This window comes from Brassica napus, chromosome C4 (genome assembly GCF_020379485.1).
Source record: "Brassica napus cultivar Da-Ae chromosome C4, Da-Ae, whole genome shotgun sequence".
NCBI lineage: Eukaryota > Viridiplantae > Streptophyta > Magnoliopsida > Brassicales > Brassicaceae > Brassica > Brassica napus.
The window spans coordinates 20,145,849-20,289,036 of NC_063447.1; the positions used below are offsets into that span (position 1 = coordinate 20,145,849).

Here is a 143,188-nt window from a genome sequence, read left to right on the forward strand (position 1 = left end):
ATACTTCAACGCCTCAAGAAAATGCTAAATCGGTGATCTTCCTTAGAAGACACCTTGATGAAAGTATTATTTATGACTATGCCAACATGAGAGACTCTGAAAGATCGTTTTGATCATCAGAAAGACATAATACTTCCACTTGCTCGGGATGACTGGCAGAGTCTGAGATTCCAAGATTTCGACAAAGTGATGAATTACAATTCTGCTGTGTTAGGAATTGTGGCCAAATTAAGATATTGTGGTGAAACGATCACCGAATCTCAAATGCTTGAGAAGACATACACCACATTCCACAAAAGCCATATCACCCTGCAACAACAATACAGGTTGCAGGGATATACCAAATTTTCAGAATTGATTGTGGTGCTTCTCATAGCAAAAAAGAACAACGAGCTTCTGATCAGGAATCACATGACTCGTCCAACTGGTCTAAACCATTTCCTGAAGCAAACGCATTAGATGCGAAGAAACCAGTCAAGGAAAATAAGACCTTTCGGGGTCGCGGTCGTGGTCGTCAAAACTACCATGGACGTGGAAGAAAGTACAATCCACAAGATAGGAAGTCATTCCAGTGGGTCCGCTCTGAGCAATCCCCTAAGGGAAAAGAACACCAAGGAAATATCTCCCAGAAGCGAGAAGAAGCTTGTTTCAGATGCGGTACTAAAGGACATTGGTCTCGTTTTTGCGCTTTATACAAGGAGTCCGTCAAAGGGAAATAAAAATAAGTAAAATTTGCAGAACATTCTGAGGGTACAACGCACCTCGATGCGTCTGACTTTGTGAATGATTTCGGGGAGACCGCTATCACGGAAGCCTAAGTGTCCATCATGTGACTCTTGAAATTCCACAATTACACCATAAATAATTGTTGTTTGTGGAAGATTAATGTATAATTATTGTGTGTTCTTCACCATCTTATGTACAATTATTATGTGTTTAACGTTTGCTAATGATGTATAATATTTTATGAATATTATTATCTTATGTTAATTCCTTTTTTGTCTCAGAAATGGACATTGCAAATGGAACATCAACCAAGATCAATGCTAAAGATATTTGTATACCAGATAGTGGAACAACGCACACTATTCTGAAACACATAAAAAATTTTCCTGAACTAAAACCGACAAATATCAATGTTAACACAATATCGGGTCCTGCAGACTTGATTGAAGGGATTGGTAAAGCCCATTTCACGTTACCCAGTGAGAAAATTCTCGATAAATAATGCACTATTTTCTCCAAATTCTAGAAGAAATTTGTTGAGTTTTAAAGACATATATCTTCAAGGATTTGATACTCAGTCTGCAACGGAGGATGGAAAGAAGTATATGTATATTACTCTTGAGAAATCGGGAAAAGAAAAGGTGTTGGAAAAATTACCAAAACTCCCTTCTGGTCTGCATCATACATATATAAATGCCATTGAATCACATTTGGTGATTAAGAAAAATTCTAGTGATTTTACACTATGGCATGAGCGTCTTGGTCATCCAGGCACTACAATGATGCGAAAAATATCAAGAATTCACATGGTCATTCATTGAAACCCCAAGAAGTTTATCAGGGGAATAAAATGATATGTACTGTGTGTTCTCTTGGAAAGTTGATTATAAGACCATCGCCAACCAAAATAGATAAAGAGTTACCAAAGTTCCTTGAACGAATGCAAGGCGATATTTGTGGACGTATACATCCACCTTGTGGACCATTCTATTATTTTATAGTAATGATCGACGTGTCGAGTAGATAATCACATGTTTGTCTATTTTCCTCTCGGAATGTGGCATTTGCGAGATTTTTTATCTTAGATAATCAAACTAAGATCTCAGTTTCCTGATTATCCGATAAAGAGAGTTAGACTGGACAAAGCTGGTGATTTTACCTCTCAAGCATTCAATGATTATTGTATGGTAACTGGAATTGATGTTGAACACCCTGTTGCTCATGTTCATACACAAAATGGTTTGGTTGAATCATTAATTAAACGTCTACGTGTGGGGACATGCTATTTTTCATGCAGAAGCACTGATTCCGTGTGACTCTCCATCAATTATACGATACCTAGAACCACAAACTGGGGACATATATTACGGCACGTTTTTCTGATTGCCACTTTGATGAAAGAGTATTTCCAGTTCTAGGGAGAGAAAATAAACAAGTAGAAAAGGATATCAAATGGTGTGTACCATCTTTACTACACCTTGATCCCCCTACAAAACAGCCGGAATTAGAGGTCCGTCAAATTATGCATTTACAAAGCATCGTAAATCAACTACCCGATGCTTTTGCAGACACCAAATTGGTTACAAAATCACATATACCGGCTGCAAATGCTACTGCTCGTGTAGAAATGCCACATGAACTTGGAGTAGAAGATAATACATGAGAGTCTAAAATACGCTTGAAGCGTGGTAGACCTATTGGTTCTAAGGATAAGAATCCTAGAAAACGAAAGGATGCAGAAAAACAAAATCATTCCAATATAGCAAAGAAGTTGAAAGAGATGAACAACGAGGTCGATGATAATGTCGAACATCATGATTCTGATGAAAGTCATGAGATTTTTATTAATTACATTCATAATAGAAAAATATGGAATCAAAATAAAGTGAATGGTATTGATGATTTTTTCTCATACTTTGTTTCGAAGGAAATAGATGAAGAGAATGATGACCCTGAACCAAAATCTATCTCGGAATGTCAAAAGAGACATGATTGGATAAAATGGAAAGATGCAATACAAGTCGAACTTGATTCACTTAACAAACGAGAGGTATTTGGTTCTATTATAATCACACCTGAAGCTGTGAAACCAGTTGGGTACAATTGGGTTTTCGTCCGGAAACGAAATGAGAAAAACGAAGTTATGAGATATAAGGCTCATCTAGTAGCTCAAGGCTTTCTCAAAGAAATGGAATCGATTATGAAGAAACATATTCTCCTGTTATGGATGCAATCACATTTAGATTTTTGATGAGTCTTGCGGCTAATAAAAATCTAGAGATGCGTCTAATGGACGTTGTTACTGCATACTTATTCGGATCTTTGGACACTGATATCTATATGAGAATCCCTGAAGGATTTAAAATGCCCGAACCATTAAGTTCTAAACCTAAAGAGTTATGTGCAATAAAATTGCAAAGATCATTATACGGTTTAAAACAGTCTGGACGCATGTGGTATAATCGTCTCAGTGAACATCTAACTAAAAAAGGATATGTAAACAGTCCTATATGCCCATGTGTTTTCATCAAGAAAACATCATCTGGATTTGTTATCATTGCCGTATATGTTGATGACCTAAATATTATTGGGACTAAAAAAGAAATACAAAAGGCATCTGATTATTTAAAAGGAGAATTTGAGGTGAAAGATCTCGGGCAGACAAAGTATTGTCTTGGCCTACAAATTGAGCATTCTCAAAAGGGTATATTTGTACACCAGTCTACATATACGAAAAGAGTTTTAAAGCAATTCAACATGGACAAAGCAACTCCACTTAGCACTCATATGGTCGTCAAATCACTTAATGTTGAAAATGATCATTTTCGACCACATGAAAAAAATGAGGAGATACTTGGCCCTGAAGTGTCATATCTAAGCGTAATTGGAGCACTTATGTATCTTGCTAATTGTACTCGACCTGATATATCATTTGTTGTTAATCTTTTGGCAAGGTTCAGTTCATCTCCTATGCAAAGACATTGGAATGAGATCAACCATGTCTTTCGCTATCTCCAAGGAACGATCGATTTAGGATTATTTTATTCTAAGAATACTAATGGAGAAATGGTTGGCTTTGCAGATGTAGGATATTTATCTGACCCCCATAAAGCTCGATCACAAACAGGGTACGTCTTCACGATTGGAGGAACCGCTATATCATGGCAATCCCAGAAACAAACACTTGCAGCCACTTCCTCGAACCATGCTGAAATAATTGCTCTTCATGAAGCAAGCAGAGAATGTGTTTGGCTCAGATCAATAAGTAAACACATCTTATCGAGTAGTGGGATCAACGTCAACTCAAAACCGACCATCTTATACGAAGACAATGCAGCATGTGTTGCTCAAACAAAGGAAGGATACATCAAAAGTGATCGAACCAAACATATTCCACCAAAGTTCTTCTCATATACCCAAGAACTCGAGAAAAATAAAGAAATTGAAATAAGATATGTTCAATCTTGTGACAATGTTGCGGATCTCTTTACGAAGTCACTACCCACTACGACATTCAGAAAACATGTTTACAACATTGGAATGCGTCACCAACAAGACCTGTAATGATCGTCTATTTGAGGGGGAGCTTCTAAGTTGTACTATTTTTGTCTTACTATGGTTTTTTCCACTGGGTTTTTCTATTAAGGTTTTTAATGAGGCAACATGATGCTGGTCTCCAAGGGAAAGTGTTACAAAATCAAGAATTTGCGTATACAAGTTCATGTGGAGCCCATCATCATAAATTCTTACAGTATTATTTGTCTGATTTTTGTTCTATATAAAGCATGTAATGCATTGTGGTCAGATTGCCCCTTTCGAACGTAATAACATCAACCTCTCTTCTTTGGTATACTACTTTTTCCTCTCATTTATTACTATTCTTATTCTTTCTTATTGTTCCTCTACTTTTTCTCATATTTACGTAACATGATCAAACAAATAAACACCTCATATATACGAAACACAAGTAAAACAATATATAATATAATTATAACAAATGACATAAAATTTAAGGAATAATAATTTCACCATTTTTTAAGTATGGTCAACGGTTGAAGCCTAAGTAGGGGTTATTGGTTGTTGTATTTTAATAGATTTGAAAATCTGAACTAAATCTAGTGTTATTGGTTCTATGATTTTTAAATATGTATTAAAATCATGTGTTATTGGTTTAATGATTCATAAATTCTATATCAAATCAAGTGTTATTCAATCGTACAGATTTACTAATATATTTGATTTAATAATGGATTTGAATGGATTTGTTTGGATTTTTTAGTTAAAAATACAAAGACTCAAATCCGAGGGAAAACCTCCGGATTTGCATATTTTACTTGGATTTATAAATACTATATGGATTTCTAAATCAATCAAAATATATAAACCAATAACACCTCATAAGTATAAAAGTAACCTAGAGTGTAAATATCTCTTCAAGAAATGGGCCTAATTGTACATTTGACTATTAATCTACTATTTTAGAAAGACAGAATAAAAAGGGATGCTTATGCAATATGATAGAAGTTAATGGGGTTTATTAAACAAACAGGAATTGGAATGTTACAAAGAAAAAAAAAACAGCAATTGGAAAACCAAAATCGGTCGCGAAACTCCTTTGCTTGAGTGGGCGACAGTCTCAGCGTCTATTTCCAGAAGAAAAATGGAATCAGATCGTCCTCCTCACTTCAAGGTCTTCTTCTAAACGATTTTTACCACCTTAGGTTTCTATATGTCCCTATCTCTGCATTCGATTTCGAATTGAACTGTTTCTGTATCCGATTTTGTGCGCGATTCTGAAATATTTCAACCTCTTTTCTTTTTTACGAACCTCCTGAAATGTTATAGTTTGTGGCTCTGAGTGTATTTGGTAAAGCTGGAGTCTGTACTCTGTAGGATTTCTGATTATTATTTTTTGAAAAAAATTGCAGGTAATTTTGGGATCTTCTTCGATTGCTAGACGGAGTATATTAACAGATATGGGATACCAATTCACACTAATGGTACTTTGTTGTTCCTTTGAAAATTAGTAAAAAATAAAAAGCTTCACTTTAGTTTAGATATTTGGGTGATATGATTCAAAGTTATATGTAGAGTGCTGATATTGATGAGAAGAGCATCCGTAAAGAGAAACCTGAAGAGTTGGTTTTAGCTTTAGCTGAGGCAAAGGTACTTCTACTTCATTACTCATTTTTGGTAGATAAAATGGTTATTTTGTATGCTTCATGTTTCTTGTATTTTTGTACATTCATTTGTAGGAACTCTATCATGTGTATATATATGTCTCTAAGTTCTTTATTCGCCTATCAGATAGCATTTCTTCTTCTTCATTCGATTTAATAAACGGGCTGACTTTTTTTTTTTTACCAGGCTGAAGCAATCACGCAGCGGATCCCTGATGATGTCGAGGATAAACCGACCTTACTTGTTACTTGTGACCAAGTACTCATCTATATTTAAATTTCCTTTGTTTTCCGAAACTTTACTTTGAAACTCCTCATGTAGGATGTAGCTAGCTGTTTTTGATTAACTTAGTGATTAAAAGGACTGCAAACAGCTACGGTTGTTAGTTGGTAAGGTAGTTCATAGGAGTTTACAAACTAAAGATAGGCTATTAGAGAATTTGGTGAGGACTTAAAACGGTATTACTATTTGGTGATACTGGATAGTTATTAGAGAGTTTTGAATTTACTGTTTTGAATGGTTATGAAGGTTGTCGTCTATGAAGATGCCGTCAGAGAGAAACCATCGAGTGTGGAAGAAGCAAGGGAATACATACGAAGTAAGTAAGCTCGCCTGACCTTCTTTGTTAGCTCTACGGTTCTCTCAAGGCTTAAGAGTTAAAATATGTAAACTGAAAACACAGGCTATTCTAAGGGACGCACAGCAACAGTGAGTTCTGTGGTTGTAACTAATCTCAAAACAGGATTCAGAAAAGGAGGCGTCGATAGAGTGGAGGTGCACATTTTAACTTATGTGTTTCACTAGATTTGTGAGTTTACAGTTTGTATCATCAGATGAGGATTTTCACTTCTTAACAGATCTACTTCAACGAAATATCAGAGGAGATTATTGAAAAACTGGTAATAGGTGGTTGGTGTAAGTTCAAGATTTTTCTTCTTTCTCCGTATCAATATTTGCTTCGACTAAGTTAAAGGCTGTCTTGATGCGCAGATTGAGGAAGGCATGGTGCTTAGGGTTGCTGGTGCACTCCTAATCGAGCATCCTCTAATATTGCCATGCGTCAAAGAAGTGGTTTGATTTCTTTGCCTTCTGCACTTGGACATATTTTTCAACCATAACACGACTTTACTTGGATTCGAGTCGAGAGTCTTATTCATTCATTATTCATCATCATAGAGGATAAACAAACAAACTGTACAAGAAGTTAATCATCTTATGGTTTTGTTTCTCTTGTCATTTTTATACCAACTTGGACCGTGAATTTTGAATTGTGGTGTATTGTTGTATTAGGTTGGAACAACGGATAGCGTGATGGGTCTGCCCAAACCGTTGACTGAGAAACTTCTGAAGGAAGTATTGGCAACCACTTAGGTGCCTTTAAATTGGAGAAAATGTTTGGTCTCTAAATGTTGGTGTATTCATGATCTGCAACTCGTGAGGATTACACATCAGTTATTTTGTTGTTTACTTCCTCTTTATTCCGGACCAAACCTTTAGATGGATTGGTAGTTCAGTTTTTTTTTACAGTGTGATATTAATCAAACCAATTAAAACGAATTTACTGCATGCATCCAGCTGCAGACTGTGTTCTAGGTTTTTGACGGCAAAAGTTAGGGACATCAAAATGATTTGTAATTGTAAAAGGAACGGTAAGAAATTGCAAGATATCTTGAAGATGCAAGTTTTCGTATGATTGGGGTTTAATGTATCCAAAACAGGAAGATATTGGATAATTGATTAGGCTGAGCGTATTGGTTTTGGTTTTGGTTTTTACCAATGTTTTTAAACAAGATTTTTAAAACAGGTTTGGGTTTGACTGGATTCAATCAAATTTAACTAGAGTTCAAAAATATAACTAAACCTATATTTTTTGGTCGTCATCTTTGGTAAATTTTATAAACATAACTGAATTTCGTTAATAAAGTGTTTGAAGATATAATTATGAAACAAAATTTAAATAACAATAAAATCAATATTTTAACTTTAAATATAAAATTAATACTTTAATTTTAGAAATTTATTATCTTGAGTTATAAAAACTCAAAAAATATAATAAAAGTAAGAGTTATTGTTTTTATGATTCAAAATATAAAATATTACCATACTAATGTATCATGGTAAATTATAGCCCTGGGCAAAAAAACCGGAACCGAAAAACCGAACCGGAACCGAATCAAATTATCCGAAACCGAAACCGAACCGAAACTCTCAAATATTCGAATGGTTCTTAAATTTCTATATCCGAATAACCGGAACCGAACCGGAACCGAACCGAAAACCGAACGGGTACCCGAATATCCGAAAAACAAGTATCTATTTTCTAATATAAGTAAAATGTCATCAACCCCACTCGAACATGAAGAGTGAGAACATTGTTATCACCAAACCATGTTATCTTTTATGTACTCTCTAATATTATACATATATTATATATATATATGGTATTTTTATATTAAAATTCAATAAATACTTATAAAACTAGCACTTTATTGATCCGAACTCTAGTTGGATTGACAAATATGCAAGTGTGTAACCACTGGACCACTTAGATTAACATATTAACTCATATATTTTGTATATATATATTTGATTCATTTATTAAATGGGTACCCGAAACCGAACCGAAACCGACCGAAACCGAACCGAAATCTCCTAAGTACCCATTGGGTATAAGAATGATTTATCCGATATACCCGGAACCGAATGATTCCTACCAGAAACCGAACCGAACACCCGAATGCCCACGGCTAGTAAATTACAGATACCCTAGTTTTTATCTACATGACATGAATCTATTTCCAGTTCATGATTGAATCCGGTTCGACCGACGGTTCGGTTCAGATTTAAAAATATTGGTTTTAACATAGTCGGTTTTTAAAAATGGAACCATCTGAAATTTAAATGAAATTTGGTTTGTTCATTCAAATAAAAACAAATGCTGTTATTATGATTGGAATATGGTTTAAATTTGGTAAAGTTATTAATTTTAGTTAATGTTGTTAATTATGATTGTAATATCATATTTTGATTATTTTGGTTAAATATGTTGTTTCAATTAATTTTTTAAAACCCGTAATCATTTAACAGTTCGTAAAGTAACAAAATAAAATAATTGAGAAAAAATTTCGTTTTCGTGGGTGGAAGTTGCATAACATAAAATGACATTATAGTAAAACAAAATAACATAAGTGATTATTTTTGTCGAAGTTGTTGGTCTAAACGCCCAAATGATTCTTTAGTTAAAAAATAACAATTTAAACTAATTAATGTTTTGGAAAATTTCTTTATAAACAACGGTGATGATTGGTTCGACTGTGGCTTTAAAAATTTAGCTGTAAATGTTTACCTGTAGATAAATCGACTGTAACTGTAAAGTTGTTACTGTAGACTTTTTCTGCAAAGACTTTTGCTATAGTTAAATTTGTTGTAGCTGTAAGTTGTAGGCTGTAGATATTTTAAAATAAAATATATGAAATATGTGTTGTATATATAAAATTATTATTTTATATCAATTAAAATAATTTATATTAATATTTTTTTAATAAATTATCAAAATCTATTGTAATTTAAAATGTGATATGTAAATAATATTTATATTATTTAAATATCTTAATAATTTAAAAACACTCAAATTCAAAATTAAAATATTTATAAAAGTTTTTATTATGATTATATAATTTATTTGATATTATAGATATTTTTTTATTTACAGATTCTACAGCCTATAAAAAGAAGATGCAGGGTTTTTGCCTAAAATACATAAGAAAAATTTTTGTTTTATTTTTTTATTGTAGCTTTAAAAATAAAGGTAAAGCATGATTGGTAAAACTAAATAAAAACTTGATGTAGACTTTAATTTTTAAAAGTAAGGCTACAGCAAATTGGTAAAATTTAGTGATTTAAAAATAAATAAAACTAAAATAAGGAGATAAAGTCCAACCAATCAGCCCCAACATTTTTGGTTGCCTTTTGTGGTTTGCCTTCTTCATTAATTAATAAGTATTGTAAGACCAGCATTTGATTTAATTTTGAAAATTGCTATATATAGTTGTCCGTGAGAAAAACAGGTTTCGGTGAAACAAACCAACTTTGTCCAGTGATTGACATTGACTCTTGTTTATGGTCATATCGAAAGCAACAGCATGTGGAAATTGCTTACGCCGCATCTTAAATAGAAATCTTATTTTTTGCTGAGTAACAAACATTCTAGATATTAATACCTTTTGACCGACTCTATAGTACCTGTTATAATTGTAGTCTTAATAACATGTGTAGCCAAGGAATTATTTGAAGTCTTGTTTCGCTACATAGGAATGTAACATGACAGTAGGCACTAACTTTTAGTGTCAAGTTATTGTTAGAAAGTCGGAAGAGTTTTATGCTATTATAAGAAACTCTTGCAAGTAAATCATGCTATCCTTATCATTGTATTTATCAGTGAAAATATTTTAGAAGATAAAATTTTAATTATCTCTGTTACCATACTTTGCATCTCCTTAGTAGCATGAAGTTCTTCCTCGTCGTGAAGTGATTTATTTAGATCAAAAGCATGCACCAATTTGTCATCAACATCAAGTTGATGAATTTCTTTTCTTTTTGGTGGAAGCCCTTCTTCTTCACGAAAATTATTTAGATCAAATGGATAACCCTACTTTAGCATAGACACCATGCATTTCTCTTCCATACTTTGATTTGTTTTGTCCTAAAACCTGCAAATTTTGATTAGATCTTTTAGTCATATTTACGTTTACCATGAGTAAAAGTGACTCTTGAAAGCTTTCTATAGATTTATTTAATTGAAAATAAAAAAAATATTAAAAAGGTAAGCCCTCTCTGAAAAATTTTTTTTTTTTTTTTAAAAAGGTGTCAATCTGACGTTCAACAACATAACGAGTCTACGACAGCGGCGGAGGTAGGAAAAAAGTTTACGACGATCAGTCCATAATTATTATACATTATAGGGCTTTTTGCAAAAGTGACTCAAAACTTGGAGTCAAACAGAAAACTAACCTTTTCTTTTGACTCCTTTTTTTTTTGAGATTTTAACCCCACACCTGCATTTTATCTACGAAAATGCCATTAACATTTTTTTTTTTTTTTTTCAAAAATGGCTTCTTTACTGTCTCAACCTCATCTTCTTCAAGTATTTACAATATTGCCACTGCAATGAATAGTGGCAACAAACTTGTACGAACTGTTTGGAGCTTTTATTGCCCTTTAATGCACGTAAATCTCTTTACACTCTCTCTGTTTCAATTGTTATGAACTAAAAACAACATTTCTTTCACTTTCTCTCTATATTCATCCAAAAAACTCAAGCTTTTGATTCAAAATATGGGCTATGGTTGACAGAGCCATATTTCTTTCGTTTTGACTTACGGTTGCTTTCGTTTGAGGTTCTGGGTGGTTGGAGAAGACCTTGTGTGCAAACGAAGTCATCTCACCTAGTTTAAGGTACGAATTTGAATTTTTTTTCAAGATCTGTTCGCGTAGAAGACTTACTAGTAAGTCATCTGGTCAAACGGACGACTTAAATTAAGTCGTCCAGCTTTGTTTGTTAAAAAAAAACACTCCAGACGACTTATATATACGTCGTCTACGAGAAACGGGCTAGTTTTGCATTTGACCGAATCGTGTCAGATCTTTGACTATTTCTGGACGACTTATAATTCAGTCGTCTCTGGGAAAGTTAAAATTTCAATATTTTATGAAAACTTGACGACTTACGTGTAAGTCGTCCTAGGTTAGTTTTGTAATTGAAAAATAAAACTTCATAATTTAACTTTAACCAGACGACTTAATATAAAGTCGTCCCTCCAGAAGACTTAATTTAAAGTCGTCCGGGGAAAGCAAAGTCGTCCAGAATTTTTCCCAATTTTCTGGTCAAACCTTGCTTATCCCGGACGACCTTAAATTAAGTCGTTTAGCTGGACGACTTTCATCTAAGTCGTCTGGAGAAAGTTAAATTTCAAGTTTTATTTTTCAATTACAAAACTAACCTAGGACGACTTACACGTAAGTCGTCAAGTTTTCATAAAATATTGAAATTTTAACTTTCCCAGAGACGACTGAATTATAAGTCGTCCAGAAATAGTCAAAGATCTGACACGATTCGGTCAAATGCAAAACTAGCCCGTTTCTCGTAGACGACTTATATATAAGTCGTCTGAAGTTTTTTTTTTAACAAACAAAGCCGGACGACTTAGAATTAAGTCGTCCCTTTTAATTTTCAATTGCAAAAGTGACCTCTTTAGACGACTTACCTTTAAGTCTTCTGGACGACTTAATGCTAAGTCGTCTGCGGCAATGTTTATTGAACTTCTTCATTTTCTCTATGTTTACTAATGTGTTTTATTTTGAATATTTGCAGATGATTTTTCAGTTACATGCAGTGTATGGAGAATGGTTGTTGAGAGATTTCCGTTGGGATTTTGTGGTTGATGATCTCAAAGGAGCAAGATTGTTTTTATTGAATGAAGATTCAACACATGCTGAACTTGTTGCAATGGCTCAAGAAGATTATAACCTGGACATGAGAACAGTGAGTGTGGAGATTAGCTACTCATTACCAGCAGAAATGATGATGGCTCCAGGCAGTCTTCCCATTCATGTTACAAGTGATAGACAAGTTCGAAACTTGCTGGAGATACTCAAAACCCATAGAGTATGTCTTTGTGTATCAAGCCGCAGCAAGGTCGAAACGGTTTCAGAGAAAAGGGATATTGATGAAGCTGGTGAATGGGAAAAAGATGTTGGTGATAATGATGAAGCTGGTGAATGGGAAGAAGATGTTGGTGATGATGATGAAGCTGGTGAATGGGAAGAAGATGTTGGTGATGATGATGAAGCTGATGAATGTTTTGAAGATGTTGGTGATAATGAGGAGGAGGAAAATGGGGAGGAGGATGCTGATAATTCTATTGTTGGTGAAACGGATCAGAATGGTGGGGATTACAGTCTTTATGGAAAGGTTCCAGATGAGGACGAGGAAGATGATGATAATATTTGTTTTGAAGAAATCCAAAAGACATATGCTAAGACAAATGCTATTGAAGGAGGAAAATCGAATGGTACCAGTATCTATGTCAACCAGAGTTTTGTTAGCAAGGGTGCACTGCTTTCAGAGCTGCGGTTGGCAGCAGTGAGGGGTAAGTTTTCTTTCAGATTATACAAATCAACGAAAACTCTCGTTGTGGCAACATGTCCGGTTAGCTATTGTGGATGGAAGGTCAGAGCGAGTGTCAAACATGGGACAAACACGTTTTGGGTAACAAAGTATGTGGAAAAACATTTATGCTCAGCGGGAGACCGAATCGCTCAGCGGAGACACTGTACTCCGAAGTATGTAGGTAGTCTTTTCATTGATCGTGTTGGAATCATTGATGGGATAACTCCGCAGCATATCACTGATGCAATGAGGAACATGTTTGGCATGGCGCTTGATTACACCACTTCATACAGAGCACTGTTATATGCACAAAGATTGGTGAGAGGATCAGCAGAAGAAGGGTATTCGCGTCTGGCATCATATCTCGAGCAAATCTCCATTGCAAATCCTGATTCTATCACGGCGATAGAACTTGATTCTATGAAAAGATTTAAGTATCTATTTCTCTCTTTTGGAGCTTCTATCAAAGGTTTTAAGTATCAGAGAAGGGTCATTGTGGTGGATGGAACTCACCTAAGTGGAAAGTATGGAGGAACTATGTTAGTTGCAGCCGCACAAGATGGCAATTTTCAGATATTCCCATTGGCTTTTGGGATCGTGGATGAGGAAGATATACCTTCTTGGGAATGGTTTTTCACAAAATTGGCTAGTTGTATATCTCATGACAAGCCTCTGGTGATAGTCTCCGACCGGCACAAGGCCATTAAAAGTGCGTGTGATAAGGTGTTTCCTTGGGCAACCCGAGGAATATGTTATTATCACCTTCAAGATAACATTGTCAAAAAGTTTAAAGGGAAACATCTCATGTACTTGGTGAAAGGGGCTGCTTATGCTCACACGGTTTACGATTTTGACCGGTACATGGCTGAGATACGGAGTGCAAACCCGGAACTTGCAACGTATTTGGAGAAAGCCGACGTCAGGCTATGGTCAAGGGTTTATTGTAAGGGGAACAGGTTCAACATAAAAACAAGCAACATTGCTGAATCTATTAATTCCGCACTGAAGCGAGCAAGAGGATTTCCGATTACGTTCCTGCTGGAGTTCATAAGGCAGAAGTTAGGAAAATGGTATTGGAAAAGGAGACAAGATGCTTTGAGTCTCACAACTGAACATAGCGGGGGTGTTGAATACTTGCTTGCTGTTCGAGAAGAGATAGCGGGTACGATGACGGTCGAACCAATTGATGGATGGCATTTCTTTGTCAAAGGTGGCAAAATGGACTGTGTGGTTGATTTGGAACATGCAAAGTGTGATTGTGGTGTCTATGGAGTGGAGAAAATACCTTGCTCTCATGCTATAGCTGCTGGAATACATGCTGGTTTGCATATCTCCACACTTGTATGTCCACTGTACTCAAAGAATTATCTGTATGCAGGATACTCAGAGAATATATATCCTATCGTGTCACAACATATTGAGGAACGAGAATGCTTTCCTCCAGAACTAAAGCGTGGTCGGGGGAGACCGAAGAAATCAAGATGGCAATCTTGGTTGGAGCTATCTAGGATGAGAGGACACAAACCCAGGAAGAAACACAGGGCACGGAGATGCTCAAACTGCAAGGAAACTGGCCATACGAAACCACAATGTACACAACCAGTTGACTAGTTGTCCAGACGACCTAAATTTAAGTCGTCCAGTCTTGATTACCCGTCCAGACGACTAAATTTTTAGTCGTCCAGTGTATTTTATTTTTAGACGACCTTCTACTAAGTCGTCCAGTGTATTTTATTTTTAGACGACCTTCTACTAAGTCGTCCAGTGTATTTTATTTTTAGACGACCTTCTACTATCCCTTCAAGTGTATTTTATTTTTAGACTACCTTCTACTATCCCTTCAAGTCGTCCAAACCTTCTAGACGACTTATTTGTAAGTCGTCCAGTTGGAAAACCTTCCAGACGACTTATAATAAGTCGTCCAAACCTTCTAGACGACTTATTTGTAAGTCGTCCAGTTGGAAAACCTTCCAGACGACTTATAATAAGTCGTCCAAACCTTCTAGACGACTTATTTGTAAGTCGTCCAGTTGGAAAACCTTCCAGACGACTTATTTGTAAGTCGTCCAGTTGGAAAACCTTCCAGACGACTTATTTCTTCCAGACAACTTATATCATGTTCAAATACAAAAATCATGTTAAAAAATCATGTTCAAATACAAAAATCATGTTAAAAAATCATGTTCAAATACAAAAATCATGTTAAAAAATCATGTTCAAATACAAATCTAATCATACATGCCCACGAACTTATCACCATCCACATTTTCTTTCAGATGCTGATCAACAAGCTCCTTCCATATATCCACCGCCATATTATCCCTCATTTTCTTCGCGTTGCACCTAGCAAAGTCTTTAGGGTCAAAGGAGCCCCCGAGCGCATGACATTCAATGTACTTTACAGTGTACACGCCACAATCACCATTGTTGGCCGTGGGTACACCTTTCAGCGGTCTCTCATATGTGTATGGCTCCAACCCGTATTTGACCCGCATTTCGTCGGTGGCTGCGCACTCAACAAGCAGATAAGGGACCATCTGGAGAAAAGGCTCCATTATCGCATCCCATGCGTCTGGTACACTAGATGAAGGTATGCTGTCCCAGACGACTATGTGCCTCTTAGGGATCGATATCCAAATAGCAACCCAATGCTTGTCGTCCAAGTTCACTGGCGCATAGATATCATCAATGTCCTCCCCCCACTTCTTGTTTGATTGGCAAAATGAAGGTATTGATCCGTCATAAAAATACGACGCCCCACCAGGTAGAACTCTTCCTAAACCTTTGTGATCAGGTTCCGATGTTTTGAAGAGCTGATACTGCTCTCTCCAAGACTGAGAAAAGTTGTGATCCAGGAAGCACATTCGCTCGCTCCTGAAAGCTTGTGGGTTCTCCTGATACCTCTGCCTTAGCACATTAATCCAAGCATCTATATGCTGCATATTAAATATAACAAGTTAGAAGTTACCAGACGAAGACGACTTATATTTAAGTCGTCTGGAAAGTAGTCTACTTGGACGACTTTGTAGACGACTTAAATCGTGTGCAGAAGACTTACGCAGTCTTCCAGCCATCCTCTGGCTGTCCGGAGGAAGTGGTACCACCTTGTTGGTGATGTACGTGGTTTGTCCTCGATCTTAGTTAAATAATGACTGCAAACAAAAAAGCAATCAGTTTTGGACGACTAAATCAAGCTATTATGGGTAAAGCAATCACTTACGGATCAGTTTTCAACCAATCAGCGAGTTCCTTCAACTTTTCTTTGTTTACTGGCGGAAATGGATTATAGGCTGCCACTTTATCTTTTTTTTTCTCTGCCATATAAGGAGATCTCACAGTAGGAGCAGGTTTCTTCGCTCGTTTACTCTTTGCACGCTTGTCCAATACAACCAGGCTCGGTTGTGAAACTGGATCGCTTGGCTCGGTGGAAGCGAGGCTCGGTTGTTGATCTGTGGAAGCGAGGCTCGGTTGGTGATCGGTGGAAGTGACAGCAACAATCTCTTTGGAGGTGACACCATCTGCTTTATTTACCGAGTTCGCCTCGGTTGCTGTATCCTCCGGCAACCATCTCTGCAATAAAAGTTGCACACAAGTTAACCCTGGACGACTTAAATAAAAGTTGTCTGGACGACTAGTTGACCCTGGACGACTTAAATAAAAGTTGTCTGGACGACTAGTTGACCCTGGACGACTTAAAATTAAGTCTTCCGTGGTCAACTAGTCGTCCAGACAACTTACGTTTAAGTCGTCCAGGGTCAACTAGTCGTCCAGACAACTTTTACAGTCGTCTGGACAACTAGTTAACCCTGGATTTGATACTAACATATTTGATTTGAGGAGGCTGTTTCTTTTGAGGAGGAGGCTGTTTCTTTTGAAGAGGAGGAGGCTGCTGCTGTTTCTTTTGAGGAGGAGGAGGCTGCTGTTTGGTTTGATGAGGAGGAGGCTGGTTACTAACCACGGTTTCATTGGCATGAGGGGTAGCCTGTTTGTTTCTACCCCCGGTTTCTTTGGCAAGAGGGGTAGGCTGTTTATCTTGAGGGGTAGCCTGATTGGTTAGAGGTGGAGGGGTAGCCTGATTGGTGACACCAACCTTCTTCTCCACAGCTTCCAATCTATCAGACAACTTCCTAAACTCCCTCATGCACTTATTAAACCCTTTTTTCATAGCCTCAGCTACGCCCTTGAACATAATTTCCAACTCCTCTCTGGTCACCCCTCTAGCCTCTTCTCTAGCCTCTTCTCTAGCCTCTTCAGGAGCCTCTTTACGAGCTTTCTTCCGAGGTCTTGGATTGTCTTCCTCCTCCTCCTCCTCCTCCAACACAACCATCTCTTTGGCCTTCTTCGATGGAGTCACAACCTTAGGTTTTGTATTGACCTTAGTACCAGTGACTTCCCAGCAATCCATGGTCCACTTCCACGGTCTCCGCTCATACATGACTTTAATGATGTTCTCCGCGGGCAGGTCCTCAACCTCAGAGTCCCATTTTGGCCACATTTCACTAATGTCCTTCTCAACAAAGTTGATCACGCGGGTCTGCAGTAAATAGAAGAATCGAGTTAGATATTTGAAAAAAAATACTAAATAGACGACTTAATTATAAGTCGTCTACTAAGTCGTCCAGCTGGAAGACCTTCCAGACGACTTATAATAAGTCGTCTAATAAGTCGTCCAGATGGAAGACTTTCCAGACGACTTAATTAAGTCGTCCGATAAGTCGTCCAGCTGGGAAGACTTTCCAGACGCCTTATTATAAGTCGTCTAATAAGTCGTCCAGATGGAAGACTTTCCAGACGACTAAATTAAGTCGTCCGATAAGTCGTCCAGCTGGGAAGACTTTCCAGACGACTTATTATAAGTCGTCCGATAAGTCGTCAAGCTGGACGACCTTCCAGACGACTTCCAGTCGTCTGCGCAGTCTTTTGGATTGAAGTAAATACCTGACTCAAGATAGCAGCTTTCATTGATCTGCGGCCTCTGCTGCCCTCGTAAGCCAGTATCGGTGGAGACGGACTGTCTGCTCTGGGACCACCAATACTAGCACCCAATTCCGGCATAGCTGTGTACGTCCAGACTTGAAGAACTTGTATAAACCCATCCACGGTGTAACAGCCAGCAATTTCTTTGTTCCACAAAGAGTCCATCAGCACCTTAAACGCGACTCTCCCCCATGGATAATTCTCAAACCGTTCTAAATCCATCACTAGCCTTGCCAGAGTAGATCGTGTAGCGGTTGAAAACTTTCTCCCTTCAATGAATCCAGTGAAGATGGAGAGGTACGCGAGCCGCTTGCGATCTTCCCTGGACCAATCCCCGCATCTCTTCAGTGCTGCTATTATCTGATCAGTAGTTGGCCCAGCTTCCAGATGAACTCCCAGCATCCCCCAGAAAGAAACCATCTCTGGGGTAACGTCACATTTTGGTGTCTCAAGGTCCTCGATGTACTCGCAGTTTAGACCAGTGAGGTTTTCAAACTCTAACAGTGAAAACCTCAAAGGTTCTGGACCAACGAGAGACCACATCTCATACTTCTTCTTAATGTCCAGCTTGAAACTGAGCATGTAGTGAACCAGCCTTGAAGCCCAACCAAATCCCTGCTCCTTGAACTTGATGAAAACTCCCAAACTCGACTCCTTGAGCTCTTCAAATTCGTCATCAGTAAGAGCTTTCCTAAGAGCAGTATGCAACTTGCTGTTATCCGTATGATACGAAATGCTATTGTGGGCTTCTGGCTCTTCCCCTGATGTGTATAACCTACGGGGGAGTTCTGGAATATCCATCCTTTTTGTCTGCAAAATAATCAAAGACAACAATATAAGTCCAGACGACTTAGTAGACGACTTAAATTACTTACAAGTCTTCCAGTCGCAGAAGGAGTTGGAGTACTCGTCATTGCGGTTATAGATCTGAAAAAATAAACGTGAAACGGTGAGAATGAGTAAATTGATAGAGACAACGTTTTATGTTCATCTTTTCCTCGAGATTGATGACTTAGCGGCGTTAGGGTTTACAGAGAAACGGCGCTAAGGTTTACAGAGAAGAAGCGGCGGCGCTAGGGTTTAGAAGAAGCGGCGGCGCTAGTGTTTAGAGGAAGCGGCGGTGAGAACGTTGGTGACCACGGTGGCGAGGGCGACGGTTTGTTCGGAAATAGTGGAAGCGGCGGCGCTAGGGTTTAGAGGAATCGGCGGCGCTAGGGTTTAGAGGAATCGGCGGCGCTAGGGTTAGAAGAAGCTGCGGCGACAACGGTGAGAATGAAGTGAGATAGATAGCCGACGTTGAGAACGATGGTTTGTTCGGAAATCGTGGGAATTCGAAATCGCCTTTGAGAGAGAACTGTTAGGGTTTTGAGAGAGAACTGTTAGGGTTTCTGAATTTCGCGAAAAATGAAAAAAAAAAAAAAAATCACCTTATATATTGGGTAAATAATCCGGTTAGCTTTAAAAGTACATTGGTAAACTTTAAGGTTTGGTCCGGTTTAGACGACTTATTCTGGCTGATAATGTACAACAGACGACTTAATATTTAGTCGTCTGTTTTCAGACGACAAAATATTAAGTCGTCCTAGACCCTAAAATGAACCCCTAAACTAAAATGACTAGATTAACTAACTAACCACGTTATAAAATCAAATTATACTTAAATAGTGTTTACTATACACAGAAATGAACACGCATAAGTAATTTTAAAAATTTTCAAAAACGGTTTTAATGCTTTCCAAAATCTAACCCTAAGAACACATACAATACTACAACATATGTTGATGAAACATAAACTAAAGAATATCATGACTCACTACTTTCACTCATCTATGCTGAAAACAATTGAAATTTGTTATATCTTAATTTATACCTCCTAAGACATATGTTAATTACATAATTCCCATTTTTCACTTATCAAAATATTTTTTACAAAATTTTTAAATTATGTTTAAGACTAACTGTCCAGACGACTTTCAGTTAAGTCGTCTGGACGACTTATTTTCAAGTCGTCTAAACAGACGACTTGCGAGGGGTAGAAACGTAAAAAAAATTCCGTTTTTTTGTTTGGTCACAAGGGGATAGTTGTAATTTCAATAACATTTTAGGTTACTTTTGCGTTTGACCCAAGTTGGGGTATTGTTTTGGGTTTGACTCCAAGTTTTGAGTCACACTTGGCAATTCTCCCTACATTATAGGGTCAATTAAAAAAAATTGTAGGGGTCAATTACCAAAAATATGCAGTATTTTCCAGCTTTTTACAGAAAAATACACGTAAATGTTTTAAAAATCAGAAATCCACCAGGGTCAATTGACCCCCTTGCCAACGCACTGGCTCCACCACTGGTCTACGAAACTCAGTTAATAATAACTATAAAATGACGTCTTGAATTTTATCACATCCTATTTGGTAAATTTGATATGAGGTTAGAATTAGCATTTTCTTAAAACAATTGTATTGATTTCCGAGAACCAAAATTTTATGTAACAAGCAAAAAGTGTCACAATAACACTCTTGTAAAACTGAATGGGTACTCTTTTTCAAACATCAACTAGTGTTGAATCCGCACATCCGTGTGGATATATGTTTACTTTTAAAATATTATTTATATCAATTTTTCATTTCTGCATATAATGTTATTTTAAAATTTTATATTTATTTTTGATGAAATTGTATTAATCATATTATTTTTGATGAACTTGTACTAATTTTAAAAAAATTATATTTATGTGAATAAACTTAGTTAATTTATTTTGTGTATTATATATCAATTTGGTATTTTTTTTTTACTACAAAAATCTAACATAAAATGATACAACTAATAAATTATTATTTATTTTGTTATATATAAAAAATTAATATGATAATTTAAAAAATAATTAGCCTATACTATTTAATTTTATCCCTTTCAAAATTAATTACCTAAAAATTTACGTAAAATCTGGTCTAGATTAAATATAGTAAGAAAATGAACAATAAATGTATAATAGAAATGTATTTGGCTTCTGTTGGAAATGTTATTGTTTAGATCTATATTTTTTTTTTTTTTTGAAAATATCTCATATGAGTAAATTTATAAAATTTTGTTAAAATTCTAGATAGTGGTCTAACACAAGAATTTTTATGGTAGATAAAAATAGTGACTCTATTTTATTTAATCGTATTTTTATTTAATCGTATTTTTCTTTATTTAAAATAGGTCTGGATAAAAAATCCATTACCCGAATTCTGAACTAAATTCAAATAAAAACTTGATCCGTACCGATTCAAAATATAATACCAGAGTGGGTCTTGTAGGGTGGTAGAAAACATATATAAACTCGAAGTATTATTATCTGAAAAATGTGTAATCTAAACAACAAAAGTCCAAATTAATCACAAATATAAATATTTGATACATAAATATGTACTTCAAATATTTAATTATATATTTATTTTCAATGATATTAAAAATAAGTATTTAAAATTTAAATAAGTACCTTAAATATCCAATTGTATATAAATAAGTATTTATTTCTTATTTTTGCCTTCTAAATTTTGGATTTAACTTACGATATATCCAAACCAAAACCAATATAACCCAAATCCGAACGATATAAAGTTACTTTATGGATTTTAGCATATGATACAAATTAGAACCAAACTGATGTGTTATATCCGAACCCGATCCTTATTTACAAATTTTCCAGAAGGAGACCTATGATGTGATATAAATTAGAAACAAAATTTCAAATAAGGATAACTGAACGAATCCTAACTCAAAATGTGGTTTATGTTTTGTTCAGTTAGTTTTATACTTGATAAATATTTTACATGTTTGTTGGAATAACCTGTAAAACTATACTCATAAAAATATCAATAATAACATGTTCCATCATATCATTAAATATTAATAGTGGCTAACAATTAATATTTATTTTATCGAATATATATATTTGATTAACTATATGTTATTCAATCCGTCTTTAAATCACAATATTATTTTTATTATCATATAAATTAACTATATGTCATTCAATCCTACCATACTTGGTAAATATATTGAATTATTTTTAATATTCTAATTTAAATATGTATATTAATATAAAATTATTTATTAGTCTATATATCTTAATTTAATATTTTGTTTTAATAAACTGAAGTATGTTGTAAAATTCATGAATATATGTTATTATTTAAATTTATAATGTATAAAATTGTTAATAAATGGATTTAGTTACTTTATATTTATTAATTGGTGTAGTAATTTAATTATGAATATAAATAATATAGTAATGTTATTTCTTGTTCTATAAATAAAAAATTAATTAATATTCGTTTATAATTATAGTTAATATTGATTATGAAATTTATTATTTAAAATTAAATATTAAAAATGTATATATACATTTTAAATAACAAAGATATTAAAATATATTATTAAAATGCTATCTTAGAAAAAAAGATATTTAAGAATATCTCTTTAGATATTTTATTTTGAAAATGTTAAAATAATAGGCGAGATATGATATCTATTTAATAATATCTAAGGTAATTGTAGAAAGAAAATAGAAATTTAAATAAATGTTATGGTACAACCTAGATTATTTGCAAGTAGATAAAAAGTTTTTCTGTTTTAATAGTATTGATTATTGGAATGTTTATTTTTAATCTCTAACTGAACTTGTATTAGCTATCTATTAGAGTTACTGGGGGCATGCGCGGGGGCCGGATACATTGTTTGATGAGTTGTGTAGTGTTGTGTATGGGTTGCTGTCGTTTTTTTTTTAACTTTTGATTTTCTGTGTTGTTTATTATGGTGATGAATGGAACATCGGAAATCACACAGTTTGATTAAGGTGATATAAGAATGACCGGCGAATTCATATGTGTTGATATTTTATTATCTTATCTTCGTAATGATTTGATGGACATTAACATTATTAGCGCTTCCTTGTTCAAAAGCTGAAGTTTAAGGGATTGGTTAGTGTTTACTTAGGTAGTTGTTAGTATATAAATCAAATAGCGTAAGAAAAAATGTATAAAATTCGGATTTAAAAATTTAACAATTTATACGAACAATAAATTAATTTTTTTATTTTATCCAAAATTAGCTTCAAAAATATAGAATTGTAGTATACTATTTTTTAATTAAATTAATAACTCTAGAAATTTATAAAATTATATAGTTACAAAATTATTTATTTTTATAGTTTTTAGTGGACTTTGTTGAAAATGATTTGTGGTAGACAAAAAAGTCAAGCTGAAATGAAGCCATGGATTACAATATGATGTGGACAATGAGTGAAGACGTTATTAGTCACATATTCTAAACAGAAGGTTACATATTTTTAAGTATATATACTGAAATAACTTTTCATGATCAAGAATCAAATTAGAAAACCTATGAATTCGCCATGTCTAAAATAAAAAACGATTTGGTTCAAAGCTAAGAATATGGTAATGAATTAATGAGTTGGTGTGAGGGTCATGATGTTCATACCTTCTCATCTTAAAGTAAGAGGATGATACCCATGATGTTACGTGAATCTCAGAAACAGAGATGACGACCACTAATCTCCTTTGAAAATTGGCAAGGGCGAATATCGTCAAAAGTAGCATATGCCATCAACCACAGCTGGGTCAGAAATAGCATCACCGCATCGGTAATCATTTTAGAACAGAGAGATAATAAAATCAACGTGGAGATGGACAGAATGAGACAACCAGATGTTGGTATCTCTTTTGGGGGCTCATTTTTTATAGTGGTTCATCTGATTTTGGTTATGATCGCTTGAGATTTTGACGTAATCAGTATATAAGAAATCAAGAGAGATGGGAGACGATGAGTGGAGTGAAAAAAAAGCATATTGAGAAGACAACAAACAACTATAAAGACTAAGTGGTAAACCAAAATAGAAAAGGGTATTGTTTCAAACGTTTAAAAAAAAAGACAGGTCAGGCATAAGTTTGCAGAAACTCTAAAAACTGACGACAACTAACAATTTACACTTGACAACAACAGACCGGCAAACACTCAGCATGAAACACTTCAGTCTTGATGAAGAAAACTGAAGGAGACATCACAAGTTTCCAAGGATGGATCCTACTTGCCCCCAAGAGATGGGAACTGAGCAGTATCTCCAATGGCAGGCGCAGCTTCACTACGGTAACCATCAAATCCACCACCAGAAGCACCTTCCCCGTCACGACCACCACGTCCCCTTCCACGACCTCCTCCTCGGTAGTAGTTCTCACCCTCACCTGGTTTCAAAAACTCGTTGATGTTAACAGCCTGTAAACCACAGAACACATCCATAATCGAATCCACCACCAGAAGCACCTTCCCCGTCACGACCACCACGTCCCCTTCCACGACCACCACGACCACCACGTCCCCTTCCACGACCACCACGACCTCCTCCTCAGTAGTAGTTCTCACCCTCATCTGGTTTCAAACACTCGTTGATTTTAACAGCCTGTAAACCACAGAACACATCCATAAGCAAACTTATTGACTTCTACAAACTCTTTCATTCAGACAACAATCTAAACCTTCTTAGCCTTGTCTTCTTTGTCATCTTTGTGTTTTTCCTTATCAGAACCCTGGGAGATAGATCAAATGCAAGGTTCAGAACCGGTTAAGAGTGTTTCTAGTCGACAAGACAGGGAGGTAATATGTCTTACCAACTTGATGAAGATTTCATCGAGACTTCTTCTTGTTTGAGAGTTTTTGCATTGATTCAAACACTTTAGTATCAACTTTCCTTTCAGAGTTGTTCTGAGGCTGAAGGGCTTTTCTCTTCTCCTCAAGTATTTTTCTCATACTCATCCAGAGTCATTTCCTACCAAACCACAAGCCAATAAGCATTGAATGATAATAAAGAAAAAAGCCGAGACAAGAGTAAGTTCAGTTTCATGTCCTAATCTAGCAACCTAACATCTCTCTTCACTCATCTGATTACCTTATCTTCAGACTCTTTCTGCTCCTCCACTTCAGCAGTGTTCTCCTTGTTAGCATCAGCAGCAACCTCATCACCAGCAGGCTTCTCAGTCTCAACACCAGCAACTTCTTCAGTCTCCCTAAAATAGACACCAGAGCTTCTTTTTTAATCCAATTTCACAATCACTACTATGAGATAAAACATCAGAAAATGCTTACACAACAACAACTTCTTCTCCTGGTGTTCCCCAATTTCCACGACCAGCTTCTTCGCTTTTGATGTCACCCCTTCACAAAACTTAAAGATTAACCTTCAAAGATTAATGCAACAACAACGACAAAAATTGAATGAGGTTAGGACAGACTCTCTGCCAGTTCCACTATGACGCTCGAATGTCCTTCGAGGAAGTTCCCTGTCACCAGCTTCACCACCAAAATTTACTATTGAAATAAATCGATTGAGATTCAATAAACAATTAGATTTAGTTTTGTGTATCGGCTTCAGGATAGATCTCCATCACAGGCACATCAGTTTTGTGTATCGGCTTCAGGATAGATCTCCATCACAGGCTCACCGAGGAAGACCCCGCCGGTTCCGCCGCCGCCGCCTAAGCTATAAAAAAAATCAAAAATTAGATCCGAAACCAAAAAAAACTCAGATTCGGACAAGAACTAACGTACAAATTCAATAGCAGCATCGATCTTAGCCTTAGATCGCTTGGTAGAGCGTAGAGATGATGAAGACACGGTTCAGGGGATGAAGAAGAAGAACAGAAACGCTTGGAAGTGAAGAGCTACGTCTCGTCTCAACCATTGGTAATGGCTTTACATTTCAGTAGAATTTTATGGAAAGCACTAAAAAATTGCTTTGGATATTTGGCTCTGCATAGCATTTTCACAGTTGTAGGTTATTTCGAGAGCTGTTGTTTCAAAAAAAAGTTAAAGCTTGATTGCTCTGAATTTGGTGCTCTAGAAATAAATATGGTTGTGGACAGCACCTACAGCAACTACCAATCACCCCCATATCTCAGGAAATCTAAAATATCAGAGAGACTTTATGTAAACGTGAGACCCACAAACATAAATGAGTTGCTGACGTGTCACCTCGGAAAAGACTCAACTGGCTCATTATATTATAGACTAGGGTCGGTCCGCCCGTCCTACGGGCGGAATATACTTTTCTTGTGATTTATGTTATTAGTTTTTGTATGATTTTGTGGTTTGTATTTTAAGTCTGTATTTGCAAGTGATGTTTAATGATTTATGTCTTCTAGAAAATTTTAAGTAAGGAGAGATTATATGTGATAAGATATATTTTGCTTGTTTACAATAGTTGTTTCTAAATTAAAAGTTGTGGCATTGATATGATGTGTAGGCTTCAAATAGTTTTCATGTTGTTTTTTAAAACAAAAACTTAATCTCATATTCGGTGTGTTATTTGTGGTTTGTAATATTTTGGATTCGGAAGGATTAGATTGTGGACAATTGTTTTTGTGTATGTTATAAGAGTAATTACTTTTCATAATGAAATCATAGTCTTTCAACATTTCAAACCGCGCGGGAGTTTGTTCAAATTTTCAATTTAATTGTGTTTGCATTTTATTTGAATATATATATATATGAATTGATTATAAAAATAAGATAGTATAGAAATTTAAAACCATTTTTTTACTTTTTTGTATTAAATTTGAAATGTTAGAACTCATAGTTTGTTGTGGGTTTTATTATTTGAAATTATAGATTTAATGATATGAGTTAGAAATTAACTAATTGTTCATTTTGATCTTCTTCTTTTTTGATCATTTAGGTTTTACATAAACCATCTTTTTTGTTTATTTCAAAATTATTTTTATCGGGCCAACTAAGTTTGTAGTTTGCAATCTTTGTTTAATATACATACAATTTTTTTCAAAAAAAAGTTCAACCAATGATTTAAACATGTTATTTTTCATATACAATTTGATAGCCGTATAATGTATATAACTATATTGTATTTTTTATGTTAAGATTTGAAAGTAGGATTATAATTACTTTGATGTTTTTACGTATGTATGTTAGGGCGTAGATGGTTTATTATTTTTTAGATCATGTACGTTATGTAGGGGTGGTTGTGTATTGTTTTAAGAGTTCGGACCATATAGAATACTCTATAGTTTTGGTGAGGTTTCTGTGGGTTTCTTGGTTGAATGTAATAGATTATGCGTATACATATGGGTTGGTTAAATTAGGATTTCTTTATGTTGGGCTTGGAAGTATGTGGTAATGAGTATGATTTTTTCGTCCAAAAATTCAAGGTCTTCGTTTGTTACTTTACGGATACAATAATCAATATAAGATATTTTGATTTTTAGTTTCCATCTAATAATTTAATTTTTGTTCAGCTTAAAATATATTGGCTTTCATTATTTATATTTTGTTAATTTTATCAGAAATCATATGATTCATCTTACCATTTAAAAGATTGTCATGAATATGTAATTGTTTTACATTTAAAAAAGTTGGTTCCACCTGTATTATGATAATAAGCAAAATGAAATTTCTAAAACACAAAAATTATGAATTAGTTTTTGTTAAAACTTATCGGAGTTTCTCGGTAATGTATGTGAACAGTTACCGTCTAATTTTATTTTGATTTTTAATTATTTTCTGAGAAACTTCGTTAATTGTTATATTAGATATATAAAAAAATAATTCACAATTGTATTTCATAGTTGATTTATTCATTAAACGATCTTTTCCTTAACTTCTTTTATTTTCTTCTTCATTTCCTTCTTACTCTTCTCCTGCAATCTTTTTTCTTCAATTTCTCCAAGTCTTTCCTTTAACTTCTTCAAAATCTCTCTTTATACTTTGATCTTTCCTTGATTTCTTTTATTTTTTTCCTTCGTTAATCATATATTATTTCCTTACAAATCCAGTATCTACATTAACTCATGAGATCTCCACCTTTCTTTTCTTTGGTACGTTTCTCTTCTTTCGCCTTTTTTATTCTTTTTATTGTGTCAATCGTTCAGCTTGATGCTTTCATCTCCTTGTTTCAGATCTGACTTTTTGGGAGAAGATAACCGAACTTATGATGCTTACATTCACTATCTTTGCTATTGAACACCATTGTTTCTTCCAAAGCCACCGCCTTTGCCATTTTCCATCACCGCCGTAGGCTCGTAGCTCCTTCCACCGACAGGCCGTAGGCTTGTAGCTCCTTCCACCTCTTTCTTGTAATGTAAAAACCCAAGTATGAAGAATAAGTAAAAAGCAACGTAAGGGACAGATGTCGACACCATATGAGGCAGCCGGAGACGCAGCGGCGAAGCCGGAGACGCAGCGGCAGATGAGCCATCTGCATATGGAGTAGATCTGATTCATCGTCCATCGAAGCCTCTTCTCCTCCTCTGCTTATGAACACAGCCGTTTCCACGTTCTTCGTTGCAGCCGTAGGGTTCGATGAGCCCAAGATGTTAAAGTTTAATGAAACGCTGCAGTTTTCCTATTGGACACGTGTCAAAACGCCATAAAATGATTTTCCTATGTGGCATCCTATGTGTCTCTCTAAGGAGAGAGCAAACATGATTTTATATAAATAGATTTGTATGCTTTGCAGAGGAAACTCGAGGTTAAATAAGTGAAGCTTTATTTCTGACAAATATGTTTTGAGGGTGATTCTACGCTTACAGAGTTACAGAAGAATGATTTGCGATTGAATAATTATATTGAGATAGTATTCTCTGAAGTCTGAAACTTAAGAAGAGTATAGCAAAAGTATTCTCTAGGAACAAATGTGGAGTTTACAAGCCACCATTTCAGCTTTTTTCTTTACTTCCACATTGAGAAAATGGCTTCTTAGCAATTATCCATCCGGGTAACACACAAACAGTTAGTTGGTCCCGGATTGCAGGGCCGATCGCTCGCTACACCAGCGTGCACTGATTTTTGCGTAAAGTATATTGATTACTACTAAATTTGAACATTCTTTGCTCTCTCTTTGGTCCAAAATAGGAAAAATGACAGGAATCACTAGCGCATCCACCATGACTTACTTCAAGAAGGACCGGACCGTACCACATCTAAGTGTACAATTACACCGATGGATCATACAGGTCAACTGTACAAAAATAGTTTGTACTTTTGGTTGCCAACGTTAGCTCAGGACCGCCGTCCAAGACTGGTGGTCTCAGTCGATCCAAGGTCTGAAGCGTTCCATGGCGAGAATTTTTGTGTGCCTCCTTATTCTTAACTTACATTCGGGCATTGTGGCACTAAATCAATTAAAACTTGACATAGCCCGGACATAACAATTGGGATAGGAAGTCATAAACAGATTTAAATCAAAAGAGCAAAATACAATAGTCTTAAACGTAGCTTTTAAGTTGATATAACCCAGTGATTTCATCTCACGAGGTTCTCGTGCATAAAATCTAAAAGCCACAGCCAATTTGCAAATGATTCATATAAAAATGATCCAACGAAAATCCAACTAACACGATTTAAAACGATTCCAGCGTTAGACACAAAAGCCTTACATTTCCATTGGAGCCACGTCTTGGTCACCTAAACCATCAGCACCACCACCCTGTTCTGCTGGTGCAGCAACTTCGGCCTCACCTTCCTCTTCCTCTGGTACTTTCTCAAATGTGTCAATCATTTTCTGTATAGCTTCTTGGTCCAAGAAGTGGAATGGCTCACCGACTCCTAGTACAGATACGGTGCAGAGAGAACTCTTGAGTGTTTCTCCTTGGAGTGTCTCCCTAACAGCCAAGATAGCATCTTTGATCAGATCTTCTCTTGAAGAATCCGCAAAGCTCTCAAACCTGCGTTCCAGATAGGTCTTGGCGGCTTGTGAACGAGATCCAATAGCAAAAGCTTGATACTCAAAGTAGTTTCCACTAGGGCAGTTGTAGTAAAGGTGGGCTCCAGACTCATCCAATCCACCTACCAACAAACCCACGCCATAGGGCCGTTTCCATGATCGTTGGGTACAGACCTGTCTCCATCAAGACAACAAAACACAGTTATTCCTATTACCAGCTTAAGCAAACCGCAACAAATCAGTTTGGTTATACATGATGTGAAAAGCATTTATGCAGTGGTAAACACAACAGCAAATTTAAAAGACCATATGCTAAAGGTGCAGCAAAAGTGAAATGCAGCACATAATTACAAACAACATATAGCAGCAGTAATGACCAACAAAGAGGTTATTGGGGTGAGAATGAACTCCAAGCTTGGTTTTGAATAGCAAATGAGATACTGGATGCAAAGCAAATACTTATCTTCATTTATTTAATCAAACCCCAATCAATTAATGACAGACCACAGAAAAATGTAAAGTAAATATATATTAGGTAAGCCTTTGTATCCAAGATCATGCAAAATTTCAACTCAATCAAAGGAGGTCTTAAAGCTTTTAGTTCAATCCAAGAAGCTAATGAGTGAAACTTAGCTGACACAAAATTGAGATTGCTTTCAGAAATCCCCAAATCTGAGACTAACCTGGGCCTTATCAGCGAGATGAACGACGAGACGACCAACGGGAAGTGGAGACTCATAGGTGAAGGAGTGATTGATTGATTCCGATCTCATATAACGGGAGAGAACACGTCCATCGGCTGTGAGTCCAGCTATTGCGACGCCTATGTGGTCATCCACTTTGAAGATCTTCTTCTGGTGAGAAGAGAGCTCAGATTGGGCTTTGTTGACGCATGCGAGGACGACATGGGAGCTAGATCTCAGTCCAATTGCGGCGGAGCCTTGCTTCACTGCTTCCATGGCGTATTCTACTTGGAAGAGACGACCTGTTGGGCTCCATGTCGTCACATCTGTGTCGTACTGATTCCTGAACATCTTCTTCTTTGATCTTGCTTCGTCGATCGCAAAGGGTTTATAGAAACGAGAGAGCAGTCAGTAGAAACTTTTCTTTTCCTTCAAGCCTTGGAACATGGATCCTCTTTTTTTTCTCTCTCTCTTTCTTCTAACTAAAACAAAATGGGCTTAAATCACTTTGATGGGCTTACTTTTTATGTTAGTCTTAATATTGGCTTCATTGGATATGATTTTAGGAAATCTACAAGATTCTTCGCTTCCTTGATTTATATAAATATATAAAATATAGTTTCGAATTATATATTTTAAAATTCGAACTTTTTATAATTTTTTTTCCAATTTTTTTTTATCTTTTTCAATTTATTTTAAAAATTTTAATATTTATTTATTTAATTTTTAAAATTTTAAACTCCACTCCCAAAACTTTCTAAGAATATAAATATATATTTATTCTTTAATGAAAAATCTATTTATTTTTTTAAAAGCTCTTTTGATAAAATTAAACTAATAAAAAAGGCTATCATAAATAATTTCTCTATTATTTAGCGGTACCATCGTATTATTTGTGTTTTTTCTTTTCATTCGACCTCTTTTATGACCTCTTTTATGGTCAAAGTCTTCAGAGGAAGATTCCTCCAGTTTTCAGAAGCTCCAAACCAGAGGAGGGCAAATGACATTTCCCAAGTTCCAACCAACACGGCTCTCTACTATTCCTTATATTATGTCGATCTAAGATCTCAGACTAGACAAATTCATAATGAATTCTTCTTCATCAGTAAAAATCGTCTCAAAATGCTCCTTGAAACCCAAAACAATCCCAGAAGAATCAAAGCAACCATACTATTTGTCCCCATGGGACTACGCATTGCTCTCAGTTCACTACATCCAAAAGGGTCTCCTCTTTCACAAGCCTCTTTACTCTATTTATACTCTGCTTGAGAAGCTGAGAGAATCTCTAGCCGCCACGCTCGTCCATTTCTACCCTCTAGTTGGTCGCCTCTCACCTCCAAAAGCCGAAAAACCCAAATCATATTCAGTTTTTGTCGATTGTAACAACAGCCCTGGTGCTGGCTTCATATATGCGACCTCAGATTTATGTGTAGCAGACATTGCTGGCCCCACACATGTTCCATTGTTTGTTCATTCTTTCTTTGACCACCACAGAGCTGTGAATCATGATGGACACACCATGAGTCTCTTATCAGTCCAGGTTCGTATATACCCCTTTGAACCTTGTTACCTTGGTTTGATAAGGTGTACCCGTGAACGTGTTTAGATTAGTATACAAATTATTTTTCAAATAAAATCGGGTTATCTTCTTAACTATGATTACTAATTTAAGTAGGTGACAAAATATAATTTGTTTTAGCTTTTTTCCTGGGTTTGGTTTTTGGATGTGTTATGGTTTGGGTTGCACCAGTTATAGATTAGACATCTGTAACTGGTTACATGATTTAGGAATACTCTGAATCAAAGGAATTAAATAAAGAGTTGATTACACCCAAAGACACTTTTTGTCTTTCTTTTACATTGAGAGACACTTTCCACATTTGACACACTTTATGGTGGGGCCTAGGCGTTTTTTTGACAAATTTACCCTTAATGAGAAGGAAAAAATGTTTGTGGACATGGATACTTGAAAATTTGTGGACATAGGTACATAAATGTTTGTGGACAAAACAAGTTGTGGACGAACAATTTTAACGAACATATCTCTTATACACATCTACATCTTGTATAAATGATATTGATTATATAGAACGAATGATATCGTTTGAACCAATAAATTGTGGATATACAAATTGTGGACAGGTTGATATTGATTATATAGAATGAATGGTATCGTTTGAACCAATGAATTGTGGATATACAAATCATGGACGGGTTGATATTGATTATATAGAATGAATAATATTGTTTGAATCAACAAATTGTGGATATACAAATTGTGGACGGGTTTCTGACCTTAATCTTGCTGATAAAAAAGTTCAATTTAATAGATCAGCGCAAGATTACATCAACAACCAGAAGAGAAAACACTAATAAAAAGCAATTCAACATCAATAGTCTTCAAATTTGAGGATTTATGTGGATTTAATTCAATCAAGCCAAGAACTTTAAAATAGATAAAGCTATCTCGTTAAAGCCAAGAACTTTGTGGACAAAAAATATGCGTGGACGGAAGATGTGTGGATGAGAGATGCGTGGATGGGAGACGCGTGGACATGAGATGCGTGGACGGGAGACGCGTGGAGCCACTTACACCACCACTGTAACTACCCTCACGTCTTACACCACAGCCTCCATAACCACCACCGCTTCCACTGCGGTATCCATCGCTTCCTCCACCGTATCCACTACCACTGTATCCACCACCATCTCCTCCACTTGAGTAGCCACCTCCACCAACCACCACCATTGTATCCACACTCACGCCTTCCACCATCACCTCCATAACCACCACCGCCTCCATTGCGGTATCCATTGCTTCCTACACCACGGCCTTCATCGCAACCTCCATCGTTTACGGGACTAAATTTTGTTCATAGGAGAGATTGAGATCGAGGAATAGAGATCGAGATTCTGAGATTGAGAAATAGAGATTGAGATTCCGAGATTGAGATAAAAAGATCGAGAAAAGAAAAAGAGTATTAATGACAATTTCAGATGGAGAAGGTTAGGGTTCAATCTCTTTAATCTCTCATGTCTGAGTTCAACATCTGGATCTAGAAAATGTCAGGGGAGAAAAATTTTTCACGATTTTGTATAAATTGAAGAGATAAGGTTTGGTTATTAGTTAGAGAAAAAAAATATTGTATTTTAGAAAAAAGTAAAAAAGCAAATCAATTTGGTTGGTTAGAAGAAAAAGTAAAGATGTTTCTTGTTGAGGGTTATATTAGTAAACCTAGCATAAAGAAAGTGTGTTGTATCACAATGTGACTCTGAGTGAAATTAATAAGACAAAATGTGTCTCTGAGGGTAAAAATTTCTTAAATAAAACGGAATGTCAACAAATGGAATGAAGGAAGTTACAAATTGGAACGAGTAGTCGCTGGAAAGCATTTTGCAACATAAATGGTAACCTTTTAGAGGAACATAATGGAATGAAAAGGAACTATAATTTAAATCAAATTATTAATTAGTATTCTTAATATATGATATAAACCTAACCTACTAATATATGATATAAAAATAACCTTTTACAGTGTTTCATACATTTTTCAAAAATTAAAAATTAATATATAATAGAACAATGATGAAAAGAGGTAGTAACATGAATTAGTGGAATGAAGTTTATTTCCTAATTCCATGTAAATGGTGGTTTAATTTTGGAATCTTGAGAAATGGACTATTCCAAACAGTTATATTCCAAAAAATGCTAATCCAGTTGCACCCAAGGTGATTCACTGTCTTGTTTAAAATAAACAAGTTTGAGAATCTTGAACACTGATTTACTGTACCCTTGTGTAGGTGACAGAATTACAAGATGGAATTTTCTTAGGAGTGTCGATGAACCACACGATGGGAGATGGAACTTCGTTTTGGAACTTCTTTAATGCTTGGTCCGAGATCTTCCAAGCACAAGAAAGCAACAAAACTGAATCCTTGTGTCTTAAGAATCCACCGGTCTTAAACCGCTATATCCCTCAAGGATATGGTCCCCTCTACAGCCTTCCCTATAGCCATCCTGATGAATTTATCAGACGTTACAAATCTCCACTTCTAAAGGAGAGAATATTCTGTTTTTCATCAGAAACAACAAGAGTCCTTAAAGGCAAAGTTAACCAAATGTGCGGAACAACCTCAATCTCATCGCTCCAATCGCTAACCGCGTTTATATGGAGATGCATAACTAGGGCACGAAGATTACCCCTTGAACAAGAAACAAGTTGTAGACTTGCTGCTGACAACAGAGGAAGGATGTATCCACCACTTCCCAGGGATTACTTTGGAAATTGCATCTCTGCTTTGAGAACAGCTGCAAAAGCCGGTGAGCTGTTGGAGAATGATCTTGGATGGGCTGCTTTGAAATTGCATCAAGTGGTAGCAGAACAGACTAGTGAAAAGGTATCTCAGATGATTGATCACTGGTTGAAGTCTCCTTTCATGTACCAAACTGATCGGCTTTTTGAACCGATGAGCGTTATGATGGGAAGCTCACCGAGGTTCAACAAATATGGTTGTGAATTTGGGATGGGAAAAGCATTGACGCTTAGAAGTGGTTACGCGCATAAGTTTGATGGGAAAGTATCAGCTTACCCGGGAAGAGAAGGAGGAGGAAGCATAGATTTAGAGGTATGTCTTGCTCCAGAGTTTATGAAAGCTTTGGAATCAGATGAAGATTTCATGTCTCTTGTTTCTATTTGATAAATGAACAAGCTCTTCCCAGTTTTTCAACTTTTGTAATTTGTTTATCACCATCTCCTTTCTTACTATTCACCTCAATATGTTCACCATCATTTTCATTCAAGCACAAGCTTCTAGTTTTGTTTTGTCTACTAATAGCTCGTCTCTGGGATCTGCAAAGTGCGGAATATGTTATGCAAAATTTATGCGTACGTTCCCAAAAAAGTTTCTAGTTTTTAAGCTTCAATGAAAAACTTAAGGCAAAAAGCAAATCTTCATCACAATACATTAATCCATGCTTCGAAAGTGGGGAATATTATTTTTTTTTTTTTGTAAACTAAAGTGGGGAATATTTTGTGATTAAAATTTCCATCAACAATTTTGCAAATATTTTATTAATTTGAAAGAATTTTTTTTTTTGTTTAAAAAAAAGTTGCATTTAAATCAGCGTTTTTATGACTAGCGGTCGAAATATTCAAAATGTTTCGTCGTTCAGAAAAAAAGAAGAATTATTTCTTCTCCAATATATCTCTAGCTAAGCCTGGGACGGATCCGGATATCCGGGAAATTCGGGGTACCCGGATCCGGATCCGGATCCGTCGGATCCGTGAACTTAATATCCGGATCCGGATTCGTAGTTTCCGGATATCCGGATTTCGGATATCCGTCCCGATATTCTATTACCCGCGGATATCCGGATCCGGATCCGTAAAAATAATTAAAAATAATATTTAAAAAAATACTATTTTCATAATATAATATATAAATCAAATATTTATAAATATATTTATATATGTCTATAATATTGTAAAAACTAAAATATAATATTATAAGATTAATTCATGTATAAATATTAATATATCAAATATAAATATTAATGAAATTTAAAAATTTAATGTGTTTTAAAAATACAGATCCGGATCCGGATATCCGGACCTAAAATATAATATTATAAGATTAATTCATGTATAAATATTAATATATCAAATATAAATATTAATGAAATTTAAAATTTTAATGTGTTTTAAAAATACGGATCCGGATATCCGGACCTAAAAATTAAGATATTAGGATTCGGATTCGGTTTGGACGGATCCAAGATTTTACTATCCGGATTCGGATCCGGGCACCCTGGATATCCTATTTTCGGAGCGGATCCGGAGCGGATAGTCATAAAAACGCTGATTTTGAATCTATATAAAATAAAAAATATTTATTTAACGTTTTGAAAATTATAAAGCACTATATAAATCGAGAAACCTTTATAAAATAAGTTTACGACACTTTTCTAAAACCTATAAATTAAGAATACATATCATTAAGGTATTCTTAAAACAAATATTTCTTAAAAAGATTTTTTTTTTGTTAAAGGGTTTTCATTTAAAAAGATTTCCTTAATAGTTTTCTTTTTTTTTGGACTCAACAGACCTCACTATTTTGTAATATTTCATACGTCAAAGATACATTAGCATTTCATAAATTTAAGACAATATTTAATTTTTATATTTTTAAAGTTCATGTATAAAATTATTAAAAATATGAAATGTAAGTAAAATTTCACACACATATTAAATACATGTTTGGATAAAGACCACAACTCAGTGATGAGCTTGTAATTAGCTGGTTTCTTAGAAAGTGCGGAAAAATGTTATGGAAAAATATGCATGTAGTATGCCTTGCGTACGATCTCATAGAACATTTTTTTTGTCATAGAACATGTTCTTCCAAACCAAAAGTTCATATATTTCCACGGGACTATCCCGTCAAACAGATTAGTTGATTTAAATAGTTAAAGGCATGTATATTTTTTTCCTTATGTTCATGTAACATAAAGGCATGTATATTTTTTTCCTTATGTACATTTTCAAGTTTCTTTTTTTTTTTGAATTTTTTTTATATCAACGATCAAGAGTTATAATCTATACAAAAAATTAATAGAGCAATAGACATGGATAGTGGTTAGACAAAAAACTGTAGACTCTTGATTTGGTTAAAAAAAAATTGGAGACTCTTGATTTTTCTTCTCGAAAAAAGTGTCTATTGCGATTGATATAGTTTTGGAGTTATTTTAGGGTTATTGGTTTTGGAAAATGGGTTGTATGGATGTGTTGGTAATAGGGTTTTGTATGGTAGTCGGACTTTTGAGTAGGAGTTGCTTGTTTCGAAGAGGTTTGGCATATCAACGATCAAGAGTCATAATCTATAAAAAAAAAATTAATAGAACAATAGACCTGGATAGTGGTTAGACAAAAAACTTTAGACTCTTGATTTGGTTAAAAAAAAAATTGGAGACTCTTGATTTTTCTTCTCGACAAAAGTGTCTAGTCTTTTTTTCCTTTATGTTTACTGTTTTTTTGTAAAAATGGCTGAAAAATTATATATTTCTCTCCTTATTTATAATCACTAATTAATAATAGTTTCCTAAACATAATAAAACTAGAATATTAACTTTCCAAATTTACATTGAATATTAAAACAAACACCAACAACTATTATTTACTTTCCAAAATATATAACTGATATAAATGTTAATTACTTCATCACTTATTGCATTTTGTTGGTTATATAAACGAAATCAAAATTTTAATTTATATTTATTGGTTAATAATTACGAAAATTAAATTTAAATATAGTTATCTGATTTTTTTTATAAATATATGATTTTAAATTTATAACTATTACTTAAACCAAAAAAATTATGGGCCCTCTAAAATTTTAGACCATGTTCGATCGCTTCACCTGCACATGCTAAAAAACAGCCTCGTGCATGTTCTATTTTTGCTTCTTTGTTTTAATAAGTTATAACCATTAAACACATATAATTAAAGAAATGATTGTTACACTATCTAACTAGGCTAAGACCCGCGCAAGGCGCAGAGTAAGAAGGTTCTTACATTATAAATTGTAAATGTTACATACTTTTACGTGAAATATAATGAGTTTCATAATCTATATTATAATAGATGAGTTTTTGCTCACTCCTCAGCGCGCCACGTCAGCGTTTTATGGGCTCCACTTTTAAAAAGTGTGAAAAAATGTCAAGTCCATGTCTCGAACCCGGGTTATTGAGATATAAACATCAACATTTATACCATTAAGCTAAATTTTGTACATTGATTGTCGAACCTAATATATATTTGTGAAGGTCGGAAGCTATTGCCTCTTCGGCTTCCTCTGAGGGTCGGGCCTACAAGTGCGTTATGGTTTTATTTTTAAATGAGATTCATCACGTTATATAAAAAAAACTCAAGTTTGCAACAATTATGGTTTTCTCATATTGTAAATTGTTGTCGTTTAACATGAGTTCGGGTTTTTTTCATCACTGTCTCAAACAAGTCTGAGTTACAGAGTTGCGTCATGTGTCTGTTCGTAATCTATTTTTTCACCGGTGAACTCTTCGTGTCCACATCTTAAATTGCTTGATCATAAATGTTTCTGATTTGTAGCCCTTATATAAATCATATATATATGATTCTCATCTTTTATGAACTCAATCTGCATCTCCACAAAACTCATTGATTTCTCTTAGATTTAACCAACTTCTAGAAAATGTTTCTCTATGCCTCTCCAATTCGTCAAACCGGCGTCCCGGCGTCCGTCACTCAACCTTCGAATCTCTCCGTCTTGGTCGTAGTAGTCCGAGCATAGCCTCTGGCTTCCTCGCTTCTGGGATTCTCTGAACTTCAAGAAAGACATGGAGTTTGTGGGAATCACGATTCTCTTCCTTGATGAAAAGGTAAGTTAATCTTCGATCTATAACACTTATTTAACATAATTGTTGATTTATTTCCTGATTCTTTGTTGAATAATATTATTTGCAGATTCCGTGATTCATGCGTTTACTCCCGTCGGACGTGCTAATCATTACATGCCATCTTTGAAAGCTGGTTCCATTGTGAAAGTCGATCATTTTGAGGTTTCTAGGTGCTCAAGCATGTACAAGATAACTGATCATTCATTCCTCATTCGTTTCATCTCACTAACCATTATTGATGAAGTCATCACGAGTGCTCCTGAGATCAATCTTCAGTGAAGATTAGACTGTTCGACAATCTCCAAGTGATTGCGAACACAAACCTAGAACTCCCAGATATATTATCATATTGCATCTGAGTTTATATTATGTTTTGATATCATAACTGATATTTAAGCTCATAGATGTGGTTGGGCAAATCCGTTTTGTCCAGGATTTTGGCCTCACCAAAGAAACAACTCGAGTCGTTATCCGTCTCCTCATTGATCCGTAAGAAACAATCAACACATAATTCCCTTTATATAACTATCTATATTGTGCTAACATCAATAATCAAAAATATTTCATACCCAAGATTTGTGGTCGTCTATTTATCTCCCTTATTTATCAATCTAATTTTACACAAATCTTTATTTTACTGTTTAAAAGAAACCACAATAACTCAAACAATCAAAACACCAAAAACTAGAATCCCAAAAAGACGAATCATTAATGATCACCTCTCTTTTTGTCTAATCTTACAAATAAACTTCAAAACAAATATACCAAACCAATCAACTCAACTAAAACTCAACGACACATACATTGAGCCAACTAAACAAATATAAACTACACGGCCAAATATTTAACAATTTACAAACTTACTTTCACAGATGCCTACGAAAAAGACGAAAACGACAACCAAGATCAGTGAAATTACCTAAACAAAAAAGCAGAGTAAGTTACAAACTCTGATAAATACAACTAACAATGATTTTTGTTTACATATTACCTATTAAATAAAAGAGAAACAAACACAACCACATCAGGAGATACAAGAGACAATCCCAACAGACACAAAGGCGGCAACAACATCTCCACCTGCTCACTCCTCTTGTCTTATAAAAATAGCTTACATGCTCAATGTCAACATGCCAACGCTATTGTCTTCTTATGAGAAATACATATATTCGTTTAAAACCCATTAAGTCTCAAATACTAATTGTCACTCATTTTATAGTTATTTCTACAAGTCTTCATATATTTATTTTAAAGGTCCGGTAAAAACAACAAGTTTAAAAGTAAAAAAACATATAACCAACATAATAAGAATAAAAAAATTATTACTTAATACACACAACTTACACAACTAAACTATCAACAGTACAAGTAACAAATTAAAAAGACAAACAAACAATAAGTTTCCGTGACACAGCAAGCAACAACACGAACTATATCAATCACATTACTAATACAGTTTAGTCATTCATGAGTGGAGAACAGTGCATACACAGTACATCATCACAACTCTAACCCTATAACAATAAAAAAACTTAAAAAACAATGATCAACCCAAAACGCAAAATTCACAGCTACAATAACCCTAACAAATATTGAGATGAAACAAGAAATATGTCTACAACTTCATACCAAAAGGACTCAAACCAAAAACAGGCAATGCCCCTAGTTAAACATTATAGCTTGGGTTTGGTTTTGTTAAAAACATGTAATTCATACCAAAAGGACTCAAACCGACGATTGAGTACAATAGTGTTTTGTGTTGTATCTTTGTTACTGAATTAAAGACCCAGAAATGAGAAGAAATAGTTGGGCTAATTGCAGAGATGCTTTAAATTAATTATTTCTTGGTATGCTTTAAACAAAGCATTTTTAGCTTTAGGTATAAGGATTTCTCGGTATTTCAATATAGAATAGAAATAGGATATTTTGAATCTTACTTTAGAATCCACCAAGATGATTTCAATACTCTTCCCACCAGCAACTGAATAATTTTTCCATAGTCAAATGATCTTAACTTTTTAGAAATCAAATCAAAAGAAGCCTTTGTGAATACAAATGTTTTTGTTAAGTAAAAACGTTTTTGTGTATTGTAATTTGGAATGCTTAACTGGTCACGGTATTTAATGGTTTTTATAGTACAAACATAAATTTTCAGTAAATAATGAGGAATATATTGTAAAATTTTCAGTATATTTACTTTAAATGTACAATTATAATATGATATCACGGAGAGAAATGTTTTTAATATATTTTGATCACTTTTAATATATTTTGATCACTTTGAGAAAGTTAGTCTGAACACAATAAGAAACAAAAACATCTCTTTTACAGTATTCAAGTGCAAAACACAAAATCAGGGTAATTGATTAGCTTGGTCAACAATTACATTACATATGGAAACTGTGGCACAATACGTGTTGTCTCCTTTATTTTAAAACTAGTGGTTTGGTCGCTCCACGGGTGGGATATTGTTTCAATTATTTATGTGTACTATTTTATTGTATTTTAAATGTAATTCAATTTTCTTGTGTTAAAAACTGTATCAAGTTGGTCTATAATATTTAAATTTTTATATTAAAATATTAGAGTTTTTTGCAACTTCTAAGTTGTGTTTTGTGTGGTTACGGGTAATTGTTATTTTCAATGAAGATTTTTTTAGCAACTTCTAAATTGTGTTTAGAAAGAGTGTCAAATATGCAAAAATTTTCCTCCTTTAAGATGTTTTTGTGTAAATTTACGTCATACATATATAGCATATTTTTAACTAGTTTTTCGGCCCCAAAATGCCTTTGGTTGGCTTGTATTGTTGGGACAAAAAAAATAACTAAATTTTGCGCATTAGAACTAACAGTAAACTGAATATTTTATTTGAAGAAATTTTTTATAAGAATATAAACCGAAACAAAAATACTTCAAACACAACAAAACTATATAATCATAAGATTACTATAGACTATGACAATAACATTTTAATTATTATGTCAGTAAAAACGAAATGATGTTAATCCATGTGAATCAACAAGTTAACAAAATAAAGAGCTCATATGAATTATCAAACGAAGAGATTATGTTTCAACAAGTTAATCAATTTGATAGAAGGAAAATTTGGGCTTGGTCCCAAAATGAAAGCTATTTTTCTATTGGAAAAAAATAGTTTTGATGTATCTGGGCTTGGTCCAAAGCTCTCTCTTGTTCTTATCGATATAAAGTAGATAACGTTTCTTCTATTTTATATTTTGTTTTCTTTTATCTCATAAGTTAGCTTGACGCTAGAATTTATGTTAGATGTGTTTTGGTTTCACAAATCTCAAGGTAAAATGGAAGATTTTGATTGAAAGAGTTTACACAGAAAAGTAAATTTAAATCCCTTCAAAATATTTCAAATCAAATGAATCGTAAAAATCTATCAAACATGAATAACACTAGATTTTAAATTTCGAATCTAAATCTTTGATTGAACAACACTGGAATTAAAATTCCTTTGTTAAATTTTTTTGAAATACATAAACTAATAACACAAGATTTTAAAATTATTTAGTAAATATATTTTAAATACAATAACCAATAACACTAGATTTGGAAACAAAATTTAAAATCCATCATTGAATAACATTAGATTAGAAAACCTATAGAATTAATTCTAAATCCACTATTCCTAAATCATACATAAAAATCATCTATCCCCTATATATTATTTGAGAAGCATTACAACTTCTTTTTGTAGTCACATGTCATCACTAGAATGATTCTTAGAATCATTAGAGAAATATGTTGGTCCATCTAATTATATAATAAGTTTTTTATTAAACTAACAATAAATTCATCATTAATGTACTTTATTATTTCTTTAAATAAAATTTACGGAATTGCCTAATGTGGCTAAAATATATATGACAATTAATGATTTTGAATAATAAAGATTTGATAAAAAATAGTGTATCTTCTATCATATTTGTTTAAATTTAAGCTATTAAATAAATTAAACAACCACAATAACCATATAATAAAAATTTAGATTTTTATGTATATGTTATATTTTGAATTTTTACAAACGGCTATAAATTACTAAAACTGTTAAAAGTCTCACATTCAAATTTTATGATCCATGGTTTAAAATTTTTGTTATGACAAAATACAAATGATTACAAAAATTATATAAGTAAAAAGTTTAATTTAATTAATTAATAAGATTAATATATATATCGTTTTAAATTAAACTATAAACCATATAAAATTCAATATTTTAGTTTCAAAATTTACTTTGAACAATTTTTTTGATAAAAGTTTTGAACGATCATTGACAACTTATTTTTTTTAAAATTATAAATTACTAAGACTATTAATCCCACAATGAAAATTTTGTTATCAGTAATTTAAATTTTTTCTATGAAAGATACAAATGATCAAAAAACTATATGAGTAGAAATCATCATTTAATAGACATTAATATTAAAAATATACTAAAATATATTATCTATGTTAGTATAATTTAATAACATATCCTATTTAATAAAAAAAAAAATTTGGATTAATACAATTGATTTATATGTTTGCACCAATTTAATTATATTTTTAATAGTTACTGACTTTTAATTATTTAATATATATTTATTATTTTATAATATGTAAAATTATTTAATACATAAAATAATTTATATATATAATGTTGATCCCGCGCAATGCGCGGATCTTCACCTAGTACTATACTAAAAGGGTTAGGAGTACAGAGGATGTCCAGGTCTGCAAAGAAAATAATCCAATCATTATGTGACATCTGTCCACTTTACCGCGTTTCATTTATGCTGTTTCCGTTTGGGCTACATTCTTTGTTATTGTTTTGGTTTATAAAGCCCAATCTTTGAAAGGCAGAGTAAGACGTATGCCTGAAACGCAGAGTTTTTAATTCTATGGTTTCATCCCATTCTCTTCTCCGCCGTTGCAATATCGTACCCTAGGGGTTTTGATCGAGATGCTTCATCTTCTTCCTATGGATCCAGCGATCTACCTGTTACAGATTCTTACTCTTAAAGCCCTTTTTAAATCCATCCTCCACGATGAAGCTCAACGATTTCTCACTCAATACTCTCATCTCTCTTACAAGCGGTGAAGCTCCTCCTACAAAAAGGTATGTGTTCTTCCCAGAAACACCATTCTCACAATCCTACTACATTCCCATAAACTGTTTTCTAAGAAATCAAAGTCGATAATGGCTAATTCCTCTGTCTTTCTCGCCGATTTGAAAGCTAGACGCTGCACCTCCACCGCCCAAGTCAGTTTGCTTAGGTTCTGGGAAGATAGGAATGTTAAGCGCGACGGAGAGGGTCAACATTCTCCTCATGGACGCCAAGGTAAATCCGGCTTGACTATGTAGTTTTGTTTTGTTTTTTAATCCTTTCTCGCGTTGTTGTGTTTTGGTTATGAAACTTTCAAACCTAATAGTTCTTCACTGGATATCAATACATTCATGTCTTCGTTATTCTCCAGAAGTTTTTGTTATCTTCAAATATTTGGGATATGATCATTGTTGTGATTGTTGATTCTTTTTTACTTTTTTCGTATATTTTATTCATACCTAAAATTCAAATAGTCTGTGTAGGGACATCCATATGCTTATGTCTTTTGATTATCAAAAAGTTAACAAACGCTTTAGTTTATTTTTAATGATTGAATTATTTATTTCATTTGTTTATGTTTCCAATTTTTCATGCTTTGCAGGCCACTCTCACCTAAGCCACCGTGAACGTCTACCGCTTAAACACATTCAGGCATCTTTTCACTGTTGGTTAAGTGTACTCTGTTAGCGGCTTTGAGCTGTCCGGACTTCAAGCTGTCCGACTCTCCTGTGTCGATCCGGCTCAATATTGAGACGGGTTTGAAAGACTTAACCGATCCAGGTTCAAATTCCTCAAGAACGTTTCAGGTTCTGCAAAGATGAGTTGCTTGGTCTAGCAAACACCAACACCCATCTTCCAGGTAACCCTTTTTTTTTTTTTTGTAAATAAGTCATTGATAAATCGATCCACACCGGAATATTGGATGAGAATCAAGGTATTTTGTAATTTATATGTAAAGGCTTATATAGTTTATTTCTTAATAAACATCATCCTCACAACTCCTAATAACACCAGAAACTTCTTTTCTCATATATCCTTCTAGATATGAGTTGATTGATAAATTTGTGCAGGAGCATGGGCTAACTGAATCGTTCCTCCGTGCCTGTCCTATTGGTATAATGCCTGATGGATCAGGTAACAATCATTAAAAGCATAAACTATATCTTAATGTATCACATTAGTATGAAACCATGTCAACTTGCAGGGTGAAAATTTTGATTCCAAGTCAATTGACCTATATTATCTTAATAATTATTTCTTCACCTTTATTTTCTTTCAGGCACCAAATTTTTTAGGTGAATCCTTAGGCGTTAACGACAATAACAAGTCGGTTTACTGGAGGAGAAGAAGGAGATAGTGAGAACAATAATGATATGACAAAGGAGGTGAAGAGCAAGAACAAGCAAGACAAGCGAAGAAGTAGAAAACTAACGAATGAGACATATTGCGGTCGCTAGGAATAGGAAGCAAATGAACGAGCATCTTCGTAACCTCCAGTCTATATACATCTTCATTTTGTGATTGTATTCATTATTTTAAAATATTTTTTTAATATGCATGTATATAACAGAGAGATCAAGCGTCGATCATAGGTGGAATAGAGTTTGTGAGAGAGCTTGAGCAACTTCTACAATGCCTACAGTCACATGAGTCGTATAGGAGGAGGAGGAGGGCTCCGGGAAGAAACAGCCGAGAATGAGTCGTGCTTGGCTGATGTGGAGGTGAAGCTGCTAGAGTTTGATGCCATGATCAAGAAACTTTCAAGAAGAAGACCAGGACAACTGATTAAGACTATTGCTTTTTTGGAGGATCTTCATCTCTATATTCTTCACACTTACATGACTACCATGGAACAAACAGTCCTCTACTCCTTCAATGTCAAGGCAAGTTTCACCTTCGTACATTATACTCTTAGGCGTTCATATATATAGTACATCCTCATATAAAGTTTTTTACCCATATACTTGGATTTATTTAAATAAAATATGCATATATTAGTAACCTACAAGGAAAAGTGGACGTTGAAGGTTTCCTCTCAGCACAAGCTGCCATAGATGCAATTAAGGGCTCCATGTAAGTTTGTTTTCTCCAAAACACCAGAGTATTTTACACGTTTACTCTGTTACCTTATTCACAGCAAACAATGTAATGTTTTGATGTAAACGCAGGGATCTTTACGCAGCTAACATCAAAGCTGGCTTGCAGCGTTAGTGAACATACCGGTCGATCTGTTCCTCCAGGTTTGCGTTGATGCCTTCTCCGGCTCGCTGGAGAACAAACTCACAGTGAGTGGATCAGTCTCACCATTGGATAACATCCTATTTTTGAATTTGAATTTAAGCCACTACGTTCAGTGTCTTTTTTCTGCAGAGCTAATGTGTCTGAAAATGAGAGGCGAACAGGTCTTTATGATTATCAGGTATGCTCTCTTTTGTACTTGAAACAACACCTCTAACAAACGACTGGTGAGTGTATATGGGAGTATTTTGGATGGGTTTTGTTAGATAGACTGAAAGATGTCAAGAAACATGGAAGGATAATATAGAAGTGGGAGTATCCGAAGGATTCTTTTACATGCGTTTGGATAAAATCTTTAGCTTAGTGGATGTCTGACTGATCAAACTTCAGAGTACGCACCAAGGGGCAAGCCTATGGAACATCCCAGATTCAATACATATCATACTTGGTGAGACAATAAGTTTAGAAGATCACAAACAAGTAACTGTTTTTAGGTGTGAGAGAGCTTCTTGAGTATGAATGTTATAATAACAAAACGGGTTGTATTGCAGCGATACTAATGTGGTTGCTCCATTCATATGTTGAGATGAATTTTCAGATTGTTTTTAACTCAGTACGATAGCTTTGTTTTCATTTGAAAAAAATAAATATATTTTTGGTTTAATTCATTTTAACAGAATCTCTTTCACACATAGCCTTGAGATCAATACAACCTGGAACCAATTTGATTTTGGTTCAGACTCGATTATACCCAAATTTGATGGTACATTCAATCAAGTTTTTGCTTAAGCCGATTACGTGGAAATTCATTATATCAACAAAAATTAATAAAAAGTAAATAATTTATACATGTACTAGAAACTAAATAAATTAATATTTGATAAATAAATAAATACAACAATTAATAAAAAAAATTCAGTTCCAAGTTTAATATGTGCAGAATATAATTTTGGGTAAGTCCTAATCCCTTTTAGATCCGGTTTTAAATATTTCACTTATAAATAATTGAAAATTTTCATTTGTTATACAGTTTCAACTCCTACCTATTTTCAACGAGAATTCAGCCAAAAAAAACCTTAACTTTGCACGAATTGCCAAAAGAAACATGAATTTTTGGGCTGACCAAAAAAACACCAAACTTTCATTGACTTTAGAATTAATTAACAATATTTTCGCTGACTTGCCAATTTAGCACGCCGTCAACAAATTTAACAGAAATATTTGACGTCGTCTATTGTTGGCGTTAAGTGAAACGACGTCGTTTTCAAATGAGATGAAACGATGTTTGGTCAAATGGCAAGGTCTTTTACCACTAGGCTAGTGGAACTTTCAATGTATTTACTAACATGTTTACTTTTATTTGGTACTGATTGAATATAAAAATATTCTCTAAAAACTTAAAAAGATCTTTAAAATTTCAAAAAATTGAAAAATAAGAATTTTTTTATAAAATCAATTTTGAAATTAAAATTGAAAATAAATTTTATTTTTCTTTTTAAAAAATAAAAACTCTTCCAAAATTTTCTATAAAATTAAAACGAACTTTAAATTCCAAAAAATTGAAAAAAATAAAGAATTTTTTTATAAAATTAATTTTGAAATTAAAATTGAAAATAAAATTTTATTTTTCTTTTTTATTTTTCTTAAAAACAAATATTTTATTAAAAAAAAAAACAAAATCTCCCAAAATTTTCATAAAATTAATTTTGAATTAAAATTAAAATATTTTTTTTCTTTAAAAAGTCAAAAAGTTTCCAAAATTTTCATTTTAAAAAAAAAAATCCAAATTTTTAAAAAATTATAATAAAATGAAAAAAATTAAAGTTACAATTATCAACTTTTTATGTGTGTATAATTAATTTCAACTTTTAGCAAATGTATTAAAAAAAATGAAAATTTTGGAAGATTTTTTATTTTATGAAAATAAAAAATAAAATTTTAATTTCTATTTCAATTTCAAAATTAATTTTATAAAAAAATTCTTTATTGTTTCAATTTTTTTGGAATTTTAAAGATCTTTTTAAGTTTTTAGAAAATTTTGGAAGAGTTTTTATTTTTTAAAAAGAAAAATAAAATTTTAATTTTTAAAAAGAAAAATAATTTTTTTTATAAAAATCTTCTATATTTTTTATTTTTTTGGAATTTTAAAGATCTTATTAAGTTTTTAGAAATTTTTTTATATTTAATATGTACCAAATAAAAGTAAACATGCTAGTAAGTACATTGAAAGTGTGAGTAGCCTAGTGGTAAAATACTTTGCCATTTGACCAACCAACCTGGGTTCGAATCCAGGGGTCTACATATTTTTAATTTCAAATCATATAAAACGACGTCGTTTTAATGCCAACAATAAACGATGTCAAATATTTCTGTTAAATTTGTTGACGGCGTGCTAAATTGGCAAGTCAACGAAAACATTGTTAATTAATTTTAAAGTCGATGAAAGTTTGGTGTTTTTTTGGTCAGCTCAAAAGTTCATGTTTTTTTTGGCAATTCGTACAAAGTTGAGGTTTTTTTTGACCGAATTCTCTATTTTCAACTGAAACTAACGAAAAATATAATTAAAGTTAAGCATTATTACATTTCAAAATGACATTTAAAATTAGCATTCTACATGAAAATTTCATATAATAATTTACATATTTTTGCAGAATTTTTTTTTTCATGAAGGGACGTCATCAAATGAAACAACATAAATTGACAGATCCTAACAATCATTTAATATTTATAAAATTTCTCACATCTCTTACTCCTATTATTTGAACTGAATGTATTAAAAACATCAAATGGTCTATATATATTAAATAAACCATTGTACATAAAAATTGTAATTTAAAATTATAAATATTTATTTCAACATATTTTAACAAATAAAAATTAAAACATTTGATTATAATAATATGTTTATATTTTTAATATTGTCCAGACTTAAATTTTATAGCAAAATAATTATGATAATCTATATTATTATTATTATCAGCAAGGAGAAAGTGAAGTCGTTCACGCTCTTCGTGTGGTATCCATTCCCTTTTCTTCTGCAGCAAATAGCCCATTAGCAGATTGAAGTCATTCAATCTGATGTATTCAAATCATGCAGTAATGTGATCAAGAACTTACATTCACCTTCCTCTTTTTATATTTTTTATGTATTTTCAAGAGTTGATCAAACTTCGCAACTTATTACTTATAACTTCATAAAACTCATCGAGCAATGTTTTAAAACTAATTCTAACTATCTATAGTCAAACTAAAACAAACATTAAAAAAACAAAATAATAATCTCCTATAAAACTTTTAATGATTAATAAGTACGATTTTTAAAATGAATAGTCAAATAAATATATAAATTGTTTTAGTAAAAAAATATAAATATTAATATTAATTTCAGTTAAGAATAAGTCAAACATATTAAGTAATTTGTATAATTTATTTCCCACCCGTAGTAAGAGAAAATGCGTTTATATATTTTTATTTACATAATAGTTTGTAAAGAAATATTTAGTGTAAATAATATCATAGTTTTATAAAATACTAAAATAAACTGGGCTGATTTTCAACTTTCACAAATAAAAAAATATTATTTGTAAACTTAGAAAAGATTATGTTAATTAACACAATGAAACTTATATGTATATTTTAAAACCAATCAACACAAGTATGAGAGTCAATCATGAAGGAAAAAAGTTCTTCGATTGGCTCCTTTAGGTTGGGGAAGATCATCCACAATTAGAATCGCGATATGAGCGTGAAGACTACCATGAACAAATGATAACTGTCGATAAATCATTGATTCGTGAGTTATGTTGACCCATTAAAAGAAGTTGTTGATACCGCATATGGAGAAGTCAACAAACTGACAAATTCCCAGACCTCCTACACTGATAAAGCTATACTCACATCCTGTAATGAAACCATCGATGAAATCAATGCTTATACAATCTCCCAAACCGACGGGGTGTCAAGAGATTACTTCAGCTCAGACAGCTTTGAGATATCGGACACCACATCAGATCAAAATGATACATTACACGGAGTTTTTACCCAGCTATGCCAGGTAAGAATCTTTTTATATAAATAACCATAGCTTGGTATTTACTTAAATTTAAGTTAACTAACTTATTCTTAACCAATTTCAGGTTATTTTTTCTTATGGTCCACAACGCAGCTTCTGATCTTCAAAAGACTTGATCTCTTTCTTACATTTCCTCTCTTTTGAGAGTGTCCACGTATGCATATTTTAAAGTCTGTGGGTCCCTCATTCTGTCCGGTTTTTGTTTGGTCTAATGAATCGGAGTTTAGTCTGATTCTCTGGTTCGATAGATCAGTAAAGAAATGAAACTCTTGGTTTTCAAATAGAAGTGAAACTCTACGTATTCAATTAGACCTTCATTGTTACCCTTCGATCAAACTCGCGGTCACCGTTTTTTTCTTAATCTGCGAATCTAATGTTTCTCCTCTCATCTCTTCGCCTCCTCTTCGATCAAGTTCGGCAATAATTGTTATTCACATTTAACTCAGTAAAGCTTTCGCCCTCTCCGTTTCCTTCGCGTGAGATCTATAAATAGGAGATGATTGACAGTTGGATGAACCTTCATGTGAGATCTAGAGAAGAATGTTCAAGCTGCCGTTAAGAAGCTAGACTGTGGCAATGATGAAGCAGCAAAAGAGTTTAAGGTGCAATACTACAATCTTTCTTTTCTTGAAAACTTTGTTGTAGTAGTAGTTGATTTTGCTATGCTTAAAGTTTGTTTTTAATGCTTGGAGAAATTGCAGTGTGAGGTTGAGATATTGAGCAAGATTCAGCACCCAAATATAATCTCCTTATTATAGCACGAATGATACCGCAAGGTTCATCGTCTATGAGCTGATGCCAAATGTCTCTCTGAAATCTTACTTGCACGGTAGGAAAAACATATTAACATATTCTTAGTAACTAAAGAATTTAGACTTTATGTTCATATGTACTCATAGGCTCAGGATCTTCTCGGGGTTCAGCGATCACAATCACATGGTCTATGAGTATGAAGATTGCCCTTGATATATCGAGGTGAGAGCAGGCTAGGCTATGCTTTCTTGTGTGCTTACACAACAGTTCTTGATTACTAAAAAAGTATTGTGTGTGTGTATTTCCAACTAGGGGACTAGAATATTTACATGAAGGTTGTCATCCAGATCATTCACAGAGACTTGAAATCTTCCAACATATTTTTGGATTGTAATTTCAACGCTAAGGTAAACAAATCCTTCTTTTTAGAGTATCATTTTCCTTTTGTTATTGATCTTAAAGCTCTGCATCTTTATGAAAAATGTAGATTTCAGACTTTGGTCTTGCTGTTGTGAATAGACCAAAGAAGAAGAACCTTAAACTCTCTGGAACAGTTGGTTACGTTGCACCATTATCTTCTCGACGGTAAAATATTAACTTTATGATGTTCTTATGAGAAAGCATATGCATATCTTCCTCATTACCATGACTTTATGTTTATGTTTTATACAAATGAATATAGGCCAATTGATGCTTTTGGAGTAGTGTTATTAGAGCTTTTACATGGGAAAAAAAAACTGTAGAGAAGCTAGGTCCTGGTGAATGTGAAACCATCATCACTTGGGTACTTATATATAAAACAAACTCATACTGTTCTTTCCTTTGAACTCTCTTAAATCTTGGAATCTTGAATTTGTGTTTTTTTTTTGTTTTATTCTTGTCAGGCAATGCTTTATCTCACTGATAGAACCAAGTTAACAAATGTCATATTTTCTCTATTTAAGACACAAATCCTAGAGAGTTTGTTGGTTTTGAGATTTAGACTAAAGAGTTGTGATGCAAATACATATATATATATATATATGTGTGTGTGTAGGTAGCAGCAGTGGCGGTTTTGTGCGTGCAGCCAGAACTGATTTATAGACCGTTGATTACAGACTCTTGCATTCTCTTATACCATTGGTTCCCATGGAACTTGGTGGATCCTTGAAAACCATCAGAAGATCTGCTTCCATGGATCACTGTTAAACACTCCATAGAACTGGTTTTTCTTAATCAGTTTAAGATTGATCCGTTCCATCCTCTTTGCTTCTTACACCGATAGTTTCTGCGCTGGTTCAACAATAACGGTAAAGCAACGCTTTCTGGGTAACACACCAAAAATAAATTCAGCAAATTATAACGCTTCATGTCTTAACCCCTTCTAAAATATAATATGTTTTGTTTCGAAACAGGTTTTCTTTGTCTTCACCATGGCAGCTATAACTATTTCTCAGTTGATTTCATTGTCTCCTGATTCCGACAAAGCCACCAATGCAGCTGCATCCATCTTCGTGGTTATAGACAGAGAATTGAAGATTGACCCAAGTGCTCAATAAATGTATTAAGAGTATTGAACTTTTTCATACCAGTTTCAAGTATCCTTCAAGACCAGGTTTTCAGAAAGGTTATACCTTGATTTTAACTACATTTTCAGTTTAGTCGAATGAAAATCAAACATTTCTGTTATATACATTCAAAATGCTCAGAAAGAGATCAAGATGACTAAACACCCATGTGGTTTCAAATGCTTAGTTAGCCGGTTTTGGAAGTATATCAAACCTTCTAATTTGAAAACCGAGATATTCACTTTTGTGGTGTTGCTTGTTTTGGCTCTTGCAGGCTTTATGATCGTGCTGCAACAACTACCAGAAAATGGAAGCATGAGGAACGGTTAATCTAGCATTGTCGATATATGATTAGCAATTAATCTTTTTCAAGAATCACAAAAAAAAAATTATTTGGAAACAACGCAACTGTTCTTTTATATTTATGTGCTAATTGGCGTTTATATTCTCTCTTTGACTATAAAAATGAAAATGAAGGCTGATAGTCAACATTCTTCTGCGAGTCCTAAATTGCAAAGTTCTTACATATCATTTCATCAATGTTTTACAATGGTCATGCTATATACAGGCCATATGCGATAATTTTAAAAAACATGCAATCAATGATTGAGCTTGATATAGATAGTTCACCATTTCAATATATCGAGAACGTAATATTATCTTCATTAAGAGATTTGGAGTTGTGTTTATAAATTTTTTTCACTCTTATCTATTTTAGGAAATACTGAACAATTAAAATCAAAATCCCACCTTTCCGGTGCCATTCTGTCTGCAAAAATATCTGTGAGAGTTTGAAAGCAACCAAACCGTCAACCCTGCCCTGCTCCGTCTCTTTAACAATTTTTATATTACTATGCATTTTCTATTTCAGACTTTACCATATTTTCTATTTTTCCAGTTTTTCTTTTGAAAACCATTTCTGCAATGTACATCATCGGAGGATAACAGTTTCTAAAATTTTAATAGTTTAAAAAGGGTTTACGTAATTTTTACAATTGTCATTCAAAATGGAAAACATGTTATTTACATGATACACAATAGCAGAACTAAACATGCAGTATTTAGATATATGTCTACTTGGTTTTCGCATTCTTCAATTCCATTCCAGTTAAAATAATTTCAGATTACACATGTGCATTAATAAGAATTTTAAATTCTGTTCAGTCTTCTTCTTCTTATACGTCTCTTCACTCTTCTTTTTCTACACTCCACCTCCATCAACATTTTCAACTACAACAACTCAAGTATTTCAACTACAACAACTCAAGTATTTCTAACATGGACTCCTTGTCTTGGATATTCACCTTTATAGATCGGATATGTATTGGTTCTTATTGGATCGAATATATTTAGGTCGGTTGTTTCGAATCCATATCTTTCTTTTTAGTTCGGATTCTTCTGTGTAGAAAATTTTTGGACCGATCTAAATACTCAAAATTTTCAATTCAATTTCAAATTGAGTATTTTCAAGTCGATTTTAATGAACTCTCAGATCTGGATAAAATGCTCAAGCCTACTGACTTACGTTCCTTAACGAATAACTTTCATGTTACTCTTTGACTAATTATCCTTCCTACATTGTCTTTTGTAGTTTGTTTTCTAAGGCATATCAGGAGAATACTTGCTGAAATTTCACATTATATTTGCTTTAGTGGAGCTTATGGAAATTTGACCACAAAACTACTGGTGTCAAAATATACACTAAGATTAGTGGATGTTCAATACAAAAATCTCTCTACCTCAACCAACAATTGGTTAGAGAGATGCTTATAAACTATTCACTAAAGGCAAAGACACCTCTCAAGACTCGTTACTACACCCGTACAATTTCGCTCTTCTTGATAAACAAAAGCCGTTGTTTCCAACCAAATAAGCAGCTTCAAATGAGCACTAAACCAGACTCCAATTTTCCGGTTCATTTGATCTTATTGTGAAGCTTGTTCGTGTGTGTTCTAATATTCATACACTTATAAGCTACCTTTCCTTACTCTGTCTGCTCTACTTGATCTCCACAAACCTAACTTCTCTATGGCAATTCGCAAAACCTAAATGAGACCTTGACATGTTAAAAAGACTAAGAGCAAAACTTCATCTAGATACCCCAAGGAGGACAGAAGCAGAAGAATACTAGGTAGCATAACTGATAAGCTCTCATGCAAAATAACCTGCCTCGGCAATGCGAACATTATCTAGTGAACCACATACCCATCTCATTCCAGTACTAACCGGCAAAGACCAAATCAAAAGAACCCAGTTGCTGTCTTTACACAAGCTCTTTTTCTAAATACTAGGTTCACTTATATTTTGGCCTTTCCCCCAAAGGGGGGTGTTTAAGCTATAAAGCAGGAGACCGTGAATCTAAGCTCATTTTCTAATGCCGGGAAAATAAAAACGAGTGTTTCAACTCTGGTTACTAAATGCTCTTCTTGCTCATATCAATATAATCGTAACTCACACCCGAATAGTCCGTTATTATTAAGTCGAGAAGCAAGAGAATGCAACGATACATTGAAAAGCAAGAAACAATACCAAATCATACAAAACCAAAACACACAAACTTTCGGTGGAATTCTCGTTTTCATTGACAAGGATTTTATTGGAAACCAACAGAAAACTAGCAATTCATAAACCTGATCATCGATCCAACCATAGTCCCTGAAACAAACAAAACAATATCAACCGTTGTTCTATAAAGATTGACACCAAACCAAGAAGAGAAGATAGCTCGTACCTTATCGAATTAAGTGGATGGAGCAAGAAGTGGGCGAATCAAGTTAGGAACATGAGCCTGGTGATCCTCAAGACGACCCTTAACACTGTCTCCATCCCAGCGAACAAGTGTTGGCACTCCAGTTACCTTGAATCGAGGATCGACTCTCCACGGATGCACCGGGTTCCTCCACGTCGGCCTATCTCCGGCGTAAGCCCGAATAACATTCACTTCCTCCGCTGATTCCTCTAGAGTCTTGTAAATCACAGGCTCAGCTCTAACGCAATCTGATTATAATCAATAAAAGAAAAAAGAGATGAAATCGATCGGGTAAGGTTGATGAGAATTGGATGAAATTAAAAAAAAAAAATGGAAAACCCTAACGGACCAGGACACCAGCTGCGGTTGGTGGTGGGATCATTGTTGGCGACGAAGAGGATAAAATTGATTTTGTTACGGTTTGATTCGTCAGATTTCAATTCTTCCAACACCGTCTCCAAGGTTGAGGGATCTGCGTCCAACTTCTTCAGTGTCATTTTTTTTTGTTCTCCCTTTTTCTCTACAACACGTAAGATTTCGATTTCTTTACTAATTTTCGTTGGACTGCTCTCCTTAAACTGAGGCCTGTGTTTGATTTTTCAACTATAGTGGGCATTCCACGCTTTATTAATCATTTACGGCATACCCACACCTACCTATGGGTATCGGTTCGTTCCCTAAAAGTTATCATTTGTGTGGGATATTGGTTCTTTTTTCATTTTTAACTTCTTAGATCTAATCTCTAAAAGCAAATCTCCAAAATAGCACATTTCTAAGTTTATATCACAAAAATAGTACTCAAAAACTAAATTGACCAAAATAGCACATTTCTAAGTTTATCCTTTGAAGATTTTAATTTTTATTTTTCAAAATTTGAAATCTTATCCCCAAAACTTCATTTCTCAACTCTAAACCCTAAACCCTAAACCCTAAACTCTAAACCCTAAACCCTAAATCTTAAACCCCACCCTTTAACTCTAAACCCTAAGTTTGTGACTTTTGATAAAACATTAAGTGCTATTTTTGTGACTTTTGACCTTGAGTGCTAGTTTGGGAACAAAAACTTGATTTAGTGCTATTTTTGTCTTTTTCTCAATCTCTAATGTAAAACTTTATTGTTACTTCTAAAATAGAGTAATTTCGTAATAAAATTTATTTTATTTAAATAAAAAATAAAAATATTATAGTACAAATTTATTTTTACTCCATTATAAAATGTAAAATAATATGGAATTGGAATATTTCTTAATCCAAACTTCATTTTAAAGTAAAAAGTAAAATAGGATCAGAGGCGGATAATGGTGCCACAGTGAGCTAATTATTAGGGATAAATGTCCCACATCAGATATTGGAAGGGATCCTTAGTAATATATAAGATGGATGGATCATTCCCCTTATAAGCAATTGGTTTTAGGTTGAAAGTCCATCTAGCTTAACATGGTATCAGAGTCCGATCCATGAAGTCCAACCCGATCTACATCGATCTGACCTAAAGTTGGCCCATCGATCCTTGCCCGAGCATTTTGAGATTGACGCTCAAAGAGCCATCATCTCGAGGAGGCGTATTAAGGATAAATGTCCCACATCGGATATTGGAAGAGATCCTTAGTAATATATAAGATGGATGAACCACTCCACTTATAACCAATTGGTTTTAGGTTGTAAGCACATCTAGCTTAACACTAATTCCCTCAATTCAGTTCATAATTAGTTAGGGTTAGCTCGGCATTACTCATTTATTATATGAGTTTCAATATGTTAAATCGAACTCAAATCATATAGATCATGAGTTCAATGAGTTAACTCGTGATCCAATATAAAAAAATAAAAAATAATTATAAAATGAAAAATTAGAAGAATTTCTTTAATATAATTCAAAATTAAATATTCAAAAATTCAAAACATTAATATTAAATACTAATTAAACCTAACACCTAAAAATCAAATAATTTTGTTTTACATTTAAATTTTAAAGATTTATATGATATGAAAGGGTTATAAATATTTTTTACAGTATATATATCAAACACTTTTTGTTCTACATTTTAATTATGAAAGATACATATTATTAATATAGAGACTATCTTTTTGCATAAGAAAATGGAAATTATCATACATATATATATACATATATATTAAATAAAAAATGTCAAATCTCATGAGGTAATTCATGTTCATTAAAGATTTTTCATATAACTGTGATCTAAAACTAAGCTCGGTCATTAAACTCAATTATTAAATAAGCATAAAATTGAACTCGTGTTCGTGAAAAACTGAACTGAGCTGAGCTGAACCAACTCATGAGTTATAAGTCATTTTGATATCCCTAGAGGCAGGCCTACTTGTAAGATAGGGGTGTCACTTAGCCCATGTTAAATGTTAAATATTAAATTTGTAAGCATAAAACAATGAGTTACTCTGGCTGTTTTAGTTAATGTTATGTTTGACAGCCATTAACCTATGTTCAAGTCCCCATTACGTTTATTTCTTTATTTTTTTGTAATAGTTTTCTTATTACTATTTTCTTCTAAATGATTAATTTTAATTTAATAATTCAAAATATTTTGACGTCCTAAAAATAAATTTCAGGTCTGTCATTGAGTAGGATTGAAGATGTTCTAAAACTATCACATGGATGATGTGGATATTTCGTATATCTCGTTTATCTGTATCAGAATAAAAACTTTATGATCAATATTCACTAAATTATTAAACCTGATAAACTAATAAATTTTCTCAGTTTTAAGTTGATCTGTTCAAAATATGACACCAAGTGATAAGATAATAATTTCTTACAAAATTTAATATATATGATCCTACTAATATATAAATTAATAATAATATATATATACATCTTATATAAGTACAAACAAAATATTTTTTTTTTATTTTATATTCACAATTGAATTATCTTACAATCTATAAAATATTTCATACATACCAAATAATATAATAAAACAATATAAATGTATAATTTTTAATTAGTATATAGGGTAAAATCAATTTTCTTACTTCATGAGAAAATATATTCTAAAATAAAAATCTAAAAAAATATAAATTAATAAATATTATAGTTTCAATATTATAGTTTCAATATTATTATATTATAGAGTTTTTACTGTATTTGCAAAAAATGGATCTGATTACTGTATATCTTCTATCTATTAAAATAGAGTCACTATTTTTTTCTATTTTTGACATGTCTTTGTAGGACCATTTACTTAGGGGCGTTTTTCAAAACCAACCCATTTTTTAAAGTTAAATTAAAAACTAATTTTTTTTTGTCATTACTATTCATCAATGAATTTTCCATACTATCCTTATGTTTTTGAATTTTTTACAAAATTGCCATTATAATTAAATTTTTTATTAATATCGTAACTAACAAAAAAAACCAAATACATCATAATCATTTCTTCTTATTTACAATAATGTCATCATCATCAATTTTTCCAACCACCATGCACCATCATTTTTGAGCTCTTAAAACTCTAGAATTCAATTTTCAACCACTTTTTTTCTCATTCTAAACAATAAATCTTCATTTCCTCTACATTTCCATCTAAAAATCTCTCATAGCTTTCATTTTCATAATCACAAACTTCATATTTTTGAGTTTCTTCATCAGTGAATCGTCAAAAATGTTTTTTCTCATATTTGGAGTTTGGACGGTTGGAAAGGTTGGAAATGAGCTTTATACCGGAAAAATGTAACTATTTACATGGTTTTCGTCATTTTCATATCTGTGTCGCGATAGTAGACTATTTTGTACGACTACGCCTAGGGGTGGACACTTTACCCGATATCCGAAGCCGCACCCGAACCCGATCCGAAAAACCCGAACCAAAATCCGAACCGAAGTAGCAAAATATCCGGACGGATATTGAATTAGGAGAGATTGGATATCCAAACCCGAACAGGTAATATCCGAACCCGAATGAATATCCAAAGATAACGAACATATGTATAATTAACCATATATTTCTAGTTTACATCTCTCATTTTATATAAAATATTTATATTGATACTACACATACTTTAAGTTCATATGATATACATAGAATTACGGAGAAAATGATTTGCTAATCACTTAAAATGCATGTCAAACTTTTTATTTCGAGAATTAACAAAAAGTTACATCCAAAATTTAAAAACAATAAACAATTTAATGTCTTTTTTAGTTTCAAAATGTTATGCCCAAATCTATTAACCATCCAATATATTAAAAATAAAAAAAATAGTTAAGTGAAAGTTATATTTTTAAATACAAGAAATTTGAGAAATGAAAATTTTAATTTTTTTTTTCAAAATCTAAATATCTGAACCTGATCCGAAATAACCGAACCCGAACTAAAAATACCCGAACCCAACCCGAAGTACAGAAATACCCGAACGGGTTCTATACCTCTATACTGAAATACCCGAAAATCCGAAATACCCAACCCGAACCCGAACGGGTACCCGAATGCTCACCCCTATCTACGCCTATGTGTAAACTTATGATGCAGTCTACTTGTCAACGCACAAGTCAGTTTTGCAATTGACCAAAAAAAGATTTTGTGGTAACGCAGACTTCCCACGCAGTCTACGTCTTTACCTTTGACAAAAAAAACAAAAATTTAGGTAGACTTACTAAAACGTCTACGTAAAAGAGGTTAGTTTTGCATTTGACCAAATTTTTGACTTTTCAAAATAGACTTCACCGGATGCCTACAAAATGTAGACTGTCCGAGAAGTCTACAAAAGTTCAGTTTTGCATTTAACCAAAACTTTGACTTTGTTGAATATGTTTGTTTTGTTTTTGACTAAAAAATTGAAAAATTACTCAAAAATTTATTAAATTATAGACTTCATATGCAGTGTTCTAATCTTAGAAAAAAAATGTAGACTGCGTGTAAAGTCTACTTTTTTATTTTAGTCAAATGCAAAACTAATCCGTCGGATTTGAAAGTGAAGTCTTCACACTTGTAGACGTTCATTTCAATATACTCGTTGAAAGTCAAACATGGTCAATTGCAAAACTAACCTCTTTCAAAAGAATTCACACATGCAGACTGAATATGAAGTGTACTTTTGAAAGTTAAATTCTAGGTGAATTCTGGTCAATAGAAAAAACTAACATTTTTAAAGTGTAGACTAAAAAGGAAGTTTACTTTTTACGAAATCACAACTTTTTTTTTTCAAATATAAAAAATAACTCGTAAAATTTGTAATTGCAAAAACTAACCCAAAGAGTAGACCTATTTGACATTCCACATTAGTAAACTGAAAAAAACGTCTACATCTCCTTAGACTGAATATGTAGTCTATATAGAAAAATATATTAAAAGTGAATTTCTGTATTATTCATTAAGTTTTTTCTAGATTTTTTTGTTTGACAATGTGTTAAATAATCCTAATGGGTTTGAGTAATTTTGAAAAAAAAATCTTTTATAATTATGAAAGTATTATACATTTGATCTGACTATTTGTTAGCTAATAATTATTAGACGTTTTTGTTACACCAACAACACATCATTCTGATACAAAATCAGAATACAAAATAGTTTACTCAAATCTTTTTGTGCTTTTCTGATTAAGTAAAACAAGACAACTCAGTTTTTCATCAAAAACAAACTCTACTGTTTAGAAGACGATATAAAGACAACGCTACTGCTGATCTCCCAGTGACTCGGTTACTTGTACTGATATCAACATGATCATCTGTTACATACACGATTCTATTTGACCCATGAGCTGTTAACACCATGGAAATTTTTGAGAGAACCATTAGTTCAGCCATCATACTGAAACCAAAGAGACAAATCCTTATAGAGTAAGATGACTGCAGAGTTTACCTGCAGTTTTCATGAATTGGGAGACATGCTTCATGAGTATTGGTTGTGAGACAATCCTTTTGACTCTGTTCGGTTACTCTATATTCAAACTTTCCAACATCACAAAAAGGACACGGAGTTAAACCCATGCCATACTCCATGTTCTTTGGCTGTAACAATCACAAAATTAAAACGATGAAAAGAATTTACTTTTTTGTTCCTAACATCGATGAACCCATTATCTTTGATTCTCTTAAAGTAATCCTTAACATGTTCAATTAGCATAAACTCTAGATTTAATTATTGACAGACAGAGACTTTATGTGAATCAAACATGTGAATTAGTTTGCATAAGAAGTCACCTTCACAGTCAATAGAAATCTGAAACACTTCTGACCAAAATGTATAAAGAAACCAACTGAGATACAATCACTAAGAAACCAGAGTCCAGACACAACAAAATAGCAATAGATCGAGACAATTGATACACTTACAATGTTGTCCTCAGCTGGTTTGGGGCAGTTATTCATCAATGTCCAAGCCTGAACGTACCTGCAAACAGAAATGTACAAGGCACATTCATTAATAAAATCATATTAGACGAACCAAGGAGCAAAAGACAGTAGAAAACCATAGAATAGAAGGTACTTAATCATGTTATACGGAGAAGAAGTTTTTACAGTTTTGGAAAATGTGGTTCAGCTGCTCTATTCACTCAGGACACTTCAAGCTCATGGACACGACCCCTCCCCCCGTCGCACCGCGTCTTCGTTTCCTCCATAATCAATACAATAAATCAGAAATGAAACTGAATCTCATAAAGAGGGTAACAGACTTACCTTTGAATCCAACTCAATCTCATCCCTCGAGTTCTAACACACGGAAGAACTCCATGGAAGTCGAAGTTAAGCTCTGTCTCCTCACCGCCGCTGCTCATCTCCGGCTCACCACTGTCCTCACTCCCGATACTCTTGCTGAAAGGTAATTGGACAAGAGGTGCTTACATTGGATTGTAAGGAAATACCCGAGCAAATAGACAGAGAGAGATAAAGAAAGAGATATTACGACAGGAGGAGAGGAACGGTAGTGACGAGGTGGACGGAGACGAGGTGGAGATGGCTGAGAGATGAACAAGAACGGTGGTGATGGTGATTCGGAGAGGACGGCGAGTGGGAGAAGAAGGAAGAGAGACTCGATAGAGAGAAAGCCGCAACGGCGCTAGGTTTTCTGTTTTTACCAAATTTCACAAAATAAAATGTATTTATATGTTGGGTACTACATCCGGTTAGGTTAATATTTTATGGTTTAATTTTGGTTAAGTTAAATTATTTTGGTTAAAATATGGTTAGGTTAAAATATTTTCGGTTTGGTTGCCATATTTATATGTCTAATTGTTGTAATTAGAAGATTGAAGACTGAATAGTTCTGTGTTTTATTAATCATAACATGAGTTCCTTTATATAAGGATTACAAGTCATAGAAAAAGGAAAGTATCCAAAAACCTAAACCAACTACGATTAGGAAAACTACTAATACATAATAATGGAAAGATAACAATTACAAGGAAAATGAAATAGAGTTTCCTTTTCTCCAAAGCATAAGCCGCTTCTCTCTCTATCTCCTAAGGTCATGGCCGCCTCTCTCTCTCTCTCTAGGGTTGAGCCGTCCCTCTCTCTAAGTGTATAGACCGGTTATGGACCGGGCCGGTTATGGACATCCATCAATTGATTTATAACACTCCCCCTTGGATGCCATAACCATTCAGGGATTGTAATATGCTTAATGTTGCCTCATTAAAACCTTATCAGGAAAACCCAGTGGGACAAAACCATGATGAAGAAAAAAGAGTACAACACGTATTACTCCCCCTGATGTGAACCTCAGTGTAGGTTCTTTAGTCTACGCATCTGATGCGTGATCTTTCTTGGACGTGCAGGAAGAGATTAATCAAATCGGCCAAGTTTATTATTGAACCGTAATTGGACCATTTTGATATTTCCGGTCTTTTCTCATGTCTTCTGACATCGTGTGTACATGGTCAAGAAGTGAACCTTTGCTGTCGACCACTCTATACTTTGGTCAGACATGTAGGACTATGGTCCTCGACCAAAAACATCCTCACGGATACTCTCTCTGGCTATTAGCCGCCTATGACGGTATTAAAATGATGATTGATAGGTAACAGACTTGTATGAGTTTTCTCTATACTACCATCGACTATGCACTAATCTGATCGATCCATGTTGAGTCATAGACTTCTTTTATACATGTTCATAACTTGTCTCATGAGTGTCCAAGATCATGACTTGATCAATGATCATTGTGGTAATGAATTTTACAATCGTATCTAACTATGGCACTGTGGCCAAATACACTCATGAATCTCACATGTGGTCATCGATCTCTATTGCCTTAGGCAATGCCATATTCGTTTTTCATTGCAGTCATATCCTTATATTGATGTCGTCTCATGACCTCTGTTGTTGTGGATCATATCACACAATGAATATATATTATTAGGTCATGGACCTCGACTACACGAGCTTATGGACTATAACACATTTGTATCCGATTGAGAAGAATAGATTAAACATCTCCTCTCAGCCTCGTGACAGAGTCTTGTGGAAGTAGATGCCTTATACAGCAGCAGCAAACTGTTCTGCTATGTCGGATCCTTACTTAAGGGATCTGATGTCGGATTGCAACCTGATGGCTGATCTTTCGTTTCTACTAGCCCGTACTACAATCTAGTCGGTCCATGCTAGTGTTACAGATTTAATAGATAACATGTATCAGTCTACTAACCTCTTTTAGGTTTAGTATAAATTAAACGCAAGGAAATTTTGAATTTCTTTTGTAAATGTGAACTGAATTGGATTGTCCTTATACAATTCCTTTATATAATATATATGCAGCTGCTTTGTTTCAGTCCATGAACAACTTAGGAACAATGTTGTTCTTTATCCAGTGATCCATATGCTGCTTACTACATCATTATATGTTAATCTAATTTCTTTCTTATGACCAGACCTTTATCAATTTCGAAAATCTGTAGCAGCGTCCACCACATAGGAGTTCATCTCCTTATAATCTGTTCCATGGTCTCTGTGAGTATCCTTGTGTAACAAGCTATGATCGAATGCTGTTAGTAGGAAACATGAACACCTTTAGACCTCGTGATCATGTACCATATCTCACGGTTTCTTTTCCCTCACAAGACCCATCGATTTCACTGGTTTATATCAGATGACGTTTCTGTATATATGTATGTGGCCAATACGCCTATCTTTCTCTATTGATACTTTAAACCCCACGTTTATCTTTTCAATCTAATCTTTATTCTTTATGAGTACTCTTTCGTGGGTTCTGATCCTCGTTTATATCTTTATGTTTAAGTGCTACTCTCTTATGTACAAATATATCTTTATGTGTCGACACTTATATATGGTTCCATTGTGTTCCAGACATGATCTAATCGATTTGAGATTTCATTATCCAGGACCTTTGTTACCTAGTAGCTTGGCGTCCCAAACTACATGGTTTGGTACCTTAGATTTTTAGCTGCGCAGCCTTTTCTCAATGTCTGGTCTGGTTTCCTTATGACCTCAGATTTGTATTCTATGCACCTTTCTCTTTCCGAGGTTCCTTATCTTATGGAACACTTTGGTCTATCTTGTATAGACTCTGTAGCAACTTGACTGTGTCTCTTTCTAGGACATCAGATTTCGTTTGGTGCTAAGCTGGTTATGACTTAGTCATTCTTTTCTTTTCTTTTCGGGTCAGTGTCAGGCATCTCGATTAGCTAGCTATGTATAATCTTTTCTTTCTTTGGACGTCTATAATTCTAATCCGAGGATCTTTGCCAAGACAATGATGGTTGATACCATTCTGTTTCTTATCATTCTTTACTCTTTACCAGCTTATAGCTTTCTCTTTTTAATGTTGGATAGTCGGATTCATTGATCATACAATCCGTGTACCTGGCCACTTTCTGATCACCCATATTTGGCTCAAGGTCTCTTAGAAGTCGTGGGAGAAATTCATACTCTTATCCAACATATATTCCCAATTCTCTTATGAGGTTCCATCTTAGACGGCACATATGTCTGTGGTGGTTTATTCAAAGTCTCTTAAGATGGTGTATGTCTGGTTTATGACCTGTATTCAATCTGAGATGAGAATATCTATGCTCACTTATATGGCCTGATGCTTATTAACTTTATATACATGTAAAACTCGTGATGTCCCCAAGCTTATAGACTTTAGAGTCTGAACCTTATAGGTAATAGCATGTACGGCCAAGCTGTTATATACATGTTTATAGTATGGTCATGGACCATGGGTTTATCCTCACTCCCCCTCATGAACATACTATAATTTCGTGATGCTTGAGACAATAAAGCCTAATGAGTTTCCCTTGTGTACATGTTACACAACGTGAGATACTATGGGATAACTCTGTGTGCCTTTTGCAATATCAATCTTTGCATCAAGTTTAGACTAGGATGGCTAATCCAGTCGTGCCATAAAGTGTATAATTTCTGTGGGGTATACCAATCTGGTTACCATGGCTCTTGCCTTTTATCATACTGATCCGTAGCATAGTTTTGATCAGTAGATTACATAGGTATAGTCTTAACCACTTTCTTAAAGGGTCTTAGGCGTTTTCTTTCTTTCTTAAATCTGAAGGAACTTGTTTCCTTTTGCCCATTGTTTCTATTTGGAAACAATATTAACTCAATGGGTCATACATTCTTGGGTGTATATAATGCCCTTTAGGCAATGCCTTAGCCATAGATTTCTTACTAGGCTACTATACCGTACCATAATGCTTTTTAGGCGATTTCTTTATCAATCATTCACATTATCAAGTAAGATCAGACAAGATATAATAGTAATGAACTCAAATCAATTCTATTATTAAATGACAAGAAGGTCAAAGCAAAACATAAATAAAAAACTTAACACAAAATCAGTATGTCGAAATCAGTACGGCCACACCATCCGTTACTTTGGACGTGGCTTCCTTGGATTCTTTCTTATCTTGTTCAGCCTTATTGGCTTCAAGATGTCTCATCTCACTATTTCTTTTTAGCAACTGATTACTCTGCTCAGTTAGTAATAGGCATGAGAACAAATCATTATAGGTGGTGAAACCTTTTTCTCTATAGATATGTTGTAACAATAGATCTCTTGGATCGGCTGTGAGGAAGGTCTTTTCCAGTAAATCCTCCTCTGTTACCACTTCACCACATAGTCTCAGTTTGTAAACGATTTTGGACAAAGCAAAATGATATTCATCCACAGACTCAAAGTCCTGGAATCTGAGACTCATCCATTCATGTCTGACCTTTGGTAATAACACCATTGTGTATCTGGATTTTAATTTTGTCCAAAGGTCACGAGGATTCTCAATATTTAGGTACTGATTTCTTAGATCCTCAGTGAGATGATGGAGCATAATTTTTATGGCCCTATACTTTTCACTTTCAGTTGCATAATTACCCTGAATGATACTCCTTACGAGTCCTCTTGATTTCAGGACAACTGAAGGGTTCATTGCTCATTCTAGATAATTTTCTCCAGAGGGATTTAGAATGGCATAATCCAAAGGCTCAAATCTCGGCATCTGAAACCATATTATCAATCAATTCATGATTTAGGATGCAACCAATTCAAAATAATCAGTGCATATGATTTCATAAGTCTCTCGACCAAAACACTTTACTACTCGATCATGGTGCGAAACAAGTCGAGAATGCTAGGTCTATATGTGATGCTTAGGCCACACAGCCATGTAATGTGATACAACGATCCTAGAGATCGGTTCATGAGATATGCAAGAAAGGTCACACGACCATTCAGATATGGTGTCTCTCTAGGCCACACGGCCAAGCTATGATGCATTAAGCCACACGACTTTCAATCACATGATGCAAACAATGTGATCTATCAAGGGCACAAGGCCGCGAGTATGAACAATGCAACGGAATGGTTAGGCCACACGGCCGTTCGGTATGGTTCATAGCAAAATCACACGGCCACAACAGAATATAATGCAAACAAGGATAATCAATTTAGATGTATTCAATCTTATCATTCAGTTGCATATCAATTAGGGTTTTACTAATTTCAAGGCTGGTAATATGCGGCTAGGATTTAGAGTTTCAGAATCAAATAATCTAGCAACCTAACTCTCATGCAATATGTAATCAATTCTAAACCTCAAATCAATCATTCAAATTTTAAGCAATATGAGATTTAAGGTTTCAACACCTTTAGGAATTTAAAACGAGATTTAGGGTTTTAAACATTTAAGTGGCCGATTTTATCAACATGAGGTTAAGGGTTCAAGGCCTTAAGATTTTAGTTTCGAGATTCAATCAATATATTAATCTTAAAACTCAGATCATCAATCATTCAATCAAGCAAGAACAATTTAAAATCGATTTCAAGCTTTAGGGTTTTAGGGTTTTCGATTCCAAGATTTAGGGTTTTCATAATTCATATCAGAACAATCAATCAACATGTTCTAATGGAATCGATTTCAATCTAGTGATTATAAGATGATCAGTTTTAGGTTATACCAATTTTTAGGGTTTATCAAGAACATTGGATTTCCATAATAATGGATTAGGGTGGTTTGATTATTATGTTCTTAGCTTAATCGGTATACCTTTGTTTGTAGGGTTGAAACCGGACCACCAAAGAGAACGGATGAACCTCGAGCTGCACACAGACAGACGCGAGCTGGCTGTCGTCGGATGCGAGCTGAACGGGACGGGACGTGTCTGCTTCCTATCGAGTTCGCGAGCTGCTTCCTATCGGGTTTGCAAGCGGCTGATCGGGATTGCGAGCTGGTTGATCGGGAACACGAGCTGGATGTGATGCGTACGGAAGCTGAGGTCGTCTAGGATCCGGAACACCTTAGGGATGGAGCTGATCGGTTGCTGACGAGCTGGAACGCGAGCTAGGACAAATTAGGGTTCGTCGGGATTAGGTTAAAGTCGCCGGCTAGGTTAGGTTTAAGGGATTGGCGATTTTAGCTTAGATTGCAGAGAACAATCGTGCTGATAACGTGTTGTAATTAGAAGATTGAAGACTGAATAGTTCTGTGTTTTATTAATCATAACATTGGTTCCTTTATATAAGGATTACAAGTCATAGAAAAATGAAAGTATCCAAAAACCTAAACCAACTACAATTAGGAAAACTACTAATACATAATAATGGAAAGATAACAATTACAAAGAAAAGGAAATAGAGTTTCCTTTTCTCCAAAGCATAAGCCGCCTCTCTCTTTATCTCCTAAGGTCACGGCCGCCTCTCTCTCTCTCTCTCTCTCTCTAGGGTTGGGCCATCTCTCTCTCTAAGTGTATGGACCGGTTATGGACCAGGCCAGTTATGGACATCCATCAATTGATTTATAACACTAATATAATTTTTTTTTCTTATCTTTTATTATTTAAAAAATAATATGTAACCTTTAATTTTTTTTCTTCATTCTTTTAATAAGTTATTGTTTTAATAATTTAAATATATAATTTATGAAATTTATTTCTTTAGTTTTAATAGTTAATATAAAATGACATATTTTTATCTTAAATAACTAAATTTAATTTAAAAATAATATTTCTTTTGTAAATACCAACTAAAATAGACTGAAAAAACCGTCTATAGTGAAGTAGACTTTATTGTAAGTCTACTAAACCCTAAACCACAAATCCAAACACTAAATGTTTGCTTGATAATCAAAAAAATCTTAATTATTGTTTAAAATATCCAAATATACAAAATATAAACTACTAATCATTAATATATAAATTTAAGTAAGAAAACAAAAAAATCTCAATCTAAAATCTAACCCTTAGAAATCTAATGAGACATAACATGTTAGAACCTTTTGTAGTTTTGTTACTAAACCATGAACATTGTCTAACACATAGTTACCAAATCAGTGTATATTCTTCTAAATTGTTCAATTATATAAAATTCTAATTTATTTACTTCATATTAACCCATTTATTGATGATTAATTAAAAATATCACAACAATTATTTTTATACATTTTCAAAATAAAATTATTAGATCAAATTATGATATAGACTACTGAATAAGTCTACACAGTAGACTTCTTTGGAGGTCTACATATGTGTAGACTTCTTTCTATTACGTGTAAACTTACGAAGGACAGAAGCGTAAAATACATTTCTGTTTTTTTGTTTGGTCATAAAGGTTAAATAATATTTTTACCACCCTTTTAGGTTGATTTTGCATTTGACTGAAAGTGGGGTACACTTTTAGGTTTAAAATGTCCTATCATAAACCAAGGTTCAGTTCTTGTTGTTGAGATATGCGTAAGACGTTCCCAAATTTGGTCTCTTCGTTCTAACACAGGGTCCCCATAAAAAACGTCAGAAAGACTTTTATTCTATCAATGACTGCCTTAATGTCAATCATTATGTTATCCGAAAATAAAACATTAACTTGAAATTCATCCATAGAAAAAGAGCTAAACCTACGCAGAGACCAAGTGGCTCAACGATAAACAAATGATCATATTCTACGTCGGCGTGAATGTTTTGCAACAACAGTCTCCTATTCTTCGTTTCAGAAAAGAACACAAGTCATGGGTGATACTTCTGACACATCTCCGTAAGGTGTCGAACTGTGAGGTCGTTCCCTATCATTCGACAGATCCAACTGTTTATCTTCATAGATGATGTCTGGAAGTATTTTTGGACACCTTCAAACCATTACTCCTGCGTATACTGCCTTTCAGATTCCTTATCGGACCAAAATGTAGTCTTCCTGAGTGAATTGCATCTATAGAAGAAGAATTCCGCCTTCTTACTCTGTAAACCCAACGGGATTCCAGACTGTCCTACACTCTATAAGAAGATGAAGTTTTTGATTTTTCTATCATTACCATATCAGCCTTCTCGAGATTTGCCTCTGCCTCCTTTATGACACCAGCTTCCATATCCATTAGCTCTTCCCCAAGCAAATCATCCTCAGCCACCATCGATGTGTCATCAGCTCCAACCTCTATGTTACTTGTGTCATTGATCTCCATGTCATTTAAGGCACCTATGATCTGAGCATCTACCGGTAACATTTTCTCCTTAGGAGAGGAAGTTAACGAGCGAGCTAGTCCTCTATCACGTTTCGTAACATTATCATCTTGACCATACTGAGTTGGTGTTACTGTCTTGCTTGCTTCTTTCTTTCCACTACTTTGATGCACAACCTTCTCAGTAATGTCAGTCGAAGGATCGCTAGATGAACGATGAGCATAAGACTCAACACGATCTTGTTTTGGACGATGAGCATAAGACTCACGGTGTCCATCATTATCAATCTCATGTATCCCCATTTTCTCCTTGATCCTCTATGTCTGTGATTCTTTCTTCTCATATGGAGCATATCGAGAGCTATGGCGTGAGGCATCGTTTTGATCTTCCTATCATTACCACTTATCTTCCTTCCGAACTTATCATTGAACGTCTAATAGCCACCTTGTTTCCCCTCAACCCTACAGTTCGGAGTGTCATTACAATGATGAGCAGCCATAGCATCCTTCATGAAACCATCCTCGTACCTCCCTTTCCTTGACAGTGAGGTATTGTGATGACTGATCTCGTCATGATAGTAACGACCATATCGATCATGTTTATCATATAGCTTCGGATCTCAAAGCGAAAACTACGAGACACATCAGTTAGTGGGAGTTGGACCCGTGCAAAGACACCAGTATGGTCTCCTTGTTTTTTCAATACAGTTTCATTCTTTGGACAATAAGCCTTCTCGTGTGTTACCATCCCACATGTTGAGCAAAGAGCTTATCATAATGGATTTGGATCGAACCTTCCTCTCCCTCCGGTGATGCAATCTTCCTATTGAACATAAGAGGCTTCCTATTGTTCACATCTATCAACATGCGGCCTGCCGAAAGCGCAACTGTATCGATATGACCCAGCATACTACCAATGTTCCTAAGGTTGTTAATCGTCCACAAATGTAATCGTATGCCTGTAATCTCAACCCAGACCTGGATGACCCAAAGATAGTCATCATGAACAACAGGCTCCCATCATACAAGCACAAACATGCAAAAATTATAATGGAAAGGCCCTTGGCAAAGAACGGATTGGAGATCCTCTTCATTAGAAAAGTTGAGAAAAAATCTCCCATTACCAAGATCATTGGATGTTATCCGATCCTGTATTTCCCACTAGGCCGGCATGGTCTGGATCAGCTCCTCCACGTTTTGTTTCCTAGGAGAGTCGTAGTTGAATGGGTTTATCCTCGTAAAAGATCCCTTTCCCTTTCACGTCCGCCATATGAGCTGTGCGTGATCGATTCATCGTCAGAGGAAACAGATGACTGAACGTTTAGAGAACGTATGATGAAAACCGTTGCCGTAAGAGCCACGCTAGAGATGATTGAGAGAACAAACGTAAGAGCAAACTCCTGGTAATCTCACCCCAAAGATATTGATTGTCTTTTAAGATTTACTTAAATATATTTATATACATGTATAACCGCGCATACATCGTACACCTGTGATATTTGAAACCAGTGTGACAAAAAAAAAAACAAAGAACCAATACTACTGTCCTTTAAAAAAAGAAAAAAAAAACAAGATGGAGGCCACCCCCTTGTTATTCTATCCTCTAATCTACGTTTTCTTAAACCAAAATCATCATTATCATCATCATAATCACATAAACGGTGGAGGAGGCAGTTTCCAGAAATTCCATGTGTTAAAGTCCTCCTGTTTGTAAAGGTTCATCAAAAATAAGCAAGCAAAACATCTGGAAAAAAAACAAACTAAACTCAGAAATGTTGATTATACCGGTTCAGAAGAGGTTGTTGTAGCTGGGAACATTCCATTGACAAGAGCATGAAGATTTGTGTATGACCTTGTATCCACCCTACGATTCACAGCTACTTCTCCCTGCAATTCTCACAGGTCACAAGTTTGCCATCCTTTCAGAAAATGTTGCTAAGTCATCATGTTTTTGCTAAGGCATTTTCCCATTTTAAGATTTGAGTACCTTTGGGTTAATAGTGAAGATCTTTCCCCGGGGGATCCCGACTTTAAGGTAGCTTATCTCATCCGTGTCTCTGTTTCCAAAACCAGCATAGAACGGGTTGTGTTCGGGAGGAAACAAAGCTCGTATTTCCTGTGAAAGATTTAAGAGAAAAAAAAAAAAAACAGAGTTTTGTAAACATGATTTATAGGACATTATTAAGAGTTTCAAGAAATAGAAAACTAACCTCCAAGCAAGAAATCTTGAATTCATGAGGTGCTCTTCTAATAACTGTCGAGAAAGAAGCAAATCATTCAAGATCAACAAATCAAATTTTGAAACAGCTTTACTACCTTCCCGAAACAGCGAAGGAAAGAGGCCATCGGGAGAAATAACAACAGGCCCATCCGGCAATGCTTTCCCGTCCTGTTGGTTTACTTAAGCTAAAGATTAACATAGTAGGCTAGATGTTCCATTTTATAAAAATTTGGAATGCTTTGTCTAATCACCTGCTTGAGATTAACTAGAAACTGTCTTGTGACTGAGGCCTGAGAAATCGCGCGTGCACTTAAAAACATCAGCTGATATCCGTTTTCCTGTTAAGGCAGAGAAAATGAATCTTTTGCTTTTTGTCAATTTCAGTTCTAAAGATAAGAAGCAGTAAAGCATATATTAACAGACCTTAACAGCCGAAAATAAATGTGTAACACCGGTTTGTGACCAATCTATTCCAACCAAAGGCATGAACTGGCCTAAGACATCCGATCTGTGACAGAGCATAAAGAAAATCAGAAAAAGGTGCAGGATTTGGCTGAATATATGCAAAACATAATACGAAACCAAAGTTGCTTTCTACCTTGTGATGGTACCATCTACATCTGAAACAACTATCCGAGCATCCCATTTCCATAAGTAGATCCTCGCGTCTACCTGTTGAATTAATGAGTTTGTGAACACCAACGAAGAACTCTTTGACGGTTATATGACAAACATGTCGTAGCAAAAAAAAAAAAGGATAAAATGACCTGTTGTGTACCCACAATATTGGTGGAGAACGTGAAAGTCACTGTATTCATTCCTTCTTTCAGATTCAGCGAAGCCAATTGCTCAGAAGTTGGAGTTAGTGCCCTGACTGTCTTCTTCACTGGTCTTGGCGGCGACTTCTCTTGTTTCTCCTCAAATTCAGCAGAAGCTTCGCAGCTATCATTCCTTGATCGCCGTTGAGAGAAAGGCCAAAGGTTCCAGCTTCCACCGCTCGGAGCTAATACAGCATCAGGTTTCTCATTTCGGTCAACAGCTATCATGCCTTTTGGCTCAAATACTTGGGCAGTCCCGAATGAAACCGCTCCTAAGATAATAGGAGCTGCTGCATCCCATGGAAAATAGCATCCACCAATCTTCACTATAAGCATATCATTCTCCAAGACTGATGGTCCCAAAGAAGCAAATTTTTCCATATCTAATTTTTCTGAATTGAAGGCCTGAGAAGCCGCTTCTGCTCCCATTCCTTCGCGTAATAAATGCTTGCAGAGAGAGAGCTCGACTGAGAATGGATATAGCAAAGTTAGACTATACTATTTGGGGAGGGAGTGAAAAAAAATAAAGGCAATTAAGTTATATTTCCTTACCCACATCAGGATTAGTGAGAACATGTTTGAATGCCTTTAAGCTTGGGCTACCCTCAGCATCTAAACCGCTCGAGCTCGGCTTCAAAGTATTGGAACTTGGATCAAATGACTGGCTCATGGGCTGACAAGGACCGGCATCGATATCATTGTTGTTGTGAAGCCGCATAATCGGTAATGATTCTGCCAACCGCTCCATCTCTTCTCCAGAGATATCCATTTTTCTCTCTATGTCAATGGGCTCTGACAAGACCTTTGCGTCCTCCACGCCGTTTTCAGGAATAATTTCATTATCATCACAAATCTCTTTCCCCTCAACTTTTACTGTATGAAGAAAACTTGACTCTTCAGAACTAGTCTCAGCAGATTTGCAATGGCCAAGATCGCTGAAGGAAAACTGTTCCTCTTCAACCTCCGGCTGCTGAACTCTTGCTCCATTTGTTGACTGAGTCGTCATTTCAAAATCATCGTCCAAGGACATTTTGTTTTCATCTTGAACTAGAGAGCCAGCGCTGCTCCCTTCTTGAGAAGTGCGTGTATGCGCTTGGTATGCTAAACCCTCCACAGATTCAGGAACACCTAACATTTCTTGCTTCGAATTCAAATCGCACCCTGTAACAGAATCCTAGTGGAGATACAAGACATCAGTCATATACGTTACTAATCTACCAATGGAAGGATTCAGTCAAATGACTAACCTGCGCAAGTGGCGGCCCGGTTGGTTCGACACAGATATCTACTTTCCCACTCCCTTGACTAGTAACAGAGAACACAGTAGTCGAACACGAACACGAACCATTATCAACAAGAAGAAGTGAATAATCTTCTTCCGCATTGTTGCTTTCACGAAAATCCTGCTCTTTCTCATCGAGATACTGCAATGTAGGAGAGGCAACAAGCGGAGTTTCCAATATCGAATCGCTATCTACTAAGCTAGACTTGGAAGCTTTGCCTTTAACGCACTTGCGCGTATCGATATTTGTGGACCACTTAACATCCAACAGATCAGCAGCAATCTCAGCTCGCTCCATGGAGGTGACACCATCATCATCATCTACCTTAACCGATCTACCACCAAACACAAACCCTAGAATCCCAGGCTTCCCAACAATCTTCCCATTACCACCAACAACACGAGGACTAGCGGAATCATAGTTACAGCTCTTAGACTTCAACGGTATCTTAATCTTCTTATCAACACCATCACTACTACTCTTTCTCCTACTAGTCTCGGCTTCATCGCCGGAAGACAAAGTGTACACTTCGCCACTCTCGGCTTCTCCGATCACATCTTCAATTTCTCTCAGGAAGTAAGCTTGCCCTGTGTGAGCCAGATACATAGTGAACCCTGAATCAACACCATTGACCTCGATCTTGATCAGGTTCCGCCTGTTCTTCAAAACCCCTTGAAACTTGCCGAATCTGACGTACCAAGGTGACGATTTGAATGTGCCGTCCGGTTGCTCCACCACGATAATGTCGATGGCGCCACCGAATGGGTGAAACGGACCAGACACCGTGCCTACGCCTCGGTAGATGTAGCTCCCGATCCTACCCACTGCGTTCATTTTTTTTTTTTTTTTTTTTATGGAGAAAAGTCAAATCGATTTTTAGAAGATCGCGAATGATCGTGAAAACCCCAGTTCACCGGACTTGATTGGATCATTCAGATCGATCAATCATGTTGAAGAAGAAGAAAGGAAAAGATAAATCATATCTTGAAAACCACAGAACCGAAAGTGAGAAAATTGTTAAGGAGAGAAGAAGGGTATATTCCGTAAGAATGATCCAAAGGACTAAGGAGACAGAGATCAAAAGCATCATTAACTATTGCCGCCGGGCTTTTTTTTTTTTTTTTTTTTTTTTTTTTTTTTGCTTCGGTGGGGTTTCGTTTCGTACTCTTCCCAACTTTTCTGTTTTTTTTTCAGTTTCGCTTATTAGTTTGGTCTATTTTATTACTATTCAATAAATAGATTAAAATCATTAATTTTCCACCCAACTTCGAGATTATACATGTCAATTAGAGAAATGTTCTCCAGAACCCGCAGTTATATCTAGTTTTATCTTGACACACGTAACAGCGGTTAAATCTTATCTCTAACGGCCCACTTATAACCAACTTTTTGTTGAATTTGGCTACACAGAGCAATATGTCGTTTCCGATATTTCCACTTCATCCTCTTCGTTTCAAATCCCTGCAATCTTCCGTTTCTGAGTAGTAATCACGAGCCACTCTTAATCATTCATTACTGATGCTATCCTTCCACCACCCTTTCATTCTATATAAATCCATTCGTAAGGCTTTCACAGAACCATATTCTACAACCTCTATTCAACAGAATCAATCGATGGCAATGAAATCCTCGGATAAGTCTCATGTTGCATTGTATTTCAAAGAGATCTCACAATGGCCATTGGAGCTGCTCATCATTGACGAACAGGTATTAGTGTTTTCCTCAGCAGTTTCCTTCCTGCAGATTCTGAGGCAACCTTTCTGAAAACTTACTGATTTCTTTTTTTCCAACAAGCACTGTGATGCAAGATACCAGCCTCAACTCAAAGCAGATCCAATAAAAGGTCTTTTGTTGCTCAAGAAAAACCTTTTGTTCTTTCTAACACAGGCTCAGTCACCAGAGGAAATTCCAGAGCTATTAATGTGTTGTATCAAGCTGAACAAGTGATGAGTATCTAGATATTATCCACGACAGAGATAACACAAAGAAATGGTAATTTTCTGAATAAATTTACTGCAAAACGATGATCTTTAGATTATTTCAAGATCGGAATTAGGACGCTATTTTCTCTAACCTTCCCCAACATGACCAATTTTCTGATTTTTAGCTAGCCCTACAAATATGTCGTGTACAGAGATGTCCCGAGATGTGGCTGTGAAGTTGAGTGAGTGTTGTTCGTGATTGATTTCTGTAAACCAGTCGATGTTAAGATCACGGAGATCTCCACGCTTGAGAAGTTTTTCCAGGAACGAATAATCAGGGCAGGTCCTGAGATATGGGGACACGTGGTTGTGTCTATGTAAATTTTCTTTTTTATAAATTTGGAGGCCTAAAATTTTTAATGGAAACCCTGTTACGAATGTTTCACCTAGCATGGTTCAGGACCGGCCCTTTAAATAATATGCCTCATGCAAACCCGAAGCTATTGGTAACTCCGTTTCCACTACACGAGACAAAGGAAAGATCACTGTTACTGCCACCGCTGATTCCAACTTCTCCATCACGATTGAAGCTCTTTGCATCATCCACTATTTGAAATGTATTTCTGGATCTTCAAACTCAGGTAAAGTATCTGACCAAAAAATATTTGATGAAGTACAATCTCCTGGCTTTGGGTGATTGCGCCGAATAAAGACAGAAAACTGTACGAGCTAAGCTATTTAAAATCACATAATGAGTTTCCTTTGTTTTCCTGCAGTGCTCAGGAACAAGTGATAAACATTCTTCCTCTGTTAAAAGTATGGGTGGGCCAGAGCCCAGAAGTATAACAATTCGAGAATTCATCAATGGCCCTGTTTGTTTCTCCACGCGGATGATCCATTTGGATGAAGATGAGAATTTTGTTTGTTTAGGTACTAAAAGTGCAACTCATCCAGATGGATCATCTGAATGACTTTCAGAAATTTAGGCTTAATTTTAAAGTCCATCCAGCTGAACCAATTTGGATCATTTGAATGGAGATGGTTCATTCAAAATGGTATAATGTCTATTATGCCCTTAATGTAATTCACAAATTACAAACCTAAACATAATATCATTTTATCACATACGAAAACTAACAGAACCACAAAAACGCGTTTTCCCGCGAAAACTTAAAAACTAATTTTTCACGTCAAAACCCCCAAAACGTATTTTTCCGCCAAAATTGGAAAAAAATGTTTTTACGCCAAATTTGCAAAAACGTGTTTTCATGCGAAAATCACAAAAACATGATTTCACGCCAAAACCCCAAAACGCATTTTCCGCTAAAACAAAAACACGTTTTCCCGCCAAAATCGTAAAAACGTGTTTTCCCGCCATAACCTGTTTTCCCGCCATAACGTATTTTCCCGCAAAAATTGCAAAAACGCGTTTTCACGCCAAAACCCCAAAAACGTGTTTTCCCGCAAAAATCGCAAAACTCGTTTTCCCGTCAAAATTGCAAAATATCATTTTCCCGTCAAAATGAAAAATCTTCTTTTCTCGCCAAAACTGAAATTTTTTGTTTACCTGCAAAAAAAAACGTGTTTTCCCACCATAACCGAAAATTTCATTTTCCCGCAAAAACTGCAAAATGTATTTTTCCAACAAAATCGCAAAATCTCGTTTTCCAGCCAAAATCGAAAAATTTCATTTTCCCGCCAAAACTGCAAAAACGCGTTTTCCCGTCAAAATCGCAAAATCTCGTTTTCCGGCCAAAATCAAAAAATTCCATTTTCCCGCCAAAATCGAAAATCTCGTTTTTCCGCCAAAACCGCAAAAACGCGTTTTCCCGCCAAAATCGCAAAATCTTGTTTTCCGGCCAAAATCGAAAATACCCATTTTTCCGCGAAAACCGAAAATCTCGTTTTCCCGCCAAAACCGCAAAAACGAGTTCTACCGCCAAAATCACAAAACCGTGTTTTCTGGCCAAAATCGAAAAAACCCGTTTTCCCGCCAAAACCGAAAATCTCGTTTTCCCGCCAAAACCGAAAATCTCGTTTCCCGCCAAAACCGCCAAAACGCTTTTTCCCGCCTAAATCGCAAAATCTCGTTTTCTGGCCAAAATCGAAAAGTGCGTTTTTCCGCTAAAACAAAAAAATTTTGTTTCCCCCCCCCAAAACCGCAAAAAAGCTCGTTAATTTTGAAATAATTCTAATGTAAATATATTAGATTAAATAATTAAATATAATATAGTTAAAATTAATATCAAATATATGATTAAATCAACACAATGGTGTTTTGGTAATTTGTTTACTAAACTCTTTTAGATGGAAATGAAAATAAAGAAACAAACATAAGATTCATTTAGATGATTCATCTAGATGAGCTATTTGGATGGACAAATAAACAGTCACAAAAATCTGAATGGATCATCTAAATAGATCATACAAATGAATCATCTAGATGAAGATGACAAATGGTGAAACAAACAGCCCTTGATTGGCTTTGGGTGATTGCGCCGAATAAAGACAGAAAACTGTACGAGCTAAGCTATTTAAAATCACATAATGAGTTTCCTTTGTTTTCCTGCAGTGCTCAGGAATAAGTGATAAACATTCTTCCTCTGTTAAAAGTATGGGTGGGCCAGAGCCCAGAAGTATAACAATTCGAGAATTCATCAATATGTTTCAGCTGAGTTTCAAAAAAGGTATGTTTTACATAACAATTATATATGTATGTACCTTTTCCTCGTGGAGAATATATGTGGTATCACTACAAGAAAACACAATTATAACGACAACGGTTTTTGTAGTTATTTCGTCGTAAAATATGGTTTAGGACAAATTAACTACAGAAACCATTTCGTCGTTAAACGTTTGTTGTAACGTATATTTCCTCGCTAATTCGTCATAAATTTACGAGGAAAGATTTCGTCGTAAAATGGGGTCAACAATTTCCTCGTAAAAGCCACGTAAACTATTTTCTTGTAAAAGACACGTAAACAGTTTCCTCATGAAAGCCACCATAAACGGTTTCGTCATAAAGTACACGTAAATCTTTTTCTCGTAAAGTACACGTAAATCATTTCCTCGTAAAGTACACGTAAATCATTTCCTCGTAAAGTACACGTAAAGGTTTTCCTCGTAAAGTACACGTAATTTTTTTCCTCGTAAAATTGACGCTCAATTTCGTCGTTATTATTATTATTATTTTTTTTGTCGGTATGAAAGACACGCAGATTCGTCGTATATTTTCTCTAACCTTCCACAACATGACAGATTCAGCTGGGTTTGGCGGACTTCAATCCGAGCAACCACGTCGTTGTAGATTTCCTCTGACCTAGGATCTACCAATTGCCCAGCCTTGTTCTTGTGGGTCCTCTCGTAAAGATCCTTATGAGACGGGAGAACTCCTGTCTCTTTTGCCTGAAAAACATTTAAGAAGTTAGAATATATTAAAAAAAAAAAAAATTAATTAAAATATTTACCATTTCTATACGGACACCGGCGTGGGGTTTTTGACCCGTAGTGTGAAGCATCGGTCTGTTCCCCTGCTCATCTTTCGTTAAACGGGAGGCGAAGCAACTGTTGGAGACTTTAATGGAAGATGGCAGGTTCCAATAACGGATGAGGCCATCCCACACAGCCGTGGTGAGCTCAACGGGTTTTCCCTGCTCATAACCCTTGAAGATCCAATCATCCTTCTAGTTGGATACTGTGTCCAACAATCGAGCTTTTGCCTTCCCGATAAACGCTTTCTTCACCCTCTCGTTCACCCCTATGGACCAATGATATTTTTGCTGTAAGAAAAAAAATTAGATTAATAATTAGTTTAAAAATAATAAAAAATCGTAATAATAAAAAATAAAGTCTATATAATTAATTAATAGTAACTTACGGCGAACATTTTGAACTACGTCTTTCTGACGTGGTCCGGCGTCAATTTCCAGTTCGGATGAGCGTCGGGGAAGTAGCCTTTGATGACCTCGGTTACGTTCCGAGCGACAGAACCGTCAACTCCAAACCTGGAAAAAACAAAAAAAAGTATTTAAATTATTTATTTTTGTTATAAAATAATTACACAATAAAAATGTACCGTACCACAAAGTTCCGTCGGGTCGGTCGGGGTCTAAGACTGGTAAACCTCCTCTGCCTGGCTGAGCGAGAAGGTCCTCGACGGTGTACATAGCATAAGGAGCACTCGGCGGTACCAGCAAATCGGGATGAATCCCGGCCGCCATCGGAAGAGGTGCCTCCTCTGGATCATGATCATGATGCGCAGCTGGCACATCAAACCGAGAAACCGGTGGCGGAACATACGGAGGAACCGGTGGTGCACCAAAAGGAGGCGACTGAGATGATGCGCATGTACGAGTACAAGGCTCACCAAACATCTGACTGTAATGCTGTGTATGCTTGCTGGTCTTACCATCTGAAAAAAAAATTAATTTTCATTATTAACCATATAAAATATATAAATTGATTACTAATTAACATTTAAAAATCATCATCTTATATTATCAACAAATTCCATTAACCTATCTACAAATTCCATAAAGCTATCTACAAATTCCCTACATTAACCACCTAATCAACACTAATTACTCTAAACGAACCAACTAAGCTATAAATTAGAGAGGAAGTAGAGAGGAGTACCTTGCTAGGAGGAGGAGAGGGGATGACTACGAAATGAGAAGTGATTTGGTTCGGGTATATATAGAGACTTATATTTCGTCGTAAAATCCTCGTGAAATTACGAAGAATTAGCAAGACCCGCGTTTTCTTTTTTACGTTTCGTCCTAAAGCACACGTAAATTTACGAGGAATTAGCAAGGCCCGTGTTTTCCTTTACGAGGTCTTTACGAGGAAATAACAAGGCCTGTGTTTTCTTTTACGACGATTTTACGAGGAAGATATGTAAATCCCTATAAGCCAAAACCCCAAACCCCAAGGCCCGTGTTATTAAAATTTGTCGTAAAATCCTCGTCAATTAACGATTATGCGGATCAATAAGAAGGATGTCATCAGTTTGTTGTTTAGGTTCCTCGACTTCATTGATGTGTTCTTCTTGCAATGGTTGTTCTTCTCCACCAATTAATCGTCCACGAGGTGTAACTTTGATAATGGCAAACCAATTGATTCATGATTCTCTCATCCGAGGGTATGGAAGGAAGCTGACTTGGTTTGCTTTCGATGCTAATATGAAAGACTCGAATTTGTTGTACCTTCGTCCACCATTGACATCAACTACACCGAATTTGTTAAATCAAACACCTCGGTTGACGACAGGGTCGAACCAGTCACATTTGAAGAGGACACATTTCAGCTTCAATAACCCTGCGAATTCCACTTCAATAATCTCCTGCAAGATCCCGTAGAAATCTGTTTCGCCTTTCACAAATATTCCATAATTACTTGTCACCCGCTGTCTACAATACTCATATGTATGAAAAGTAAAGCCTCGTGTGAAATACATCGGTGATGTGGTGAACTTTGCAACTGGACCTTGAACTAATTCATGAAACCATGTGGGGTAATATGGATCGTTATAATCAACCTGCAAAAATAAAGAGGACGTTGAAATTAATTAATCATACTAACAGAGAATACAAATCATATATGCCAACTTTCAAAATTGGTTAATACATGAACCTTCAACCACTTAATAAAGTGTTGATCTTTCCTTCTGTCTACTTCACTCTTGGATATACCTGAGATTGTTTCTTCGACTTGAGAAATAGATAGGCTGTAAAATCATATTTTCTATTAATTAATCATTTGAAAATTATATAATTAATTTATACTATATGTGTTTAGAAGTTTCAATATATGTTACCTTTCAAAATAATGCATCAATGGATCCTTGCAATTGAGTAGAATATAAGTGTGTGCACTATGAGCGTCTTCATCACTCGACCACCAAACCTCTTTCAATTTCCCACCGAATCGCCCAATCTGGAAAAAGATGTTTGGAACCCTAGCAACTGCATATGTTGGCGCAACACCACCATCATCATATCTTCTTGGAGCTCTTTTCCGGGTACATACTTTTGGTGCAAAGTAGTACGATGTGAAGTGAGATGTTTCTTCCGTCAAACTTCCAGCAATTATAGAACCTTCAACTTTGACGAGGTTTTTTGCTTTTCCCTTCGAATATTTCATGGCCCGCTCATACTGATACATCCATTTGTAATGTACAAGTCCACGAAGCAATGCCTCATATGGAAGGTGGACAGCTAGATTCTCCATACGTCCAAAAACGCCGGAGGAAAGATCTTCTCCAAGCTGCACAATAAGATGAGAATGTTCTCATGAAGTTGTTCTACGACATCTTCTTTAAGAGTGTGTGTGCTTAGATCCCTAAAAAATGCTCCAATGCCTTGTATATTCCAATTAAACACATGATTATTAGTCATTTTGGTTATTTGTGCATATTATAGAGCAATAAGAAATTAATGCATATATTACCTGCAAGTGCTTCATGTACATTTGTTAGAAGTAGCTCCGCAAATGCAAAGGGAAGTAGTCGTTGCATAAAGACATGACAATCATGACTCTTCATCCCGGAGAACTTTTGACCCTTTTCAACACATCTAAAGAGATTTGAAACATACCCATCGGGAAACTTCACTTCTGATGCCACCCAGTTGAACAACACCGACTTTTGTTCGGAAGACAATATGAATGTCGGAACGGGAGCTTGTCCATTGCTTTTTATATGTAACTCGCTTCTTGAGCAAATATCAGGCAAGTCCAACCTCGATTTTTTTGCTGTCTTTTGTCTTCCCTGGGACATTCAATATTGTATTCACGATGTTCTCAAAAATATTATTCTCTATATGCATCACATCGAGGTTGTGGCGCAAAATAAGATCCTTCTAATATGGCAACTCCCAAAATATACTCTTCTTGTGCCAGTTGTGCTGAACTCCGTAAAAATCAGGCATATTACCGGGAACATGCCAATTACCACCACATCGAACTGTTTCTTGAGCTCCGTAGTAATCGATTTGTGCTTCAATTTCTTGTCCAGTTAAATATGGAGGAGGAGTGTCTCTCACAACCCTTTTGTGCCTAAACGGTTTCTTGTTTCTTCGGTACAGATGGCTAATGGAAAGAAATCGACAGTGACAATTGAACCAACTTGTCTTCTTACGATTCTTCAGTTGAAACGCATCTGTCATTCCATTACAATATGGACAAGATAATCTCTCATGTGTACTCCATCCAGACAACATCCCATTGGCAGGAAAGTCACTTATGGTCCACAAAAGCATCGCTTGCATCGTAAAATTCGTCTTTGTTGAGAAATCATACGTCCTCACCCCTGTTGACCACAAATCTTTCAACTCTTTTATCAGTGGTTATATAAAAACATACATAGACCTTTTTGGATGTTTCGGACCAGGTATTAATATGGTGAAGAATAGAAACTCCCGTTGCATGCACATCTCCGGTGGCAAGTTGTATGGCGTAAGAAAGACTGGCCACAATGAATATTGTCTCCCTGACATTCCAAATGGACTAAATCCATCTGTGCATAATCCAAGATACACATTTCGGTTATTGTTAGCGAATTCTGGATGTACTTTGTTAAAATGTTTCCAGGCTCTTGCATCTGATGGATGAGTCATCTCACCATCCGTCTGAGTATGCTCGGCATGCCATCTCATCCCTCCAGTAGTCTGCTCAGATTGGTACAATCTTTTCAATCTGTCTGTAATTGGTAGGTACCACATCCTTTGGTACGGTACCCTATTACGCCCTCGTCCTTGCGGTTTGTATCGTAGCTTTTTACAGAATCGACATTCTTCTAACTTCTTATCATCTCGCCAGTAGATCATGCAATTGTCGATTCAAACATCTATCATCTCCGAGGCAACCCAAGACTATAAACCAGTTTCTGAATCTCATAATAAGAATCAGCAGACACATTGTCTTCCGGCAAATATTCTTTAAACAAGTCTCCCATGCATCCATGCAACTTTCAAGTAGATTGTGATTAGTTTTAATATTCATCATTCTAGCACCCAATGACAATTTAGAGAGACCTTCTCTACAACCACTGTAAATTGGCTGATTCGCAGCATCTAACATTTCATAAAAAAATTTTGCATCTATGTTAGGTTCTTCAACTTCATCATGAGCTACAAATGCATCTGCTACCATATCATGAACCTTGTCATAATCTACCATCTGCTCCTCCTGATGATAACTATGTTCATTAGGCAAATGATCAACCAGTTCATCCTGAAAATTGCTATTACTACTACTAGCTTCATTCCCATAATTATAATCTTCTCTATGTTGAAACCAGATATAGTAATGTAGCGTGAAACATCTATTTATTAAATGTTTCCATACATTTTCACGAGTTCCCAATTTTGAATTGTTGCATTCCCGACAAAGACAGAACATCTTACTGCTTTCCCGGGCGACCGGTGTAGAATCTGCTTAATGCATAAATGTCACTAGCCCTTCGAGATATTGTTTTGTCACTCTCCCGTTAGTATCTTTGTGCGTATACATCCACCTCCGCAACTCGAATATATTTCCACCACCTGACATTTTTTTTTCTTTCACGTTTTTAGTTTTTTTTTTTTCTTTTTGGTGTGTTTCAAATGAAACACAAACGCCATATTTATAGAAAATTTTCAAAACTGGTAGGTCAAATTTACGAGGAAATATAGTTAGCTAGCCGAAACAAAAAACGTGTTTAAAACTAAAAAGTTGGTGCACTCGAGATTTCGACGCTAAATAGAAGTTAAATATTTCGTCGTAAAGTTTTTGTTACAGTTACGTCTACTTTACGACAAATCCTTGTTTCCTCGTAAGAACCACATTATGTTGTGTCGTTTTTACGACGAAATTTTATTGTCGTTAATTTACGACGATATTACGTTGATTTATTTTTTCCTAAAGTTCTCGTAAATAGGATGTAAATTTACGAGGACTTTTTTTCCTCATTATTTTTCTCGTTAAAGTTTCGTTTTCTTTTAGTGTATTAATTTTGTGTCGTTACTATCATTAGTGTTTGGGATCTTATTAGTTGAGAATCACAGCCTCTCATTAAACCTTTTTAATGCCACAGGTCAACAACTCTATTCACCGACAAAAGCGTACAAGGAGAGCATATAACATTATTTCTCCGTTTTAGCGAGGAAGCTTATGAGTCAACGCCCCTCTTTGCAGACATACAAGTTTCTGTTGAATTGTTGCATAAATGGTCCATCAAACTTGACATGGGTTTCTGTGGCCAGCTAATGGCAAAAAAAGGGTAAACATGTTTCTCCTCAAGTTGCCATCTGCTGGTCTTAATGGCCAAAATGTGGGCAATCATGTGACCAAATTCTTATATCACATGCACAGCGAGGACAACAAGAGCAAGCGAGTATTTGTGGACGCGGTGATTGACTTTCTACACAAGTCAGGGCTAGCTAAAAGAAAAGGCAGGATCTGTTTGTGAAGTTTCAGCACAACAATGTTTATCCTGATGCGTTAAGGGAGAAAATGAGCAATTCTGGTTTATCAATCTCCACGCAGTGTCCCAAGGAACAGTAATATCCACACAGTCTTGGAGGCTTACTTGGCTTCGTAAGCGGATGTTATTCTCAGGTTCTGGCCCTGCACGATTGATATAGTAAACAATTAGGAAAGACGTAGTTGAGTTACTGCTACAGAAAAGGTGAGAAAAGTTGTTAAAGAAATGTTTCCCGAATATCTTCAACCAGTGTTGTTTGATTTCACAGAACGGTAAAGGAGAGAGGAAGGAGGAAAGTCACTGATCTTCAACCAGTGTGGTGAGTCTCTCAACAAGTGGTTGCTTCAGTCTAATGCTGAGGAGATGCATTTACTGTTAGTTTTGTTTGTTTCACATTTTAGACTTTATTTTTAATCTTATTTTTGACCGATTGAATAAAGCGTATAAGGAGATCATATTTAGTTTCAGAATTGAGGAGAATATATATATAATAGAAAACTTATGGATTTCTGGAACAACTATTCACTGGAAGCATTACTTAACACAAGACTGTCTTTCCCGTCCATGTTGCTCGATCTCATTTATGATGATCTAGCTCTCAAATTTGCTGAAGTATTTGTGCTACATGTCATATGTGATTGCACTTTGTCTTTGAGTTGTGTGCAGCAGGTTGGCTTTCCATGACTGCATTTCTGTATACTTCATCTTGATTGGCATACGTACTATTCATTTTGATCATATAGATTGTGATCACAATATGAGAAAAAAAAACTCCGTAATTTCCCTCACTGCGTAACTAAATATATGCTCTCATATTGCTTTTCCATAATGTTTTCACTCGGTTTACAATTGAGTCAACTTCATTTCCTTAAGAACACATGTAGCTTATAATTTCTACATAACGTGTTTCGTTTCTTCCATATCCACATGAATGCTTGATGTTAGTGTATATTCTCTTAATATCTATCACTAGGTAGAGACCCGCGCTTTTGCGCGGGGTAAAAGTTTCGAGAAATAATTTAGTTTACTCAATATTTTTGTGCATAATTTTAAGAATGCATTTTCAACATGTATAACATGTGCACTGGTTTGAGCCTTGTGCATTGTTTCTATATTGTTTTTATCTATCTAAGTGTCTTTATATCCAAATTAATGAAAACCTTTATTTCAGAAAACATTTATAATATGTGATGTTTAAGCATAAGTCTATAGTACCTTTTCAAGCATAAAATTATTATATTTTTTTTACACACTTTTGGGCTACTAAAAGATATGGACCAAAACTTGACATTTAATAGTGTGAAGAGTTGATGAGTTTTTGATATGAAAAACAAATTATTAGCCATAACCAATTTAAAAAAAAAACAAAGTCGCCCAATCTTTCTCTTCTTTAGTCTACGCTAACGTTTAGCAGAGGTCCAATCCAAGATGAAATCTATGTAATCACTGATCTTGGGTGCTAGTCCAAGCTTTCACTTCTTCTTTTAGACAACCTGTCTTTCATACAGATTTCCAGTTACTACAAACGCTTATTCTATGATTCTGTAGGCCATAAAATCTGGTTTGTAATTTATGTTTTTTAGCTCTTCCAAAGTGCAGAAAGCATCCATTTCTCTTGAAGTTTACAAAGACCATGGAGAATCAACAGTGCGATAATGGATCCATTGATGTTAAAGTTAAGAATTTTTAACCTCACCCACAAGTCTCAGAAACGGATTTGCATCATAACTTCTACAGAAGCTTCCTATAAACACCCAAAGCTAAGAGTATTGAGATTTATACCTTTCTGGCGCATATTAACCAACAGTTTATGAGCATAATTATAACACCCATCAGACGTTACAGCAGCTAAGAAACGATTGCATACATCGGGATGAATTTCATGACCCGTCGAAAGAGCTTCTTCTAAAACCCATAACACGCTCTGAACATTTCAACCCAACAGAAACATGTCGATGAGGAAGTGATACACGGAGGAATTGGGATTATTTTTTGTTTCCCAGAATCCCCTCTCTTTAGTTGTCGTACAACATCCTTACTTAAGATCATAGAGTTTTTTAACTTTTTTTTCTTCTCAAAATCTCTTCCTCAGCAGTTTCTTAATCATGTATTAAAGAACCTATGGGTCGTTCCAAACCATACAAAAAATATGTCTATTGGCAAAATTATAATATTAATATGAGTCCAATGGCATTCCTTTGTAACTATTCTAGATACAAAATGGTAAATTAAAAATACAGCTGAGGATGGATAGCAAACTGACACCTAAACAAAATGACGTAGATGTAAATAAAATACAAATTTAAGGTTATTTTTTTTATTTTGCTTCTCCTTTAACAATAAGGGGATAGGCTGTCACAATTCACAAACCTTCCTCCTTTCTGTTCATAGTGACAACAAAGATGCTCCAACAGGAAAACTGCCAACGGAACTTGTAGAGATCAGAAATGACCCTCGGGCATCGGAAGAAGATAAAATGGAAATGCCAGCCGATGCATATGAAAGCATCAAGAGACAGTTACTGTAAAAGAAGCAACAGCCTCAAAGATGAATACGGAAGCTCCCTAGAAAGAAGTGTAGCTGCTGCTGGAGAGCCAGGTAAAAGAGACATGTGTTATCCTGATCACGGATTCAAGCCGACCAAAAAAAAGTGATGCCATTTTTACTAACAAAACAACATCATTCCAACTTTAAAACACGAAGAAGTCTATGGTCAAATATTTAAGTTTCGTTAGTTAAGACCGAGGAACGGTTCATTTGTGTGGCTTCATTACTTTTTCCAAGACAATGCCCTCACCAAAAACTTTACATTAATCAAAGCATATTAATTACATATAATTATATAAAAAACGCTTCTTTACAATTCTATACAAACAAAGATTGCTTCTTAACAATTATATACAAACGAAGATTTCAATATACCTTGCCCACACATCAACTCAACACCCAAAGAAAAAACATTAACACAACCTCTTCACTACCTTCCTATGTCAAGCTACATTCTTAAAGTGTAATTGAGTTTTCCAAAAGGTTTTAAGCGAATACAAATACACTTTTTCAAAAAATAATAATACAAATACACTAACTCGAGTACTAGAATTGCATTATCTGAATTAAACATGATATTAACTAAATAAAATGTAATATATCAACTTTTCCAGGGCTTAACTTTCATACATCGCAAATTACAACTATCAGTCATCTCTTGAGACATCTCTACCATATTATCACATCTTATTTATCTCATACATTAGTTAAAAAAAATTTGATAGTTAATCATTTTCGATTTTCCTTGACAACGATAACAAACACAATTACGTTTTATAAGTTAGTGTTAAATTAATTACCAATAAATGGGAACACCAACCAAAAAAATGGACCAAAACTAAATTAAAATGATCAAATAATATAACCAATAAAGTTTTTCTAAAAAAAAACAAATCCAAACGAAATAGCTCACATTGTAATTAAACATCAAAATAAAATATATTCAAAGTGATTATCCACGCGTAGCCCGGAGAAAGATTCTAGTTATAGTAAAAATTCTATAAATTAATAGTGTTGTGACAGTAGCATTTTATTAATTTACAGAGTTATTATTTTGTAAAAAGGTTTTTAGATTTTTTATTTTAAAATATAATTTTTATAAAATAAAAAATATATTTGATTTTACCATATTTACATTAATTAAAATTTTTAAATCCGACTTTCATATATATTTTATTATATAATTGGGTGTATATAAAATATGTTTCATATAGTTTAAATGTTGTTTTAAATATAATTTTACTAAATATAATAAAAATATATTGGAATATTAAGAGAATATAAATATAATTCTATTATGAATATAAAATAATATTATAATGGTTTGTTTATATTTATATAAAATGTATATACATCAAAATTCTAAATTTATGATTTTAATGGAACCATATATTTACATAGGAATTTCTAAAAATATTATCTTATTATATCGATTTGTATCATATTCTGAACAAGCCCAACTTGGAACAAGAAAAATTTATTAATTTACAATGTTTATTAATTTATCGAGTATTAATTTATAGAGTTTCTATTTTATTTAGTTGGGTCCAAGATTTCAATAACCGAAAAAACTAGAACCAAAAAAGAACCGATCCGAATAGATCCAACCGGAAAAATGATCTGAATAAACCAGATCTGATAAAAACCGATTCATACCCCATCTGAAAACATGAATATCCATGTGATTTTATTTGTTATGTTTTATATATTTAAGTTTATAATTTAGTTGAAAATTTATTAGCAATCTTCATTATTATTTTTGTAACATTTTCAAGTAATATAAAACTTTAAATGTCAAATTTAGAGATTAAAGTGTCTAATTATAATTATTAATAGTTTATTTTTAGTTATTTTACAAAACTGAAGATAAATATGATGGATTTTGGCAAAAATTTGATGAAATTTGGGTTTTTAGGTTTTTTAAATTTGATGAAATTTGGATATTCGTGTATTTTCTATATATTTTCAATTATAGATCCAAATCATACATCAGCGTCTCCGCAACACATGCGGCTAAATCTGGTCTTAACTTGGAGCAGAGGCTGCATATATGATTTGGAGTCTTCATATTGATGTCTAGGTGAAGTATGAGTGAGGTTTTGCCATTGGACTCATAATCCTCAGTAGCTGGAGAAAGATAAGAGTTTTAGCTTCAAAATGTATTTATGTTGTTTAGGTTTCAGGGGAAGTATAGACGTAAACGTTAGACTGCTAAGTTGCTTAAGTTGATTAGATGATTGAATGATGTGTTAACCAACATGGTTGGACTGTTGCACTTGAGGGATAATCTCAAAACAGTGAATCCACAATTCGATTCATGTTGGCCACCAGAGTATTTACAAATATTGGCATCGGTGGGGTTCACAGATTAGTCGGTTGACTTCAGTCGCCGAACATTGTGATTAATTAAAAAAATGTATAATGATGTGTTTTGGCCTGCCTCGTGTTTACATTTTGAAGCCGACACTCTTATCTTTCTATACCTACTGTGGATTATGGTTCAATGGCAAAACCTCACTCATAGTTCACCCAGACATCAATGTGAAGACTCCAAATCATCTATGCAGCCTCTGCTCCAAGTTCAGACCACATTTAGCTGCATGTGTTGCGGAGACTAAATCAAACCAATATATGCCTCATCTCCAAGAGTGAACTCCCCCGTGAGATGACTGAATTTCGCATGATTAGTATATGTAATGTTAGCTACAAGATCATCTCAAAGATCATGTGCAAGCGTCTTAAGAAAGTACTCCCGAGTTTAATTTCGGAGACACAATCGGCCTCATGGCTAGACGTCTAATCACTGATAACATAATGCTAGCCCAAGAAATTTTTCACGCCTTGCATATTAGGCATGGGATTTTGAACCAAACCGAACCGAATATTGTGTCATTCGGTTATTGTTCGGCTATGAGGATGTTGCAAATATGTTCGGTTATTACTTCAGTTCGGTTCATGAATTCCGATCGGTTAAACGAAGTTAAACCTAGCTATATATACCACTAAGTAAACGTAAGTATCGGCAGACATAAACCTAATCCATATTTCTCTTTCTCTCAAACCCGAGCCTCTTCTAGTCTTCTTCATCCGAATCTCTAACATCATCTTGTCTTCTTCATCTACTTCTCACATCTTTCCGATCACAAGGTAAGTTCTTCTTTCTCATTCCCTATGTTTGTGTCGTTTTCAGTTTGGGATTTGGGCTTGACACTACAAGAAAACACGCCAGTTGCAAGGTAAACTTGTGAGCAGATAAATGCCTCGCAAAATTGTAATGGAACTGCGAGCGTTATGTGACGCAAAATATTTCTCTTGCAAATCGCTCGCAAAATTGCGTGGAAAATTTTTCATCGCAAATTTGCGAGTGTTTTTCGAGGGAAACCGAGAAACTGACGCAAATCCAACACAAATTTGCGATTGAATGTTTCCTCGCAAATTCGTTACAATGTTGCGAGGGTTTTTCGAGACATTTGCTTGTCATTGTCGTTCATTGTAATTTTCTCGCAAATAAACATATAAGTTGGTGATACACATATTTTTGTGTGTACTTAATTTTTGTAAGGGATAAATTATCTCTCAAAATGAGAATGGCAATTGCAATTCCGTCGCAAATAAACGGATAAGTTGGTGATACATATTTTTTTGTACCGACCTAATTTTTGCAGGGGTAAATTCTCTCGCAAATCCATCGCAAATACCTTGCAAATCCCGTGAGTAGTGATCATAACACAGAAAAAAAAATTGAGAGATCGTAACACAGATAAAAAACAAAAAAAAATTAACACAGAAAAAACGAAGAAAAAACAAAGTTGAGTAAAAAATGTCGTATGAACATAAAATATACGCGTTACGGACATGGATGCACAATCATAAAGATCCGGAGACTGGTGAAGTGACCAAAGAGTATCGGGCTGGACTATGGGGATTCTTACAACAGTAACTAACCAACCATTCGCGAGGGAACATGGTAAAATATTCTGTCCCTGTAGAAAATGTAAGAACTAGCCATATTTAGAATGGATACTGCGGGTCTTAGTCTATCATCTGAAATGATTGATGTATGCACTGACAACTGCATGATTTTCTGGAAAGATAATGAAAAACTACGGGAATGCCGATTTTGTAGAAAGCCAAGATATCAAGAAACCACATGAAGGAATTATGTACCGTACAAACATATGTGGTACTTGCCAATAACATATAGATTGAAGTGTTTATATCACTCCGAAAAGATGTCCGCGTTAATGAGATGGCATGCCCATCATTCGGTAAAAGATGGCGAGGTTACACATCGCTCTGATGCTAAGGCATGTAAACACTTACAAACCATATATTCCGACTTTGCAAGTGAGTGGAGAAACGTTTATCTTGGCCTATGCACGGATGGATTTAGTCCATTTGGTATGTCTGGAAGGAAATACTACTCTTTATGGCCTGTCATCTTGACGCCATACAATATCCTTCCAGCGATGTGCATGCAAAGAGAATTTTTGTTCTTGAGTATTCTAGTCCCTGGTCCAAAACATCCAAAGTGAGGACTTGATGTATTTTTGCAACCTTTGATTTCTTAGCTGAAACTGTTGTGGCATTATGGCGCGCGGACATGGGATTACTCGCAACAGCAAAACTTCAATATGCATGTTGTGCTTATGTGGACCATAAGTGACTTCCTCGCATATGGAATGTTATCGGGTAAGACAACGCATGGAAGATTATCATGTCCATATTGTATGGATAGGTCAGATGCTTTTCAGCTGAAAAATGGGAGGAAATCATGTTGGTTTGATTGTCACCGTAGGTTTCTTCCGCCGCATCATACATATCGTAAGAACAAGAAATTGTTTAGGAAAAACAAGGTAGTGCATGTTCCTCCCCCAGTAATGCAATCAGGAGCATCTTTGTTAGAGCAGATTGAGTATTACTTTGCTAAAAAAACATGTAAAGTTGGGGGAAATTGGCACACTCCAGCTAACATGCCAGACGGGTATACGACATCTCATAATTAGCATAAGAATAGCATATTTTGGGAATTTCCATACTGGAATGATCATTTCTTGAGGCACAACCTTGATGTGATGCATATCGTCTTCCTCACCTCCATCCAGATCGCCCTCCAAATACGCTTTGGTAAGTTTTTAATTTTAATTAATTATAATTAATCATAATATTTTCATATTTTTTTATAATTTAATTCTTCAATTGCCTTTAATTTTCTGTGTTAGGTTTGATGACAACGGGAGCGTAGCTACATCGGTCCGTCAAATCTTTGAAAGAGATTTCAAAGAACCGCATGCTAATTGGAAGCAAACCCCTGACATTGTCGTGAGACGTTGGTTTGAATCGTTTGCAGTAAGTCACTTTATTTTCTGTAAAATTTTAATTTTTTTGAAATTTAAAATTTCTATAAAAATTTAATTTTACGTTCATTAATGTCTATTAATTTTCTTTTTTATTATATCAGAAAATGTATCATTAGGAGTCCGATTTAACGGAGTTCGTTCGCCAATCTTTCGTGGCCAAATTGAAAATCTAATTGTCTCGCCAAGTTAGTCGGTGGAAGGCTAAGTGGCGGGCAGAAGGTGACAAAGCATGCCTTTGTGGTTTGACCCAAAATGTTTGGGCTGGTCTTGTCACTTATTGGCTAGATCCAGGCACTGAAGCCCAGAGTTGTAGCAGTCGGGTGGCCCGTTACTCTGACCCTGATGGACATGGACCGTCTAAACATCGTCCAGGCCAGACTTCCTTCAGAGCCCGTGCACGAATGATTGTAAGTTGTGATCTGAAGCTGCCTATTTTATCTAAGTTGTAATCTCATTTTTTTAATGATTTGATTAATTTTTTTAATTGTAGGCTTAGGAAACTGGATGTTCTATTCCAGACTTGCTTGGGGTTCTCCAGATCACTAAACAAAACCCGGATGGATCTTTCATTGACGGCAAATCTCAGCAGCTCTACAACGACGTGACATCTAAATTTCCAAAGTTATATCAGGCTACTAGTGATGATCCCGAGAGCGGGTCTGGTGGCCTCTCTCCAGCGGAAAAGAACACGATCTATTGTGATGTTATTTATTACAGCTCTCAATCTCAAATTTTTTGAAGTCTTGTTTGATATTGATCTTTCTCTGATTTTATTATGTAGTTCACTCCCAGCAAAAGGGATGAATGTATGGAGTAGGTTCTATAAGTACATCTTTAGGATCAATTCCTCCTTTGTTTACTTCTAGCAGTTCTGAGGACCAGTCTTTGAAGAAGATCATCAAGGAACAATCTCTTTTGATTCAGACCCAGGGTAATATAATCGGGAAGCTGAACGCTGTTGTTTGTTATCTAGCTAGCAAAGACTCTATTGTGGCGACCATTCTTCAATCTGATAAAGTGCATGCCCTGTCCAGAACTCAGAAGGCACGTCTCATGGTTCCGGAGATGATGATGAATCTGATGCTATTATGTTTTTTTTTGTATCTTTTTAACGACTCTAGAAACTTTGATTCTATGTTTTTAAATGTTTTTGTAATGAATCTTGAATTTCTTTTTATTGCAGTAATATTTTCGTTAATTTTAATTATATTAAAACTTTTTAGTAATATTTAATTTATAATTTTCTTTTGAAATTTATAGATAAATAAAATTTATTAAGAATTAAATTTTGCGAGGGAAAGATATTACTCGCAAATGGCTTGTAAATTTGCGACGGAAAGAACCTCACAAATGTGCAAGGAAATAAATACCGTCGCAAATTTGCGACGAAAAAATATCCTTGCAAATTTGCGAAGATATGATTTGTTGCAAAATTTGCGAGGAAAAGATTCGTTGCAAATTTCCGAGGAAACAGATTCTGTCACAAATATTTGCGAAGAAACCATTTCCGTCGCAAAGTTGCGACGGTTATAGTGTTCTTGCAAATTTGCGAGGAAACTTGTTCCGTCGCAAATTTTCGAGAGTATTGCGAGCGTTTTTTATTTACGACAAGCCGTTTGCGAGGGAATGTGGTTGCTCAAATATCTCGTAAAGAGCGATTTGCAACATAATTGTGATGCTTATTTCCCTCGCAACAGACGTGTATTCTTGTAGTATGAGATCATTTTGGGATCCAGGGCTTCTGTCAAAATCAGTTAGGTGTTTAGGATTAGGGTCAAAGGAATGGTCGATTATCGGTGACAGTGTCTCATAAGATTCAGTCAAAATCTATTAGGGGTTTAAGATTTGGATCAAAGGAAGACTTCGGTGTGATAGTGTCTCATGGGATTTGTTTATTGATTTTTCAGTCTAGGGTTTTGGATGGATTTGAGATTTAGGTTTTCAGTATAAATAGATTTGGGTTTTAGCCATTAAGTGTTAGTGTTGATACTCTCTTTATTCTCTAACTTGAATTTCTTCATGTTATGTAGATGTTAGGCTGTGAAGACAATGAGGAGCTACTTGGATAGGGCACTGAATCACGAGCAAATGCAACTGGTGGAAAGATTAGAGCCTTAGAGGTAATGTTATTTATCATTTAACTGGCATGTCTTTTGTGCATTTTTGTTATGTCTTTTAACTGATTTTCTGACTGCAATAAGTTCCAGATTCGGGTGCGAGACTGAGGGAATTGATGGCATCATGTTTCTGTTTTTTTTTCTATCATTATGATTTCTTTTGGTCCCTCATTCTGAATTTTGGACATTCTAAGTATTTTGTTTTTAAACTATGTGAATCTATGCCTCTTTGAATGTTTGCTATTTGCAAAGAGTCATAGATTCTGAATCTTTTATCTTTTGTTATGAATTTAAAATGATAGGGAAAAGTATGAACAATCATTATACGTTTTTATTGGGCTGATTCATGTCTGTCTTGCTGATGTTTTTGTAATTTTTCGGGTCATAACTGAAATAAACCAAAAATAACCGAAAATATACGAGAACAACCGTAAATACCCGGTAAACAAAAAAAATTGGTTTTTTGGAACCATTTAATAATTTGGTTATTTTTGAATATAAATTGAAAGCCGAATAAAACCGATTTCCGAACCGGTCCAAACCGAATTCAATTTATGTTTTCTTCGGAATTAGTTTTAAAAATTCCGATTAGCCGAAAACTGAAAGTTTGGTTCTGTTCGGTTTCGAAAAACTGAAATCGCAGGCCTACTGCATATGAATGAAATGTGCAGATATAACTATATAGCAATAAAAACCGACATGAGAAAATCATATGATCGGGTGGAATGGAAATTTTTGCGAGCTCTCTTGTGTAAGCTAGGCTTTTTGTAAGATGGACATCCTGCAAAGTGCAGAGATTGTAAAGAATATTGGTATTTATCGTAAAAACTCTGGACAACAGCTAAACCTCTCAAAATCCTCGGTCTTCTTTGGTCCAAAGTAGACCCGGATTCAAGGCGGGCCATTAAATGTACAATCGGTATTTCCAATAAATGAGGCATGGTAATGTATTTGGGACTCTCCAAAGAGATTTGTGGATCAAAGAAGAAAGTTTTCCCTTTGTTCAAGATAGGATGAATAATCGGGTTACCATGTGGTCAGCGTGTCTTCTTTCCAAAGGGGGAAAATAGTTACAAATCAAGTCAGTAGCTCAAGCAGTTCCGACATATGTTATGTCGTGTTATCTTCTCCCTCAGGGAATCATTGATAAATTTAGGAGCGCATTTTCTAATTTCTGGTGGTGCTCAAAGCAAGATGGCCGAGGCCTATACTGGATTGTGTGGGACAAGATCAGCAAACCATAAGACATGGGAGGACTTGGGTTCCGTGACATGCATTATTTAAACCTCGCACTCCTAGCTAAGCAATTGTGGCGATTCCTGGAGTTCCCGTCCACTCTACTAGCTAGAGTACTAAAAGGAATATACTTCAGAAACTGTAGTCCTTTGGAGGATAAGAAAGCTTACTCTCCCTCTTATGTCTGGATAAGTATATGGAAGCTAAAGAAACGCTCCAACAAGGAGGGATATGATACAAAGGTCTTGGTGAGAACTGGATCACAGATCTTCTGGCGAGACCCTCGAGGGGGTCTTTTGAATATTGTTGGCCGAGATCCTAATCTTATGGTCCATCATTTGACCAGGCAAGATAATAACCAATGGGATATAGACCAACTTATCTCACTATTCCAACCTGATAAAATTTCTCTAATACTAGGGTTGAGACAGAGCAATTCTTATACTAAAGATAGTTTCGCTTGGAGCTACACCAAGTCAAGAGCTTATACAGTCAAATCAGGATACGAAATGGTGAGGAAAGAAAATATATTTAGAGGAAATGTAACCGTACTGGAACCAAGTATTATTCTGTTCCAAAGCCAAGTTTGGAAAATCAAGACTCCCAGAAAATTTAGACATTTCATGTGGCAAACTCCTTCCAGGTGTGTTGCCACTTTCTAGGGTTTGGCCTATCGTCATTTTAGTATTGATAGGAGTTGTCCAAGATGTGGTGTGCCGGAGGAAACCATTGATCATCTCATGTTTGAGTGCCGACTAGTTTGAGCTCTTTTGGACATTTCGTCCCTTCCAGGTTTCTTCCCAAGTACATCTCTATATCAAAATATGAATTTCTTATTTTGGAAGACCCAAAAATTGGGCTTCCCGGAGCCACAACGAAACAATTATCCATGGAGATCGATCCTATGGTACATTTGGAAAGAAAGAATGATAAGGTTTTCAATGGTATATTGAAATAGGCATTGGATACACTACAATTGTCATCCCTTGAGGCGCTATATATATATAGAAATAGGCATTGGCTTATGCTGGTACTACTGGGACGTAAAATGTACAAAGAGAAAGGATGTAGAAAATTATCGACTCACCATGCAGAGCTAAATGAGGTGTTTTGGTTTATGTCATGTCTATGTGAGCAGAACGTCCTTTCAGTGAGGTTTGAGTTAGATTGTGCGAACCTTGTGAAGATGATTGAGGAGCCCATCTACTGGCCAGCTTTCAGATCGGGGATGCAATATTATAGGACTTTCAGAGAACATTTTGCTGTTCTTTACTAGTTTTTATTCCGTGCTTGAACACATAGACATCTCTTTTTCCATATAAGTTATGACGAGCGGGTTAGTACGGATCCATCCGGATTACCTAGGACCGACCAAATGTGACTTACTTTATGGTATTTTGTGGAAAAGAAAAAAGAAAAACAAAGGAAAATGGCTTGGACTAGTTCTTAGTTGACGAGCATATTTCGTAAAACAATTCTTTTGAGGGAAAGAAAATTAAAGGAAAAAGAAAAACGAGAAACGGAGAGAGAGATAAAGTCGCGTGTGTTTCACTCTCCTGGTTATTTATTGGCGGTTTGTCCGTCCCTTGTTCTATTTCGATTTTCAATGCTTGGGTCGCATCGCCTTCTTATTGTTTCCTCTCTCAAATCGAATCTTGCAACTCTTTAACATTAACTTGCAAAATCAAAGATCATTTATTTTCGTCCTTCCAAAATCCAAAGCTTCGTCTCGCTTTTGTCAGATTAAAAGGTACGACATTTGAAAACTCACATGTCCGAAACTCATCCTCGCATTGTTGTTTTTAATGACTAATTTGATTGTCTGTTTATTTAAATATATAATAATCCAAGAAAATGCGATGAACAAGAATTGAGATTGTTTGACCAAAAAATCAGATTTGTGATTTCAGCTTGCATATCTGAAGACTCTTCTTGTTAACAATGTCGGCGGATGATGATAAAGATTCAGACGACCTTAATATATTTCTCAACGCCATTGGCGAAGAACCCGAAGATGAAGCACCGATGAGGAAAAGCACCAATGATGATATCTTCTTCAACTTGGACGACGGAGGAGGAGGAGATTTGCATAACCCATTTCAAGATTTCGCGGATTCGAATCAACCAGTCTTTGAATCTCCTAAGGTTTATGTGGCACCGAGGGTGATGATAAGCCATCAAGATTCCTTCTCAGAGGAGGATTCAAGAATCGAAGATGCGAGGATATTGCCCTTCTCGCCTCGCCTTCGAGTTCCTGCTTCTCCTCGCGCTTTTGTTTATCAGAGATCTGTGGAATCGCCTCGTTTTGGATCTCCCGTTGGATTGATTGACACCGCTTCCCCTTTCGAATCTGTGAAGGACGCAGTTTCGAAGTTCGGTGGGATTACAGACTGGAAAGCGCATAAGATTCAGACAATAGAGGTTCAAAAGCTTTTGTATTGTTTTCTTTCTTTACCATGATGAAAATCTTTGTTTTTTAAAGAAAGATTGTTGATTTACGTAAAATTATTCAGAGAAGGAAGATGGTTGATGAAGAGCTTGAGAAGATACAAGAAGCACTGCCCGAGTATAAGAGAGAGTCTGAGTTAGCTGCAGAGGCCAAATACGATGCGTTGAAAGAATTAGAGACCACAAAGGGACTCATTGAGGAGCTCAAACTCGAGCTGGAGAAAGCGGAATTAGAAGAGCAGCAGGCGAAACAGGACTCCGAGCTCGCACAGATGCGCGTTGAGGAGATGGAGAAAGGGGTAGCTAACGAGGCAAGCGTTGCCGTTAAAGCACAGCTCGAGGTAGCTAAAGCGAGACAGGAGTCTGCGACTTGTGAGCTACGGTCCGTGAGAGAAGAGATTGAAATGGTTTGTAATGAATACGAAGATATGTTGAGGGAAAAAGATTTGGCTGCGGAGAGAGCTGAAGCTGCTGTGAAGGAAGCTAAAGAGATCGAGAGAGAAATGGATGGGCTGAGTATAGAGCTCATAGCCACCAAGGAGTCGTTGGAATCAGCGCACACTGCTCATCTCGAAGCGGAAGAGAAGAAGTTCGGTGCAGCGATGGGTCGGGACCAAGACATGTACAACTGGGAAAAGGAACTGAAGATGGTGGAAGATGATATCGAGAGGCTTAACCAAGAGATTCGCGCCGCTGATGATATGAAAACAAGGCTAGAGGCTGCTTCTGCTCTTGAGTATGATCTGGGAGCTGAATTAGCGGCTTTCACAGAGAGTTCGACAAGTAAGCTATTGATGGGTAATGATAACATACATGCGGCTGTTGATTCTGCAAAGAGAGAGCTCGAAGAAGTCAAATCCAACATTGAGAAAGCAGCTTCCGAGGTGAAAGCATTGACGATAATTGCTGGATCATTACAGTCCGAACTCGCAAGGGAGAGACAGGATCTAGCAGAAACTAAGGAGAGACAAAGTGCGGGTTTTGTCCGGACATCAGATGAGGAAGCAAGACAGGAGTTGATGGACACATCCAATAAGTTGGAGGAGGCGATGAAAGAGGCAGAGGATGCGAAGCTCTTAGCAGCAGCTGCTAGAGACGAGCTTAGAATGGCAGAGGAGTTGTTTGAACAAGCTAAAACAGGAATGTCTACGATAGAGAGCAGGTTAACCGAGGCGAAAAAAGAAATGGAGGCTGCTAGAGCTTCAGAGAAGTTGGCCTTGGCTGCTATAAAAGCTCTGCAGGAGACTGAGTCTTCTCAGAGATTTGAAGAGATGAGTAATTCCCCGAGAAGCATCATTATCTCTGTAGAAGAATACTACGAGCTGAGCAAGAAGGCACACGAGTTAGAGGAAGAGGCGAACACAAAGCTATCACAGATTGTATCCCAAATAGAAGTGGCTAAAGAGGAAGAGTCGAGAATCTTGGAGAAACTAGAGGAAGTGAATAGAGAGATGAGCGTGCGGAAAGGAGAGCTAAAAGCGGCTATGGGAAAAGCCGAAAAGGCTAGAGATGGGAAGTTGAGCATGGAGCAAGAGTTGAGAAAATGGAGGTCAGAGAATGGGAAGAGAAGAACAGAAGAAGGTACGGAGCCTGAGAAGAGCCCGACGAGGTCAAGCACGTTTGCGTTTGGTGAACAAGGGACCAGCAACAACATTGATACAAATAATGTGACCCCTGAAACAAAGAAAAAGAAGAAGAAGAAGCTTTCTTTGCTGCCAAAGGTTCTCATGTTCTTGTCAAGGAAGAAGTCTCACAAGTGAAAATCTTTTGTTTTATTTTTCTTTTCTTCAAAATATTTGATTTTGTTCTTTTACTTACCCCAACAACAATACAGACTTCTTGAGATGAGTCTCGCAAACTTTTCCATGTATGACTTTTTGTTGATTTCACTCGATGGAAATAAAAGCTATTGACGCGCACACACTTGCAGATTTGTATATAAATCCTAGGGTCGGTCTGCCCTACAGACGGGATATACTTTACTTGTGATCTATGTTATTATTTTTTTATATAATTTTGTAATTTGTGTGTTTAGGTTCACATTTGCAAAAGGTGCGTATGAAATATATTATTTTATTAATTTAAGTTATTGGTTAGTTAATTTGTAAATAATTTTTTTTTTTACTTTTTGATTTTATGATATTACCATGCTTGAGTTATTATATCATTTTCAGTTGATTTTTTTTTATTAAATTATTTAAAAAATCACATTTAGTTAATGTCAGTGATTTATTATATATTAACATATAAATAATTTATTTGTTATATCTCAATTTTAGTGTTTGGCCCTTTTAAAATAGGAAGCTTGAGTCCGTGAACTGATCCTTATATTTTGTCTTTTAAATGTTGTTTGGGTTAGTATGACAATTCTTTTTGGTTTTCGTACGTGGCCTTGCAAAATTAATAGTGAATTTTTAATGGTGGTACGATAGGTAGACGATTTTGAACTTTTTTGGAATGTTTTTAGTACTGTAAGTATTAACTCGGAGGTTAAATTAACATGAAATTTTTAATTTTATTTGGAAAACCACTTGAGTTCAAAATTAACATGCAATTTAAGTCTCAGTACAAAAGGTATTTTCATGCCAGTTGGAGAACCACTTGTGTTCATATTAGATCAATTTGCTTTGGTGTTGTTGCATCCTTTCGTTACGTGACACCATCTTATGATTTTCACATCCTTTTGGTGTTCTTCCGCCAACTCCTGCAATAAGACTTCAATCAAACACATTTAGTATGCTATCGCTCAGTTAAGAAAGGACCAAATACATAGACAGAAACTCATGATACAAAAGAGTTTGTATCATAAGATAGAAGGCTTTATTCGATGCGGTAGATGAGTTCGCCGAGAGAGAAGGAGTTCCTTGTAAAGCCAAAATCATTGGCTCAATTTAGTGGAAGTTTTTGTGTTGGGTGTGCTTCTTAAATTTTTTTTTTAAAGAAAGACGCACCGTGCCTATTTGTAGAAACAGAGGTGAGCATCAATTGTCCTGCTTACCAAAGCTCAAATCCCTTTTTAGCTTCCACAATAGAGAGTGTACTAACCAATACATGAATAAATAAGGAAAAATTATGTGCAGATAACATAAGAAAATAGTTTGGAATTATTGTATAATTAGGAGACCAAATGACATCTAGATAACACATGGATTGCCTGATCATTGCTTGAAATAGAGTTGTAAGCTATGCAAGTCCGGAAATGACACTGTATATTCCAGAAAATCGATGATAGTTGACTTGTGGAAATAGTTGAATATTTTAAAATACTACGATCATGGTGACGAAATATCATATACTACATATGATATGAGCTTAATAAAGCCTCCTTAGTTAGTCAATTGACCGTTCTTACCATCATAAATCCTTGAGATCCACTATCTTTTATTTCCCTCATCCCTTCGTGTAGTTATTTACTGACTGTTAAACTTGCAACGAAATAAAGTTTTAGTTCATTATTGAGAAACGATTCTTGATTGGTGCTGGAGAATTCAAAAGGTCGTTTTATATTTAATCTGGCATGAGAAGAATCAATATGAAAAATTTGTTTACGCTCTCAGGTCTTCTCATAATACAGTGACATAAGGATAATATATAAAATCAGATCAAAAACATTAAAAACACGATTGAAGATTCATAATATATCAAGAACAGGTTTCCGCTGAGGTAATTTTAAACTGAAATCTGGAAAAACTAAAACCTGAAATTACGCCGCCGAAGAACCATTGTTTTCTCTTTAAACGTTGAAACCACTATCCCCAAGTTGAGAATCTGTCGCAGATGATTGAAGAAACCAAAACTGCAAAAAGAAGAAAAAAGAGAATCTTTGATGTTAAGGATGTCTTCACGTAAATATATAGTAGGAAAGAGTCGGTGGATTAGTTAGACAAATTTGCACGTTGTTGATATAGATTTTCTGGGCGACCTTTAAACATGATGTCAAAGGCCCATACACTTACCGACTAACTAAACTCTTCGATTGTATTTTTTTTTTTTCTTGTCATCAACTTTACAGACTCATATTGACTCTGTGAAACAAACTGGGGGATCTTGATCCATGTGAACTACAAAAGACGTTTCCTTCCTAGCAGTGCGGGCTAAGCTATCCACCTTCTTGTTCTGCGTTCTTGGTACATAGATAATCTCTGCTCGGAAAAAACTTTCTTTCATGCTGTTTATATCTTCCAAATAACTTGCAAATGCTGGCCATTCTTCTGGTTCTGAAACCATCTTCACCAATTGAGAACAATCCGTTGCAAACGTAACCTGAAATTGTCGTAAGTTTTTCATACATTTCATTGCCCATAATAAAGCTTCCATCTCCGCATGAAGAGGAGTAAGGGAAGCCCGAACATTCCTTGCACCCATCAAACCCGCAAATCCTTCTAGAGTACTGTACCATCCTTGACCTGAAAAAACCTCATTCTCTTTCCAGGAACCATCCGTCAAACACCATCTTCCTGGAATTGACGGAAGAATCGTAGCCTCTACCTGTGGAATCCTCTTGTGATCAGTCAGTATTTGTGCCTCAGCCCAGAGTTTTGATTCCGTTTCTGCCAGTTTAAGGGTATCCAACAGATCCACATTCAGATTACTAAAATTTTTATTATTTCTTCCTTTCCATATATACCATAGTATCCATGCAAACTGATGATCCTCCATCTGTGGAACAATTCTCCAAAAGAGATGATCCATGTTCACAAAGAGAGAACTTGTTGGAAACATAGCTGGATTTGTTGGAATCTTTGAAAGAGCCCATGTCTGAATTGCAGGAGGACATTCGAAGAATACATGGTTGATCGATTCATCCTCAGCTCCACATCTTGCACAAACGATATCTCCGGGAATCCCTCGCTTATGCAGATTCTTCTTGACTGCTATACACCCTGTCACCAATTGCCATAGAAAATGCTTAGTCTTTGGTGGGCACCGTATTTTCCAACAATATGCCTTTAAAGTATCCATCGTGGGTCCAAACACTAATGGTGATTTTTCCTTATCTGGGTATATCCTTTCAACCTGATATCCAGATTTAACTGTGTATTTTCCATTATTTATGAAATGCCATCCATCTTTGTCTGCCATCCGAGTTCTACTCAAAGGTATACTTTCTATTAATTTCACATCATGAGGGTCCACCAAAGCCCGAAGCGCCGGCGAATTCCATCTTCGCAAATGAGGATCAATAAGAGAATCCAGTGTAAGGTCTGGGTAAAGATTGTGTTGATTTTTATTTGCTGGTCTCGGGCGAGTGGTTGGGAGCTAAGAATCATTCCATACGGATATAGAAGATCATGTTCCCACCCTTTTAATTAGTCCTTTGCTTACCAGAGATCTAGCAGAAACAATACTCCGCCAACCATATGACGGAGAATATGAACGGATCGGCTCCAGGGGTGATCCGTTCTATCTTTAAAGACTCCATAATTGTTTACCAAGCATCGGTGTGTTGAAATCAGTGATATCTTTAAAACCTAAACCTCCATCCTCCTTACTAACACATACTTTGTCCCATGATTTCCAATGCATTCCTCTTGTATTACCGCCAGGGCTCCACCAAAATTGAGCTACCGCACTCATCAGCTTTTTTGCAGTAGCCTTGGGTAATCGATAGCAAGACATCACATGATTTGGCAAAGCCGTAATCACTGATTTGATGATCACATCTTTTCCTCCTTTCGTAAAGAACTTAAAAGTCCAGCCATTGACCCTATTATTTAGCCGATCCTGTACAAAGACAAAAACTTGTATCTTAGAACCCCCAAGACTTTCCGGCAATCCTAGATAAGTTCCCATTCCTCCCAGATTCTGTATGCCCAAAATATCTCTTAGCTCTTGTCGGACAGATTCTTCGATTTTGTGTCCAAATTAAATTGAAAACTTATCAAAGTTTATTAGTTGACCTGAAGCTTTCTCATATTCCTTTAAGATCCTTAAAATGGTGTGACACTCTTCCTTCTGAGCTTTACAAAAGAAGAGACTGTCATCCGCAAAAAGCAAATGCGATATTGAAGGGCATGCTCTGGCCACCTTTATTCATGTTAATTGTTTCTCCCTCTCTGACTTCTTAATATTCGTTATCAAAGCCTCGGTACATAGAATAAATAAATAGAAAGATAAAGGATCTCCTTGACGTAAGCCCCTCTGTGGTATAATGAGTCTTCGAGGTTGGCCATTTAAAAGAACCCGATATTGAACCGATGATATACATTCCATCATTAGTTTAATCCAATGATCATGGAACCCCATTTTCTGTAATAATGCCTTAATAAATTCCCATTCTACCCGGTCGTAGGCCTTACTCATATCCGTTTTGACTGCCATATACTTTCCTTTACACGCCTCATTAGTCCGTAATCCATGAAACATTTCCTGTGCTATACGAATATTATCAGAAATCAGCCGTCCTGCCACAAATGCCGATTGCGTTTCTGAGACCAGGGAAGGGAGCAATAACTTCAAACGTTGACACAAAACCTTCGAAATAATTTTATACCCTACATTACATAAGCTGATAGGTCACAACTCCGTCATCCTTGTAGGCCTCTCTATCTTTGGAATCATACAAATATTAGTAATATTTAACCTTGCATCCATTTCTCCAGACACCAAAAAATCATTCACCATCTCCACCAAATCTCTCTTAATGATATGCCATGAATGTTGAAAAAAGAGAGCTGTCATGCCATCCGACCCTGGTGCCTTCTCTGGATGCATCATAAACAGAGCCTCTCTGACTTCATCCTCTGTCGCTATCCACAATAATTGTTGATTCATATGTGGAGTTATGTCTGGTGTTACCTCTGAGAGGAACTCGTCAACCTCCGATGGAGAGGTTGTAGTAAATAATTCCTCAAAATATTCAACCGCCACTCTCTCTATTCCATTGTCCTCTGTAATCCAATTTCCCTCAACATCATGTAGCCCTACTATCCTATTACGGACCCTTCGTTGCTTAGTTAAAGCGTGATAGAATTTTGTATTGAGATCTCCAGATGAATACCACATATTTCTGCTTTTCTGATGCCAATACTCCTCCTCGTCCTTGTATGCCTCTTGCAACTTCCTAGACACCTCCATAATATCCTCCTGAGATCTAGTATCATTTGTTTGTACCTCTTCAAGCGCTTTCTGCAAGTCCGATATTTTTTCCTTCCCATAACGTGGATCATTTTTCCTCCATTTGGCTATCTCTCGGCGGCAATTACTAATTTGTTCCACTATACCAGTCCTTGTTCCTTCATTATTATCGGACCATCCCATTGTAATTGATTCCATAAGACCTTCTTGTCCAACCCATCTCTTATCAAATCTAAACTGCCATTTTCTCCTAGAAAATTTATCTTCTAAATAAGCCACCACTGGGCGATGATCCGATGCCACCATCCCTAAATATTCTGTATAAGAACAGGGGAATAGCGTGTGCCACTCCTCATTCGCTAATGCACTTTCTAAACGACATCTAACCATTACTGCCCCTTTGCCCTTGCCCCTCCTACCTTGCCATGACAACTTATTTCCTTTAGCAGGGAACTCGAGTAGACCACAATTCCTTATCATATTGTTAAAAGGAACAAATGAGTTCGCATTTCTCAATGCTCCACCTTCTTTTTCATGATTTCCTGTGATCTCATTTAAATCACCAATAATAAACCAATGGTCTGATCGCGAAATTCCATATCTAGTTAAACGTTCCCACACTTGTTCTCGTAAATCTTGAACTGGGTCTCCATACACAAACGTCAAATATACCATTTTCCCAAGAGCCACTGCTTCTACATCTATCATTCGATTACTTGAATATAACATATTAACCTGATACTCATTATTGTAATAAAGCGCTAATCCACCACTTCGCCCCACTGGATCCACAGTGACCAAATTATCAAATCCGAAATGACCTTGAAATTTCTGGACAAACTCAAATTCTTGCTTTGTCTCCGATAAAAATAAAAAATCCGGCTTATGTTTATGCCATATCTCCGTTAAATAACTTATCGCCCACTTACTTTCCATTCCTCGGCAATTCCAACTTATTGCTCTCATTTAAAAAATATATAGAAAAGCTCTTTTGAGCTGCCTAAACTGGGTGTAATGATACCCTGAATTCTCCAAATCCCATATTAAATAGGCACGTTGCCATGTTAAAACCATCAAATTTATTAATTCTTCAAAACAATTGCGCATCTCGTGTTGGAATAAAATATTAGCATGGTCTCTAGGAAACACCAAGTTCCTAATCTCCACCCATCTCATTAAACCATCTCGAAATCCCCAACACCAATTTACCTCCGTAATACCTCTATCACGTAAGAATAGTATCAGTAGACAGTTATAATTTAAGCAAATTATAAAGCTCCTGGTCCACATCATGAGAAATAAAGTATTGCACCAACACATAAAAACCATTAAACGTGATTCTTTGTATACACAAGCATAATACGTGATAATTTCGTTATCCCAATTTCTCAGCCATAACAAAATCATATTTCCAAGTACACACTTTTGAGCTCCATATCTAAATCCAGAGAAACCTTTATGTCCAATTACCCGCTGCTGAACTCCCACGCCAAATTCAACTAATGCTTGATATGGTAGTCTTCGGTTTGATGAGACCAAAGACCTCATCTGTCCGCTCTTTCCATAACCTATTTTTGGTATCCCAAAGACCTGACACTACAAGAAAACATCGGTATTCTGACGGACATTCCGACGGAAAATGAAATCCTCGGAATTTCCCGAGGATTTTGGGTTTCCTCGGAATTTCCTAGGAATATACCGACGGAATTCCGAGGAAACATCAATCCGTCGGAATATTCCGAGGAAATTCCGACGAACTATTGATCGATCGATGCGTTTTTGGACATATACCCATCGATCGATCACATTGTTACGCTTTGGTCCATCTTAGTGATCGATCGATGCGTTTTTGGACATAAATACATTGATCGATCCGTTTATAAAAAAACATTCGAGATTTTGAAACCCCAAACACTAGTTCCTCAGAATCTCCTCGGAATATTCCGAGGAAATTCCGAGGAACACTTGATATCCTTGATCGATCGATGGGATAATCTCATCGATCGATCACATTGTTACGCTTTGGTCCATCTTAGTGATCGATCGATGCGTTTTTGGACATAAATACATCGATCGATTCGTTTATAAAAAAACATTCGAGATTTTGAAACCCTAAACACTAGTTCCTCAGAATTTCCTCGGAATATTCCGAGGAAATTCCGAGGAACACTTGATATCCTCGATCGATCGATGGGATAATCTCATCGATCGATCACATTGTTTCGCTTTGGTCCATCTTAGTGATTGATCGATGCGTTTTTGGACATATATCCATCGATCGATCCGTTTAAAAAAAAATTGACGTTTTGAAACCCCAAACACTAGTTCCTCGGAATTTCCTCGGAATATTTCGACGGAATTCTGAGGAAGAAAAGGGTTTCCTCGGAATTCCCTCGGAATATTCCGAGGAAATTCCGAGGAAATAGGGTTTTTAAACCGAAAACAACGTTTTGCGGTTTGAATAACACCTATATAACCCTTATTAAGTGTCTTACGTTCATTATGAAGTCAAAAATTTGTTCATTACCCTATAATAAACACTTTTCCGATTGTATGAACGAAATCCCCACAACATAAGAGAAACACTTTTACACTTTAATGAACGGTAAAGGGAATACTTACAATTCGTTTTGAAATTTGTTATTTCATGGTTTATGCTCATCTATACAAAGAATCTTCAATGGTATGCATTACAATTGTATAAGAAATGAAATACGGCAAACAAAATTGATGTTTTGAAACCCCAAACACTAGTTCCTCGGTATTTCCTCGGAATATTCCGAGGAAATTCCGAGGAACAATATAAATTAATAGAAATACATGCACAGGATATTCTTTTTCCTCGAATTAATGAAAATATTCCGAGGAAATTCCGACGGATATTTAAGTGGCCGTCAGAATTTCCTCGGAATATTTTCATTTAACCGAGCAAACAAGCCGCCAAATATTTCGCGAAAATTGAAATTGAAAATACTGAGGGAATTCCGACGGAAAATATCCGTCAGACCCAAGGTTTTATAAACTCGAACCGCATCTTCTTCCCCATTTCTCTCTTCTTCCCCATTTCTCTCTTCTTCCTCTCCGGCGATCTCTCTCTCCTTCCGGCGTTCTCCACCTTCTCTCGCGACGATCTCTCCGGCGAATCCTTTCCATTCCTTTACAAATCATGTAAGGACCTTATCTCACTCTCTTAGGTCCTATTTGTTAGGTTTTTAAGTAGATTTGATGATTTTAGAAGTTTTTTGATAGATTTTTGTTAGGGTGATTGGGTAGGATTGTGATTTGTTGTGTAATAGGTTTAGAATTGTGATTTGGTTGTGTTGAATTGATTTAGAACTTTTTTATAAATTGTTTATTATTTTTGTATTTACAAAACGTTTATATAAATTCGATTTTACAAAACGTTTTTGTATATAAATTCGATTTTTGGATTTATAAAAGATGATTTCATATTTATAAAAATATTTATATTTATTAAAACTAATTTTGTATTTATAAAACATTTTTTTGATTTATAAACACTATTTTTTTTATTTTTGTATTTATAAAAACTATTTTTAAATATACAAAATGTTCTTTGTATATAAATTCGTTTTTTGGATTTATAAAAGATGATTTCATATTTTAAAATTAATTTTGTATTTATAAAACATTTTTTGATTTATAAACACTATTTGATTATTTTTTGTATTTATAAATACTATTTTGTATTTATAAAAAGATGATATCATATCTATAAAAATATTTATATTTATTAAAACTAATTTTGTATTTATAAAACATTTTTTTTTATTTATAAACACTATTTTATTATTTTTTGTATTTATAAAAACTATTTTGTATTTATAAAAAGATGATTTCATATTTATAAAAATATTTATATTTATTAAAACTAATTTTGTATTTATAAAAAATTTTTTATTTATAAAAACTATTTTATTATTTTTTGTATTTTAAATATGTTTTCTATTTCAATTTTAATTTTATATTTTTGAATTTCAGTTAAAAAAAATAAATTTATAATTTTTTTTTGAATTTTGGAAATATTCCGAGGAAGTGTATCCCTCGGAATATTCCGACGACATATTCCTCGGAATATTCCGAGGAATTTCCGACGAAAAAAGTCCTCGGAATATTCCGAGGACTTTCATTTCCTCGGAATTCCGTCGGAAATTTCCGAGGGATTTCCGAGGAAAGATGAATTTCCGAGAAGTTATTTCCGAGGACTTTTTTCGTCGGTATGTCGTCGGAATAGCGTTATTCCGACGACATACCGACGATTTTTTCCCTCAGTATGCCGCTGTTTTCTTGTAGTGTGAGAAACATCCCAAAACCAAAACCGCAACGTCCAGATAAACCAATACATTACGAAAAGACTCACAGTCCCTATCAGCCATGACCGAGAAGAGATAGTAGAAGCAATAAAAGCACCAAGTTTATTCCAACATAAGACCAGAACCAAAAGCACTAGGAAAACATAAACCCATCGGCCAAAACAATGCCATAAAACCCCAATTCCCAACAACAAAGAAATGCTCATAGAGCTTATTGATAAAAAATAATGAAAAACTCCCCAACCCCACCACTTATCAGACCACAGTACTTCTTGAGATTTGATCCACGGTTTGGAAGAGGAAGGTTTAGGGTTTAAGGGGCCCTTATCCTCTGTCTGTCTTGCTCCATCTCCTCCTCCATGTCTCTTGCCTGGCTTAGCATGAGCATTCTTCCGTGGTGAAAGCACTGCCTGAACAAACCTCATCTTAGAAGTCCCCATTGTGATCGCCGTTGTTTTCTTGAACAACGCCTTACGTGCTCCTTTCTTCTTCTCATCATCCTCTGCTTGAACACTCTGATCACCAATCCCCCCCTGCTCATTCTCCACGTTCTTAGGTTCCCTCGTATCCACTTGGACCGTTTCCACCTCCCCATCTGTGAGTGCCTGAAATTCATCCTCATCAGCCTTAGCCTCTTCCTTACCCTCCACATCTGTCTCAGTTCCATTAAACTCCATAGTTTCTGTGACAGCATCGCCAACTCCATGACCCATCACTTCCTCAGTCTTGTCCAGACTAGTTACCATCTTGCTAGTCTCCACCTTCTCCACTTGTTCACCATTTTTCCCTTTTTTCACCCAAAATAGAATGAAAGTAGAAGATGAGACGCTTGGAAGAATGATACAAAAGATAGTCGATCCTAACATCCTTATATATTGCCACCATTTTTCTTTTTTTTCACCCAAAACATTTTCCCACATGAAACGATATCTCAGCAGATTGTATCTTTCGTTCTCGATCCCAAGATTACGTCGCCTTTCCGAAATGCCCAGATACCGTAATTGCCAAACCCCAAGAAAACCCAATCTTTGATTGTGTCTCCGAATCTCAATGACAAAGAAAAGAACCATTAAAACTTCAATTCCAGAGATACTACCTTTGTATATTGGTGATTCGACATTGACTACATTCGAAATCGAATTCCAGTAGAGCCGAATCGAAACTTTCCTTATTCCTCCAAAGATCCCTCTGTTGACACCCATATCGAACCCCAAAAACCTCGAAAGAGAGCCCCATTTCCAATCACCATGATATCTGTCTGCACCGATCGAAATCCCTATGATAATGCTCGGGTCCCATCGACGAGAAACCATCGAAAACCCTAAATCGCCGTCTGCATCGCCTTGTTTTTCTCTTGCCTCTTGTTTGGTTTTGTATTTTTCTAAGAAATCCACGTGTCAGCAGCAGGTTGAACGACTTTCTGACCTGGATCCTAGGTGGCAGCACATGAGAGAGGTAAACATTTCAATTCCAGAGATACTACCTTTGTATATTCGTGATTCGACATTGACTACATTCGAAATCGAATTCCAGTAGAGCCGAATCGAAACTTTCCTTATTCCTCCAAAGATCCCTCTGTTGACACCCATATCGAACCCCAAAAACCTCGAAAGAGAGCCCCATTTCCAATCACCATGATATCTGTCTGCACCGATCGAAATCCCTATGATAATGCTCGGGTCCCATCAACGAGAAACCATCGAAAACCCTAAATCGCCGTCTGCATCGCCTTGTTTTTCTCTTACCTCTTGTTTGGTTTTGTATTTTTCTAAGAGATCCACGTGTCAGCAGCAGGTTGAACGACTTTCTGACCTGGATCCTAGGTGGCAGCACATGAGAGAGGCAAACATTTATGTATATATATAGATATAATATTCAGACAGCATAGAATATCTTTCAAAGATTCATATTACTAAGAAAAAATTACTAGAATGTTAAGGAAAAATTGGGATATGACTAGAATAACATATATTTTTTAAAAATTACTAGAATATTTGTAGACTCCTAGTTAATTACAATTAAGACTCTTGGTTAGTTTTATTTAATTGAGATTATTTTTAAACCATAAATTCATGTCATAATTACTGTAGCCATGTCATTATAACTGCAATTATTCTGATCAAAAGAGAAGGAAGACAATGAATCGTCTTTCTAACTAAACTTCCTGTGTTGAAAAAAGAACCCCACAAGTTTCATCATTCGTCGCTTAAACCCTAATCTTTTGAGTCGATATTGTTGTTTATCATCTGAAATTCTCGAACTGTTTTCTCCAATAAAGTCTTCACGAAATCTTCTTCTCCGATAAAGTCTTCGCGAAATCGTCTGCTCCGCAAGCGTTTCTACGAAATCCTCTTTGCTGCACTCGCCCAAAATCATCTTCTCTCCTGAGTTTTTCGAGTTTGTGGCTGAGTTTTAATATATGTTGTGGCTGAGTTACTTTTCTTTTACAAGTGGTTTATATATGCAGTTGTGGCTAAGTTACTTCCCGTCAATCTCCGAAAACCTACCTATAAGAAGTGTGCATTCTGAGGAGAAAAGGAAAATACATTCCAAAAAACATCCAAGTTGGCAGTTGTGGGTTGTTTTCATTGAAGTTTGTTTGTGATTTGATACTCATATTTGGATAATCTAAATTTTTTTCCAGATCTGAGTGAAAGAGAAGATTGAACAGTAAGAGAATGGGGGAGACGGAAAGAAGTGACGGAGTCAGCAGAGACGACACAGAGGAGTTCAATGAAGCTTGGAGACATGGAGGAGTTATCACCGAAATGGTGCAGAAAACCTGTATTTTTGGTTTTCTATGTAAGAATAACTCACCCATGTATTTTTCATTTGACTTATGCTATGTTTACACAACTCAGCCTTGTCGTTTATATATCTCAGCCTTGTCGTTTATATAACTCAGCCATACCTCAAACATACCCTAAAATCAGAAAATGTTTATATAACTCAGTCATGTCGTTTAGATAACTCAGCCGTATCGTTTATATAACTCAGCCATACCTCAAACATACCCTAAAATCGGAAAATTGAATTCAAGTACTTTAAAAAGTTATATTAAAGATCATCTTATCAATATAAAGTGAATATAAATCAACTGAATGTGTATAGTTTCTTGAATTTTCAAGTGAGACTTTAACTTGATCTTGAGATATATGTTCTCTTACAATCACTTATACAATTCTTACTTACAAGACTCTAACTTTAATCTTTTCTTAAATCTAAACCTCAAATCCAAAACTATAGAATTATAAAGTTTATCTTTGAACATTAAATATGATACTTATTATTCTTTAAAGTTTAAGGTTTAGGTTTAAAGTTTATGTTTATAGTTTAGAGTTAAAATCAAATTTTAATCATTTTAAAAAAAAAATTAATCTTTAATTTTTAAATTTCATTTTAAATTTTGATTTAAACCAGTTGTGGAAACTAAAATTCGCACTGTCGATTTCCGTAATCGGAGGAAAGTCAAGAAACTCTAACTTTTCCTAAGGTTCCGGATTCTCTGCGAGAGCCAACGACAAGTGACCAAAAAAATGCAGAAAATATGAAAAGATAACAAAACGAATTTATATAAAAGGTAGATCTTATTTCGAATCCGCGTAAGAGCGTTGCGATCATTACAAGAGATTATAAAATCTTTGGCCGCAAGAGATGTCAGCAAATTACCTAGTTCTAGCAACCTAAAACCTAGTTGAGTCGCAGCTCGATAACAGAAGACGAAAAAGATACAAAAAAGGTTTTGGTTGATTTCGAACTGAACCTTATGACAGGCTGCCTACGTACCCCTTTCGAGGATCAAGCCGAACGTAAGTTGATAGAAATAGTAGAACAAGAGATCGAACCACCTTTGCAAATTCATCTAGTAATCGAGTGCCAATCATAAAAACAAAACATGTCGAGAATAATGCCTAAAGTTTCTAACTTCAAAGAGTTCTAAGAGTAAAATGAATTGTTTCCTTGCCTCTTCAACCTCGACGTCCTTACATACTCCTCCTAGAGGCGGTTTTCTCTTTCCTTTTATGCCCTTGGTCGAGTTTATCGCTTCGCGGAAATATTCCATTTTCCTTCAATCTTTGTGTTTATCTTTGGAAACTTCACATTTATCCTCCGAACTTGACATTTATCTTCTCCTGCACAATAAAAGATAAACCATCATTATTATTAGGCTTGATTTCGTATAAAATCGTGAGTGGGCTTTTAGCCGCGTTCTGGAACCTTTCGGGCCATTTTTCGACTTAAGCGTTTTTACGATTTATTGAAAGACCGCTTCTGAAACGACATCGATTCTGAAGAAAGTTCGACTTTCTCGTATAGTGGAGGCAGTTCAAGGTGTTTAGTTAACCGTTTCCGTTTCATACGATCAATTCAAATTTCATACGAGATAACAAGTTCTTCAGTTTTTAAATCGTAAAGTTCCAATGATGACTACGATCGAGATGAAACAAGAGCAAGTTCGATCTGATCTCGAAGGAGGTAGCTACGAGGACGGGACGAAGATGGATTAGTTGATCCAACTCGCCGAATGGGCGAGTTGGACGGTTCGCTCGCTCCAACTCGCCCGTTCGGCGAGTTGGACGGTGCGTTTGGTCCAACTCTCCCGTTCGGCAAGTTGGACGGTGCGTTTGGTCCAACTCACCCGTTCGGCGAGTTGGACGGTGCATTTGGTCCAACTCGCCCTTACGACGAGTTTGACGGTGCGTTCGTTCTAACTCGCCGAACGGGCGAGTTGGGTGATAGAGCTTTATAGTTTTTTGTTGTTTGGATTCGTTTGTCCGAGGCCTAGAGTAACCTTTCTCGAGGACTTATCGTATGAATCCTTTCTGTAATCCCGCTCTTCTTCTTTTTTAAAAAAAATTATCTCTCTTTTTCAAAGAGGACATATCCTGGGAAATTTCTGACGTTTATTCCGTCGTAAACGATTTTGACCCCAACAGTTAGACCCTCAGCTCGCTAGAATTTTTGCGATGTTCTTGCGAGCGGTTAGGCAGGTCAGGTAAGTTAGGTGGAGTTAATGGTTGGAAGTGGTCTGCTCACTCTACTAAAAGTGGAGTGCGATAAGATTAAGGCTGCACCTTGTGAAGGCTGCCAACGTACCCTTGTTGAAGGGATCAAGCCTTTCGTAGTTCATCCGGGAGTTAAGATTCTTAAGACCTGTTTTCCAGTGAGACCTTTACGGTCCAGTTTATATGTTGTGTAGAGGTTATCAGGCATGTTACTGCCGATGAGATTTTATATTGGACCTTTGCGGGCCTCAAGACTAGCTTTGCTGGCTGTTTTAATGAATTGAGTTTAGCGTTTTAAGAGCATGTTTATATTCATATGAATGTATAGGGAAGTTTATGAGTTGTCATCTCATATTCTAACTCTTTGATAGATCATTATATTATATGTTCGTCTTAGACGAGAATGTTCAAAAATTTTGCTTTTCGGAATTTCATGAACGTTGGAACACAGACGAAGAGACATATTTTGGGATCTCATATCTTTCGATATCATGCCTAGAGAAGTTACATACCAGTGTGTTGGGTTTAGGGCAAGACCTAGGCTTACTTTTGGTTTTAGGATCTCGTACACAGACGAAGAGACATATTTTGGGATCTCGTATCTTTCGATATCATGCCTAGAGAAGTTACAGACCAGTGTGTTGGGTTTAGGGCAAGACCTAGGCTTACTTCTGTTTTTAGGGTGTGAAATGACTAATTTGGCTTACGTATCCCGTTACAGTTTCAACCTGATTCCATACCAATTTAAAGTCCGCAATAGGTTCTCGGCTTATACGACTTGTATGGTTGGAACCGAGCATCTCTCCAAGGACAATTTCTAAGTCTCCTGCAAGTGCTGACCAAAATTTTGGATTTCTTTTATAGCGCTATTATCCTTGTGTCGGATGTCTGAGAGCTATCTCTATGAGATGGCTAAGTCTGTTTAGGTCGTTAAGAGTTTGTTGTGATCAACAACGAACATAATGGTAGATATTACCATTTTTGAGTCTCCACGAAGAATACGTGTTTGAGAAGATGTTAGTGCGTATGATTGTTTGGTCTTCCAAGAAGGTGTTTTTATCTAGGAAGGTATTTTTGTCGAGAAAAACTTATTCTTCAAGCATCTGCGACGTCTCCGATGCTGAATATTGGTTTTTCTTTTGCATGCCACGTTTCGTGGTTGAAATTTTCCGGCTTGAAGATGTTTCGCGGTGTTGCAAGATTTTTGTCTTAACCCTACGTCGGAGAAACATTTTTAGTTTGTCTGCGGATGTTCGCAGCCAAAACTGTTGTTGCTATTTGGATGCTAATAGTTTGATTTGCGAACGAGGAATTAGGACCGAGGGGTCTCGTAAATTTGTCCATGGGAAGAAGCGTTTTCCTTCATAGTGTTTTGTGAAGTGTTGGCCTTCCGAGATCTATTTCGTGCATTTTTGAGGATGTTTCGTATAGCTCTAGGAGCTTTGTTACGAATTTTTCCTTACATGCCGCGTGTTATGGGTAAAACGTAGCGGGCTTAAAGTGAATTGTGGAACATATTGAACTTGGTCGATTGTCGAAAATTTTAAGTTTTCCGCGAATCTTGGTTGTTAGGACTGAGTTTTGTTACGAAGAATTTATCATGTGATTTTCGACTATGGGTTATACGATAATTATTTTCTTAATAGTCACATGACGTTTTTAGACAAATCGCAGATTGTCGTTTAGCCGTTAAGTGATGGAGCGATGGTTTCTCAAATACATTAGCTTGGCGTGAAGGATATGTTCATTAAGGTAGCCAACGATGTTGTAGGTCAAGGATTAGACCATGGTACTTTCGTGTTAACATGAAGGTCATGTTAGTTTACGATTGTCCTTAAAGGGGATGCTGAATTCTGGTTCAGACTTTTACTGGAAGGCGTAATTGACCGAGGGTCAGAGAGCGCTTGTCGAGATTGATGGGCCAAGTATACCGGGGTTATCCGTGTTAAGATGCCCGATATTCATAGAAAACGATTCTCCGCTTTAGGTTTCAGTTATACGATGAATGTTTCGTATAATGTTACCTATAGTCTTATGAAAATTGATTCGTTTTTGTCCTAAGAGGTTTGATACAGAACCAGTGTAAAGTCAGTTGTGGGATGATTGCCTGCTCGGATGTGACCGAGGGGAACGAAAGGCAGAAGCCAGCGAGCCGCAGGGCTAAAAAATGAACTCTATTAGATCGTAATGCGAAGATATAAAGTTTTGATTGATCATCCAAAGTCAGATCTTACAGCTTTGTATTTGCTATACGAAAAATACTTCTTCGTAAAACCTGTTATGTTTACTTTTAAAAGTTTCTTCGTATGAATTGATCTGATTGTACGAAGAATTTTTCGCGTAAGTAATGGGCGACTGGTTTTACGAAGGTTGTAAATCAGTGATATGTATACACATGTCAAAGTAGCGTTGTTTCTGCGGGTTTTACGAGAAACGTTTCTGCTTTGATTTCAATCTTTTTTGAAAGTTGCTTGGAGTTACTCATGGAGTGTTACCGAAGTTTATTTCTCTACGATCTAGTCGCATAACGTTTTTCATAGGCTTTTGAGAGGATTCTCATGACATATTCGTTTCTGGAACGAATTGGTCAACCAGCGGTAGATCTAGCCAATGATCGGGAAGAAAGTGATCCCTTTGTTGTGCTCTCTGCTACTTTTATTCCTATTTTTCTTTGTCGCAAATGTTTTCGATGCTTTTCCGTGACTCACTTGATTTAACGGAAACTGAATTAAATGCTATGATGTGTGTAGATTTCTCGTATAATTTTTTATTTTTATACGAAACTGGCTTTATAAAGCCGGAAAGGGCTTCAAGACTTTGGCTAATCGTCGAGTTACAGTTTGATATTGGTACATGTTTTCTATACGCATGACTGCAACAAGAAATGTTGTATAGTCTTTGAGATTATGTTCATGATCATCTGGATATGTTGCTAGCTTTTAGACGAATTTTAGATTGTCGTTTGCCTTTTTGGGACGATTTTAGTGTGGCATCGTATTGCCTAATTGTTTTTCTGCCTATTTCTGCGAGAGTTTGCTTTGACGAAAGTGTTTTCTTGATGACGAGGCAAAATTTTTTGAAGTTTGGGAGTATACGAGTATAGTATACGTACCTACTCCTTTTTTTTACGAAAGAAAACGGTTGAACCGATATTTTGAAGGGTTGTGTACGTTTCGTCTTCCGAGGATTGGAATGATCGATAATCTGGGTTGATTTAAAGACGACGCTGGGACTATGATTTGGTTGTTTTCAGGTTGACGCACTACAAGAAATATGAATATTGGTAGCAGTTCACGGTAGCACGAATTCACCAACTGCTACTAAAAAGGTCAAAAGTCGGATTGCAACTCTATCGTAGCATTAAATCAACGCTATGCAGTATTCTCACTAAGCGGGAAGTCAAAAACCCATTTTAGTACACACTTTTTTTTTGGTAACACTTTAAACCGCCAACACTTACGGAAATTTTGATTTTTGACACCAAAACTTTTTGTTTTTGGGAATTTCTTTTTTTGATAAGTCATTTCTTCCTCTAGACAACAAATTTTCGTTCATTCATGTCTAGAAAAAAAATCAATTCTTTTCAACTCGATGATCTCAAACCCAGATTCGGCACAACTCCGGCGAGTTTCCCCACCTCTTCCGTTCTCAATCCAGCTACGCTCCGACAATCCCAAACCCTATATGTTCTCTCTGCTTCTGCGAAACCTTAGATGTTGGAGGGGAAGAAGACCTGCTAGTCTTCAATGGCAGAAGAGGATATAAGTTCACAAGGGAGCTTATCTTGCTACCTCTGAGATGGAAGACTGTAAACGTGAGGCTTAGCGGTGAGGACGGCGAGATCGGCGACGCACAGTGGCGAAGGATTGCTTATGAATCTGCGTCCTCATTTGCGCTTTTGGAGAGTAGGAGAAACTCGATTTCGAGTTTGTTTAAGATGGATATGTGTCCTTCCCTGTATCAGACTGAGTGGTGAGTACACTCGGATTTTTCAATTGGAAGTTTTGTTCTTTATTACAGTTAATTGTGTTGTGTCAGGTGGGAATGGAATACATCAAGGATTGTGCAGTGTTTGATTGATGAAGCATCTTGTTTTCAGTTACTTGGAGCCTCTTGCAGTTTCTCTGGTTAAAGAGAAATGGTCACTTGTTCAACTACTCATGTTGTCTTCATATTCTGGATTCGGCACTTCCAGCTTGAAACAAGTAAAGACTCGGTTTGTTTGTCATTTGATTTTGATTTTGTTTTGCTTCTCATTGTATTGGTTGATATCCTCTTCTGCCATTGAAGACTCGGTTTGACACTCTTGAGGCAAAAAAAAAAAAAACATGGATAAAGCTTTTTCTACACTCTGTTTTGTTACTAAGCTTTCTAAACATGGATATAGGTTATGTCTTTACTCTATTTCTTGTCTGTTTTGGTCATGAAGAACACTTGACTAAAGTTTTTGTCTTTGCTATGTACTTCACAAAATCGTTTCTTTTGATCTAATTTCAACTAAAGTTGTCCTCTTTTGATTCAGGGCTAGCATAAAAACTTGTGCTCTACTAGGATTACTTCACTGTTGTTAGTTTTAGAGTTTGGAAATATTCTTTTGTGATCTGATTTGCGTAATGATCATTTTGCAGGTTACTTGAGTTTGGTTAAAGTCACTAGAGAGTAGAAGATTAGAAAAAGATAAAGAGAAATCTCCAGCACCTTGTGGAGGTCATCTCCCTCCATCTCCTGTAGTTGATGCTAAGAAGTCCATGTCTGCTGCTAAACTTGCAAATCAGATGATGAAAAGGCAGGTTCTAATTCTTTGTCAAATGATAGAATAGAATTTTGCGTGATGTTGAACCTGATTTGATGGATACGCTGATTCTCCACAGTGTTACTACCAATCTAATATGTATTGCTGTTTCCTCTGACCTGATTGAATTTTAGAATGGCTGTAAAGTTATCTGTGGAACTCAAAATGGTATCCTCATGTTGTGTTAATGTTTACTGCAGTTGATGCTTAAAAACAATTTGGATGCTTATACCAAGAATAGCAACAGCTCCTGAGGGGACCAAGTAACCATGTTCATGATGAGTTATGTGCAGGCTCCAAAAACCTCACAATATAAGATGGCTACTGAGTTTCAAGACAGTACTTGAAATCAGATATGATGAAAGGCCAAAGTTTTGTCCATTGGTTCTGATTTGTTGTTGATCCTTACCTGCAAATTCTCAAGGGTTGTCCGTATCTGGAGGTAATTTGTTAAATCTTGCTGAGGCATTGGTTCGGAGAAGCAAGAGAAACTATGAAATTGAACTTGGTTTTTGTATTCTTGTGATGCTTTGCAGTCTCTGCAACTTAATATCCAAACTCATTGTTGAGTTTGTCAACTGTCTTTTGCTTTGAGTTCATGTTTTCATGTATTGACTTTGTATGTTTAAAAAATTTAATGGTAAATTACATGCTAGTTTATGATTTACTTGTGTTTTATTAGAATAATTTATATTTATTAATATTATTGCAATATACATTATCAAGGTTATGTTTAAAAATTAGATTATCATTTATATTTATAAAGTTAATGATATTTTTATTTCTCGATCCTCCAAAACCCTAAACTTTAAAAACAATTTCTATAACTCATTTGTATTTTGTAATTTTTTTTAAAAAAAATCCAACCCTAAACCCTATATATGTTTTATACCCTAAACATAAATTTTAAAATTCAATATTTTCATAATATAGCTTCGACCTTAAATTTAAGTTCAAAATTTAATCATTTTAAAAATATAATCTCAAATTTAAATTCTAAACCTCAAACACTAAATCTTAAATCTATACCCTAAATTTAATACCCTAAACCCTAAACTTAAACCTTGCATACAAAGTCATAAATCTAATCTTTTCAAACTTATATATAAACTTTAAACTTAAACTCCAGTTATATTCTAAAACTCAAACCATACACTCAGCTATAAATCTAAACCCTTAACCCTAAACTACATACCTCACACTAACCTATATCATAAAGACATAAACCATAACTCCATTTCATATATCCCAAACATCAATAACAAATTTAAATTTTTAAATTTTAAATTTAAAGCTAAAATTAAAATTAAATTTTTAAATTTTAAATTGTGAAACCTAATTCTTTGAATTATGTCTTAAAATAATTTTTGTACATTAAAAGTCACCACTAATTGTTTTGTGTATTAAAACAAAAATAAAACAAGAAATAGTTACAAAAGATATGATTGGTCAAAGTAAAGTAACCAATAATGTGCAAGCACTAGAATTACACTATATTTCAATCACAAACGTTGATTAAGATACATCTAATGGACAAAAATGCATTGAAAAAGAAGTGTTTGTTTCTCTCTCTCGTCTCACCCGCGTATCCTCTGATTCTTTTCTTTCACTTTCTTTGTCTCCGTCTCTCATCTTCTTCTCCATCCCTCTAACAAAATCTCTCTCAACCACCACCATCACCTTAACCACAAACAATAACCACAAACGAATCTGTATCTGAGACCCTCACGGCATTGTTTGGAAGGGACCACACGAGAGAGACAACTACAGCGATGCAGCCGAAGAAGACCATGTCGAAGGATGAGAGGAAGAAGAGGTGAATCACGCAATGGCTCCACCAAGTCACCTCCTAGATTCTGAGATACCCCAAAAACCTAAATCAGAAACAGGTCTCTATATCTCCTACGCATCTCTTTCATCTCTCTCTCTCTCTCTCTCTCTCTCTCTCTTTTGATTCTGGTTTCGTCACTGTTTTTGGTATAGAAAGTTGATGGAAAGGATTTGCCATGAAAGTTTAAATCTTTTTATGTTTGTGTTTTGAAATCTGGGTTTCAAGATAAACAGAAGATGAAGAATATCAGGAGACAGAGAGAAGGGACGAAGGCAGAGGAATAAGAAGGTGAACAAGGCATAGGAGCTTAAAGGAGAAGGAGGTAAGGCGAAATCGTAGCTCTGTAGTGATGGAGATGGCGGCTATGACAGCCATGAAAGGAGGAGAGAGTAGCGGCTTAAAGTTAGGTTTTTGGAAAACTGGGTTACATAGATGGATGTTGTGCGGCGGAGGAGGCAGAGCAGGGGAGGCAGTGCGGAGGAGGAGGTAGGTGCGAAAGAGTTAGGTTTTTTTTTCTAGATTTAGTTTTTAAACCGGTTTGTATGTAAACCGGTTTAATTTGTAAATCGACAATATTTGTAATTGGGTTTACTTTATAAACCGAAATCAGTTGTAAACCAATTTTTTAATATAAACCGAAATAATTTATAAACCGGTTTAATATATATATCGAAATCAGTTGTAAACCCATTTTTAATATTAAACCAGATTAAATCTCAAAATTAATAATAATAATCAATTTTATTTTATTTTCAGCGATCAATATTCATAGCACTGAAAATATGTCATTATAAATTACTGAGTTACAAAAAGGTATTCCATGACAAAAAACAAATGTCATAACAAAATATTTTATGGCACACGTAAAGTGCCACATAAAATATTTAAATAGCGAAAAGAAATCGCTATAAATAGGTATAATATAACACATGACCAACGCTATAATATCTGTATATTGTTACAGCACGCGAAAAATGCTACGCTAGGGGGGGGGGGTCTATTATAGCTGCGGCTGTCACGGCATTCTTCGAAACGCTATGAAAACGATATGATAGCGTTTATCGGGTGCTATTAATACCGATATTTCTTGTAGTGACGACTTGGAATATGTCGGTTTTAAGAAAGTTGTTAGAAACGAATCGGTTTTAAGACGATGTTTGTATCTCTAGTTCTTTCTTTCTTTAAGAAGCGACCTGAATGTGCGTGGCGATCGTTTCTTTAGATCGGTTTGCAAGATCTGGTTGAACAGTTATGGAACAATATATCGAGATAGGAAAAATCGCCTAAGACTTAGTTCGCTAGACTATCCACCTAGGTTTTAAGTTCTCTAAAGTTCTATGGCGGTCTCAAAAGCGTTTTTATTTCCTAATAATTTCCTACGAAAATTCCAAGTCTGATTTCAAAAATTTCAATTCGGACATACCTTAGTTCTCTCGAAGATTCGGGTTTGCCTCTTCTCCGTTTTGCTTGCTCATTTGCCCTTACTCTTTTCGTGTCTGTCTGCCCATTTCGAATAGCAAGAATATTGATTCTTCCTGGATTTTTCTGCTTTCCTGGCTGCATTTAGGCTGATGCCAATCTTGCGGTTTTCGTGAGCCACGTTTCAGTCTTAGTATCATTGGATTTACGAAAATGAATAAGCATATCTTCGAAAACTTTTTAGCGTTTAGGAATAGCCAGTGACGATCAAGAGATGCCGAGGATGATCAGGAAGACTCGCCGGGTGATGAGGTTTTTGGGATAGATCAAGGCAGGAGAGGAAGGATGGTGAGACCGTGGAGAGGACGGATGGCCGGATTTTGATTTTTGGATTTCGCTCCATCTCTTTCCATATCCGAGAGTCTTTTTCTACGATCGTTGTTAGATTTTCGAAGGTTGTCGAATAGTTTTGAGTTTTATTTACGAGAGTCATTTCGTAAAAATTGTCAAACTTATTCTACGAAAATTGTATCATAAAATACAACCATGTTTAACTCTACGAATAATGTCTCGTAAAATAATGTCGATTTTAATTTTACGAAAGCTGTTTTGTAAACTGTTGCCAACTTTAGTTTTACGAAAGTTTTTCCGAAAAATAATATCGAGTTTAATTTAAAAGAAGTTATTCCGCAAAATGTTATGGATTTTCATTTTACGAAAGTTGTTTCGTAAAATGTTGCCGTGCTTAATTTTACAAAGGTTATTTCGCATGATGTTGTCGAGCATAATTTTTACGAGATTTGTTCCGTAAAGATGTTTTACATTTTTGGATGTATGAGAGCCGTGACGAGGTTATTGCGACCAAACTTAATCAGAAGTTTATCTCTTATCTGTGGGATTGATCCGTGGAAGTTCGGAGTAGTTTTTTCCGAAGTAAAATTTAGGTGACAAACATCGACAACTCGCGGAATTTGTTACTATAGAAGTGATACTTGAATTCTTACGAAATCTTAGGTTTCAGAAAACGTTTTCGCAGTGAGGGATACGATCTCTCGTTTTGCTTAGTTTAGTCTTCGTCAGCCGTTTTATTTTTTGAGAGATTTTATAGAATTCAACTTTGTTTCTCTGCAAGATGATCGGAAGAAGTACAGCCGTGGGGGATTGACAACCCGATTTGCTGTGCTTCAATTTCCGGGAGTAGTCTAGGCTTCATCTGAAAGTTATTTGGAAGAAGTACATCGGTGAATCGTGTACCCGATTTGTTGTGTTTCCATTTTCCACGAGTAATCTAGGGTTTTTCTTAAAGATACTCGGAAGAAGTACAGCGGTGAGTTATGTACCTGATTTGTTGTGCTTCCTTTTTCTGCGATTAACCTAGGGTTTTCCGCGGTTTTGGGGAGAGCAAGTTTTATTTTTCTGAAAAATTTTCGAAAAATGTCTTTTGGTAAAACCCTTATGGGTTGAGACTTCTTTAGCTCGGTAATTAGCCGAATCTTACGGGGTTTGATAAAATTTATCGTTGCCCTTTCTGTTTAGGCAGAAAAATCGCGAACTCATTTCGGTGCTCTTCTCGTGGCGAAAAGTCGCGACTAGGTTTTCGATTTTGTTGAGAACTACGGCGTTTGCGTAAGCGTTGGGCATAGGAGCAGTTAGTGCTGCGAATTTGTATTTCATATTTCCAGATATCGTTTTGATCAAGCGTTTTGTGGCCATTAGTAAGGGTAATCCGTAACCCCCCCGCCTCCTTCTAGCGCCAAACTGTGGAAACCGAAATTCGCACAATCGATTTCCGTAATCGGAGGAAAGTCAAGAAACCCTGACTTTCCTTGAGGTCTCGGATTCTCTGCGAGAGCCAACGACATGTGACCAAATAAATGCGGAAAATATGAAAAGATAACAAAATGAATTTATAGAAAAGGTGGATCTTATTTCGAATCCGCGTAAGAGCGTTGCGATCATTACAAGAGATTATGAAAGCTTCGGCAACAAGAGTTGTCAGCGAATTACCTAGTTCTAGCAACCTAAATCGTTAAACCTAGTTGAGTCGCAGCTCGAAAACAGAAGACGAAAAAGATACGAAAAAGGTTTTGATAGATTTCGGACTGAACCTTATGAAAGGCTGCCTACGTACCCCTTTCGAGGATCAAGCCGAACGTAGTTCGATTGACAGAGTAGAATAAGAGATCGAACCGCCTTTGCAAATTCGTCTTGTAATCGAGTGCCAGTCATAGAAACATAACATTTCGAGAATAATGCCTAAAGTTTCTAAGTGCAAAGAGTTCTAAGAGTAAAAAGAATTGTTTCCTTGCCTCTTCAACCTCGACGTCCTTATATACTCCTCCTAGCGGCGGTTTGCTCTTTCCCTTTCTGCCTTCGGTTGAGTTTATCGCTTCTCGGAAATATTCCATTTTCCTTCGATCTTTGTGTTTATCTTTGGAAACTTCACATTTATCCTTCGAACTTGACATTTATCTTCTTCTGCATAATAAAAGATAAACCGTCATAACGATTGGGCTTGATTTCGTATAAAATCGTGAGTGGGCTTTTAGCCACGTTTTGGAACCTTTTGGGCCATTTTCCGACTTAAGCTTTTTACGATTTATTGAAAGAGCGCTTCTGAAACGAAGTTGATTCCGAAGAAAGTTCGACTTTCTCATATAGTGGAGGCAGTTCAAGGTGTTTAGTTAACCTGATACGTCCTAGGAAAGGATCAGTCGACTGGTAAGGGTTTAATATGAACTCCAATGGAGAACTGGATGGAATGAAGGGTCGCACGAAGGTTGCGGAATGGCCTTCGATATTCCCGAGCCAATCTATTGCCGGATGGGACGCACCGGTCCAACAAAAGGGCGATCTCGATCCGCTGCTTGATATGACGCACAAGTCCAACGGGAAAGAGAAGTTTGCTTTGAGCTAACCACACCATGAAAAAAGAGATGTTCTAATCGAAGAACAAAGTGTAAAGACTCAAAAAGATAAAAGGAAATTCGATGTCTATTCATGAAATGGAGTTCCATACTTATAGAGTTTTGTAGTCAAAGATACTTAATGAAAATGAAGAAAACAATACATAGGAAATATAAATTTTGACTAGAATTGATAAATGAGTCAAAGGTGCGGATTCTGTTGAAGACTAGTCAAGATGTCCCTTTGGCTACTGTCCAGGTTCAACCGAACCAACTGGTTCCTTGGCGGTAAGGACTAGGACGCAACAGTCAGTGCGGGCCGGACGTCGGATCGGCCAAGTAGTGTTCCAGCGTGGCCCAAGTCTTCAGACAGCTTAAAGATCCTTGCCTTAGAGAAATGTGCAAGAGGAAAGTCCATCATTGGTTCGAACAAGGAGGCAAGATCATCGGTACGGTCCCCGGTACGAGCCAAGCGGGCCAAGAGAGAGAGAAGCTACTGTCTGAATCGGATTCCTCTCGTTCAAAGTTAATTCTGGCTCGACCATCAGTCTTAGCTTGGCGAGCTTGTCGGGGAAGACGGTCTGTGGTTTGGTCAGTTCGGTCATCTGGACGTGGTTCCAGCCTTAGCTCCTTTCCGGACGATCGCTGGTCGAATCGGTACACGGCTCGGCCAGTCTGATCGGTACGATCGGATTGGTGAACCTCGGTTGAACTGATCTGAACATTCTGATCCATGTACTGAGGTGCATCATAACCATTTCCGTTTCATATAATCAATTCGAATATCATACGAGATAACGAGTTCTTGCGGTTCTTAAATCGTAATGTTCCAATGGTGACTACGATCGAGATGAAACAAGAGCAAGTTCGATCTGATCCCAAACGGGCGAGTTGGGCGATAGAGCTTTATAGTTTTTTCGTTGTTTGGGATTCATTTTTCCGAGGCCTAGAGTAACCTTTCTCGAGGACTTATCGTATGAATCCTTTTCGGAATTGATATGAAACTCGATTTAGGTTTTTCTGCTCTTCTTCTTTTTTTTAAAAAAAACATTATCTCTCTTTTTCAAAGTTGACATTTCCCGGGAAATTTCTGACGTTGATTCCGTCGTAACCGATTTTTACCCCAACACCTACATTCTTTAAATTTAAGTAATTTTTAAAAGAAATTGAAAAAACTAAAATTATAATTTATATTGCTTTTTCATGACCGTAGATTGATTTTAATCCAAGGGTTGAAAATTATCTTTTTGTTTATCCTCACCTTTTTTCTTATTGGTTAATCTTTCTTTTTCAAGGATCACAATTTATGGTCATTGATTAAATCAAATCTAAAGGCCAAAAATCATTCTCTAATTTTCTTACAATTGACGGGACTTAGCCTCTTCATCTCTCTCTCTCTCTCTTTAACTCTTTCTTCTTCTGCAAAACGACGAATCCGATGAGAGAGGGAGCAGCAGGATGTCGGATCACCTTACAAGACACTGGAGGAGAGAAAGCTTCTTCTATAACCGACCACGATCGAAGAAGACAACCACTGCAATAGATCTGTCTCAGATTTTTGAGTTTTTAGATCTATGTTGTTTATGCGACTGATTTGTCTCTTGATTCCTAATCTATAGACTCGTCTTTTTAGTTTCTCTTTTGGTTTCTAAATTCTATTTAAGTTTGGATGATGAATCTTGAGCTGCTAGAAGTTTTTTTGGTCGACTTGGTTATAACAAAGCCGTATTGTAACCATAACTCAGCATTTGATTATAACAAAGCCGTATTGTAACCATAACTCAGCTATAACATATGCATAACTCAACCATAATTTGATTATAACTCAGCCGTAACGCATGCATAACTCAGCCGTAGAGTATGCATAAATCAGCCATAACAAGATAGAGCTATTTTGTGTCCAACCAATGAGGATGTTAACATGATCAGTGATTACATGTTGGATAAGCTTGATGGTAATTTATATTATCACCTTTTTGTGATTGATTTCAGAAGAAGATTCGTTTGTTATAAACATTGACTATGTTTTAATTTTTTTTTAGGTGAGGAAATGATTTATCTAAGTGTATATAGTATTGATCCTACTGATACATAAGTAGTGAATGATGAAGCACTTGGCTCAGATTTTCTAACCAACATTAAAGTGTCTGGATTTCCAAATCATAGACTTCGCCTGAAAGTTGGTTTCCCAGTTATGGTCCTCAGGAATGTTGATCCTCCAGAAGGGTAATAAAAAAAACAAGGCTATTGATTACTCAGCTGATGGATTTAAGGGTTGCGGCTAAGATTATCTACAGAGCAAACGTGTATACTGGATTGCCTACAGAGCAAATGTTATCAAAGTTTCCATTGATAACATCGTCAAATGATGTGAAGTTCATAAAATAACTTTCAGAGTATGGATCAGTGGTTTCAACTTTGGTCTTGCCGTTTAGAAAGATATTGAGCTGTTGTCTTTGTCAACCAAAAATTTGCGACACTTGACTGATCATTGTTAACAATAAAACTTGAGAGTTCAATCCATTTTGACTCTTCTAAAACCCTCTCAAAGTAAGACAAGTAAATATTAGAGACGGATGCAACAATTTTGTAACCCTAGAAATAAAAAAAAAATTATTAGTATTTATAAATGATCCAGTAACGTATTTTTGAACAATTAACCATTTCATCGGATAGAATAAATTTCATTTCTTTCTTAAGTTGCCAATCATCGACGTACCACTTTTTCAAAACCTTGACAATGATTCTCCATTGATGCAAATTGTTTATGAACATATATTGTTCCATTAAATTAAAGGGAGGTAAAACATTAAGGATATAAGGGTATAAAAGGAATGTATGCATACCCATTGCATCGAAAGTCTCTATATATATTTCTATGAATATTCGTAATTTTTCAGTAAATGACAAAAATGGTAACTTTCCATTGTTTATGATTCACATAAAAACAAACAATAAATGTTTAGAATAAAAAATATATTCTCCATTACAAGTTATAAATCTATTAAGACACTTTATAACTATACTATGGTAACCCTCTCCCCTGAATTCAAATTTTACAAATACATTATGAAAAATAAAATATGAAACTGTAAAAATCAAATTTGTAGGGGTACATGAATAACAGCCAATTATTCATATAGATGAATGTAATAACTTCAAGTATAATTTAAACATCAACATTAAAATCATTTTAAAAATTCACAGGTTATGATATAACAACTTAACATCATACTTAGCTTTCTAAGAACATTTCCAACTACACTTCATATTTTACTCCAAAATGGAGTGTAAAATGGAATAATGAACAAAAACAAAATGTTGTACTTCAAGAATAGAGTAAAGTTTTTTTTTCATCACTCCTTTCTCCACTCCATTTCGGAGTAAAATATTGAGTGGGTTGGAGATGGCCTAAAACAAAAGTGTCTCAAGAAGAATATAAAACAAAGAAGTTATGAAAATTTACAGTCAATATGACTACACAACCTATATATATATATATATATATATAATGAAGTTCACATATAAAAAATAACATTGTTTGCTCGTTTACTCTTTATTGATGTTACTTAAAACAATTTAAAGGGTCAACAAACATTTCGTGTCGGTCTTAATACTTTTTTGGTATGATTGATGTTATTGATTCGCTTCTGTTTTATCAATATCAAACTATAATTTCAAATATAAAGTAAATAAAGATGTTTTGTCAATATCAAACTATAATTTCAAATAAAAAGTAAATAAGGAAATTTTTATTAAATAGTAAAATATTAATTGGCAATATAAAGGAATAGTAACAAACTGGAACCACATAATAGAAATTTAAATAGTGTTAAACATAGTAGTGTTTTCCATATTTCTTACAAATTCTTTTCGAGTTCTTATCAGTAGCACCCGTTTTTTTGAACTGTGTGTTCGTGTTGACTTTTAACTTCCCATGTTGAATGGAAAACGATTGATTTTCCATGAGGTTCTTGTTTAGATCTTCAAACTTTATCCTGATGAGTATATCTTCTAAAGACATTATCCTTCCTCGAATACGACGTAAATAAGTCATGAAATTAACCCAACTTGCATGAAGCTTCTCGATCAAACAATTTACAATAAAAGTATTGCCAAGCGAAATACCTTCAGAAGTCAAATCGCAACATATTGAGTGAAATATCTCAATTTGTTAAACAATAGGTTTAGAGTCCACAATTTGGAAGTGTAAGAATTTTTCTGTGGCAAAATGTTGACGCATCATCACATCTGCTTTTGTGATTCTTCCCCAAAGATAACCATAACGCCTTAGAAGTTTTTTCCTGAGAATATAATGCATAAAAGAGGTCGATAATCGGCCTAATATCACTCTTTTACACATATAATCACCGTGGATCCACGCCTCTTCAATTGCAAGTACGACGACACCAGTGTCACCAACAGGATTAACTTGTCTATCCTCAGAAAGGTACTTATCCAACTTTAAATGAGATAAATAAAGTGGCATCTCTTGTTGCTAAATCCAAAAATTATTTTCGTCAAACTTGTTGGGCATTTTTGCATCTGAAATATTAAATAATTCATAGTCCATTTCCTTTCAATTGTTTGGCCTTAGAAGTTGTTATGATTCATCTGCAAGAGCAATATTTCAAACAAATACTATCAACAGATTGAAAATATTATAGAAACACAAACGAGTAAAAAAAGAGTGGCAATCTTTGAAAATTTTTTTAATAATATAAAGCAAGAATAGTATACCGACAGACGTTTAAGGATTGATTTGATTAATGAAGAGATATTTATTTAGTATATTAGGGCCGGCCCGCCCTACGGGCGGGATATACGTTACTTGTAATCAAGATTATTATTTTTTATATGATTTGTGGTTTGTGTTTTATGTTTACACTTGCAAGAGATGTATATGAGATATAATATTTTATTAATTTAAAATTAACCAAAAAACTAATAGTAAACTAATTTTTACTATTAGCATAATTTTTTTTTCTCTCTCTCTATTCACGCTACGGGCGTGTTAGTAACTAAAAATACATAAATATATCAGTTAAAGAGTATTTCAAAATGTTTAGCTTACTTAAAATTTAAGGTGATATTAACTTTTATTGTGTATGTTTTGTTATTCTTTTTATAGATCATGATCATCTTAATATTAAAATGTTCATGAATACATAATAGTTTTACATATTTTCTTTGTTTATTCTACTGTAATTATGATAATTTTGATAATAAGTAAAATAATTTTTAATATAAAAATCTTAGATTATATTTTTTCTTATGAATATTTTAAAATTTATGTCATTGATATTATATTATTAATTATGTGCTAAATTATTATTTTAGGTTGATGTCAAATGAAACATTATTTTCTTATATATATATATATTTGAAACTACTGTTTTTCATATCGTATTAGTTCTAGTTGTTTTTTCCGGAATAGGAGGTGCAGTTGGACGAATTTTCTTTCAAATGTGTCAACGCTGTGATTGTTTTTTTATTAGGTTAGCCGGTGCTTTTTGTCGAGAAGAGAATATATATGTTATGGGAAATGAGTGTTCTAAATAAGGCATAAGTTAGTGTTTGGACAAAACTACAACGCTTCAATTTCATGTAAGAACATGTTTAGTATTCCACACTCAGCTCATTCGTCCACCGTTCTCATTTTGTGATATATGCAGACTCAAACTTAGAAGTATAATAAGAAAAATGCATTTTATGTATATATCAAAACTCAGCCAATTTTGGAGACACAGAAGCAGCCAAGTTAAATAGAATTAATAGTCCAGTAGTCGGTATGGAAAAGATGTAATTGAAATATACTAACAAATCACAATCATGCATACTCACACATGATTCTATATCCATAAGTGTCTGCACTAACTGTTGTATCCTTGAGATGAGGGCCAACAACCTTTTAAGGAGCCACAGTAATGAAAAATCAACACCAAGATGTTGGAAATTATTATGAGCTAAAGATAAATAGATCTTTTAAAGAAAATGTTCACTAAAAAAAGTCATCTCTCCTCTTCTATCGTCTTCTTCTTTTCTCTTCTTCTCTGTTTATCCTGTTTCTCATCTCATTTTTTCTGTTTTTTATCACTTTTCTGTCACAATCCGTTAAGTACAACCATGGGCTTAACAAATCTTTTTTCATCACCTTTTTGTGTTGTTTATTAAGAGAAATGAACTGATGATTTTGTTGGAAGAAAACCTTCATATTTGTAATGGACGATTAACACAAAGGAATGAATGAAGGGATTCATTGAATGTGAGATTGTGTGAAAAGTAGAGAGTATGTATTAATGTGAATGTTAATGAAGATGCATGAATCAAGTTAATTTCTGTAGCGGCACCAGATTAAAGAAGACTATTCAGCTTCCAACTGACATTGATCAGAATCGTTTGTCACCGATTGGATTTCTATTGACAGTTGGCTGAACGAAAATTGTTGCTCAACATCCACTTTCCCTAAGTTTCGTATACAGTTTTTTAGTGAAGATGTATTTGGACCGTAGTAAACACATAAAACCCATTAAACTCAAGAATTAAAGAAAAATTGACTTTTGATTGACCGTGACACGTGTCGTCACCACAGACTCCGAATTAGTGACATGGAATCTGATGTGGATGGCCTAGGAGTGAAGGAAACTCTTCTTTATATATATAGATAGATAGATATGGCAGTTATCAGAGGTAAAAGCTTACATTAGAAGATACAATTAAAAGAGGTTCAACATACTTTGACAAAGCGTATATGATAAAATTGGGGTATATCCGAGAGATAATTGGGATTTCAATATTTATTGCTAGAATTTAATTCTTTATGTGTGAGAGAATATTAGTCGTTTGTAGAAACAATATCAATTTATTTTGGAAACTAATTTTATAGGTTCGGAACATTTTTAAATTCATATAGAAAGTCAATATTCCCTTTTACAGTGAGAATTATTTTTATTAAAAATGTTTTTTGAAAAATATATACAACACTAAAATTAAACTATATGATTATACTGTTTGTTAGATCAGAAAGCAACGTTTATAGTATGATTAACAATTTTAATAGAAAGCTACTTTTACTGGTTGATTACAAATTTTGTATGTGTGAGATAATATTGTGTCATAAGTTGTGAATGTGAAAATGGTATCAAAATATAAGTGGCTAACTCAATCAAAATTTGTAAAAAAGTTGTATTGTACCTTACATTGAACTAACCCTTAAACATAATACACTAGTTGTGTTGCATTGTTCTACTTTGAGTTGAGAAATATTTTACACAAATAATATAAATGATCAATGGAGATTACAATTGGATGGTCTTGTATGAATGATTTATTAGTAAACGTAATCCAAATACACACCATCTTCGACAAGTAACTTTTTATGATAAATAAAAATAAGAACTGGAAGAATATTACTGGAACGATACATGAAAATAATAAATTGTCACATATGAAATCCTAGTACACTATTTGTAGAGATGCAAGAATCTTACACTTTCGCAATCTTCGGGTAAGTTTTCAAATGTTTCTCCATTAATTTTGTCACAAACTTTCTTTCTCACATCCTAAATCATTTCATTCTTACTCATTTGGTAAATATTTGCTTGATGACCAGTTAGCTTAATATTTGCTTGCTCCTCATAGTATTTTACATTCTTTTGCATTAGATCAGAAATATATTAATATACAATTTTTTTATACAAATTTGAAATTAATAAAATAGGTAAATTTAAATATGTACAAATATGACAATCGATAGAATGATGATAGATCCATATTAAGGGAAATTCATTAGAAGGTTAGAGTACTAACTTTATTATCCGTTGTCTTCTCACTCATTTTGTATCCAGCGTAATCAAGTTTAATCTGCATTAGCAATGAATCATTAGTGTAGGAATGATAGAATACACAATAATCGAGGGAATTAGATCAATATTAAAGGGAAATATAGTAAATGGCAAGAGTATTCACTTCATTATCAGTTGACTTCTAAATTGTTTGGTATTCAGAGTATTCAAGATTCATATGTATGACATATTCGAGAAAATTAGTTGATATGTTTGGCAATCAATATAGATCAAACATATACATATAAAACAATCGATAGAATAATGATAGATCAATATTAAGGAAAATAGTGTAGATGACTAGATAACTCACTTTATTATCCATTGCCTTCTCACTCGTTTGGTATTCAGCGTAGTGAAGATTCATCTATGTTATATATGAATTAGTAGTACATGAATGAAGAACATTAAAAAAACAGAGAGTAATTAGAAAGGGATCTCGATTAATTATCACAAATGCATATATAGATGGCAATTTTTTTTAAAAAATGTACTCTATTAGGAAGAGACGTCGATTCACTATATATGAAATGTTTAGATGGTGAAACTTCCTCTAGAAGAATAAATTAATAATTTTAAAATAATATTTAATAAAAATTTCAAATATATTATAGGAATATTCGTGTCTAGTATTCCATATTTGGTGTATTCTCTATTGGGAAAGATTTAGGAAGGTGATAATTGGGAACAATATCAAAACGGAGTTTCAAATTATACATGGTTATCAATCAACCAAACACCTAAACGAAATAACATTAATGATATACACTAAAAAATGATGTCTAACTATATGGAATACGAATCCCTAAACTCTAAATCCTAAACTTCAACATACACAAAACATAATCCATAATTCTTGGAACATATAACTTTAAAATTGAAATTACATATTATGTAATAAATATTAAAACATTTAACTTTGAAATTAGAATTACATATTATGTAATTTTGTGGGACAAACCATATCATCTGTGCTTAAACCATATAACATGCATCATTTGTATAGACAATAATGTCTAAAATAACACATTTTGAGACCATTCAATAGTTATGGACCAAACCGAGATTAGAGGATACAAACCGAGCAAAGTTTGATTAGTATAACCAGAGAGTAGATTAAGAAAAACCAAGATTGATAAACAAATAATTAAAAACGGTTCAGAGAAGCAAATCCCGGATAAACCATGTCAGTAAGCTTAGTGATTAATGTTTTCATATAAACTGTTTTTGAATAATAGTATGATACTATTGTATTTTTTAAGTGAAGAAGACTAGGGAGTCAGCTGATAAAAAAAAATCTAAAAATATAGAATAATAACAATACACATATATGATTTAGCACAGTTTTTTTCTGTCGACAGAACTATTCATATAGATAAAAAAGCATATTTCTACAAAAGTATGAAATTACTTTTTAGAAAAGTGGGAATGACTAAATAATCTTTCTAAAATGCCGTCCAGGAAATGGTAATATGAGAAAAGCTATTATGAGAGGACGTGGGAATGAGTTGGAACTAATCCCATTGGATAGATACGACGAAAAAGGGAGCAGATTGATTAGAAACATAAGGTTTACCCAAAATAATTAAATAAAAGAAGGGAATAATAATAAATAAAGACGGTGGGAAGATATTTTTCGACTAGAAGAAAATATCTTTGATATTTGTTGGTTTGAAAAAATATCTAAAGAGGTTTCAGTCCGCCAAATTGACCGGTGACGACGACGTGGCAACCTTACCACGTGTAAAAGCGTCTACAACTGTATTGTTCTTTTGTCTTTCCGTCTTTCTTTTTCACCTTCTCCTCCTCCTTCTCTCCTTTCTTCTGATATTTTTCTCTCTCTAGTCTTAACAAGATAGATAGGTAGCAAATGGTTGGTGACTACAGAGAGAACTATAGCCCAAGCTCCGACGATTCTTCTTCTGTAGGGGAAGAGACGACTTCTTCAATGGTATATTTCATATTTCTGTGTTCTCTTTATTATTGCATGTCTGTTTCCTCGCCGGAATCTTCGTCTTTTTCAGATCTGAATAATTGATATCTCCTTGTTGCAGTATTTTGCGGGGAATGAAGATACGCCTACAGAATGGACCGATGAGAAGCATAGTTTGTATCTTAAATCAATGGAAGCTTCCTTCGTTGATCAGCTGTACAACTCCCTCGGTGCGCTCGGCTCCAAAAACAACAAGGATACTGTCGGACCATCGAGAAGGTTCGGTGATGGTGGAAAACCTTCTGAAGAACAGGTATGAATAGGACACTTTCCCCTGTCTTTTTCCATGTGCGATGTTGTGAAATGATAATGGATTTTAGTCTTGTCTTATATTTTGATATTAGTTCAAGGTTCTTCGTGATGGTTTCTGGCAGAAGATGAATGTGAGGCAGCCTGAGTATCGTCTCAATGGAAGACACGGTCGTCGCTCTCACGAGTTTCTTAGGAGTCCATGGATCAAGCACTATAAGCCTTCACCAAAGTCCCTAACAGATAAAGGTAGTTCCGAGCTTGAAAATCAAGTTGTTAGCTCAAAGGGCATAGTCATACGCAGCTCTGGTTCAGCATCGAGTCTCAAGCAGATCTTACGAGAAGGCTGCTCTCATTCACGTGACCGGGATCAAATCAGCGTGGGAGAAGGTCCTAGTTATTTCTCTCTCTTCATACATTTATTGTAGATTTGTATACTAAAGTGTTTTCTGTTTGGCTAATGTTTCACAGCAGAAGTATCTGACCAGAACTTTGTCAATGAAGTAACAAAAGGCCAAAACGGAAGCTCCAAGAAGATGAAGACAGTGATAAGTGAATCGTCTAGTACTGATCAGGTGAATTCTTACACCAGTTAGTTTTTGATCATGAATGTGTTCGAGTTTATTGTTCTAAAAGTATTATCTTGTACCTTGGTGTATAGGTTGTTCCACTCAGAAAAAATCCTGCCAATATGATCACTTAAATTCCAAGTCTGTTGCTGGGTAAGGTCATTGAAGCTGGTTACGCAAGGAGAATTTTGTTATGTTTATAGAATTTGAGGAACTAAAATTAAAAAAAAAAAGTCAACTTACTATGATTAGTAGTTGCATGTGTCTTCATCATATAACCCTAACTATAAATATTTTATATGCGCATGTGAGTGGATTCATATGTAATGTGAACCTTTTATTTGCATCAAGTTACTTATTAGTTTGTTATTGTTTATTGTTAGTGCCAGTCTAATATAGTCTATAACTTTGAACTTCCATTAGTATATTTATATACTATGATCGATCACTTTGAGTTATAGCCAAATTCCACATTTTGACAAGTTGACGATACCGTTTCATTACCGTCAAGATCCGAATTTGAAATGGACTAAAGTTATATAAATAATTCATATTAAGACTTGTGCCGACGATGCAACTTTCACAGTTTGTGCTTCTTAAATTCAAAGAAAAATATCTTAAAGTTGAGGAATATGATGTTGGTGGTATGTCTCACCTAGCATCCATAATTTCGTCAGCAATTGTCATGTCGATCCTCACGTAAGAAATAACAATTGTATAACACATGTGAGCCAATTTGCCACTTTAAACAAAACTAATTTCGAAGAAAAATATATATTTTTTTTCACTTCTAATACCTTTATGGAGATTATCATTATGCATGTGGTTGAAACAATACCGTTATGGATATTATCTCCAATCAAATAAAAGAAACAAGATGAAGTCTTCTTATATCTCACCTTTGCCCGGCCATCAGCCAGCCCAAAGATGATGGCGATGTAAGTTGGGTTGAGAACCATGAATCCATATATTCTGTTATAACTCCTAACACTACTGTGTATTAATGAGGATGTATGTGCACAATCGAGCTACCTATAAGAGCACTACGTACAGTTGAAAAATCAATAAATTAATACTTGATAAATTAATAATTTCGATAAATTAATAAATTTCGCCGGTTATAATCTGGGGTGGTTCAAAATTTGACAAAAATCGATAAAATAATAAAATAATAATTTTTTAGAAAATTTATGTAAATATGTAGTTCCATTAATATTATAAATTAATAATTTATATGCATATATATTTTATATAAGTAAGAACTTATTATTATATTGTTTGTTTTAAATTCACAATGAAATTATCTTTATATTTTCTTAACACTTAATATATTTATAATGAGATTTAGTAATATTATATCTAAAACCACATTTTAGTTATATGGAATATATTATATAAACCAAATAATATAATAAAATTAATATAAATATCAAATTAAAAAAAAACAATTAATGTCTATACACTAAAATCAAATATATTTTTTAATCTTAGAACAAATACATCTTAAAATAAGAAATCTAAATAAATTTTTTTTTTATAAATTAATATCTTTATAAATTAATAAAATATCAAAATCCTAACATTACTAATTTATAGAAGTTCTATCGTATATGGTTATTCTATCCCACGATTAGATAATATACTAACTGAGTTGAATGAACCAAAAGTGTTTTGAAAGATTAATAAAAGAAAGATGTGTTCTCGATGATTGATTTCAAAGAGTTATTTGAAGTTTTTGTTATTTAATATACGTTTCATATGAAATCACTTTTATGTATTAAAAATATATGTTTTAAATTTAGTAAATATTTCCTTTTTATTATATGTCTTTTAGTAAAATATAAATAAAAGTAAACTATAATTATAAAGTTAGCTAAAAATCATTTAAAAAGAAAATTAAATTATTTTTTAATAATGACAAATAGATATAATTATTTTAATTCATGAATGGTTTTTATGTAATTAAACATTCTGAAATTTAATGAGAGTGCGACACATAAAATACTGAATTCTCAAATAATATAGAGATATATATTAAAAATATATATTAAAATTAGTTAGATTACTGAGAGATCTTTTTCTTAATCATCTTTTATTTAAAAAAAATGATTTAGGTAAACATTTTTTAGTAGTGCATGTTCAAAGTATGAAATTTAACTTACTAAATTATCTACTGATCTAAATCGTTCTTATCTTGACAGAGTAACTTTTATAACTAATAAACATAAAATGAAGTGAGAATATTTGTTCCTTATATTGCCTTTTTAATTTAGTTATGCAGTTTATGGCCAGATTTCTTACTTCATTTGGCTGAAGTGCTTACTAAAATTAGTTTTTTTTATTATTATTGCATGTTACCTTTTGATTCACTGAATCTTGTGAGAAAAAGATTCTTGTTTGTTGCATAAATTTGGGTCTACCTCTATTTTTACAAATGGGTTTTGGACTCTTATTTTTCTTATTGTTTTGTATGATCTGATCTGATACTACAGAGTTAGTTTCTGGGACGGCGGTGCTCTGATCGCAAAAACTCTTACATTTCAAGGTAAAATCGTTTTCTAAGGCCGTAGACATCTTTTCTCTTATTGAAGTTTTTTCTCTAAAAATTATATTCATTACTAAACTCTGATATATAGCAGGTGATATCATTTGATTGGATTCTGCCAAAATGGATAATAACTGGAATTTTAAAACCATGGGGACTGGTCCGCGGGGAGCGATGAGCAGACTACCGGTTAGTGCTCCTTTGAGCCAACAAGGATCACTATACTCAAGGACACTAGACCAGATTCAGAACAACTTAGGAAAAGATTATGGGTCAATGAACATGGAAGAATTGCTTATGAGTATATATAGTGCTGAAGGAACACAAGGCGTAGTTCCAACTAACGGTGTGAACGAGGGATTACAGAGGCAAGGGTCAATAACTCTGCCTAGAATACTTAGCCAAAAGACTGTTGATGAAGTTTGGAAATATATCACAGAGGAAGAACAACACCCCAGCAATGATGGAGGAAGAACAAACATTCCTCAGATTCAGAAGCAGCCAACTTTAGGAGATATCACTCTGGAACAATTTTTAACCCGTGCTGTGGCCATTCATCACCCATCATCGATTTCGGGTATTCCAAACACAAGTTTGAGTGTGGAGTTTCAGCAGAAACCAGTGGTTTCTGATGTGCTGGGCAATATTAATACTGTTCCAAGTAATATAATTCATGGTCCTTATTTGAATACAAATGTGAATGGGTCTACGTCTGGACAAGAACAAAAACAACATAACCCGTTTCAACCGCAACAACCTATCATGTCGAAACCACATGGTTATGGTTATGGAACACACGTCGCATTTACGAGTGACCAGGTTAATGCTCATGGTATAAGAGATAGTTACATGGAAACTGGAGACAAAAGTAACCATGAAAATAACGTAACTTTGGTCCAAAGCGTTGCACCAGCTCCTGGTGGAGCCATGGGTGTAGAAGTATGTTCTCAAATTACGCCATTTCCAGTATTAGATGGGATACCGAAGATTAATGCTGGTTCATCAATAGTATCACCGTTTACATTCACCACTACTGTAAGTAATAGCGTGAGGGATAGGAACAGGAACAATGGCATTGCCGCGGAGAAGAAACTAGTGGAGAAAACACACAGGAGAAAGATAAAGAACCGTGAATCAGCAGCACGATCACGAGCTCGAAAGATGGTAAAAAAAAAGAAGTTTGACATCTTCTTATATACACGTCTTGATTGTTTGATTATGTTAATACAGCAAACCTTATCGTTTTGCTTTTATAGCTTCAAACTATGGAGCTTGAAGCTGAAGCTGAAAAGTTAAGGAAAGAGAATCATGAGCTACTAAAAAACCAGGTAAGTAACAATGTCATAACATTTGCATTTACATATGCAAATGTTACGAAGAACACGTCTACATTTGCTTCCCTAATACTTTTTCACGACAACTTTTTAATGATCGACAGGCAAAAATTATGTCGGAAATGCAAACCAAACTGGTAATCTATATAACTTATACTCACTTTTTCGGTTTGCACTTTTGGGTGTGTTTGTTCATGTAATTTATCAAACTATATATGTTTGTAATACATCTTATTTTACTTCAGGGATGTCAAAGTGGGTTTTGTTTTAAATAAAAATAATAATTAGACTAAAAAAGATTAGTAATTTAAAGCTTTAAAACTTTGTTCTAACTTTAGTTATCTAAATTGGTAACAGGGGAAAGAGATAACTAACGGATCCAGGAAACGGCTGAGGAGAACGAAATCGAACATTCAGTGATCAGTAGTAGGGGTTCGAGGATTATACCTTATAAATTTGTGTGTTCTTCATATTATGTTTCTGCTTATTTATGACCAAATTAGCTACTATTTATAAGTCGCTGTGACATTGTTTTTTTGGGTACCGTTAGACGATCATATGATTGTCATGGTTTAGGGACGTATCAAAAATCTACTATTACCCAGAGACAGATAATAATTAGTGACATTGCTTTATTTTTATAAGAATATAATAGTAATCTAAAAACGAAAGTATGTATCAAATCCGTTTTAAATAGAGATGTCAGTTGGGCTTTGCAGACTTGAAAAGCTTCCCAATAAATTTTCCAAACACTTATCACATTTTGGTTTCCCAATCATAGGTTAAGACTTTCTCCTACTCATACTTGCTCATACATCAATAGCCAAGAGTCGAGCAAATTAAATCTATTTAACCTCGTCCAGATAATCAGATGAATTCACAACAAGGCATACAACCAGTGTGAGTCTCTTGATCGCACCGTTTACCACATTGGATCACATAAGTGACTTGAAAACTTATCCATCATTGGATCTTTCTTGTTCATGTTCCCTAAACCAATAATAAAAACTGTTCCATGATCCATCATACCAACAATAATATAGAATGTGGAACCGGGCAGGACAAAAATTGTTATCTTAAAAAGCTTTGTTTGTAACAGCAGGGAAACATAATATAGAGAAATGAGTGGCGATGTAATCTCTAACATGGATAACCCGAGGCACATCCCCTATCCTTCCATGAGATCATTTTCCGGTGATCTCTGCCTCTGAATGATCTCACAAGAAGCTTACCGTCTACAGGCTTGCACAAACCGACATCAACCACACTTGTGGCTGTTCCTCTTTTGGATGGGTCGTCCATGTAATAGTCGAACAACATTGCCAAGCATCTGATCTGATGAGATATGAGATAATTTTCTTGATCTGAAGGTACAATCTTCAACATATGAAGGTTCACCTGATACAACCAAGAAAAGGTTAAGAAGCTAGCACTGTTGGTTTCATCGAGTAAAAATTGGTATACTGTTTACCTCTGCTTCCATAGCACGCAGTTCGTTGTAATGATCGCTCTCACTTGTCCAGTTGTCATTTCCAGAAGAAGTATGGAGAGACAGAGAAAAGAAAGGAGGTCTAAGAGGATACTCCATGCTAATCTGGACCTGCAAATACAAATCAATTTTA

At 35.2% G+C, this 143,188-nt stretch overlaps 11 protein-coding genes, 5 long non-coding RNA genes and 1 pseudogene across 36 annotated transcripts in view; 10 read left to right on the forward strand and 7 right to left on the reverse strand.

Moving 5' to 3' along the window:
* Positions 1–5,248: 5,248 nt before the first annotated feature.
* Positions 5,249–7,464, forward strand: LOC106371025 (7-methyl-GTP pyrophosphatase-like). Of its 2 annotated transcripts, none has more exons than XR_002657609.2 (9): positions 5,249–5,416; positions 5,655–5,726; positions 5,818–5,892; positions 6,094–6,165; positions 6,436–6,505; positions 6,590–6,681; positions 6,765–6,822; positions 6,898–6,978; positions 7,198–7,464. XR_002657609.2 is itself a non-coding variant. In XM_013811043.3 (9 exons), exons 1-9 carry the CDS (start codon positions 5,387–5,389, stop codon positions 7,276–7,278), a joined length of 615 nt encoding a protein of 204 aa, XP_013666497.2. In that variant the 5' UTR covers positions 5,249–5,386; the 3' UTR covers positions 7,279–7,464. The 2 variants fall into 2 exon arrangements, 1 of the variants encoding a protein (XP_013666497.2); XM_013811043.3 differs by having other exon boundaries at positions 6,765–6,806.
* Positions 7,465–25,717: 18,253 nt separating this feature from the next.
* LOC125585296 lies at positions 25,718–28,565 on the forward strand. Its single transcript, XR_007322213.1, has 2 exons — positions 25,718–27,932; positions 28,014–28,565. It is a non-coding gene; the product is annotated as an uncharacterized LOC125585296 (long non-coding RNA).
* Positions 28,566–29,273: 708 nt separating this feature from the next.
* On the reverse strand, positions 29,274–30,946 carry LOC106396601 (proteasome subunit alpha type-1-A-like). Its single transcript, XM_013837038.2, has 2 exons — positions 30,463–30,946; positions 29,274–29,953 (listed from the first exon to the last, which is right to left on the reverse strand). The coding sequence occupies exons 1-2, from the start codon at positions 30,811–30,813 to the stop codon at positions 29,489–29,491; spliced, it is 816 nt and encodes a 271-aa protein (XP_013692492.2). The 5' UTR covers positions 30,814–30,946; the 3' UTR covers positions 29,274–29,488.
* A 441-nt stretch (positions 30,947–31,387) lies between these two features.
* LOC106390190 (uncharacterized acetyltransferase At3g50280) lies at positions 31,388–35,295 on the forward strand. Its single transcript, XM_013830604.3, has 2 exons — positions 31,388–32,002; positions 34,264–35,295. Exons 1-2 carry the CDS (start codon positions 31,550–31,552, stop codon positions 35,158–35,160), a joined length of 1,350 nt encoding a protein of 449 aa, XP_013686058.2. The 5' UTR covers positions 31,388–31,549; the 3' UTR covers positions 35,161–35,295.
* Positions 35,296–43,545: 8,250 nt separating this feature from the next.
* Positions 43,546–45,507, forward strand: LOC125585297. The gene is made up of 5 exons (XR_007322215.1): positions 43,546–44,018; positions 44,141–44,241; positions 44,609–44,866; positions 45,078–45,141; positions 45,287–45,507. It is a non-coding gene; the product is annotated as an uncharacterized LOC125585297 (long non-coding RNA).
* A 75-nt stretch (positions 45,508–45,582) lies between these two features.
* Positions 45,583–46,913, forward strand: LOC106379405. Its single transcript, XR_007322214.1, has 3 exons — positions 45,583–46,080; positions 46,176–46,292; positions 46,362–46,913. It is a non-coding gene; the product is annotated as an uncharacterized LOC106379405 (long non-coding RNA).
* A 3,491-nt stretch (positions 46,914–50,404) lies between these two features.
* Positions 50,405–53,110, forward strand: LOC106407624 (annotated as a pseudogene).
* A 1,948-nt stretch (positions 53,111–55,058) lies between these two features.
* LOC106396906 (thioredoxin-like protein Clot) lies at positions 55,059–56,046 on the reverse strand. Its single transcript, XM_013837413.3, has 3 exons — positions 55,716–56,046; positions 55,349–55,614; positions 55,059–55,272 (listed from the first exon to the last, which is right to left on the reverse strand). Exons 1-2 carry the CDS (start codon positions 55,861–55,863, stop codon positions 55,358–55,360), a joined length of 405 nt encoding a protein of 134 aa, XP_013692867.2. The 5' UTR covers positions 55,864–56,046; the 3' UTR covers positions 55,059–55,272; positions 55,349–55,357.
* Positions 56,047–60,778: 4,732 nt separating this feature from the next.
* LOC106395541 lies at positions 60,779–62,402 on the reverse strand. 2 transcript variants are annotated; one of them, XR_001279291.3, is made up of 6 exons: positions 62,248–62,402; positions 62,022–62,156; positions 61,863–61,948; positions 61,677–61,734; positions 61,204–61,352; positions 60,779–61,102 (listed from the first exon to the last, which is right to left on the reverse strand). It is a non-coding gene; the product is annotated as an uncharacterized LOC106395541 (long non-coding RNA). The 2 variants fall into 2 exon arrangements; XR_001279290.3 differs by having other exon boundaries at positions 61,863–61,957.
* Positions 62,403–71,664: 9,262 nt separating this feature from the next.
* Positions 71,665–75,761, reverse strand: LOC106396594 (phosphatidate phosphatase PAH2). 3 transcript variants are annotated; one of them, XM_013837029.3, is made up of 11 exons: positions 74,542–75,761; positions 73,847–74,468; positions 73,259–73,761; positions 73,075–73,148; positions 72,900–72,984; positions 72,728–72,814; positions 72,572–72,644; positions 72,466–72,509; positions 72,243–72,371; positions 72,041–72,142; positions 71,665–71,959 (listed from the first exon to the last, which is right to left on the reverse strand). In XM_013837029.3, the coding sequence occupies exons 1-11, from the start codon at positions 75,409–75,411 to the stop codon at positions 71,906–71,908; spliced, it is 2,643 nt and encodes an 880-aa protein (XP_013692483.2). In that variant the 5' UTR covers positions 75,412–75,761; the 3' UTR covers positions 71,665–71,905. The 3 variants fall into 3 exon arrangements, 2 of the variants coding, with proteins under 2 accessions (XP_013692483.2, XP_013692482.2); XM_013837028.3 differs by having other exon boundaries at positions 73,244–73,761; XR_001279514.3 differs by lacking the exons at positions 71,665–71,959; positions 72,041–72,142 and having other exon boundaries at positions 72,242–72,371; positions 72,572–72,661; positions 73,244–73,761.
* A 22,961-nt stretch (positions 75,762–98,722) lies between these two features.
* On the forward strand, positions 98,723–101,586 carry LOC106396890 (protein WEAK CHLOROPLAST MOVEMENT UNDER BLUE LIGHT-like 3). Of its 2 annotated transcripts, none has more exons than XM_013837396.3 (3): positions 98,723–98,969; positions 99,116–99,640; positions 99,733–101,586. In XM_013837396.3, exons 2-3 carry the CDS (start codon positions 99,161–99,163, stop codon positions 101,425–101,427), a joined length of 2,175 nt encoding a protein of 724 aa, XP_013692850.2. In that variant the 5' UTR covers positions 98,723–98,969; positions 99,116–99,160; the 3' UTR covers positions 101,428–101,586. The 2 variants fall into 2 exon arrangements, with proteins under 2 accessions (XP_013692850.2, XP_013692849.2); XM_013837395.3 differs by having other exon boundaries at positions 98,724–98,969; positions 99,130–99,640.
* Positions 101,587–102,162: 576 nt separating this feature from the next.
* Positions 102,163–104,749, reverse strand: LOC125585299. 12 transcript variants are annotated; one of them, XM_048754091.1, is made up of 3 exons: positions 103,365–104,749; positions 103,020–103,084; positions 102,163–102,707 (listed from the first exon to the last, which is right to left on the reverse strand). In XM_048754091.1, exon 1 carries the CDS (start codon positions 104,747–104,749, stop codon positions 103,682–103,684), a length of 1,068 nt encoding a protein of 355 aa, XP_048610048.1. In that variant the 3' UTR covers positions 102,163–102,707; positions 103,020–103,084; positions 103,365–103,681. The 12 variants fall into 12 exon arrangements, with proteins under 12 accessions (XP_048610048.1, XP_048610049.1, XP_048610045.1 ...); XM_048754092.1 differs by having other exon boundaries at positions 102,163–102,382; positions 103,020–103,092; XM_048754088.1 differs by having other exon boundaries at positions 103,020–103,092.
* A 3,151-nt stretch (positions 104,750–107,900) lies between these two features.
* LOC125585876 lies at positions 107,901–114,420 on the reverse strand. Its single transcript, XM_048755588.1, has 3 exons — positions 112,562–114,420; positions 111,012–111,865; positions 107,901–107,966 (listed from the first exon to the last, which is right to left on the reverse strand). The coding sequence occupies exons 1-3, from the start codon at positions 112,665–112,667 to the stop codon at positions 107,901–107,903; spliced, it is 1,026 nt and encodes a 341-aa protein (XP_048611545.1). The 5' UTR covers positions 112,668–114,420.
* A 4,326-nt stretch (positions 114,421–118,746) lies between these two features.
* LOC125585300 lies at positions 118,747–123,395 on the forward strand. The gene is made up of 5 exons (XR_007322217.1): positions 118,747–120,056; positions 120,123–120,289; positions 120,713–120,874; positions 121,077–122,765; positions 122,933–123,395. It is a non-coding gene; the product is annotated as an uncharacterized LOC125585300 (long non-coding RNA).
* Positions 123,396–136,575: 13,180 nt separating this feature from the next.
* LOC106390157 (cold-regulated protein 27) lies at positions 136,576–138,063 on the forward strand. Of its 5 annotated transcripts, none has more exons than XM_013830563.3 (5): positions 136,576–136,827; positions 136,931–137,122; positions 137,214–137,508; positions 137,590–137,693; positions 137,780–138,063. In XM_013830563.3, exons 1-5 carry the CDS (start codon positions 136,747–136,749, stop codon positions 137,819–137,821), a joined length of 714 nt encoding a protein of 237 aa, XP_013686017.2. In that variant the 5' UTR covers positions 136,576–136,746; the 3' UTR covers positions 137,822–138,063. The 5 variants fall into 5 exon arrangements, with proteins under 5 accessions (XP_013686017.2, XP_013686018.2, XP_022556341.2 ...); XM_013830564.3 differs by having other exon boundaries at positions 137,593–137,693; XM_022700620.2 differs by having other exon boundaries at positions 137,623–137,693.
* A 2,073-nt stretch (positions 138,064–140,136) lies between these two features.
* LOC106395791 (ABSCISIC ACID-INSENSITIVE 5-like protein 8) lies at positions 140,137–142,472 on the forward strand. Its single transcript, XM_013836149.3, has 5 exons — positions 140,137–140,232; positions 140,327–141,396; positions 141,489–141,560; positions 141,671–141,703; positions 141,924–142,472. The coding sequence occupies exons 2-5, from the start codon at positions 140,356–140,358 to the stop codon at positions 141,984–141,986; spliced, it is 1,209 nt and encodes a 402-aa protein (XP_013691603.2). The 5' UTR covers positions 140,137–140,232; positions 140,327–140,355; the 3' UTR covers positions 141,987–142,472.
* Positions 142,473–142,510: 38 nt separating this feature from the next.
* Positions 142,511–143,188, reverse strand: part of LOC106396401 (THO complex subunit 5B) — a 3,462-nt gene continuing 2,784 nt past the window's right edge. The window contains exons 7-8 of the mRNA XM_013836779.3: positions 143,038–143,166; positions 142,511–142,964 (exon numbers count right to left, since the gene is read on the reverse strand). Coding sequence (XP_013692233.2) covers positions 142,707–142,964; positions 143,038–143,166 — 387 coding nt within the window. The 3' untranslated portion in view covers positions 142,511–142,706. The remainder of the gene's footprint in view (positions 142,965–143,037; positions 143,167–143,188) is intronic.

What these genes read in the sequence shown, in the direction of transcription:
- LOC106371025 (XM_013811043.3), top strand. Translation starts at nt 5,387, where the DNA reads ATGGAATCAGATCGTCCTCCTCACTTCAAG. An exon ending in ATCGTCCTCCTCACTTCAAG is followed by an intron (nt 5,417 to 5,654) that starts GTCTTCTTCTAA and finishes AAAAAATTGCAG; the next exon opens with GTAATTTTGGGATCTTCTTC. An exon ending in TGCCATGCGTCAAAGAAGTG is followed by an intron (nt 6,979 to 7,197) that starts GTTTGATTTCTT and finishes TTGTTGTATTAG; the next exon opens with GTTGGAACAACGGATAGCGT.
- LOC106396601 (XM_013837038.2), bottom strand. Translation starts at nt 30,813, where the DNA reads ATGTTCAGGAATCAGTACGACACAGATGTGACGACATGGAGCCCAACA. An exon ending in ATCTCGCTGATAAGGCCCAG is followed by an intron (nt 29,954 to 30,462) that starts GTTAGTCTCAGA and finishes TGATGGAGACAG; the next exon opens with GTCTGTACCCAACGATCATG.
- LOC106390190 (XM_013830604.3), top strand. Translation starts at nt 31,550, where the DNA reads ATGAATTCTTCTTCATCAGTAAAAATCGTCTCAAAATGCTCCTTGAAA. An exon ending in TGAGTCTCTTATCAGTCCAG is followed by an intron (nt 32,003 to 34,263) that starts GTTCGTATATAC and finishes ACCCTTGTGTAG; the next exon opens with GTGACAGAATTACAAGATGG.
- LOC106396906 (XM_013837413.3), bottom strand. Translation starts at nt 55,863, where the DNA reads ATGACACTGAAGAAGTTGGACGCAGATCCCTCAACCTTGGAGACGGTG. An exon ending in CAACCGCAGCTGGTGTCCTG is followed by an intron (nt 55,615 to 55,715) that starts GTCCGTTAGGGT and finishes GATTATAATCAG; the next exon opens with ATTGCGTTAGAGCTGAGCCT.
- LOC106396594 (XM_013837028.3), bottom strand. Translation starts at nt 75,411, where the DNA reads ATGAACGCAGTGGGTAGGATCGGGAGCTACATCTACCGAGGCGTAGGC. An exon ending in ATATTGTGGGTACACAACAG is followed by an intron (nt 73,149 to 73,243) that starts GTCATTTTATCC and finishes TTAATTCAACAG; the next exon opens with GTAGACGCGAGGATCTACTT. An exon ending in CAACAACCTCTTCTGAACCG is followed by an intron (nt 71,960 to 72,040) that starts GTATAATCAACA and finishes CTTTACAAACAG; the next exon opens with GAGGACTTTAACACATGGAA.
- LOC106396890 (XM_013837396.3), top strand. Translation starts at nt 99,161, where the DNA reads ATGTCGGCGGATGATGATAAAGATTCAGACGACCTTAATATATTTCTC. An exon ending in ATAAGATTCAGACAATAGAG is followed by an intron (nt 99,641 to 99,732) that starts GTTCAAAAGCTT and finishes AAAATTATTCAG; the next exon opens with AGAAGGAAGATGGTTGATGA.
- LOC125585299 (XM_048754093.1), bottom strand. Translation starts at nt 104,749, where the DNA reads ATGGCAGACAAAGATGGATGGCATTTCATAAATAATGGAAAATACACA.
- LOC125585876 (XM_048755588.1), bottom strand. Translation starts at nt 112,667, where the DNA reads ATGGGTGTCAACAGAGGGATCTTTGGAGGAATAAGGAAAGTTTCGATT. An exon ending in CGAATCACGAATATACAAAG is followed by an intron (nt 111,866 to 112,561) that starts GTAGTATCTCTG and finishes GGGTGAAAAAAG; the next exon opens with GGAAAAATGGTGAACAAGTG. An exon ending in GAAAAAATCGTCGGTATGTC is followed by an intron (nt 107,967 to 111,011) that starts GTCGGAATAACG and finishes CTTACGTGATAG; the next exon opens with AGGTATTACGGAGGTAAATT.
- LOC106390157 (XM_013830563.3), top strand. Translation starts at nt 136,747, where the DNA reads ATGGTTGGTGACTACAGAGAGAACTATAGCCCAAGCTCCGACGATTCT. An exon ending in AAGAGACGACTTCTTCAATG is followed by an intron (nt 136,828 to 136,930) that starts GTATATTTCATA and finishes TCCTTGTTGCAG; the next exon opens with TATTTTGCGGGGAATGAAGA. An exon ending in GAAAACCTTCTGAAGAACAG is followed by an intron (nt 137,123 to 137,213) that starts GTATGAATAGGA and finishes TTTTGATATTAG; the next exon opens with TTCAAGGTTCTTCGTGATGG.
- LOC106395791 (XM_013836149.3), top strand. Translation starts at nt 140,356, where the DNA reads ATGGATAATAACTGGAATTTTAAAACCATGGGGACTGGTCCGCGGGGA. An exon ending in ATGAGCTACTAAAAAACCAG is followed by an intron (nt 141,561 to 141,670) that starts GTAAGTAACAAT and finishes AATGATCGACAG; the next exon opens with GCAAAAATTATGTCGGAAAT. An exon ending in CGGAAATGCAAACCAAACTG is followed by an intron (nt 141,704 to 141,923) that starts GTAATCTATATA and finishes AATTGGTAACAG; the next exon opens with GGGAAAGAGATAACTAACGG.